Source organism: Musa acuminata, chromosome BXJ3-5 (genome assembly GCF_036884655.1).
Source record: "Musa acuminata AAA Group cultivar baxijiao chromosome BXJ3-5, Cavendish_Baxijiao_AAA, whole genome shotgun sequence".
In the NCBI taxonomy this organism is placed as follows: Eukaryota; Viridiplantae; Streptophyta; class Magnoliopsida; order Zingiberales; family Musaceae; genus Musa; species Musa acuminata.
This window is the reverse complement of record NC_088353.1, coordinates 14,260,779-14,404,957: the sequence shown is the minus strand read 5'-3', so window position 1 is coordinate 14,404,957 and position 144,179 is coordinate 14,260,779. Positions and strand designations below refer to the sequence as shown.

General features: G+C 39.1%; 1 protein-coding gene across 7 annotated transcripts; it reads left to right on the top strand.

The window, feature by feature from the left end:
- Nucleotides 1-32,279: 32,279 nt before the first annotated feature.
- On the top strand, nt 32,280-110,039 carry LOC135586200 (uncharacterized). 7 transcript variants are annotated; one of them, XR_010496788.1, is made up of 23 exons: nt 32,280-32,432; nt 32,570-33,261; nt 33,531-34,182; nt 47,203-47,278; nt 51,936-52,054; nt 52,187-52,250; nt 52,385-52,530; nt 52,793-52,962; nt 53,067-53,206; nt 53,301-53,585; nt 54,612-54,761; nt 56,914-57,168; nt 57,351-57,491; nt 57,574-57,894; nt 58,008-58,181; nt 67,514-68,522; nt 68,616-68,803; nt 89,031-89,135; nt 91,305-92,741; nt 102,168-102,740; nt 102,833-103,043; nt 103,913-104,028; nt 109,269-109,407. XR_010496788.1 is itself a non-coding variant. In XM_065152513.1 (22 exons), the coding sequence occupies exons 2-22, from the start codon at nt 32,646-32,648 to the stop codon at nt 109,892-109,894; spliced, it is 7,458 nt and encodes a 2,485-aa protein (XP_065008585.1). In that variant the 5' UTR covers nt 32,280-32,432; nt 32,628-32,645; the 3' UTR covers nt 109,895-110,039. The 7 variants fall into 7 exon arrangements, 6 of the variants coding, with proteins under 6 accessions (XP_065008585.1, XP_065008587.1, XP_065008586.1 ...); XM_065152513.1 differs by lacking the exon at nt 103,913-104,028 and having other exon boundaries at nt 32,628-33,261; nt 109,269-110,039; XM_065152515.1 differs by lacking the exon at nt 103,913-104,028 and having other exon boundaries at nt 53,319-53,585; nt 109,269-110,039.
- The last annotated feature ends 34,140 nt before the right edge of the window (nt 110,040-144,179 follow it).

Sequence of the window (144,179 nt, the reverse complement as noted above, 5' to 3'; positions counted from 1 at the left end):
CATAAAACATACAATTGTCGTGATAAATATAAATATAAATATAAATATATTTATTTATTTATTTATTTATTTAAAATTAATCATGAAAAGAACTAAGTAATTTCATTGTAAGGAAAAAGATATTCGATTGAGTCGCTTACCTTGTTGACGAAAGTCGTCAAAGCACAGTTCGCCACATTGCTTTTGTTGGGTTTTTTTTCATCTTTAAATGAATTCGATTCATCCCAAGCCACCTTAAGTGTTTTCGTCTTCTTTTGTAGCTTCTTAATTTTAGGTTCATTTTTGTTCTTTAATTATTTTTCAAGATTTTTTTAAGCTTTATGGTTAAGAGTTCAAAGTCATCATCACTTGAGCTTTCGCTCAAGTCGTCTTCATTTATTCTCAGTGTCAAATCCTTCCTATTCTTTGGAAGGTTGTTCTCAAGTTCGTCAAGTGCTACATAAGTCATTTCATAGGTCATCAAAGACCCAATAAGTTATTCAATCGAAAAATAGTTCAAGTCCTTTGATTCTTGTATTGTCGTTATTTTTGAATCCTAATTTTTAGAAAGTGATAGTAAAACTTTATTCATAAGTTCAAGATTCGAAAAAAATTTATCAAGAGCTTTTAGACTATTGATGATATCTGTAAAATATGTGTATATGTCTCCAATAGTTTTGCTTAGTTCCATACAAAATAATTCAAAATCGCACATCAAAATATTTATTTTAGAGTCTTTAACTATACTAGTGCCCTCGTGTGTGATTTTAAGTGTGTGTCAAATGTCAAAAGTTGTTTCTCAAGTAAAAACCCGATTGAATTCATTTTTGTCGAATGCACAAAATAGAGCAATCGTAGCTCTAGCATTTAAAGAAAAAGTTTTCTTCTCCAAATCATTTCATTCGTTCATTGGAGTACAAGACTTTTTGAAAACCACTTTCAATAATATTCCATAAATTTAAATCCAAGAAAGTAAGAAAACTCTCATTCGAGTTTTCCGATAAGTGTAATCCATCCCATTGAACATAGGAGGACGAACGATAGAAAATCCCTCTTGAAAGCCAAAAAGAGTCATTTCTCTTGGGTGTTAAACCAAAAGAGAAATAACGTGGCTCTGATACCAACTGCTAGGAATGAGTCGACACTAAGAATGGGGAGTGAATTAATGCAGTGGTAAAAACATCGATTTCAAAAAATATTTGTTTGTTGAAAACCGATCGGAAAGATGTTAACTTAAAAACACTTTCGTAAGCGTGTAATGAGGAAGTAGAGCAGTGAGCAAGTAAAATGATTTGTAGCAAAGTAAAAGGCAACAAACCGATTTTATAGTTGTTCGGTCATCATGACCTACATCCACTCCCGATTCCTGTTCACTCGAGGCCACCGGCTTCCACTACTAGTCTTCCCTCAATAAGCGAAGACCAACTACCCTTTTACACCCCTCTTCTCATTTTCATAGGGTTTGGAGACAACCTTTTACAAGCACTCACTCATCTCTAAACAGAATTCTAAACTTAGAATTAGAGGAGGGAAACTCTCACGTGATTACTACAGCGTTTTCTCACTTTTAAATTATCTGTGCTTGTGTATGTTAACCAAGGATGAGAGGGGTATTTATAGGGCTCAAGTGGATTCAAACTTGGAGCCTAAAAATGTCTCATCCCCGATTTTTGGGGTACTGGCGGTACCACCGCCTATGCTGGGCGGTACCACTGCCTACAGCACTAACACTAGGTGGTACCACTGCCTAGTCTGGCGGTACTACTGCTTGACACCTTGCCATTAGGCGGTACCTCCAATTAACATAGTCTCGGAGACTATGCCACGACGGTTCCACCTATTGGGTCACTGTTTTGGCCTTTTCATTTGGCCCAACACAGCCCAAACTTGGGCCCAATTGACCCCTAATTGAGTTGGCCCAATTCCGACCCAATAATGTCCTAACTACGAGTTCTAAGACATTCACTAAGCTAAAAAAGTTCATAAGTTTAGGTTTCTTCCGGTGAGCTTTTAGTGATCTGATAAGACTTTAAAATCTTATCGTTGCTCTAATACCAATTGATAAGGCCCTAAGGTCTTATCGTGGAAGAAATGGGAGAAAAGGGAATGATAATGATCGCTTCGAGGGGATCGACCTCCTCTAAAGTCTTATCGTCGCTCTGATACCAATTGATAAGACCCTAAGGTCTTATCGTGGAAGAAATGGGAGAAAAGGGAATGATAATGATCGCTTCGAGGGGATCGGCCTCCTTGATCGCTTCGAGGGGATCGGCCCTCCTTGATCGCTTCGAGGGGATCGGCCTCCTAGGGTTTGTCAAAAGACAGAATAGTATTTTTCATTGATTACTGAAAAGAAGCAGTTACATCCCTATTTATAGAGTTCCACCTAGAGTCCATCATGACTTGAACTCTAATAATAAATAAATATTAAATAAACCTCTACTTGACTCTAATTGAATCAAACCGACTCAATAAACAATTGGACTAAACAGACTCAATAAACATTATTTAAAAGCTCAGAAAAAGGGTCCTAACAATTCCTCCCTCTTCAAATCAGTCTTGTCCTCAAGGCTGGGCAGCATCAATCTCGGGGAGCTTGTCTTTTACCACTTCAGTCATAGGCTATCTTCAACGCATCACAACCCGTTGATCAATTAAGTATGGTCTCTACTTTTTGACAGTGTAAGCAATAGGTCGATCTTTAAGTGTAGTAATCATTGCAAGAAATTCTTGGCCTTTGCTATCATAAGTTAAAATCCGTCCATCAGCTTCGAATATATCACAGCCTTCAATGTGGTGGGCTAATTGGGCTGTAACTTTCCTGTCCATAAAATTATTAGTGCTATCTGTATCAATCAAAATAGTGACAGGTTGATGCTTCAAAGTTCCTCCGATTTTCATAGTTTGTGGGTTAGCATAACTAGCCAATGCATGCACTATATGTGTGATGACTTCAATATCTTCATCAGTTTCCACACCTTCATAATCGGAGTCCAACTCTTCAGCTTTCGATTCCTCTCCAATTGGCTCAATCATCATATGTTGCCCTTGTTTACATTGGTGCTCCAGACTCCATTTTTCATCATAATACAAACCCCTTGCTAATCTTTTCTTGCTAATTATTTTCTCATGTAGATTTGCAAATGAGATCGCAACTATCATAGTACGGGGTTGACGAGCCTTAACTTCATACCAGATCTCTGGAATAAGCCCTTCAATAAATGTATCCAGAAGTTGTCAGTTCGACCAATCTGTAGCTTGATTTAACAATCTTTCAAACATACTCTGATATTCTAATACTGTAGAAGTTTGATGAATTTTGGTGAGCTGGCAATAAACATTCTCATATTCGGATGGGCCAAAGCGAACAAGAAGCCCTCTTTTAAACTGCTCCCACGAAGGAACTCCATGGAAAGTTTCATACCAATCGTACCACTGGAGTGCATCTCCCTCGAGTTAGATTGAGGCCACTTCTACCTTGGATTCTTCTGAGGTTCTGTGAAAACGGAAAAAATTTTCTGCCTTAGAGATCCAATTGGTCGGATCTCCATCTTTCCATCTTGGAAATTCCATCTTCACGTGTGAGTAATTTGTGTCACAATCTTGAGGCCCTTTTCCTATATTTTTAGATCTGTGCAACGTAGAACTTGAGCCCCCATTTTGTTGAAATTTGCTGAGTCTCTCCAGTAGGCTCTTTTTGAAATCATTAAGTGTTTCTTGCAGTCGGTTCTCAATTCTGATTTCTAATGCTTACATTTGTGCTTTCACCGAGTTATCAGTGGCCATTGTGTAAGACTACAAATCTGTAATCTCAACTCCTGTTTTTGGTGTCGGTCAAGGGCATCAATACTGTCGATGCGAAGTTGCCGAGGAGGTGGATGCCAAGGGCAGTGCTGTAGTCGCTGCGTTGGAGGAAGAGTAGCTGCCCTATTTCTTTCGCTGTGTGTGGTGAGAGCGCCGGGGTTGGAAGGCGACTGCGTTGATGTGGTTGCAGTTGCTGCGACCCAAGGGGCGATCGCCGAGCAATGGGGTTGAGGCAAGGCAGCGTACTTGCTGTAGTTGCTGCGTTCGCTGTTGGAGGGTGGCTGCTGTAGAACGAGGGGTTGGTTGTTGGCCGGGAGAAACGACAATGGTTACAATCGGCGGCTGCGGCAGTATAGGGTGCCACTATTTTTGTTGCTGCGTACTCTGTTTTTGTCGCACCACCGAAGGAGTTGGCCGGAAGGATCACGAGCAGTTGAGGAGAATGCTGCGGTGACTGGCAGCAGTGGTGGTCGCTGGCCGGAGCGCAGCGTTGACGGTGGAGAAGGAGGCAGTGAGGGTCGCGGTCGGGATCGACGGGGGCTGCAGCAACAGAGGAAGCAATGTTTCTGCAACTATTGCAACGAGGCCTGCCGCAACCGGCGGCTGCGGCTGCGACCCAAGGGGGGGGCACGGCGAGGGTTGCGGCTGGGAGGCGGGCGGCAGTGATAGAGCGATCGAGAAGCAGCGGCGGCGGTGGAGAAAAAGGCAACGAGCGTCATCGCTGGCCGGGTTGCGATGCTGGAGATGGGAAACAGGGTGCTCTATTTCTATCGCACCATAGCCAGAGCAGCTGGCGATGCTAGCAACGGCGGTGCGGCGGTGATAGTGCGGCCAAGAAGCAGCGGCAGCAGTGGAGAAGGAGGAGTCGGCGGCTATAGAGGCGACCGACGCCTGTGGCAGTAGAGGGACCGGCGGTTGCTCTGTTTCTATCACACCACAGAAACAACGACACCGACAGATCGCACGGCCGAAGCTACAACCAAGGGAAGCCAGCGATGACGGTGCAGCTAGGGCAGCGTCGCCGATGGTATAAGTGGCGATGGGTGGTCCGCTGGCTGGGAATCGGCGGCCGCGGCCCTTCTTGCTCGAGCGAGATGCGGGCAGCGAGGAGGCGAGGTGAGAAGGTTACTGGCCGGGGCACAGCGACAATGGTGGGCACTGATCGGGGAGCAGCGGTGGCGGCGGTCGCCGACCAGGAAGCAACGCCGGCGGTGGAGGAGAAGGGAAGCAGGGGTGGTCGACGCCGGGAAGCAAATGTTCTTTCTTGGTTGAGAAGGAACAGCGTGCGTGGCTACCGGCTTCGCACCCATAATTTTTTTTTTTTTTAGATGACGAACTACAGCGAGAACGCCGAGGATCGCCGCTCTGATACCAAATGATACGACCCTAAAGTCTTATCGTAGGCTCTGATACCAAATGATAAGACCCTAAAGTCTTATCGTCGCACTGATACCAATTGATAAGACCCTAAAGTCTTATCATGGCTCTGATACCAAATGATAAGACCCTAAAGTCTCATCGTCGCTCTGATACCAATTGATAAGACCCTAAGGTCTTATCGTGGAAGAAATGGGAGAAAAGGGAATGATAATGATCGCTTCGAGGGGATCGGCCTCCTATAAAGTCTTATCGTCGCTCTGATACCAATTGATAAGACCCTAAGGTCTTATCGTGGAAGAAATCGGAGAAAAGGGAATGATAATGATCGCTTCGAGTGGATCGGCCTCCTAGGATTTGTCAAAAGACAGAATAGTATTTTTCATTTATTACTGAAAAAAAGCAGTTACATCCCTATTTATAGAGTTTCACCCAGAGTCCATCAGGACTTGAACTCTAATAATAAATAAATATTAAATAAACCTCTACTTGACTCTAACTGAACCAAACCGACTCAATAAACAATTGGACTAAACAGACTCAATAAACATTATTCAAAAGCTCAGAAAAAGGGTCCTAACATGATCTTCCGACGATCTCTCGGTAATGTTCCAGCGGATTCCCGACAAGCTCCTGGACTTCATGATGATCTTCTTGGCAACATTTAATGAGCTTCTTTGGCAAGCACCTGGACTTTTTGGTCAATTCCGATAGAACTTCCGATGAACGTCTGGACTTTCGACGAACTCTCAAACTCCCAATGAAATCTCATTCTTGAATTCGGGACTTCCTTTTGCTTTATGCCTTAATCGCTATCATAGTTAGTCCTACACACTTAAAACCTACTTCGATCTAGACAATTATTACAAAACTTGAATCAAATGTTGTCTGGCATGTCATTGGTTCATTGACACTTTGTCTGATTGTTCGGCGCATCATCCTCTCTTGTGGCCTATTGCTCAATCAGCCAGTTGACCTCTACAACTTCGATTTCCTTGACATAATTTTTGCTCTTCTTGGCCCGATGCTTGAACCCATGGCCCAAAGCCTTATATTGATACGTCGACCGATCCTTCGGCGCGACGTCCAATCTTCTGACATGTATTTCTTCGGCCCAACATGATTCTTTCTGCTTTAATTCTCTCTATGATCGAAGCTTCCTAGGTAACTCAAAATGCAGATCAAATCATAAACACTGTCAATTGATTTCATCATCAAAATCAGATATTCAACACAAACATGGATAGGATACCCTATGCCTTAGTGATAGCGTCTATCATGTATATCATGCTATGTACCAGGCGCGATATAACGTATGCTCTAAGTGTCACGAGCAGGTATCAGGTGGATCCAGTCTTGGAGCACTGGAAAGTAGTAAAGTATATCCTTAAGTACTTGAGAAGGACTAAGGATCTTTTACTAGTATACGGAGGTAGTAGCCTTAGGGTTGAAGGCTACATGGACTCAAGTTTCTAGTCCAATGTCGATGATAGCAAATCTACTTCGGGATATGTGTTCACCCTGAATGGAGGAGCATTATGCTGGAAGAGTTCCAAGTAAGATACTACTGCTGACTCGACCACAGAGGAGGAATACGTTGTTGCAACAGAGTCAGCAACGAAGGAAGTATGGATGAAGAAGTTCATCACAGATCTGAGAGTCGTGTCGGGCAGCGAAGAGCCAATTCCCTTATATTGTGACAACAATGGGGTGATTGCTCAAATATGGGAACCCGAGTCTCATCAAAAGTGTTCTGAGGAGGTTTCAACTTATCAGAGAGATCGTAGCCCGAGGAGATGTAGCAGTGGAAAGAGTTCCTGTTGGGAAATCTTTGGGGGCGATATCACATGCGTAGCCGAAGAACAGAAAATAAAATCCCCTATTCCCAAAGAGATGTTCATCGTCATGTGAAGATTAGTGCACAAAAATCACTGAAACTTAAAACTGTGTATAGAATAGATTGTATTACCTAGGGTAATCGTATATCCTTATTTCCCTATAGATCTCTAAGAGAGGGTGAAGGAGGTCAAGCGCCCTCCTCTCTAGCGGTGATCCACACAGCAGGGCTACGACGACGCTCCTCAAAACTCCAAGCCTGCTCTGAGGTGGAGAGGAAGAGGAGAATAGGAAAGGCAAGCAAAAGCTCTAGCCTATGAACCACTGAATCCCTCCTATTTATAGAGGTTCCCTGTCAAACCCTAATGGATCCTCCCCTATTGGGTGTTGGATCTACATCCAACTACCCAAGCCTCTTAGATTAGTGGATCTCTATTCAATAATCTCTCATAGGCTCTTATTTGATCTCATCCATAGGATCCAATAATTCAGGGGCTTATTGGATATCCAATAAGATAGGGGCTCCAGCGGATATCTCATATCCGTACCTCTACTCATTGTAGTGCCTACAATATGAGTGTGACCCTCTAAGCCCAATATCGAGCCGATCATGAGTCATACCTATCAGAACTCCTACTAGCTTAGTGAATTATTATCTTCATAATAATTCACTCGACTCATCGACTACGGACGTACTAGGCCACTACGCCGTAGTACTCAGACGATACAGGGAAATCCAATCCATTGGACCTATCTATCCTCAGTTACTATGTACCTATAGTCTCTCATCCATCAAATATCTGAAAGACCGTATACCAGGCATAGTGCTGTCAGACCTATACAGTTTCTGCTAGTCATAGGTGCCCAGCAAGCCAATCACGTGAGTGATGGCATGTGTGACTTGATATAGAATCTTTTTGCTTATTATATTTTGGCGTATATCACTTTATAACTATTGCATAAATGCATATATATATATTGTGATATCCTTGGATTTGTGCCATGGGAATCGGATCGTAATGAGATCACGATAATAAGATCGATTCACCTTTAAACACATATCCTAAATAATCCCGGTCATAGGTTACTCGAGAGGGACATCGTGATAACCGGACAGACTGGTGTGCTGTATACCCGTCCATATGATGGATGCAGCTGGTCTCATAGCTGCTCATGTAGGGACACTAGGGACATAGTACAGGTGCTCATTGGAGAATGAGTTCACTGATTGATTCGCTTACGGAATGCTAGATGGTTGATGATGCCTTATTGTCAAACAGCGATTCCGTAGTCCTAGTGGTGTATTTGGTCCTTAGACTTGAGACACCAAGGATGTCCTATATGAGTGCTCCACTCTTTGATACCAGACTTATAGGTTTGGTTGTCCCAGATCTAATACAATTGGTCATTGGGAGTGGTAGTCGACCTTACGAGGGCTATTGAGTGTTGATAGAGGATCATCCACTCTCGGCGTCATGAGAGAAATATCCCATGTGTTCTTGCTCAGACAAATCCCTGGTCAGGGTCATTCGGGTTGAGAGAGAAAGAGTTCTCCGGGAGAATCCGATTAGAGCGTGACTCGAGTAGAAACAGTATGGGTCTGATAGCACCATACTCGATATACGATCTCTGGGATATTAAAGGGATGAGGGACTATAGGTACACGGTAACTGAGGACAAACAGGTCCAATGGATTGGATTCCCCTATATCGTCTGGAGACTACGGCGTAGTTGCCTAGTACGTCTGTAGTCGATGAGTCGAGTGAATTATTACAGAGATAATAATTCATTGAGTTAGAAGGAGTTCTGACAGGTATGACTCACGATCAGCTCGATATTGGGCCTAGAGGGTCACACACATATGGTAGGCATTGCGATAAGTAGAGGTTCGGATATGAGATATCCGACGGAGCCCTTGTCTTATTGGATGCAGATCTAATACCCACTAGGGGAGGACCCATTAGGGTTTCACAGGGGACCTCTATAAATAGGAGGGATTCAGAGCCTCATAAACTAGAGCCTTTGCTTGCCTTTCCTATTCTCCTCTCCCTCTCCACCTAAGAGCAGGCCTGGAGTTTTGAGGAGCGTCATCGCAACCCTGCTGTGTGGATCACCGCTAGAGAGGAGGACGCTTGACCTCCTTCACCCTCTCCTAAGGATCTGCAAGGAAACAGGGATATATGATCTCCCTAGGTAACACAATCTACTCTATACGCAGTTTTAAGTTTCGCGGATTTTGCGCACCAATCTTCGCATGACGACAAACATCTCTTTGGGAATCGGGGATTTTGTTTTCTTGTTCTTCCGCTGCGCATATGATGTCGCCCCCAAGATTTTCCAACAGTGGTATCAGAGCCAGGTTGTTCGTGCGAATGATTGGTTTTGAACTGTGTGTGTTGTGTTTAGGAAGAATTTTGACGTCAAAATCGTTGACGCAAAAACAAGGAACGGCAGCAACAGTTGTTGCCCTCGATCTACGTACGTGCGGCGCAGCCGAAGGCGGGCAGCACAGGGGCTGCGTCTGCAGCAGCCGACCGACGGCCTGCTTGTAGCAGGCTTGCGTCCGGCGGGGCTGGCAGCCCATGGGCAGAGGCGCCTACGGCCGCTTCTCCCGCGGGGTGAGGCGCCGCAGGGCGGCGGCGCTTGCCTCCGCTGCTCCAACGGGCGAAACCCCCCCCCCCGTAGGGGCGGCTGCCCAGCGGGACAGCAACGCCTGCGGGCGTTGCCTTGCCGGCAGAACCGCCCGCGGAGGCGCCCACTTGCAGCGGCAGCGCCGCCAGCGGGCGTGCCACCTGCAAGCGAGGGCATCGCCCTCGCCCCGCCGCATAGGCCATCGCCAACAGGGTGGCGGCGGCAGCAGCAATAAGAGGGAATTAGGGTTTTAGGCAAAAAGATAGTTTTGCCCTTGTGAATTTGAGAAATTCCAGTTTCTGTCTTTTATCCAAATTTTGAAAATACCCTTAGGAATTGAGAAATTCCCTACATGTCCTTGATTTCATAAAATATTAATTAATTAAAAGGTTTAGTTGATTATTATTTTTATTATTATCTAGTAGTCCTACATGATGATGATTATTTATACATGTGATGTATGATGTGTGGACGGATGATCATGGACCGTGTGATGTGTGTACTTGTGATTATTATTATTGCGGTCCGCGAGCCTCCATTATATTTCTCATTTATTGTCGGGCATGCGTGCCTATGATTAAGTTGTAATTACATGAGGAGGCGCAGCGGGAGCGTGGATGCGATAGCGGGACCCACGAGACGGACAATCGTGATGCATGAAGGTGCATCAAGATGTCGACGAAACTGACGAGGACAAGATGGACGATCACAGGGCATGGAGATGCACCGTTGCACACATAGATCTTGATGTGAGTGATTAGGCCTACTGGCTCGGGCCTAATCATATTAGGTTGTGGTCCATGATCATCTGGTGTGATTGCTTATACACATACTATATATGTATATATATTTGCATACGATGTAGATATATATTAAATATGTATATGTGTCACATGTCATATTAGGAGACCAAATCATAGAAACATCTCTCGATAATATTAAGTCGATAAACGTGAGGCAATTAGATTGACCCACGTGGTCTTTCATCGTTATAAATAGGAACCGATTCCCGGTGTAGGTTGAGTTGGTCGAGTCCCTCGAGACTCACCTATATCGCGATTCGCTATCTTGCTTACGACATAGAGATGTCACCGGTGACCTGAGGGCATGGTATGCTTGGTCGAGTCCCTCGAGGGTATATCATCAAATCAGACTCATCTTATAACGAAGGTATTGACTTAACCGAGCATCATGGTTGGTCGAATATGTTAGGATCGGAGCGGCACTAAGAGGGGGGGTAAATTAGTGCAGCGGTAAAGTTCAATAAACTTTTGACGATTTAAACACTTTCAGAAACTTCATACGATAAAAGCAGTGTTTCATTTGAAACCATTTCGATTGTGTTTTAACTTGAAGGGATACATAAGAAGGAGACAAAGAAGTAGAGCATCAAAGTGAAGATGGTTTGCAGTAATATAAATGACAATAAGATAAACACAAACCGATTTATAGTGGTTCGGTCATGCGACCTACATCCACTTGCTAAGCCTTCTTCGATGAGGCTCCCAACTTCCACTAGCAAATCATTTTGAAGGGGAAGGACAAATACCCCTCTTACAACCTTTTACAAGTGATTCACTCTCTTACAAATTTTCAAAGAGAAAGAAGGAGGTGAACACTCAAGCGATTGAAAATAAAAACTTGCTAAAGACTTTGCTAAGATTTTTATCTCAATCTCTTACTTCTCAAAGGTTGTTATCTCAGCTAAGAATTGAAGGGTATTTATAGGCCCCAAGAGGATTCAAATTTAGGCTCCAAATTTTGAATTCTCTTAGGTTCCCGAGGTTTGCGGTGCCACCGCCTGTCGGTGGCGGTGCCACCGCTCGGTCTAGCAGTTCCACCGCTCAGTCTAGCGGTGCCACTGCTCAGTCTAGCGGTGCCACCGCTCATTTCTCGGGTTCTAGACGGTGCCACCGCCTACACTATTTCAGCTCACTGGTTGGGCTCCAAACTTGGCCCAAACCAGTCCGAACTCAGGCCCAATTGGCCCTTACTTGGGTTATAGGATTAACACCTAATCCTAACCCTAATTAATGTGCTAACTATGAATTTAAAGACATTTCCTAAGCTATTACAAAGTCCACAAGTCAAGACTTTTTCCGGCGAGCTTCCGGCGAACTTCCGGCGGTCTTCCGATAAACTCTCGGAAACCATTCTACGGACTCCCTGCAAGCTCCTAGACTTCACGATTTGATCTTGGTGAGTTCCAACGAGCTTCTTCAGCAAGCTCTGATCTTTCTCGGTGAGCTCCGCGAACTTCCAACGAACCTTCTGGCGAGCTTCCGAAAAACCCTTCGGCAAGCTCCATACTCATTCTCGGCTAGTTCCGGCAGCATTCCCGACGAACCTTCGGACTTCCGTCGAACTCTCAAACTCGTAACAAATCCTTCGTGCTTGACTCCGACACTTTGTTTCACTTTATGTCTTCATCGTTATCATAGTTAATCCTGCACACACAAGCCAAAACTCTACTCCGATCTAGACAATTATTACAATGCGAATTGACATTCTGTTGCCCGGCACGTCATTGGTTAGCGCTTCGTCTGATTCTTCAGCGCATCGTCCTCTCTTGCGGCTTGTTGTCCAATTGGCGGTTGACCTTCGCAACCCTGATATCCTTGGCGCAATTCCGCTCTTGGCCCGATGCCCGACGTCCGAAGCCTTCTCCCATCCAATATCCTAACGTGATCTCCTCCGACGCAACATCAATTCCTCCTGCGTTAACTGTCTAATCCTGATCGAGTAGACCTGCATCACTCAAAATGCAATTAAACATCTGAACACAATCAATTAGTTTCATCATCAAAATCTGAGATTCAACAATCTCCCCCTTTTTGATGATGACAACTAATTGATGACTAATGGAGTTAACCTTAACTCCCCGGAGTTTAACCAAACTCCCCCTATCAATATGCCATTGATAGAACACTTGGATTATCCCAAATCCAAGTAACATTCATCACATGTTATGAAAAACATTTAAACCATCATGCAAATATATATAAAATATTGAATTCAATGCATGAAGTCATCAATATACTTCTCCCCCTATGTCATCAACAAAAAATAGAAGTAGCTCTAGCTATTTTAAAAGATATGCAAGTTTTTGCAACATAAAGCTAGATTTTCATCACAACATATAAGCACAAAAGCATAGCAAGATTCTTAAGTTCAATCACGGCAATTCAACACTTGCTTCTTGTGCAAGATTGCACTTTGCTTTTCTTTTCATGTTCTCACTAGCAAAAGCTTTCTCCCCTTTGTTTTTGTCGAAAAGAAGGGAAGAGTACAAGCTAGCCAACATTTGCCTTGAGCTAGCAATCTTTCTCCCCCTATGTCATTGCCGAAAAGAAGGAGAGGAACCAATGATTTAGACTTTTACATAAATTATGAATTTGCATCAATCAATATTTCAATCATCACATGATATATATACAAGACAAAAATGCAAAGAAATCATGTCATAAAAGACATCAATTGTTAAACATGATATGATAATAGTCTCAAAATTTTCAATTTGCAATACATGTGATACATTGTAATACTAAAAAATTTAATGCGATGCTTTAAAGATATCAACCTATTTTTTATACAAAGCATGGCAAGAGCAATTATATTGCAAGTTTTCTAAGTTTTGCATTTTTTGCTTCTTTCGAGATAGCAATTCTTTGCTTCTCTATAAGCTAGCAACTTTTACGATATGCAAGTTTTACTACGTACAAGCTAGCAAATTTAAAGATGTGCAAGTTGGCATATTTGCTTTTCTTTGCAATGTGTATGATAGTATTTCTTTGTAATGTTCAAAATAGCAAATTGTATATCATGCTAGCTAGCATATTAAAGATGTTCAAGAAAGCAAGCTCTTTCTTCTCTTTTGAGAAGTGTCATTTTTGCTTCCTTAGCAAAATACCAAACTAGCAAGGGACCATGTTTTACATGAGGCAAGCAAATAATTTGGCAAGTGTTACATTTGTATCTTTTCTTTAGATGTGCAAGAAAGTAAGCAAGTTTTTGCATTTTCTTGACTTGTGCAAGGTAGCTAATTTATCTTTGAGATTACCCTTTACATCAATTCAAAATAGCACATTAGCAACTCTTTCTCTCCCTTTGTCATTGGCAAAAAGAAAGGAAGATTCAAGTCATGAATATCAAAATAATAATTTTATCATGAATATTTCACAATTGTGTGCATCATTATTGTACATTAAAGTATTGCATACATAATACCAAATCATCATATATATTTTTAAAACATATAAACCCATCATTATATGCATGATTCCAAATCATCATTCATATTATTTCAATCATTGTTTCAATCATCACTATAACTCATCTTGCACAAAATGTAAAATCATCTAACATGATACAAACATTTATTTTCAAAATATTTATCACTATTTTCATGTATGATAATAAAGTATTCATGATACACATTATATGCATATATCATCACAATAAAAAGTAATTGCATGCATAATTTCAAATCATAAATGTTTCAAATCATGATGGTATTAACTTGTCAAATTTCATCCTACCATTCATGATCATAACTTTTCATTTGTATGCATCAAAATAATATCAAGAGTATTTCATGCATAATTTTATATCATCACATAAGGAATATCAAGAAGAAGGTAATTGGGTGATGCGATAAACATTTCATGAATACAAGGAATTACATAAAAATCATATAATAAAAGATTAGAACATGTGAAAGGCATGATTTCTTTTTGAAAAACCTACTCATAAATAATCAAAAGAAAATCTTAAGAGATCGATTAATGAAAAAATCTTGATTCATAATAAATCTTAATTTGCAAATATCACAGAATCAAGATCATGAATTTGGATAAAACTCATTTAAATTCAAATCGTCCAAATCATCAAAATCTCAACATTTCTTTCAAGAGATTCAAAATGGCATAAATAATTTTATTGGTCTCTTAGGTAGAAATCAATAAGATAGAGAAAATGAAAATTTTTAATAAAAAATTATTTCCTCCTTTTGTTTCAACTTATTGATTGATTCCATACATGCATGCCCTTTTTTTTTCCTTTTTTTTTTAATCCATGCATCATCGTTTAAAACGGAAAGATCAAAAATCATAAAAAAAGTGCAACACATAATTCAAAAAAGAAAATTATTTCAACTCATTACTTCAAGTCAAACATGATTTCATTTAATCAAAATTGAATAACTTCAAGACCAATAAATCATCATGTATAACAATCATCAAGTATGATACAAACTTTTCAAAATGTTTATCATGATAAGGCATATAAGCCAAAGAAACTATTAAATATAAAGCATATTCATCAATGATGGTTTCATTGGGCATAAGGCATTTTCAAACAAAATCATTTTATTATTTATTGTAGTCATACATTTTTCTTTTTAGGTGAATCTATCTTTTCATGCTTAAATTTTTTAATTTTTCAAAGATGCTAAAAAGAAAAACATGATATAATTTTTGAAAAATAATTTTTTATTTCCTATTCCTACTATCTAAATTAAGCACTCATGAAAAACTTCAAGTAATTTCAAAATAATTCAAGAGAGTTGAGTTACTTACCTTATAGTCGAAGCCCGTCAAAGCCCAATTCGTCGTTTCACCTTTGGAAGTTCTTGATTCATCCTTGGGTGCCTTCCTTTCCTTTAGCCTCTTCCTCCGTTCAAGTTCATTATTTATTTTAGATTTTTGTTTAATGAACTTATTAAGAGTTAGTGTTCGAAGTTCAAGTTCATCATTGTCCTCATCACTTGAGTCATCGCTCAAGTGGTATTCATTTGTCCGGAGTTCCAAATCCTTCATATTCTTTGGAAGGTGGTTCAAGTGTTGATTGTGTTCATCATGTGCATTGCGCACCATTTCATATGTCATCAATGAGCCGATAAGTTCTTCAAGTGGAAAAATATTTAAATCTTTTGTTTCTTGTATTGCTGTTACTTTTGATTCCCAAGCTTTATAAAGTGATCGTAAAACTTTACTAACAAGTTCAAAATTCGATAAACATTTGCCAAGAGCTTGTAAACCATTGACGACATCCGTAAAATGGGTGTACATGTCAACAATGGTTTCGCTCGGCTTCATTCGAAAAAACTCGAAATCATGCATTAAAATGTTGATTTTCGAATCTTTAACTCTAAAAGTGCCTCCGTGTGTGATTTCAAGAGTGTGTCATATGTCGAAAGTCGTTTCGCACAAAGAAACCCGATTGAACTCATTTTTGTCCAAAACGCAAAATAAGGCATTCATAGCCTTTGCGTTTAAAGAAAAATACTTCTTCTCCAAATCCGACCATTCGTTCATCGGTTTAGAGGGAAGTTGAAAACCATTTTCAACAATATTCCATAAATCCAAATTCATAGAAATCATGAAAACTCTCATTCGAGTTTTCCAATAAGTGTAGTCCAATCCGTTAAACAATGGTGAACAAAAAACCGATAAGCCCTCTTGAAAGCCATGAAGAGCCATTTCTCTCGGGTGTAAATCCGAAATGAGAAATACCGGGCTCTGATACCAATTGTTAGGATCGGAGCGGCACTAAGAGGGGGGGTGAATTAGTGCAACGGTAAAGTACGATAAACTTTTGACGATTTAAACACTTTCAGAAACTTCGTACGATAAAAGCAACGTTTCGTTTGAAACCGTTTCGATTGTGTTTTAACTTAAAGGGATACGTAAGAAGGAGACAAAGAAGTAGAGCATCAAAGTGAAGATGGTTTGCAGTAATATAAATGACAATAAGATAAATGAAAACCGATTTATAGTGGTTCGGTCATGCGACCTACATCCACTTGCGAAGCCTTCTTCGATGAGGCTCCCAACTTCCACTAGCAAATCACTTTGAAGGGGAAGGACAAATACCCCTCTTACAACCTTTTACAAGTGGTTCACTCTCTTACAAATTTTCAAAGAGAAAGAAGGAGGTGAACACTCAAGCAATTGAAAACAAAAACTTGCTAAAGACTTTGCTAAGACATTTATCTCAATCTCATGCTTCTCAAAGGTTGTTATCTCAGCTGAGAATTGAGGGGTATTTACAGGCCCCAAGAGGATTCAAATTTGGGCTCCAAATTTTGAATTCTCTTGGGTTCCCGAGGTTGGCGGTGCCACCGCCCAACCTCTCGGGTTCTGGGCGGTGCCACCGCTCAGTCTAGCGGTGCCACCGCTCAGTTCTTGGGTTCTAGGCGGTGCCACCGCCTACACTATTTCAGCTCACTGGTTGGGCTCTAAAATTGGCCCAAACTAGTCCGAACTCGGGCCCAATTGTCCCCTACTTGGGTTATAGGATTAACACCTAATCCTAACACTAATTAATGTACTAACTACGAATTTAAAGACATTTCCTAAGCTATTACAAAGTCCATAAGTCAAGACTTTTCCGGCGAGCTTCCGAGGAACTTCCGACGATCTTCCGATAAACTCTCGGAAACCATTCTGCGGACTCCCGGCAAGGTCCTAGACTTCATGATTTGATCTTGGCGAGTTCCAACGAGCTTCTTCAGCAAGCTCCGATCTTTCTCGGTGAGCTCCGCGAACTTCCAACGAACCTTCCGGCGAGCTTCCGAAAAACCCTTCGGCAAGCTCCCTACTCATTCTTGACTAGTTTCGGCAGCATTCCCGACGAACCTTCGGACTTCCGTCGAACTCTCGAACTCGCAACAAATCCTTCGCGCTTGACTCCGACACTTTGTTTCGCATTATGTCTTCATCGTTATTATAGTTAATCCTGCACACACAAGCCAAAACTCTATTCCGATCTAGACAATTATTACAACGTGAATTGACATTCTGTTGCCTGAAACGTCATTGGTTGGCGCTTCGTCCGATTCTTCAGCACATCGTCCTCTCTTGCGGCTTGTTGCCCAATCGGTAGTTGACCTCCGCAACCCCGATATCCTTGGCGCAATTCCGCTCTTGGCCCGATGCCCTGTTAGGATCGGAGCGGCACTAAGAGGGGGGGTGAATTAGTGCAGCGGGTTAAAACGTTGGTTTCGATAAATCTTTCGTATGATAAGAACGGAACTTGAAAAGCTTAACTTGAAAGCATATTCTTAAAGTTGTGCAGCAAAGATAATAAGGAAATAAAGCATATAATAAGATTTGCAGTAATGTAAATAGCAATAATGAAATGCAAACCAGAGATCACGCCAATTTTAGAGTGGTTCGGTCAAATGACCTATATCCACTTGCGAGGCCCCTCTTTGATGAGGCTCCCACCTTCCACTAGCAAATCTCTTGAAATGGAAGGGCAAATACCCCTCTTACAACCTTTTACAAGCAGTTCAACCTCTTACAAATTTTCAGCAAGAAAGAAGGAGGAGAACACTCTAGCAAATTGAAAACAAGACTTGCGAAGACTTTCTAAGACTTTTCTCTCAATCAATTGCTTCTCAAAAAGTTGTAATCTCAGCTAAGATTTGAGGGGTATTTATAGGCCTCAAGAGGATTCAAATTTGGGCTCCAAAATTTGAATTCTCTTTGGGTTCCCGAAGTTGGCGGTGCCACCGCCTGTCAGTAGCGGTGCCACCACCTGTCACTGTCAGACATTGACAGTGTTGGGCGGTGCCACCGCCCAGCTCTCGGGTGCTGGGCGGTGCCACCGCCAGACCCTTCGGTTCACTTGTTGGGCTTCAAATTTAGCCCAAACCAAGTCTAATTTTGGGCCCAGTTGGCCCCTAACTAGGATATAGGATTATCTCTTAATCCTAATCCTAATTACAAGTGAACTACATAACAAAACACATCCTAAGCAAGTTTTCAACCGCGAACGTCGAGTCTTGTTCCGGCGAGCTTTCCGACGAACTTCTTCCGATGGACTCCCAGCAAGCTCCCGAACTTGTGATGACTTTAACGAGTAGCCGAGCCTTCTCGGTGATCTCCGTGAACCTCCGACGATCTCTTCGGCGAACTTCCGAAAATTCTGACAGGTTCCCGATTTCTTCTCGATTGGTTTCGGCAGCATCTCCGACGATTCTTCGGACTCTTAAACGTCCATCGAACTTGACTCCGGTATTCTTGCTTTGTGTTTTCTGGTTATCGTAGTTACTCCTGCACACTTAACTCAATAATATGGATTAGATCAATGAACCCATCAATTGATTTTATCATCAAAATTCGAGATTCAACAATCTCCCCCTTTTTGATGATGACAATCAATTGATGACGGAGTTAAACATAACTCCCCCTATCTATATGTCATATTATGAGAAGGTAAAAACACTTGAAATATATCCCATTGAATTCAAGCATAAACCGATAAGTTCTAACCGTAGAACTTATCGTTATTCTCATTGAGCATAAGTAAATACGAAACTTCGATGTAAATCATTTTCAAGTCAAATGATAAGATACAATTTTTACTATGATTGGAGATAAAGATTTTCAACATGAATTTCATGATATACATGTTAGACATGCTTTCAATATGATCAATCGATCTTTTGATATTCTCAAGGATTTTGCAAGGCATATAAGACATTCATATCACACAAGCTTTTGCAATTCATATAAGTCATGCTATTAAAATGATACAAGTCATCACTTTTCTCCCCCTTTGTCATCAACAAAAAGGGAATGAGACTTGAAGCACATAATTTGTCATACAAAGATTTTATCATTGATCATACATCATTCATCTATATTATCATTGATCATACAAAGATTTTATTATTCAAAATTAAGTATGCTAAAATATTTACGCAGAGTTCATTTTTTAGGAAAATTCAGCATTCATCCATATTATCAAATCTCTTCTTTCTATAAATATCAAAAATTGTAGATGTACAAAGAAGAGATTGGGATAAGAAAAAAGTTTCAAGTAGTAACTCCAATAAGTCAAGATCATAATTCGAATACAAATCCATTCAAATTCAATTCGTCAACTTGAAACTCATAATCAAGCCATCAAAATCAATTTCGAGATTCACAAGATATCATAAAATCATTAATCTTGATCAGATGGGAGCAGTGTTTGACTCAAGATAAGATAATTTAACATGTCATTTAGAATCGAAAGAGAAGGATCAAATTCATCGAGGAACCGAGAGAGGATGAAAAACTTTACGGAAAAATCCATTCAAACAAGTTTATTCTTAGGGACAATTCAACATACCTAATTCCCTTCTAATGAATTCAAATTCGTCTTCATTCAAAGCTTTTGTAAATATATCTGCTAATTGATGCTTTGTGTCAATGAATTCTAGAATAACATCATTGTTAAGGACATGATCATGTATGAAATGATGCCTAACGTCGATGTACTTAGTTCTAGAGTGCTGAATTGGATTTTTAGTAAGACATATGGCACTAGTATTATCACATTTTATGGGAATGTTTTTAAAGTGAATTCCATAGTCTTCTAATGTATTTTTCATCCAAACAACTTGTGCACAGCATGCACTTGCAGCAATGTATTCGGCTTCTGCCGTAGATAGTGCAATTGAATTTTGTTTCTTGGAAGTCCAAGAAACAAGTGCATATCCTAAAAATTGGCATTTTCCGGATGTACTTTTTCTATCTATCCTGCATCCGCCAAAATCGGCATCTGCATAAGCTATTAAATCGAATTTTTCAGATTTTGGATACCATAGTCCTAGATTTGGAGTTCCTTTAAGATACCTAAATATTCTTTTAACACTTTTAAGATGTGATAATTTAGGATTTGATTGAAACCTAGCGCAAAGTCCTACACTAAACATAATATCTGGTCTAGTCGCGGTGAGGTAGAGTAGACTACCTATCATTCCCCTATATGTTTTTTGATCGAAATTTTTACTATTTTCATTCATATCTAACTTAGTCGCAGTACTCATAGGGGTGTTTATTGCTTTTGAATTATCCATGTTAAATCGTTTTAACAATTCTAATGTATATTTAGATTGGTTAAGAAATATACCATCACTAAGTTGTTTGATTTGTAATCCCAAAAAGAAAGTTAATTCACCCATTAAACTCATTTCAAATTCATGACTCATACATTTGGCAAATGACTCACATAGTGATTCATCTGAAGAGCCAAAAATAATATCGTCAACATAAATTTGCACAATAAGAAAATTATTTTTAAAATGTTTAATAAACAATGTAGTATCAACCTTGCCTTTAGTAAAATTATTTAAAATAAGAAAGGAACTAAGCCTTTCATACCAAGCTCTAGGAGCTTGTTTCAAGCCATAGAGAGCCTTAGTCAATTTGAATACATGGTTAGGAAGAAGAGAATTTTTAAATCCAGGAGGTTGTTCGACATATACTTCTTCGGAAATAAAACCATTCAAGAAAGCACTTTTGACATCCATTTGAAATATTTTAAAATTATTACTACTAGCATGGGCAAGGAGCATCCTTATGGCTTCTAATCAAGCCACGGGAGCGAAGGTTTCTTCGTAATCGATACCTTCTTCTTGGTTGAAACCTTTGGCCACTAATCTGGCCTTATTTCTAACCACGATACCATTTTCGTCTTGCTTGTTTCTAAAGACCCATTTAGTACCAATGACTAAATGGACACTAGGTCTAGGAATAAGCTTCCATACCTTATTCCTCTCAAATTGATTCAATTCCTCTTGCATTGCAATAACCCAAAAATCATCTTTTATGGCCTCGTCAATGCATTTAGGTTCGATTTAAGAAAGGAAGGCGGCATTAGCACAAAAATTCTTGAAAGAGGAACAAGTTTGAACCCCTTTTGATGTATCTCCTATAATTAGCTCCTTTGGATGAGCATCTATATACTTCCATTCCTTAGGTAAGGAAATTTCGGAAGAAGGTGCATCCAAGTTGCTATTTTGAGGAGGGGGTTCATTTAAATTCAAATTATCAAAACCAAGATCATCATCAAAATTATTTTTCTTTAAATTAGAAATTTCATTAAAAATTACATGAATAGACTCTTCTATTACTAAGGTTCTTTTGTTAAAAACCCGAAAAGCCTTAGAAACGGAAGAGTAACCAAGAAAGATGCCTTCATCGGATTTAGCATCAAATTTTCCTAAGGCATCCCTTTCATTCAACATAAAGCATTAACAACCGAAAACTTTAAAATAGGAAATATTTGGTTTTTTGTTATTCCATAATTCATATGGAGTTTTTGATAAGGATGGTCTTATTAGGACTCTATTCATGATGTAGCAAGCCATATTTACGGCTTCGGCCCAAAAATACTTAGGTAAACTATGTTCATTTAACATAGTTCTTGCCATTTCTTGTAGGTTTCTATTTTTTCTTTCAACTACTCCATTTTGTTGGGGATTCCTCGGAGTGGAGAAGTTGTGATTGTATCCATTAACTTAAAAAAAATTTGAAAGTCACGGTTTTGAAATTCGCCACCGTGATCACTCCGAATTGATGAAATCATGAAACCCTTTTCGTTTTGAGTGAGTTTACAAAATTTAGTGAAACACTTGAAACAATCACTTTTGTGAGCTAAGAAATAGGTCCAAGTGTATCTAGTATAGTCATCCACGATTACAAACGCATATTTACTTCCCCTAGACTTGTCATGTCAATTGATCCAAATAAGTCCAAATGAATCAATTGTAATGGTCTAGCGGTGCAAATTTGAGTTTTTGGTTTGAAACTAGTTTTTATTTGTTTACCTAGTTGACATGCATCGCATACTTTGTCCTTAATAAATTTTATATTTGGAATTCCTCGCATTAAATCTCTAGATGAGATCTTAGATATTAGTTTCATGCTTGCATGGCCTAGTCTCCTATGCCAAAGCCAAGCATAATCATTTAAAGCAGAGAAGCACATTTCATTACTTAGTTCATCAAGGTTGATGGTGTAGACATTATTTTGTTTTAATGCAATCATAGTTATGTTATGGTTTGGTTTTTCAATAATACACACATTTGATTTAAATCTAACGATATAACCTTTATCTCATAATTGACTAACACTCAAGAGATTATGTTTCAATCCATCAACTAGTAAGACATCATCAATAGAAAATTTTAATTTGTTACCTATGGTTCCCTTGCCAATGATTTTGCCTTGGTTGTTGTCTCCGAAGGTGACGTACCCTTCTTCTTTGCTAGTGAGCATAGAGAAATGAGATGGATCTCCAGTTAAATGTCTTGAGCATCCACTATTTAGATACCATCTCTTGCTCCTAGCTTGTGATGGTGTATGTTTCTACAATAAGGGATTATTTTTAGGTACCCATTTTCTTTTGGGTGCCTTAAAAACTTGTTCATCATATTGCATAGAATTGATCATGGTTCCTTTAGGAACTCAAATTAGTTTGTTCGGACTAATTTTCTTGAATGGACATTTATAAGTTTTATGTCCATATTTGCAACAAAAGTTGCAATTGCTTTGGTGCCGAACATGTAAGACAGGGCCTTTAATGAAGGTGGTTGGATTTTGGTGAGGACTTCTCACAAATCTGATTCCACTTCTTTTAGGAACATGGCCCTTATTTGTAAGGATCATGTTCAAAGATTTGCTACCAACCTCGAATTTCTTCAAGGTGTCCTTAAGTAGCAAGTTCTCCTTTTGGAGAGATTCTAGATCATGACATTTTATACATGGAGCTAAACTATCATGATATTCAGTTTTTAATTTATCGATATCACAAGTGAGACTATCATGCTCCTTTTTTAGCAATTTGTATTTTCTACTAATTGTCTTACATTCATCAAATAACTCATGGAAAGCATTTAATAATTCATGATAAGGTAAATCTGCATCAATTAAATCAATTACCTCTTCTCCGATGGTCATTAGGGCGTAATGAGCAACTTGCTCGGTGTTGGACTCCTCTTCTTCGGACGCGCTTGAATCATCCCACGTTGCCTTGAGCGCCTTCTTCTTTGATGTTCTCTTTTTGGCTTGAGGACAATCGTTCTTGTAGTGTCCCATTTTTTTGCATTCATAGCAAATCACTTGGTCCTTCTTTTGTTCAAATTTATTTTTTGTATTATTTTTAAATTTATTCTTTCTTAAATATTTTTTAAATTTTTTAGTCAAAAGTGCAATGTCATTGTCACTGTCCTCATCACTTGATGTTCCTTTCAAGTGGTCTTCTTGTGATTTGAGTGTCATATCCTTCATGTTCTTTGGAAGGGGGTTCTCGAGCTCGTCATGAGCTTGACATGTCATTTCGTAGGTCATTAGAGACCCAATGAGTTCTTCAAGAGGGAATGTTTTAAGGTCTTTGGCCTCTTGAATGGCCGTAACTTTTGGATCCCAACTTTTAGGGAGGGATCTTAAGATTTTAGTTACTTGTTCAAAGTTAGTAAAATCTTTACCAAGCGCTTTGAGTCCATTGATGACATCCGTAAATCGGGTGTACATGTCTCCGATGGACTCACTTGGTTTCATTCGGAAAAGTTCATAAGAGTGCACAAGGATGTTGATTTTGGACTCTTTCACTCAGCTAGTGCCTTCATGAGTGACCTCAAGAGTTCTCCAAATATCAAAAGCCGAATCACAAATTGAAACACGATTAAATTCATTTTTGTCTAGTGCACAAAATAAGGCATTCATAGCCTTTGCATTTAAGGCAAAAACCTTCTTCTCCGATTCATTCCATTCGCTCATCGGAAGAGAAGATTTTTGAAATCCGTTTTCAACAATAGTCTAAAGCTCGAAATCCATGGAAATGAGGAAGATCCTCATCCGAGTCTTCCAATAAGTATAATCCGACCCATTAAACAAGGGTGGACGTGTGATAGAATGACCCTCATGCATACCGGAGTAAGCCATCTCTCTTGGGTATTAAACCAAATATGAGAGTAAGCCTAGCTCTGATACCAATTGTTAGGATCGGAGCGGCACTAAGAGGGGGGGGGTGAATTAGTGCAGCGTGTTAAAACGTTGGTTTCGACAAATCTTTTGTACGATAAAAATGGAACTTGAAAAGCTTAACTTAAAAGCGTATTCTTAAAGTTGTGCAGCAAAGGTAATAAGGAAATAAAGCATATAATAAGGTTTGCAGTAATGTAAATAGCAATAATGAAATGCAAACCAGAGATCACGCCAATTTTAGAGTGGTTCGATCAAATGACCTACATCCACTTGCGAGGCCCCTCTTTCATGAGGCTCCCACCTTCCACTAGCAAATCTCTTGAAATGGAAGGGTAAATACCCCTCTTACAACCTTTTACAAGTAGTTCAACCTCTTACAAATTTTCAGCAAGAAAGAAGGAGGAGAACACTCTAGCAAATTGAAAACAAGACTTGCTAAGACTTTCTAAGACTTTTCTCTCAATCAATTGCTTCTCAAAAAGTTGTAATCTCAACTGAGATTTGAAGGGTATTTATAGACCTCAAGAGGATTCAAATTTAGGCTCCAAAATTTGAATTCTCTTTGGGTTCCCGATGCTGGCGGTGCCACCGCCTGTCAGTGGCGGTGCCACCGCCTGTCAGTGGCGGTGCCACCGCCTGTCCCTATCAGACATTGACAGTGTTGGGCGGTGCCATCGCCAAACCCTTCGGTTCACTTGTTGGGCTTCAAATTTAGCCCAAACCAAGTCTAATTTTGGGCCTAATTGGCCCCTAACTAAGATATAGGATTATCTCTTAATCCTAATCCTAAGTACAAGTGAACTACATAACAAAATACATCCTAAGCAAGTTTTCAACCGCGAACGTCGAGTCTTGTTCCGGCGAGCTTTCCGACGAACTCCCAACAAGCTCCCGAACTTGTGATGACTTTAACGAGTAGCCGAGCCTTCTCGGTGATCTCCGTGAACCTCCGACGATCTCTTCGGCGAATTTCCAAAAATTCCGACAGGTTCCCGATTTCTTCTCGGTTGGTTCCGACAGCATCTCCGACGATTCTTCGGACTCTTAAACGTCCATCGAACTTGACTCCGGTATTCTTGCTTTGTGTTTTCTGGTTATCTTAGTTACTCCTGCACACTTAACTCAATAATATAGATTAGATCAATTAACCCATCAATTGATTGTATCATCAAAATCCGAGATTCAACATGCCCGACGTCCGAAGCCTTCTCCCATCCAATATCCTAACGTGATCTCCTCCGGCGCAACGTCAATTCCTCCTGCGTTAACTGTCTAATCCTGATCGAGTAGACCTGCATCACTCAAAATGCAGTTAAACATCTGAACATAATTAATTAGTTTCATCATCAAAATCCGAGATTCAATAGAGTCCCTCGAGGTCATGGTGATTCGGAGGCCGAACAAGACGGGAATCACAAGGAGTTGTGATCGGCAAGAGTTGCCTACCTTTTAGGCTTAGTGTGATTGGTCGAGTCCCTCAAGGTTACACTAAGATGCTGATTGGATCATGATCCCCACTAGAAGTCTGTCGGAGACTTCCGTTTCACATGCTAAGGGTGTCGCGTGACTCGTTAGTAAAATAGTGGGAGCATATTAAGATAGAAGTCCATATCTTGATAGTTTATTTCTTGCAAAATCTGCATGTTATTCATTTCTGCTACATCTTTATTTTCAGAAAATGTCGCTTTCAAATCCCTTACGTGGCATACTTGATGTCAACCATCTCACTGGTCCAAATTATACGGATTAGCTCCGTAACTTAAGAATTGTTCTCACAACGGAGAAAATCGTGTACGTCCTTGATACAGTGATTCCTACGCCCGAAGAAGGGGCAAGCGATGATGAGATCGCTCGCTACGTGAAGTACATTGATGACTCCACTCTTGCTCTGTGCTATATGTTGGGCTCTATGACTCCTGAGTTACAGAGACAACATGAAAAGATGAATGCCAGATCTATTCTCCTACATGTCCGCAAATTGTTTGAGGAATAGGGAAGGACTCAACGATATGAGATATCCAAGAGCCTCTTCCGCGCTAGGATGACTGAGGGGACACCGGTTCAGAACCATGTCCTATAGATGATTGAGTGGATAGAGAAACTCACAAGTCTATGAATGGTCCTAGAGGATAACTTGTGTGTGGACATTGTGCTTCAGTCCCTACCATATTCCTTTTCACAGTTCATAATGAATTTTAATATGAACAAGCTTGAAGTGACTCTCCTAGAGCTCCTCAATATGTTGAGGGAGGCAGAGAGTACTATTAAGAAAGAGAAGCCAGTTCTCTACAATAGTGAGACCAGAAGGAAAAGGAAAGCAGAAAGGTCCCTTAAGAAGGGAAAGGGCAAGGGCAAACCAGGTAAAGCAAAGGTTGCTAAGAAAGACCCAACAAAGGACAAAGGATACCAAATGATAAGACCCTAAAGTATTATCGTAGGCTCTGATACCAAATGATAAGACCCTAAAGTCCTATCGTCGCTCTGATACCAAATGATAAGACCCTAAAGTCTTATCGTCGCTCTGATACCAAATGATAAGACCCTAAAGTCTTATCGTTGCTCTGATACCAAATGATAAGACCCTAAAGTCTTATTGTAGGCTCTGATACCAAATGATAAGACCCTAAAGTCTTATCGTGGAAGAAAGATGAGAAAAGGGATGATAATTATCACTTCGAGGGGATCGGCCTCCTTGATCGCTTCGAGGGGATCGGCCCTCCTTGATCACTTCGAGGGGATCGACCTCCTAGGGTTTGTCAAAAGACATAATAGTATTTTTCATAGATTACTGAAAAGAAGTAGTTACATCCCTATTTATAGAGTTCCTCCTAGAGTCCATTAGGACTTGAACTCTAATAATAAATAAATATTAAATAAACCTCTACTTGACTCTAATTGAACCAAACCGACTCAATAAACAATTGGACTAAACAGACTCAACAAATATTATTCAAAAGCTTAGAAAAAGGGTCCTAACAGTTCCTCCCTCTTCAAATCAGCCTTGTCCTCAAGGCTGAGCAGCATCAATCTCAGGGAGCTTCTCTTCAGCACTTTAGTCATAGACTATCTACAATACATCACAACCTGTTGATCAAGTAAGTATGGTCTCCACTTTTTGAGAGTGTAAGCAACAGGTTGATTTTTCAGTGTAGTAATCATTGCATGAAACTTCTGGCCCTGTATAATTAATTTTATCTTTGAACCTTTACTATCACAAGTGAATATCCGTCTATCATTGATCTTTACTTTGAATATGTCATAATCTTCAATGTGATGGGCCAATCGGTCAACAGTCTCACTGTCCATAGAATTGTTAGTGCTACCAATATCACTTAAAACTATAATAGGCTGATGTTCCAGAGTTTCGCCAAGTTCCATAGTTTGCGGGTTAGAGTAGTTGGCTAATGCATGCATTGTATGTATGGTAGGTCCAACCTCTGCATTAGAATTTATACCTTCATGATCGGAGTCCACATTCTTAGCTTTCGGTTCCTCTCCAATTGGTTCAATCATCAGAAGTTGCCCTTGTTTACATCGATGCTTCATACTCCATTTTTCATCATAATACAAACTCTTTGCTAATCTTTCATTGAGTTCTTCTTGGGTTAGTCTTCGGGTGTCAAGGCTTTGGTTAGGAATAGATGGGGCTAATGGCTTACTAATCATCTAGTTGTTGTCATAATAATTCACTGAGCTAGAAAGAGTACTAATATGTATGACTCATGGACAGCTCGATATTGGGCCTAAAGGGTCACACACATATGGTAGGCATTGCGACAACTAAAGGTTCGGATATGAGATATCCGTTGGAGCCCCTATCTTATTGAATATCCAATAAGCCCCTGAATTATTGGATCCTATGGATGAGATCGAATAAGAGCCAACGAGAGATTATTGGATAGAGATCCACTAATCTAATAAGCTTGGGTAATTGGTTGGAGATCCAATACCCAATAGGGCATGATTCATTAGGGTTAAGTTAACAGGAGACTTCTATAAATAGGAGGGAACCAAAGACTCATAGGCTAGATGTTTTCTTAGTTGTCACCTCCTATTTTCCTCTCCCCTTCTCCTCTTCAGATAGGAGACCTGGAGATTTGATGAGCATCGTTGCAGCCCTGTTGTGTGGAACACCGCTAAAGAGGAGGACGTTTGACCTCCTTCATCCTCTCCTACAAATCTATAGGAATTTTAGGATATACTATCTCCCTAGGTAACACAATAATCTCATGTGTGGTTTTAAGTTTCACGGATTTTACGCACAAATCTTCGTATGATGACAAACATATTTTTGAAATTTTAAAAATTTTTGGTTTTTTTTCTTCCGCTATATATGTGATGTCGCCCCCTAGATTTTTCTATAATAAGTTAAACATCTTTCTGATACAAATTTGATCGATTAGAGTTTTCTAAATCGATGAAAATTTATGAAAGTACTAATTCATCCTCCTCTTAGTGTTATTTACGGTCCTAACAGGTTCTCCAACAATCTGGCTTATGGTTAAGTTGGGTTTTTCTTATGTTCAAAGCTACTGTTTCCCCCAAGTAGTTGTGATTAGCTGGAGTCACGAAGAAATCGAGACTCATTTGAGATTGGGTGAAGAGGTATTTCTAGGCACACGAGTTTCATGCGCACACGGAGTTGTATGTGTCTCCTACCACATAGCTTTGATCTGGCCATCCATCTTTGTTGGGGCCGAAGTCCTACTTAGATTAGGACTTGGTCAAAGTGGTGTGCTGATCTTGATCACACGGCATTACCTCTTGCTTTAATGGATAAGATCGATGCTTTAATGGTTAAATTTTGCCTTATATTGTATTTCACTTCAATGGGTAAGATTGATCTTGATCTCAATTCAATTCGGTAAAATTATCTTTGATAAAAAAAATATGGACATAATCGTTATGCATATTTTCCACAAAATTAGCAACCATATATGATTTTTGTGCTTCTTGTTGTATCTTTGAAATATTACATTGTGACAATATATTTTTGGTTATTTTTTGTTTGCATTTTATTATCAAATCAAATAAAAAACTTGGTATGAATTATTTATGCAGTACTATGCAAATATTTTTGTAAATTGTGCTTTAATTTGTAAAATTCCTAAAATTTTAGACTTTCAAGCTTCTAAGGATAGAATCACTAAAAAATAGAATAACTGTGGTAAAAAATATATGTAATTTTCTGAAAAATACATGTCTAACGATACAAGAGTTGGTATTTTAAAAAGTCTCATCTTGAGTCCTCAAAATAAGGCCTAAAGTAGAAATTTTAAAAAAAATCAGCCTATTTATGACTCAATTTTCTCCAATTGATATATTAATATTAAAAAAAATAAAAAAGATGATTATTTATTGATTTTGAATAGGGTTATATTGTTTTTGGATCCTATTAAAAAATAGTATAATTAGGGTTTTTCTTTTCATGTGAAGATTTCACACATGAATCTATGATTATATTAAAGGGGTCCTATGAAAAAATATCAACTTAATCCTTAAAATAAGGTATAGATAGAAAATTTTAACCTATTTATGATCGAATTTTCTCAAATTGATCTATAAATCTTAGAAAAAAATAGGACGATGGACATTTAGACTTCCATAAGACGTTTTCTCCACAACAGCTTCCTTGGACACAACTTTATCCCTCTCAAATTTTTAACAGTTTTATTCAACTCAAGCTTCTTCTTATTGTCAACACTCTTCATTTTGTTTTTCATTTTCTTCCTTAATTTATTGGGATTGTAACCTCTAGCCAGGTTTGTAGGATACCTATCTAGTTTCTGTTCTAAATTCCTCTCGTTACTAAGGAATTCAAATACAATATCATCGAAATACAATATCATCGAGTCATGTTCTACCAAGGTTGTGAGCTATTTCCCAAAGATATCAATCACAAGATTACATTTGGAAGCTGTGGTATCACATAAAGTTGGCTCTGATGGTCTGACAACCTCAAGTGCAACATCATATACTAAGTCATCCATTGGAAAATCCTCTTGTAGGATATCAACTTGTAAATCCTACGTAATGCGAAATGGGTTAATTACCTTAATATCATAATATCACTATATATTGTGACCACTAATGATATAATTACCTTAACAAGTGACATAAAATCATATAACAAATACCCCTTACATTCCAATGGGTATAACTCTTTATGTAAAAAAAAAAAGAAAAAAAGATCAGGAGATGTTTAGATAATATATGGACACATATGGTATTGATATTTACGTGTTCAAGTGAGATCATATATAATATTTTATTGATTGCTTTCTAATGCCATTGTTTGATTATTTCTATAATCACTGAGATTCTATATCAGTAGTTAATTTAAAGCTTGACACATATGCTCACAATATCACCCTTATCAGTCAATCAAGATAAATGCTAAGATATTTGGTAGAACCAATAGACATCATCTCATTTTATCTAAATAATTTATCATACAAAATAATTTATGATACACATGATAGGAGTAAGTAACTTCTTAAATAATCGACAAACATCATCTCATTTTGCTTAACTCTATGAATACTATTGTTAAATCAATTCGATGTTCTCTGTTTAGTGAACAAAGAAGAATATGAACATTGAATACCAAGAATGATAAATGAACCCCATTAATTATAAACCTGTTATCTTTATCCTATCACTCAAGAATGCATGATAAAAATACTCCAGAAAGAGCAAAATAAAATATCTATAAGATATCTAAATGGGGTACATTTTAGAATTTCAAAATGATATTATCTTAGTAAAATTAATAAAAAAACCTCTATTATGCTTAGTTGGTGTGAGAGAGAAGTATTAAAGATGATCAATAAACTATGACTAGCCATCATCCCGTTTGGAAAAGATTTTTTTTCTTTTCTTTCTCTTCCACATATGATAATTTAGGTAGATAAATGTACTACAAACATATGTTTAAAAAATGATAATGCATATATATGAAATAATATAATTTAATAATATATAAGTAAAAACTTACCTATGCGTAATTTTGCTTTGTTGGCATCTTTATTATCCTTTTTGGACCTTAATACCCAAATGATATGGTTATCAAACCTATATAAAACGGAAAGAGTCAAATAATCAGATCATTTACTATGATTCATAATATTTGATAATCAAATCATTTGCTATGACTGTCAATAATCAGATCAATATTAAATACTGGCACACTGAGCTAATCAGGAAAGGAAAGAGGGAATTGGTTCGGTTCGGAGGGGGTTTTTTTCCCTCAAGTATTAGCCAAAGCAATTGCAAAAATGAAGCAGGTCAATCAAGGGTAGGGGGGGGGGGGTGGAGGGGGGAAATTGCTCGCATCGTCCCAATTATTATGGTGCTTATTATTTAAAATCTCTTTTATTATTCATAATTTTTTATTATTTATAAGTTTTTAAAAATTAATAAAATAATATTTTATTATTTATAATATATCTAATTTTATTTTTATCTTTTTTTTTCTTCTCCATAGTTCTCGTCTATTTTTATTGTCTTCTCATCACTTGCATATCCTATAGGATAGTTTAAAAACTTAAATTATTATAATGAACATCAAATACAGATAACCCTATTAGATTATTATAAAATATATAATCCTAAAAATATTAAAATTATTATACTAAATATAAAAATTATTTTTATCTTATTTTTTATTTTCAATTTATCTTATTATTTTTTTTTTTGTCAATTTATTTAACTTTGAGGAGGAAAATGAGGAGTAAAACAACCGGAAGAAGATGAATTATAGATAAGAAGTAAAAAGATTTTATTAAAATTAAATTATAAATTTAAAATATATATCTTTATTTACAAAAAGATAACTTAAGAGTATTCAAAGTTAATACTAAAGAACATGGAAGGTGTTGCAAACAATAATGTTGCGAAAAACCCCTCCTTGTGTTTGGAAGCACCACTGGCCCTTCCCTTCGCCTCCCGGCGTCGCTCGACGGCTGCTGCATCGTTTACCGGGTGGACGGCGTTGGAGATCCGTGGTTGTGGTGGTTTTTTTTTTCTACCAGTGAGCGGCAGGTTAGGGTTTCTTTTCCCGTTCTTTTTTCTTTGCGATGTTCTTCTTCTGCAATGTTGTTTAGATCCTTATTGATTCAACCAAAATGTATTTGGTATTGATCGCCCATTTCTGTTTCTAAAACATTCTAGTTGGCCAGGGTTGTTCAATTCTTTACTTAATTGGTTGGCGGAAGCTGAAACTTCTTGTGATTTTAGTGTGACTGGCAAGAACATATGGCCCGTGGTCAATCTCAGAAGGACGAGGATACTAGCAGCTCGACGAGTAGACGCGCTAGCAAGAAAAGGAAAGACATAATTGACTCGAGCATTTCTGGTTCGACGACGAATGCTAGCCCTAAAACCAAAGTTTCGAGTGGCAAAGCGAAAGACAGCAGGACTCTGACTACCACGAGTTCAGCAGCGACGGATTCTTCCAATTTGAGATCTGCTAGGGAAACAACTACCAAGAAAGCGAGCGTGTTGGGTCCTATCTTGCGGAAATCAGAACGGCTTGAGAAGCAAAATATGTCAACCCCTTTGCAGAAAAGGGGTTCAGATATGGAAGTCAAGAATCATAGTCCGCTAAGACGGTCAAAGAGGATTGAGAGGTTCTGCGCATCAAGTTCCTCAGGTTCAAAGCTGTCTGGAAAAAGCTCAACTCCTTTGGTGAAGAAGAAAGTGAACGAGGTGAAGAATGAAAAAACAAAATCAGTTTCAGGCACCACAGGAACGAACAAGTCTAAGAAGCTTAGCAGTGGTAGTAGCCGATTGTTAAAAAACCGAACGAGAATGGATGCCCGGAGTTATAGAGCTTTATTTACACCACTAACTAAAAAGGCCAAAATTTCAGGTATTTCATGCCTGTAAATCCACAAGTATATTTCATTGGCATCTTGTCTGCTGACTCTGCTCTCTAAAATTGGAATAAAATAAACCTTATTGAATTTTACTTCTTTTGCAACATTTAGATGTTACATTAATGATTAAACTAATAATTTCTATTTGTTTGCATGACACCATCTCAATGCAACCAGTTCAATATGGTCCTCTGTTCAGCATCTCACTTGATTTCATCGTTCATTTTTTTGCTATCTGATTCTCTGTCTTGGATACTTCTAGATTCCACAGAACCATTGAATGACTGTGTTTCAAGGGCTGCTGATTCTGCAGCAGTAGTAGAGCATGGAGATGAGTGTAGTGGAAGAAAGTGTGACGAGCCTATAGTGAATCCTTGTGATAAAGAATTAAAAGAAACTGCAGAAGGTTCTAGTTCAGTTTCAAGAGAGCTTGAAGAGTTGGTCCAGGGAGTTGATAGAGCAAGTACATCTTGTTTTAACGTGAAGCGAAAGTTAACTGAATTAAGTGAGTCCAAATATGCTGATAACAGTACTAGTTCACTGCAGCCTTCTCTAGCTGGAAATATTGCCAAAGAATATGACAATGGCATGTTTCAGAGAGAGACTGACATTGATCGTGACGAAATTGATGCATGTAAGTTAAATACAGAAGATTTTGGGTTATTACAGCCTGCAGAGCATGCTTTTCAAAATAGACCCTTCACTGCTGATGTTATTCAACAAAGTGGGGATACTTCAGCATCTCCTAGAAGTGCAAAGCTGACTTGTGATCTTGATTTGAACACTTCATTAACACTACAAGGAGAACATATGTTGATTCAGACAATTTCCATGGCGGATGCTTGTCTTTCATCTCCTTCTTTGACTAGACGAGATAATCTACAGCAGTGCACAAAGTGTTTTGAACTCCAAAGGTGCTTCTTGTCTTATGCTCCTATTTGATCTGAATCCTGTTTTGTTTTTATGTTCGAGAGTACTATTATGCACCCCAATCCATTATTTACCAGCAGCATGTCTCATTGCTTATCTGTGAGATAAAAATTAAAATTTGTTCTACTAAGTAGTTTAACAATATATCTGAGTGATCATAATGCAAGTCTGAAAATGTATTTAGTTAGATATTTCCTGGAGATTCTGGATCAAGACAATTGCTTGACCATTATAATTTCTCTGCTTCTGGGTTGCTTACATGAAGTCAGTTTGTTCTGAAGACATGTTTATTGATAACAAGAAACAAGGAGATTTAAATTACAAAGAAACAAGTAGACGAGATTTAGATTACACCAGATTATGTAATCGTTGATTCTCTAGTCGACTTCTTTTCTTTGTATGAATCTGTCATATCCATTTAGTTGCATCATTGTCTAAAAGAGAATAAATTAGTTGAAATTAAAATGTTCTTATATATATACATTCTCAAAACCTCTAATTTCTCTCACAATCTATAGCACTACAAGTCAAACTCGGAATTTTTCGAGTTAATTGCAACAAGTTTGGTGTTTTACTTCTAATAAGCCCCACCACTCAGCTACAAATTGAAGTTCAACTATTAATAATAACTTACTCTAAAAATTGATATAATGTTAATCGTATAAAATTTTAAATACATGGGGACTTTGTAGTCCTTGATCAAATTGCCATAAGAATTTCAAACATACCCTTAGCATTCAAGATAACTCATTTGTGATATTGTCTTGAACTTAAATGCTGCGAACCAATCTTGCATTGCATTGATATAACCCGGATATAACTTATAAATAGAAGGGTTCTTATAAAAGAATTTAGGGTTTAAATAGTGTCTTACTCGACGATGAAGTTGACATATGCATATTCCATCAATGATTGTAAAGATATTCTTATAATTTTCTTCATCTTTATCAAAAAATTTTTGAATTGTTTCTTTGGTTCTATTTATAGCCTTATAAAGATATCTCATTACTGGATTTCTCATTATTTGTGAACTAAAGCACTCAAACAAGAGAGCCTATCACTTTTAATGCACAAATCATATGATTGCAAAATAATAGCATCAAGATGATATCAATTGCCTTGCTGCCTTTTGCTTTTTTTTGCCTACTTACTTGTCACCTATTTCTCTGAAGTAAACATATTTCTAATATTGTGTTTTTGCTTTTGAATACTATACAATGTCAAGAATGAAAGGAATGAATTGACAAATCATGTGATACTATACCTCACCAATTCCTTGTTGTCTGTGAATTTCTCATCATATTCAATGCTTTGATATGATTATATATAAAACTCATAACAAAAATTGCCTTCTCTGATCTCTAATATTTTCTTGATATTTGTAATCTTTCCCATATCCTCTTAATAAGATCAATACAATGTGTCGCGTATAGAGTCCTTCATATAAGTGCAACCTTTTTGCTTGTAATAATTTCCCTAATAAAGAAGAAAATAAAATTGATAATTATTTGAAAATACAAAAATAACATAATTAAAATATTTAAAGAAAATATCATACTAGCTAAAATATAATTGCTTTCATCATTTGATATCACTTGAACCACATTTTGCTATCCAATTTTGTCGACAAGCTTATCAAGCAATTTAAATATTTTTTCTCCAGATTTCATAAAATTAGGATGTAACCATCTTATCGATCCATGCATATGACATAATTGAACAATCATGTTTTGCCCATGCTTCCTTCTGTCTCTTCATCAAACTATTTATGTAATGCAGCTCATTTTACAAATATGAAACTCTGAACTCATGGTACTTGGAGGCTTCAACTTAGAACCATATGTTTTAATTACTTCAATTATATGCTGAAAACTTCTAAACGGGTTGCAGAAGGGAATACCTGTCTTTATGATATTAACAAGTGGATACACTAATCTGTTTTTGAAGTTCACCATAATAAATATTTAAGATTCTATCATATGGTTTTTCTAATTAATAAAAATCATAGTAAATCTTTCTCTTTTCTCCATTTTTTATCATTAATTGCCTTGATAAAAATATAAGTAGCTTTTATGATTGATCTTTCTGGTATAAAATTAAATCGGTTCTTGGAAATATTCATTTGCATCTTATTATATCTACAATTTTCAAAGTAATATAATATGCTTTATTATTGTAATTCCTTTGTAGTTAAAGCAGATTTTAATGTCTCTATTACTTTTATAAATTTGTATTAAAATCTCTTCATTCATTAAAAATTTTATTTTTAAAAAAATATTAAATAAATTAGTTGATCAAGTCAAACCATTGTTGGATTTTCAAAATTCTTCCAAATCTCAATAAGGATAACTTTAGGATTCACACTCTTATGCAAGGTTTGATGTATTGCCTGAAACGGTACAAAATGTGTGGTATGTATCAGTTCACTTGCTAAGCATACATGTACTAGCTTGTTTTGGATGGTATATAGAAAACTAGCCTGATATTTGTCGGCATTGATGGTGTATTGGTCAATATGATCGAAACTCGCCTATTATAAATCTGACCCGGTCAAATCTGGCCCAAATGATCAAATTGACCATTTTATGGCCTCTTTTGGGGCATTAATTCCCCCTCCCTCCCTCGCTCCCCCCATTCACTTACTCTCTTTCACTCATGCACACTCATTTTCTCACACTCACTTATGATTAAAACTCCTATTCGACGATTAGTGGTAATCAAGCTCTAGATTAGTGATTAAAATTCCTAAGAAAAAAGATAAATTCAATTTTGCCTCTTGATAACCTAGATTTTCTATTCATTTATGGCTTAGATACACTTTATTCCTATTTAAATTTAATTTATATATCAATACATTAGGAAAAATTCTAAAAAAAGGGGTTTTTGAATTTCTTATCATTTTTTGGCCATTTTTCGAACAATGGGTATGAAATGGCATACCAACACATGGTACTATTACTGATCGCTATGTATCGGTCTACCTAGTGATTGATGGCTCGATGGGCACGATACAGTGTTCCTTGCTCTTATTTTTATTTTTCTTAAAAATTCATTTACTTCATTTTCTCAAATTTTAAGAAGTCTATTATTTTTAACTTGCTGCTATTGTATATCTCTAAATCTAAGCTTTTTAAAGAATGTTTATTCCAAGGATCGCCATTACAAGTGTTAGACTCATTTCGGTTATTCTGTTGGATTGGTACATACTGATCAATACCAGGGTACTAGGTGTCGGTACACCGGAAGGGTAGGTGGAGGAGGGAGAAAAGAGGAAGAAGAGGAGATAATGGAGGAATAGAAGGCAGTAGGAGGAAGAGGAAGAGGAAGAGAAGAGGCATACCCGAAAAGTAATTAGCGCAAAGATTATGTGCGGTGGTAGTGTGCAGTGAGGTTGTGGTAAGCGCAGGTCACCAGTATCGGCCTGCATGAGATGCGAAGGTCGATCGTGGTGAGAAGTGTTGGGAAATCTGGGGCGATATCACATGCGTAGCGGAAGAATAGAAAACAAAATCCCAGAATTCCCGTAGAAAAATAAGGTTTTATCGTCGTGCAAAGATTGGTGCGCAAAACCCCGTAAAACCGAAAAAACTGCACGTATAAGAAAGATGTGTTACTTAGGGAGATCGTATATCTCTAAAAATCTGCATATCTGTGAGAGAGGACGAAGGAGGTCAACTGCCCTCCTCTCTAGTGGTGATTCACACGGTAGGGGTTGCGAAGATGCTCTTCAAATCACTGCCCAAATCTCTTCCTCGTACGTACTATACAATCAAGAAAGGGCTGCCCCTTCGTGCTGTCCACACTGTCACGGACTTAGCTGGTTTTGCCTAAGTCGTGCGACACCCTTGCGTGTCCATCTACAAAGGTCAGCCTCCCCGAAACCTCCCATGGTCCCTTAGGACCTACAAAAGAGAAAATGGGTTGGAGAAAGCGCCTCACTTGGGATCCACAAGCAAACATTCTAGGAAACACTTCATAGACAATACAAATTACAAACAGACTTTACAAGCTCTAAACATTTGCACAATAAAGGGTCAAAATGGTCCACTACAGACCGAAAATCTCTCACAAGTGTCCACATGACACAATATTTATTTATAAGCCTAAAGCGGCCACCAAACCCAACTAAAATAGGACTATTAAGCCTTCGGTTGTCCCTCTACATGCTGTGCAAAGCATGAAAATACCAAAAGACACCGACATATATAAGTATTACATCAAACATCATGTTTAGAACTTTATCCGTGACATTCTCCTCCACTTATTCCTTCGACGTCCTCGTCGAAGCCTTTTGCCGACACTGCAACTCCTCACCTTTGCTGAGTCTTCAATCTTCTGCTCCAGCTGCAATGCGCCTCTTGGCTCCCAATTGCTCTCCGTTGCTGTTGTTGAGTAGTCGAACTTTTGATCCACTATGCTGTTTCAACTCGCCAATGACTTTGACTCTAGTGTGGGGTTGGCTGAGTTGTGTTGATCCTTGTTGATTCTTGCGGATCCTCCAGATGAAGGAAAAGACCATCCTTACTATTCGCCAGTCTCTCAAATACCACATGTTACTTGAACTGGGTGGATGCTTGTTGGAGCTTTAACGAGCATCGTCTCGTAAACTTTCGAAGTTTTGGGTCATTCCTCCACAAAATGTCCATCGACTCTTCTTTCATTTAGTTGTCACTTCCAAATAGATTCGCATCACTTCCGCTTTCGATTGGCATTCTGCTGGGAAATGAAGCGGATAATCTACTCTTAGTAGCACTGATCACCATTGGTGAGGATTTGATAACTATTGTCTTCTATTATCTTCGAACGGTCTTTGAACCTGTGTAACGCTCCTCTGCTGGATAGATAAGAAAATTGGGGTACTCGGTTTCGCCCATTCTCTTAAGAGTTGAGAAGGCAATGGTTACTTGACTTCGCCCGCCTCCTCAAGGGTTGTACTCCATGCATCGAGTTGGTTACTGACATTTGCCTGCTCTTTGCTCACACTTCTGAAGCACTCGAAGTATTTGCACTCTTTGCATTGAGTTAGTTACTATGATTCACCTTCTCAATGCCATTGAACTTCTGGAATGCAAGAAGTTTTCACCCCAACTTGAAGTAATTCTTTAATAGATTTGGTCGCCTCTGAGATTGTACCATCTTCTCCATCAACCCGTCGCCTACTCCACTGAGTAGCAAAGGTACAGCACCGCGTACTGCCTGCTTCGTTCCTTGGTCGTGCACTCTTGTATGACCCGAAGTCCTCCATTTTCGACTATCTTGATGAGAAGCTCGTTGACACCGGTCTTACGAAGTTCCTTGGTCTCTGCCCTTCAGCCTTGTCTCGGTACTTGGAGTTTGCCTCTGCATGCTCCACCTCTTCAGCCCCTTTCACGACCAAGCGCTCTCCCTCCATGAGAGCAAGGGATCAATGACTTTCACGGAAGTCCCGCCTATGCGGTACCATAACGCTGCCATGCCCATGACTCTACTATTCGTCGCCTTACAACTACATCCCTTTTCTTCATGATCAGTAGATATGTCTCTATGGCACTCCTCCGAGTCCACCTCCATTCTAACTGATGCTTGATTTTGGGTAGCTAAGTCCCTCTGGACTCATCGTCGCTTCCTCGCCCCTTTCGACCCTCTGCTTCAATACCTTTGTGTTCTCCAAGCAGCTCCCTTTGGTTGATGGAAAGACAGATTGCAACTCCCATGCATGGCCTCTGCCATCACGTTATAGGGTTTGCACCGATTCTGTTCTCCTTAGCTTCCTTGGTAGCAACGTTCGCTTACTCGACCTTGTTCTTTGACTTACCGAGCTCCCATAAGTGAATATGGGCTCTGGAGCAGTCCAACTCTCCAGCTGCTTCGATCATATCTTTGCATGATCAAGTCCCTCCCATGGGACTCACTAGTACTTGCATTCGAACTTTTCCCTTGGTGGAACACAGCCCTCATATGTTGATGACCAAGGCTTTCATCCGATGCAAAATTCGATGCACGCACGGAAGACTCGCCTCTGCGGTACCATGGCCTTCACTCCTTGAATCCATATCCCTTCTTGCCGTCGTATTGTTCACCGAAGTGGAGCTTCCAGTAGCTCCCGATCATACCTCTGTATGATACAGTCCCTCATGGGACTATGTCGTGTGTATCGCATTGCTACGAATTGTTCCACTACGATCCGCTGTACCATGTCGTCTCCTGGTGACATCTCTATTGCATTCTGATCCTTGTGGGATGAACTCGAATTGTGATCCCTCTATGTGTGGCCTCTGCCAATACATCGCAGGGTCTCTTTCACCTTTGATTTTGTTCGCTCCTTTGGCAATTGACCTTCATCCATCAGCTCTTGGGTCACACCTAGATGAAGCACCGCTCTAGGATAGTTCGTCGCCTAGTAGCTCCCGAAGTCCATCGACTTCGCCGAAAGTGGTGCACCATTGTCTAGATCCTAGGCCTCTGCCCCTACCAACACAATCTCCGCTGCGCACCGCTTCCTTCATGGCTACTTGAATGGCAACACTATGGCATATTCTTCAAGAGTACCCGCCTCCGTGTCCTCTTGCCCCGTGCCAAAGCCTTCTGAACCCAACTTCACCTTTGCAAGTTGAGTCGCCTTAGTTCCTCCGTCAAATGCTTCTCCGAGATAAGGTGCATGTGCCCAGAAGCTCCCTTCGTCTTTGGCATCATGCAAGATGAGTCCGCTCCGTCAGAATGAAGGACCCATGAAACAATATGATCTTGCTCTTGCCTCTGCAAGAGTTCATGTCCTTGACCTCTGTCCAAGGAAAGCTCTGTGCCTCCACTCTATGTTCCATCTTCTATGCCGGCTCCTTTCATACGACTTGGGTACTTTGCCAAGTTGCACCCAAGTTGCTCCGCTCCTCGTTTTTGCATTGAGTTGATGGTGGCCCTCGCGCCCACCATTCCACGGGTCAGCCCTCTCTTGAGTCTGATCTCCATATCGACTCAAAATGTGCCTTCATTTATGTTGTATTAGGTCGCTCCCCCACTTGATCTCGCAATGCATCCACCAATGCATTCTCTCAAGCGAGATCATGCGACGACTCCTCGCCGCTCGCTTGGTCCATTGAGCTTCATGGAGTTGTTGTTTGTTGAGGTACTCCTCCTCAACATGTGCGGTCTGTTGCACATGATTCTCCCTCTGGAGAAACCGGGATCTATCCCTCCTGGATAACTGTTCCGTTGGAGCAACATCTCTCTTTACTTCTTTCTCTTTGAAAATTTCGGAGACCACCATCCCTTTCGGAGTACTCCGATTTGCTGAACAAACTGTGCATTGTTCTGCCTCCTGCAAACGCACTTGCTAGATTGCGACTCCATGTCAATACAGCCCCCGCTGCACCACTCAAGGCCTAGCAACATGTTGAACTCGCTGCACACTTCCGCCTCCTACGGACGTATCCTTCACATGCCGAAGAGAAAGTTTCAATGCTCCATGGCGCCGAGTTTTGATCGCCTTGGGATGGCCGCGAACATTCCATCGTCCGCATACAAGCCTATGGATGAGTACCGAATTCTTTGAGTTAGCAATTCCCCTCACCTCTGTGAGCTTTGTACAACTCTTTCGGTCGTTGAGCAACTCATTCCACCTTGGATGGTCTCATCCTTTACCAAGCGCCTCGCTTGCCTTGAGCACCATCAAGTATAGTTGTCAACGTCGAGCCGTAGCTCGGACTCAGCTATCCCAACCTTTGTGTGCTCTGCATTCTTCCAAGCTTGCTTGTTCTCGTGGTGCCTCTTGCGCGAAGGGTTGGCCATTCCTCTGAATGCCAATCTCAGATGCTTGCTCCTCCGAACGACTCCTTTTCCCTACATCTTCATGCTCGTTTTCTCCTAAACGGTCGCGCATGTGCTGACTGCCCTCAACGCAGCCCCGCTAGGTCCCCCACATTTGCATGCCAAGTGTTTCTATGAGTGCTTGTCCCGCTCTGATACCATTTGTCACGGACTTAGCTGGTTTTGCCTAAGTCGTGCGGCACCCTTGCGTGTCCGTCTGCAAAGGTCAATCTCCTCGAAACCTCCCATGGTCCCTTAGGACCTATAAAAGAGAAAACGGGTTAGAGAAAGCGCATCACTCGGGATCCACAAGCAAACATTCCATGAAACACTTCATAGACAATGCAAATTACAAACAAACTTTACAAGCTCTGAACATTTGCAAAACAAAGGATCAAAATGGTTCACTACAGATCAAAAATCTCTCACAAGTATCCACATGACACAACCTTTATTTACAAGCCTAAAGCGGCCACAAAACCCAACAAAAATGGGACTATTAAGCCTTCGGCCGTCCCTCTACATGCTGTGCAAAGCATGAAAATACCAAAAGACACGGACATATATAAGTATTACATCAAACATCCTGTTTAGAACTTTGTCCTTGACAACACGCCCCAAATAGGGGCTGCAGTATAAGGAGGAGAGGGAGAAAGAAGAATAGGAGGTGGTAGCCAAAAAGAACCTAGCCCATGGTGCATTAGTTCCCTCCTATTTATAGAGGCTTCTTATCAACTTACCCTAATGGATCCTGCTATATTGGGTACTGGATCTCCATCCAACTACCCATGCTACTTAGATTAGTAGGTCTCTACCCAATAATCTCTCATTGGCTCTTATTGGATCTCATCTATAGGATCTAATAATTCAGGGGCTTATTGGATATCCAATAAAATATGGGTTCCAACGGATATCTCATATCCGAACCTCTACTCGTTGCAACACCTACCATATGTGTGTGACCACCCTCTAGGCCCAATATCGAGCTGTCCGTGAGTCATACCTGTCAGAACTCTTTCTGGCTCAGTGAATTATTATCTCCATAATAATTCACTCGACTCATCGACCGCGGATGTATTAGGCCACTGCGCTGCAGTCTTCAGACGATACAGGGGAATCAAATCCATTGGACTTGTTTGTCCTCAATTACCGTGTATCTATAGTCCCTCATCCATCTAATACTCTAAAGATCGTATACCGGGCATAGTGCCCATATGGTTTCTATTCGAGTCTCGCACTAATCGAATTCTCCCGGAGAATTCTCTCTCTCAATCTGAATGACCCTGGTTAGGGATTTGTCTGAGCGAGAATACATGAGATATTTCTCTCATGACACCGAGAGCGGATGATCTTCTATTGACACTCAATAGCCCTCATAAGGTTGGCTACCACTCTCGATGATCGGCTATGCTAGATTTGGAATTTTCAAGCCTATAAGTCCAGTATCAAAGAGTGGAGTACTCGTACAGGACATTCTTGGTGTCTTAAGTCTAAGGACCAAATACACCATTGGGACTACGAAATCGTTGTTTGATAATAAGACATTATTAACCATCTAACATTCCGTGAGCGGATCAATCAGTGAACTCATTCTCCAATGAGCACCTGCACTGTATCCCTAGTGTCCCCACACGAACAGCTATGAGGTCAATTGTCTCCATCATATGGACGGGTATATAGTACACCAATCTGTCCAGTTATCTCGATGTCCCTCTCGAGTAACCTATGACCGGGATTATTTAGGGTTTATGTTTAAAGGCGAATCAGTTTCATTATCGTGATCTCATCATGATCCGATTCTCACTGTACAGATCCATGAATATCACAATATATATATTCATGCAACAATCAATATGAAGTGATAAAATGTCAAATAATAATAAGAAAAAAGAGTGTGTCATGTCACACCTGTCATCACTTACGTGATTGGCTTGCAGGGCACTTATGATTAGCAAGAACTTGTGGTGAAAAGTCACGGTGAGAATCAGAGGCATCGGTCATTGTGAGAAGTTATGGTGTGAAGCTGAGGCATCGATCACGATTGCCTGAGAAGAAAAGGTGGCGTGCTTGAGAAGTGGAAGTGATCAGGGTTGCCCTTTTATATGGCAGATCAGACTAGGGTGGTCCGCATACTAGTTGACACTCAGACCGATATCTATCACCCATCTCATATCGATCTGAGTGAAACAACATTCCTTAAGTGTATTCAACAATTTGTGTAAATATATTTTTTTATAATTCCATGATACTTATATTATTGATAATACTTCTTATCTTACTCCTAATGTAACTTAAATATTTGCTCTTTTTTTCTTTAGTTTTAGTAATTTAAAAAAAAAATATTTTTTACCAATACTTAGTTACTAGATTACTAGGAAAACTGATAATTTGTATTTTGCAATGCTTATAAATTTTTTTGCCTCTTTTTAGCTATTGCATATCTTTTAAAACTCTTCTTGTTTTTATAATTTTGTCAAATCTTGAAATATGATCTTTTAATAGTGATTATACTCCGTGTTTGACATTTCATTTGGACCGGTTATATGCAGGCAGTGCGTATTCATCGGGCATGAACCAGTACGTGGATCGCCCTTGTTTCGAATGAAATGGTCTAAGCCATCTAGAAAGAAAAAAACAATAAACACACTTTAGGGCTTGTGCTTGCATGCTCTCTTTGTCCAAACATGAGGCCTTTCGTCTCATGCTGCCACGTGTCGCTGTTCGCTCTCCTCTTCTCTTCATCTTTCCTCTTTTTCCACCGTGTCCTCTCCTTTTTCCTCTTCCACCACGTTTGCTTCTTCCATCGCTTCCTCTTTCTTCTTCCATCACTTCCTCTTCCCTCCTCTTCCATCGCTTCTTGTCCTTCCTCCTCTTCGTCCATTGCTTCCTTTTCCTTCCTCCTCATCTTTCGTCGCTTCTTATTCCTCCTCATCTTCTGTCGCTTCTTCTTCCTTCCTCATCTTCTATCACATCCTCTTCTATCGCTTCCTCTTCCTTCTCTTCTTTCGTTGCTTCTTCTTCCATCCTCCTCTTCTTCCGTCACTTCCTCTTCCTTCCTCTTCTTTTGTCGCTTCCTGTTCTTTTTGATCTTCTATCGCTTCCTCTTCCTTCCTCCTCTTCTTCCGTCGCTTCCTCTTCTTTCCAACTTTTCTTCCGTGCTTCCTCTTCCTTCTCTTCTTTCATCGCTTTATGTTCCTTCCTCTTCTTCCATCGCTTACTCTTCTTTATCCTCTTCTTCTTACTCTTCCTTCCACCTCTTCTTTCTCCTCTTCCTTCCTCATCTTGTTCCTCCTCTTCCTCTATTGTGCCTTCTTCTTCTCCTTCTTTGTCTTTGGAATACCGTTATATGTACTGGTGTACCATGTGGTTGTACATCGGTATCGACTAGTAGATATCGGTCCGACCCGGGAACGATATGGGTTTGGTACGTGAAACGACATTCCTTTGTTAGACCAAACTTCACATGATTACCTATTATTTTTCTTTCATTCACTTCTATCAAATTTTAAGACGTAATCTATGATTTTTTAACTCGCTAGTATTGTATATCTCTAAAGCCAATCTTTTTATTAATTTCTATTCAATAATTTGTGAAATTATCTTTTTCTTTATCCTATAGTATTTGTATGCTTGATAATATATTTAAGCTTCATTCTTTGTACACCTAATGAAACTTAAATTTTGTCTCCTTTTCTTTCTTTAGCTTTATCAATTTGGAAAATATCTTTTCTGTCCATTCCATAATTAGTAGCTTACTAGTTAAAAAAACTATAATAAGTTCTGTATTTAGCCATACGTACAATTCTTCGTCTCATTTTAGCTGCTACTTATCTTCTAAAACTCTTTTTGTTTTTATATTTTGTTTTAAATCTTGAAATATGATATTTTGGTAGTCTTCATACTTCATATATGTTAACAAAATTTTCTCTATTATTTTTATTATGATTCTTACATTTTATTTTTTACATTTCAATTTATTGTACTTTAATAAGAGATCTTATGAAGTATGTTGGTACCATATATTTATTTAATTTTCCTTTTATTGGTTTTTGAATTATTTTGAAAGTTGATTTTTATCTTATTGTTCCAATCTGACTGATCTCGTTGATCTCTCTTGTGGCGTCCCTTGCCAGTCACAATACTGATACTGCAAAACAATATTGATACTGCTTTTGCAGTTTCTGGAATATAGCTAACTTGTTCTAATTTAGTTTACAGAGTTAAAGAGTCATCCTTTTTGTTAGGTCTGGTATGGCACTGACAATTTAGAAAAATAAAATTATCATTTCCTGTGTAATATTTGATCCAGCTAAATACAACTGAATTTGGTTTTGAGCTAGAAACTCGTAGTTGCACTGCAGAAATATTATTTTTTGGGTGGTCAAATATCCAAATGCTTGTGATTGCTGAATCTTCATACACAGTTCTGTATGATAAATATGTGGCTGGTGCAATGATTCAGCTACTAAATCTTTTAACAACCTCAACAATATGGTTGAGTCTTAATTACTAACTAGATCTTGGTGGTCCATAACAACTTTTTAAAGCTTTTCTTTTCGTTTTAATCTGAACATGACATAGTTGGTTGGCTTGTGTTTGCATGTGGCAAGGCCCATGTGTGGCTTATTGAAAATGCCTTGCAGTGGCTTGGTACACCAAGCAGACACTTATGTCTGACAATGCACTAGGACAAAATAGGTCTCTGTACTATCTAATACTTCATGTGTGAGATACATGCTGCCATTTGTAGCACTGCTATGGACATCACCAACAAATTAGTAGTTTCATGACTGACAGTCTGAGACATCAGCTGAATGTTGCACGCTGACGTAATAATCAGTACATTCTTCTTCCTTTCAGCTATTTTGTCCTGGGCCTACTGGTGTTGCAGTAAGAAACTTGCCTATCATCCCCATGCGTGACATGTGCAACTTATATTCTTGTCCATTCCTGCATCGCCAGATAACCAGCTGTACAAGCTCTAGGAGCATAGTATGAGCCTTGGTTCTTGATACCCCTTTTTGTGTTCTTCAGAATTTTCTTTGATGTCTTTGAAAATGGATGTTTAATTTTGTTAATTATGAGTTCTGATGACATTATTTGTCAAAATCTAGAAAGAAGGAATCGCTTTCTAAGATTCCTTTTTAGTTTTATGTATTTTGATTATATCAATATCAGTTATTGTATATTTTGTTGAAAAATTTATTGCAAACTTTGTGCAGGGTTCAGGATATGCAAGTTAAGGAGCAATGTTCATATATTGCCAGAAGCCATGATTTATCCCTCGAATTGTCTGAGGTTTGATCCATTCTGCTCTATTTCTTTGTTTGTGTTTATGTTGTCCTTTGATTTAAAAGATATATTTGGTTTGATCCATGATTTATCCCTCGAATTGTCTGAGGCTTGATCCATTTTGCTCTATTTCTTTGTTTGTGTTTATGTTGTCCTTTAATTTAATATATATATATATTTATTGTTATAAATAATGATTTTTTTCCCTCTGAGGTTTGACATCTGTCATTACTGTCTTGCTTACAATTCTTTGGTCTTCAATGTGGTTTTTTGATGAAATTCAATTTACTGTTGCAATTGGGTTCTGGTTTCACATTTTTGGCTAAGATACTCGCCAATAAGGTGTGACAGAGTAATTTGGTTCCTAGTTGATTATGGCAACATGGTCCATTATAAAGTTATCTGCTGCGTACAGTTGACCATTGTTCTAAATTTGGCAATTCCTGTGCATGGTTTTAATCACCAATCTGGGACCTGTTTTGACAATCTGTTGGATTGACACTGTATCAAGATACTGAGCGGTACTCTAGATTGTAGCACCTGATATCCTTTAGAAAAGAAAAGGAAATGGAAATGGAAATGAATGATATACCAAGTAATACGGTGCTTTATGTCCTGAGACTGGTGCTTGGTTGGCCTAGTAAATTTGTTGGTATATATCAGAGTAACCAGTATTTTAAACCACGGTCAGTCGATGCATCAAGTTGCCAGAAAGGCATGTACTGGCATGCTGTGCCATGCTATGCCTGACAAGACACCGATGGAGTGTGCCGTTGGAACTGAAAAAAACAGCAAGGAGAGGGTGTTTTTATTTATATATTGTTGTTGGTTGGGGGCGAGGGTGGGTGGTGTAAAAGATAAAAACACATATCTCCAATGTGTGCTCTCATGTGGCATCTGGCTTCTTCCTAGTCCACTTTGGTGGCAAGAAGTGGCTTCATATGGTAAGGTCAAAGGCAGTTGCTTTCTTTGGCAGAAAAAAGGTTTATTACTAAGAAACAAATCAGTTATCTTTGCTTAAGTTAATAGCAAGCTGGTCGGTCTATTTGGAATCAGGTTCCTCCTACCAGCACAACCCAGGTTATTCAATCCTGTTGAATATGTTTGGACTGATAGCTCCAGTTTTGTCTCTGTGATGGTCAAACAACATGATAATCTATTCCATTGATTGGACAGCTATGCCTGCTGTCTCCCTCTACTGGGGGCTGAAAATCTAGAACCATATAAGCCGCCATAGATGAGACAGTAGACTGCATTTGTTGTTTTGTTTTGTAATGATGATTTTTCATATTGTTTAACTGTTGATAATTCTGTGTGCCACATTAAGAAGTATCTCCCAGGTCATCTGGGGAGACATATTTGTGTGATGAATAGAAATTTGTACACCCTGTGTTCTTATTATAGCAGCTTACCGCTGATATAGTTTTGTTGTAAACTTGTAATGCTCTATTGAAGTAGGATCTGCTGCTTTTAGAAGCAGAGAGATAGTTCCTGTAGTAAGCAAGAAGAGCATAACATATCAATTATCATGTATAACATATGCTGACATCTGAATAATGCTTGCTTTAAAATTTTCCATTTAAAGTTAGTCAAAGGATTCAGTTTGATGAGAATTTGTAGTTGATTATATCCTGCATTCATGATGCAACAATGATCAATATTAAAATTCAGATTGGATTTTTCTTGGGTTCGAGTCAAGTCTAGGGCCATCGCAACTACTATCCTATAGGATACACTGCACCAGAGCTATGGCTTTTGTCACTGTACTGTTGGTGTGTACCATAAGATGCATCTGAGTCATGGAAAAATGACTATCACCATAAATCTGTTGGCCATGAGATCCTGGGATGTAGGAAGACTGATACAATAAACTCGTATTGGTCTAAGACAATATATAGGCTCTGCCTCATTTTCTCATAATCATTTTCCTTCTCCTTTCCTTATCTTTGTAGCAATAAATAAGCCTTGTGGATTTACATGTTCATTGATCAGTATCCTAAGTAGCATGATTGAAATATTGCTCTTCGATCTATGCCTCACCTGTCTGGGTTTCAGTAGCAGAAACATGAGACTGGCCCTGGCCTGCAACATTGGTGGACTTATTGCTGTTTACGTCTCTACTATCTCTGCGGGCCTCACCAAACATAGACTGTGAGAGTGGTGTCCTATCATCCAACTGGACTTGTGGCTTATCAATTGCACCAAGTGGATAACCATTTCCATTTGCCATAATGGTTGAATATCTCACCCTGTTGTGTCATACTAGAACCCCTAAACGATTGACTGCTTAAAACCCGATATTGTTTTTACGGAGGAAGTTGTTGCTCGTATCAGTTCACATCCATAAAACTGGACTGCCTCATACTGCCTATCTTGTCCAATTGAGGAGGGACACTTGATTCTCTCATGTTACCACTCCTGCCCAACCCCTATGTACTGGGAGTAATGGTCTGCCTCAATGTGGAAGATCAATTAAATTGAGTCAGTCCACTGTTGTTTTCACTGCCATGCTCATCCTGTGAATTGGTTGGCTCATGTCTTTCCGTCATCTCCTCGTGCATACAGTGATGCACCAATGATGGACAACTCTCGACTATCAGATTGGTGTTAGTGTTGACATCATTGCTGTGATCCTTGCATGAATATTAGGTTGGGGCTCTATAGCACTCTTGTCAAATTCCTCCCGTTGTGCCTTTTCTTTCAGCCACGATGCTTTCTGGACCGTTTCTTCAACTTCAAACTTGTGAAATTAGGCGTCCTCTTGATGACTTGAGTGATTTTGGCAGACATTTGCAGGAGGCATGAGAGATCTGAATGAAACTGGAGTGAGAAAGAAGGCGAAGCATGCCTCTTTAAAGCATTTAAAGAGACCCTAATGGGTCTCTTGGCTTGGGTAACCACTGGGTGGGGTTACAGTCCTGTATAGGCTTGGTAACGGGTCATAATTTTGTGGTAAGCCTAATTCACTAAGGTTATCGGACGGTAACCTTGGACTGACCAAAAAGGGCTAGATTGACCTTTGCCTGAACCAAGAAGTACTGATTTGAAGTGAATATGCAGTATGTTACTTTGTACTTGGTTTGTGATGAACGACATAGGGACCTGTGGTTTAATCTGCTGGTTGTGCTGTTCCATGATAACCACACTGTATCGTGTTGGCATGTGTCAGCCTGTGATGTTCTAGTGAAAGGAAAACCTTGACTAGAGTTTTGTGCTAATGAGAAAAGCCTCTTAAACCATCATGTTGTTTGAGGATTACAACTTGGATTTTTCTGTTGAATCTTGAAGATCAAATATAGGATTCAAGACACCCTAATAACAAATAGCTACAAGGACATGAAATTAAGAGGTAGAGTCCATTTGGGCTGCACTTTAGGTTGAGGTTAGTTATATTTGTAGGATTGAGCCATTGGGATCTAGTAGTTCTTTTGTTATGATTTTTGTTCTTATTTAGTTCTTTTCAAAGTCTAATACAATTGATTAGATTTTACATTAGTTAAGTAACATTATTCATAATTTAGGGTTCTTGGTTGAATGAGTTATTAAGTGTACTTTGATTTTGGAGAGTTTGGTTGAGATAGTTTTTGATAAAAATGATCTTAAATAAAAAGATTAATATGCATATTTGTAGTTTTAGGATTTAATATAGTATGATAACATGTTTTTATTTGATATGATCTTAATATGGATATAATGACACGTGGAAGGCCGTCAACACCTCACCGCCACATGGTCGATGCCTCCTGGACATGTGTCTGACACCTTATCCACGTGTCACACCTCATCGTCATTTGGATGACGTAGCAACCATTCAATCTTGTGGAGTTAGCTATGCAAGAAGCTGACTCAGCGAACCGTTGCCCCACGTTTTTTGGATTCTATGCTATGCGATCACATCTGTGCTAGAGGAAACACGTAACCGTTTCTGGCATTGAACTTTGGACTCAAACACATTGGTCCTAAAACTTCACTATAAAAAGCCCCTCAGGTACATTTTCATGAGGGTCTTTGTTGGGAACACCCTCAACATAGTTTTGCAAGGCTGGGTGGAGTTCGGTAGGGTTCAGTCTTGGAATCTCCTCGCTCGATGGACTTAATGTAGGACCTTAATTGGCTCCGAATTAGCATCCTACTCAGAGAATAGAATCTGCTTTAACATATCTTGATTTGATTGATTATCTTCTGATCTCAAGGTTTTAGCTATCAACTTGCAGTCTATGAAAAAACTGGTAGTCGCTTTTTGAGGTTGTAATGTGGATTTTGATACGTAAAAGGTCTCTTCTAGTGGTCACATTAGCCCTGCTTTTTTCTTCTTAATTCTTTTATATTTCTTCCATTGTCTCTCTTATTCGTCTCACTATTGTTCTTCTAACTCCATATTTTATTCATTCACATTTTTTGTTGAGGTTTTCTCATATTTACCAGTATTCTCTGTGCGAGTAATGTTTGGATTTGGTACTCCTGTGGTTTGTATTGATGACTCAATCCTGTAGCATACAGAAGGGGATGCCTGGCATGTGTCTCTGCTGATATTATGACTTATTTTATATATGTATTGAACCCAAAATCATATATTCATATTATGAAAGTTTATTAAATCACCGCATCACATGTTGTCTATCAATGGCCAGTTGTTTCTTATAAAGTTCACTTCTTTCTCTAGGAAGCTCATCATAAAGTTGCTCCAGATAAACATGGCAATGCTGCTATTTGTTTGCAAGAAGATAAATGTAAAGGAAACTCTTTGTCAGAAGCTGAAAGTGGACTGGCTGGAGCAGAGAAGTATTCATACCTATGCTTTGTTTTTTCTACAAATATCATGAATTTTCAATTAATATATAACTTTGATAAATGTTTTTCGTGAAAGCGGATGCATCATATGCATCTCTAAGTCTCCTAATTTTTTTTTAATAGGTCAAATTGTTTTGTAGCTTCAGCCTGTACAGTAAGTCTAAACATGCTCATGGAAAGTCGGGAGGTATTTTTTTTATTCTCTATTTAGGTTCTTTTTGGTTCTCTGTTTATTTTTGATAGTTATACTTGATAATATGTTCTATTAGGCTATCAGCTTCATGCTTATTGTCTAATTTTCTCTTTATATTGTTACATTAGATTGGGGCCAGACCAGTGGACTGTAATCTCATGGATATTTCAAAAGAACATGATAATTCAACTCATTTGAGAAAGTCCTTGTTTGAAATTAAGACAGATGGTGGTGCCAATGCATGTGTTGTCTGCAAACACCCAGAAACAGAACTGTAAGTTACCAGGATTTTCTATTAAAATTTGATTATGGTGCAAATTGATGCTTTCTAGCTTACAAATAGCTAATTAAAATATGGCCTTTATTAACCTTTATATTGGCAATGATTAGTTTAAAGTGTGTGTGCGCATATGCATGCTCAAGATGTCTGATAAGAAATATTTTGATGTTAAAATTTTCCTCTGTAGCCGTCGACAAGTGTGATGGCTACTTAGTTTTCCTCATTTAATTTTGGTAAAATTTCTCTGTAATCTTAGGTCTTGTGATGGGAAAGGTTGCAACAAAAGCTATCATCTTTCTTGTCTTGATCCACCCCTGCAAAATTATCCTGGTGCTTGGCTATGCATTTTTTGCATAAAGAAGAAAATAGAGATTGGTGTACACTCCATATCTGAAGGAATAGATTCCATTTGGAACTTTAAAGAAGGTGAGATGATCAACAATCTTTATGCTAATTGAGCTTGGTATCCTTGTCTTTTTCTAGGTTGCTAATTATGAAACTCATCTTTTTCATGGGTGCTCATGGTCTAGAATTGCAGAATGGCAAGCATTACTTTGTCAAGTATAAAGGTCTTGCTCATATCCATAATCAATGGATTTCAGAAACCCAGATGCTTCAGGAAGCTCCTACACTTTTGTCTAAATTCAAAAGGAAATATTACAAAGAGAGGGTTGGTTACTTACAATTTATTTTTTCTTACCTTGTTCAATGTAAGGTGAATATGTTTGCTGGTATCATTCTTGATTTAACTCAATGCTTATTAGGCTATAAAATGGAAGCAGGAGTGGGCCGAGCCTCATCGGCTATTGCTAAAAAGATTGCTGATGCCTCAAAAGCTGACTGATGACCTTTTTAATGGGCTTGCTAATAGCTTTCCAAAATGCTACCATGAGTGGTTTGTGAAATGGAAAGGTCTTGGTTATGAGGATGCTACATGGGAGCTTGAGACTTCACCAGTTCTATGCACACCCGAGGCTATGACACTTATGAAAGATTATGAAGCACGTATTGAGGCAAAGACAGCATTTGATTCTTCCAAAGCTGAAAAGGTATTCTATGATATGGAGTAAATTTATTTCTTAACAGCATTTTCTCTAGTCCTTATAGAAATTAATGACATCAAAATTAAGGAGGTCTTTTGAAAAATAAAAGGACTAAACTTCACTACCTTTTGACATGTTTGGAGTTGCCCTTCCTGGGTGTTTTAACCTCAACCACAGGAAGCTTCCTACTGAAAGTTAATTAGATAATTATAACAGTTAAATATGCTCATGACCGAAAGACATTAACAAGATAAATTACTTCTGAAATATGATATACTTTAACACATAGCTCTGCCAAATAACAATCCGGTGGATCATTCTCAATGAGATTGCTAGATATGGTGGGCTCCAAAATTAGTTGGGAAAAAACAAACTTACAAGTAACACAAAATTAAGTAACAGAAATGAACTGACCTGTTTTAGTATATAGAATTTTCCGCAAAATGTTTGTTCTATGCTTATTCTGATACCCTTGCTTGTTGTTTCTAATGAGATGATTAATTGATGGGAAATTTACTTGGGATTATTTTTGAACTTGGTTTTCAAGACTAACACTAGAAATTAAGGGGTTTATACTAAATATAGGACTATGTTTGAATTTATCAAATCTAGCTTTAGCAATACCAAGATAAGACTTGAGGTGTCCCAGAGGAGGCACTGACATAAGAAGTGTGAAGGGACAATTTGGCATGTTTGTGCTCTATCATCACAACTTGGTAATTTGCTCAATTCCAACCGACCCCCGTACTGGGTACCTTCCCTTGCTGTGACAAAAGTCTGCATGTCCTATATATATATATGTGTGTGTGTATTTTTTTTTGAAGTTTTCTTGATTATGACTTCTTTTTTTCCACATTTGTCTAGTTGTCCTTGATTTTGTGGTATCATGCTATTCCATTCCTTTTGTCTGCCTTACATGCTAAGTCATCAGTTTTGCTTTGTCTGTTTCATTTCAGTGCAAATTGCTTGTTAGGGTTTTGTGAATGCAACACAATTTATGTGGTTTCTATAACTAAAATTTGTTATTCCTAGGCTCTGGAGTTCAAGACAAATCCTTATAATAAATTGACGAGGTTTCCTGATGGGTGTCCACCTGGACTTGATAATGATCATTTATATGCTATCAACAGGCTTCGTGAGTTTTGGCACAGGAATCAAAGTACTGTTTTAATTGATGGTCAGGTACAGTATGTTATTCTCACCATTTAGAATTTTCCAATATTGTAAATTTTTCGAGGCATGCTTGGTGTAGAAGAGCCATATTTGCCTATTCTATATACTCACATGGCCTATAGAACATTATTTTTTTTTGCTTCATATCCATTCCACATACTTGTGTCTGTACTTCAATAGTTCATTCTATGCAATGTTCGTAATTTCGTACTATACTGGAGTATTGAGCTCAGCTCGGTATGGTACGATACGAATATACTGAGCGGTACATTTCGATGTACCACTCGGTATATATATATATATAAAGTAAAAAAAAAGGGCGACTACCTCGTTGCACTTTTTTGTGCAGGGAGAAGACCCCACGCAGGCAGAAAAACGAGGCGACATTGCCATTATTTTTTACTTTTATATATATATATATATATATATAAGTAAAAAGAAAGGCGACGTCGCCTCAGGTTTTTGCCCACGTGGGATGAAGGTTTTCTTCTTTCCGTGCAAAAAAGGGCGACGAGGCGACGTTGCCTTGTTTCTTCTGCTTACGTGGGAGAAGAAACGCCGCCAAGACGATGTTCGGTTTCTTCTCCCCGCGATGTCACCGAGGCCTCGTCGCCTCAGATGAGGGAGAGCGGCGTCGGATCTCTAGGTTCTCCCTCTTCTTTCTTCTCCCTCAACTAATACCACCCGATAGCAGGCGGCGATGGTCGAAATCGATCGTCACCGACCGATTTAGGGTGGTAATGGGGCGGAAACTGCCCCAATCAATGGTACCGCCCGATAGCGGGCGGTCTGCGTACCAATCTGCCGGCGGACCGGTATGTACCGCCCGGTACGTATTATTCAAAATTAAAATCCTTGATTCTATGTACCAGGTGGTATTATTCGAAATTAAAATCCTTGATTCTATGTACATGTTTATGCGATACAAGGTTAATTTTGAGAAAAAGTAATTAAGATATAGTTCTGTTCAGTATTCAGAAATTCCTCTGAGTGATACTTGGCCAAATTTACATGATGCATAGAGATATCTGCTTCTGGGAAGAATGTGATGCAACAGCTAAAACCCAGGACTGCTACACCCAATTTAAGAACATCAGCAGACATTATGATCATCAAAGAAACTATTTTTAGTAGTTTATATAATTATTTATTGCCTACTGATATTTGCTTCTTTGGTGTCTTTGTCGTGGTTGACTTTCATGATTATCAGTTTATATTAGTTTCACTGACTGAGGCATTGTTGCATTATTGAATTCACATAAGATCATATGATCTTGCAAGTGATCTTGGCAAAATTTTGTTTTTTTATGTTTAAATTCATTGTGGACCAGTTTCAGTTTCAAAGACTAAGATACTTGATTGACACAGTGTTCCATTATAAGCTTGAATGACAACACACTCCTCATGGATCTATTTGTATTTAACTTTATTGATCTTAGCGTGGTTCTGAGGTAAGGTCAAATTTGTTTGAGTGGCTAAATTAATCTTTATGGTGGCTAAGATCCATGAGTTTGTTTACCATCTTTGAATCTAATATGTTTAGCTCTCGTGATATAGTCTAACTTGTTAGCTTCTCACTCTTGAGCTAGCTTCACAGAACTTTACTAGGAGTGTAGATCTTGGCTGATTATTTCTGTCTGAACTTCGAATTACTTGCTTGCTTTGGTTCTTCTACTCTTATCGTCCATTTTTTTAGTCGTGGACCATAAATAGAAAGGGTATCTTTTTCTTTTAACCCTCATTAGACAACCTCTAGTGGTTAATATTCACTTATGCAATTTTCGTTCTGTTCTTATATACAAATCTGATTTCCTAGATTTTAGTTATTCTTTTCTTTGAACATTATTTCTGCAATGGTTAAGATCATGCATCTGCACCATAAGAAAGATATTTTACTTAAATCAATAGCTTCGTTTCTGTATTTATTGTCAATTGTCTCTTGTCTGTTTGTTAAATATCGATGCCTTTGGAGATCAAGTTCCTCTATATACCATGAAGCATTGTTTCATTTACCTCTTTGTGGTTTATAGTCTTATGATTGTTTGTGATATTTTAGTTTATTAGATTTACAGTTACTGCTCAAGTAAATGTAAGAGTCAACAATCTGTCTGCTTTAGGTATGTACATTTTTTGTGCCTAACTTGATTGATTCTATTTGTAGGAGCGGGTTACGAAGTCCATTTTATTCATATTTTCCTTGCTATCTTATGCTTGTCGGCCTTTTCTCATTGTCACACCTTGTACTTCTCTTTCCTTATGGGAGACTGAGTTTAATCGCTTGGCACCTTCTATCAATCTTGTTGTCTATAATGGGAGCAAGGATGTCCGGAAGATGATTCAATCTCTTGAATTTTATCAGGGAGGTGGTTGCATAATGTTTCAAGTGCTCTTGTCACACCCTGATGCTATACTTGAGGTATCTTTGTTTGTTTGTTTTCTACTTAGCTGTTGAGTTATAACATGTCAGCTTAATGCTCTATTGCATGCTTCCCGCAATTCAGATGGACTCAACATTTCTCATTTGCTATATAAATCTTCGCATATTATTTGTACAATACATAAATCCAGTTTTTTAATGCGATCCTGGTTAATATTCAGGATTTTGAAACACTAGAATGCATTGCCTGGGAAGCTCTCCTTGTTGATGAGTGCCAAAGTTCTAGAGTGTTTAAGCATTTGGAACTGCTTAAGCGTCTTTCATCTTCCTTCAGGCTGCTTCTTTTAAGTGGTCATTTGAAGGTATGTAGAAGTATCAATCCTTCATGCTGATATGATTTTTCCGAAACTCTAATAATGTCTAATGAACTGTTGGAACTTTCAGGACAATATTGCTGAATACCTCAACCTGCTCTTGTTCCTTGATCTAGGGACTGATGGGAATTTGGGATGCATTATGAAGTCTGATTCTGTTGGTGTTGTTGGCACACTTGCTTTATTGAAAGAGAGATTGTCACAAAATCTTGCTTATGACCGTAAACCGGATTCCTCTAAGTTTTTGGAGTACTGGGTTCCTGTTCAGCTTTCTAATGTGCAGCTGGAACAATATTGTGCTACTCTGATTTCAAATGCCATACCTCTTTGTTCATGTTCAAAAATTGATCTAGTTGGAGCCCTTGGTAACATTCTTATATCAACCAGAAAGGTTGGCAGCCAGATACTATTTGGTTATTGGGATCATGTAGTGTAATGTTGGTAGTGAATAAATAGGAAGCTAATATTATCTTTTTGTTATCTCAATTATTATTTTTATGGCAGTGCTGTGACCATCCTTACCTCGTTGATGAATCTTTGCAAAGCTCACTTACCAGAGGTCTTCCAGTGACTGAATATTTAGATATTGGGGTAAATGCAAGTGGCAAGCTACTAGTACTTGACAAGATTCTCCAAATGATACAAAATCAAGGATTGAGAGTGCTGATTCTTTTTCAGGTTCGTGACATATGTTCTTTCAGGTTTGCTTATTCTGCATTTTGTAGTTCCTTTAGATCACAGGGTTTGCAGGCTGACGTCATTGGATGAACCTGTGTACCATGCTAGTCGACCTAGTTTGCACTTTGTGCCTTTTAAGTGAATTAGTTATTCGGCATGAGCACCACAAAATCTTGAATGCCTGGAAACATCACAATATTATAATTTACTGCAGTAGTTTGCACATTTAGTAAGTAATCAATATGGTGATATTTTAGTTGGAACTCGATCTTGTGTCATCCACCTTATTTTAGTAGTTGGAGAAAATCATTTATGTATAATTTTAAGTTTTATTGGACTTTTCATTAAAATAAGTTTATGCAGAGAGACATTAATATGCTTTGATTAGTTATCTTATGGAAAGTGAATATTGTTGACCTTAAAGTTGGTCCTTTGGGGTATGGCAGTGATGGAGTGACATGGTTGGGTTCGGGCTTGAGTGGGAGCGAATCAATTGGCCTGAGATGCTAGGTGGTCGTCGTTGAGGACTTTGTCGAGTAGGATTTGGGTGTTGATCTGGATGCCGATTTGGTATATGTTGCTCGTGAACACTGTCTGGGATCCTACAACAAGACCTAGGTCAAGGAAACCTAACTCAGTCCCTCTGATGCTTAATGGTTTGTTCGAAGTGTAGACAAATATGGGACTCAGGAAGACAGAAGAAGAGAATGAAAGAGACTATTTCTTAGGAATGATCATGCACTGTTGTTGCCTCTTTTGTACAGCGTGCTAGTTTTGCCACGCGTTTGCTTGATTTGCTCTTATATCACTTTGTCACGTCCTTATTTGTCCGCAAGGGTCAACCTAGACCTTAACCTTGTGTGGTCCACAAAGGACTTGTGGACCATTGCACATGGTGAATATACGAGTAATATGCTACCATTGCACATGAAAAGAGTACAATATTTGGGATCACAAGCAACTTAAAGTAATCAACTTTTATTAGGCACAAAAGGCTCTTAAAAATGGGCTGAATGGTTACACACAGAAGGGGGTCTTGAAGGCCTAATGTTCACCAAACACTTTCGTTGAACAAAAAGCGGACACACTAAAGATGTTGCCTCACCTCTCAGACATGTAACCAAGGCGGCATCTGCCCTGGTGCCACCCAAGGGTTCTAAGGTGTTGAGACAACTGACATTTCACATCGCGTGGCTGTCGATTAGAAATTAGCTTGTGGCACACGAGAATGGGGTTGTTTTGGCTATTTTCCCCTTTGTATGGCACTACACAACTAAAAACATTTTCGAGTTTTACAAGATAGAAAAAGAAAACAAACCAAAATAGGGTTGTCTAATAGTATTTTCTATCATGTACTTCGTAAAAACACTCGAAAATATAAAACAAAAGAGCCGAAATGCATCATGGACATGCGTCAAACACCCGTCAAGTTTCGGTTGACAAGGTTGAGCCATAGTTTTAATTCGGCCACTCTTTCTTCAGTGTCTTTATCACGTTCAGGCTGCCCTTTAACTTTTGCCTCTTCTACGTGAGAGAATTATTGTGCTGTGGGAACATTGCTGCAAAGCGTCGAATACCTAGTTTGTATTGTTCCATGACATTCGTTGCTTCACCTTGTCTTATTAGCATGTGAGGCACGTCCGAACATATACCTTCACATCAGTCCTCAGCATTAGTCAACAAAAGGTCCACTCTACTAGAGTCGAAGTTTCATAGATACTTGAATGCCCCACCTATTGGGAATTGTGACACTCTTTCAAGAGTTCATGCATCAAATTGTTTGCTCATGAAACATAAACTCTATTCCCTTAGGTGTAGACAAGTCCCTTTGGGACCTAAAATTGTCGAGCCTTACTCTCTTTGATCAATTGCATCGAGGTTACTATCTAGGGATCATTGTACAGTCTATCCTTGATCTTGGAAAGAAAGTAGGATTGCAATTGACTCGCTTGGCTGGAAGCCTTTCGGTTGCATTGCATTCAACAATTCCACCTTTTTGCCTAAGGCATCAGCCACGATGTTTGCTCGTTTGGGCTTGTCTGCCCAAGCCTCCAATGAGGAAGTAGTTGGATGAGCTATTAAGCGATGGTCGTGTCCGAGTTCGAAAGCATTGTTTGGATATCCAATTCTCTTCTAAAACAAACAATGGTCTCTTCAGAATTAGGCTTCGTTGCCTGGAAGTACTTCTCCACGTCTAAAGAAAATTTTTGAGTTCCTTTGCGTCCCTAGAACCCCTGTAGTTGTGTGGCTTGGGTGCCATCAAATTTTGTGGCAGAGTGATGCATGTGTTGTCCCCTCCTACATATAGATCACTTTTGAGCATTGTAATTCATGCCGTGAGATCAGCCACTACTTCTCGTAGGTGTTGCACGGGCTCTTTGGTGTCTTCCATTTGTTGGTCGACTCGAGATTGCATTGTGTCGATTCGAGATTTTGCCTACTCTTGCGAGTTCTCTACCCCAAAGAGTTGTTGCTGGTGTTGATAAAGTTTCTCTAAGCTCATTTTGAGGAACTTGCATTAAGTTCCATTAACTTCCAAAACATCGTAGTAGAGTTTCTTTAAGTTTGTATTAGGCAAGTCTATGCACACTTTGTGTACAAACTTGTGAATGCAAAGGGCCCAACACTACCCAAAAGCCCTGTCCAGCTCTGTGCCACCCTGTCCAGCTCTGTGCCACCCTGTCACGAACTTAGCTGGTTTTGCTTAAGTCGTGCGGGACCCTTGCGTGTCCGTCCGCAAAGGTCAGCCTCCCCGAAGCCTCCCATGGTCCCTTAGGACCCCTAAAAGAGAGAACAGGATAGAGAAAACGCCTCACTCGGGATCCACAAGCAAACATCTCCGAAAACACTTCATAGACAATGCAAATTACAAACAGACTTTACAAGCTTTGAACAGTTGCATAACAAAGCGTAAAATAGTCCATTACAGACCGAAAATCTCTTACACGTGTCCACATGATACAACATTTATTTACAAGCCTAAAGCGGCCACCAACCTAACTAAAAATGAGACTATTAAGCCTTCGGCCGTCCCTCTACATGCTGTGCAGAGCATGAACATACCAAAAGACACGGACATACATAAGCATTACATCAAACATTCTGTTTAGAAGTTTGTCCGTGACATTCTCCCCCACTTATTCCTTCGACGTTCTCGTCGAAGCCTCTGTTGACACTGCAACTCCTCGCCTTTGCTGAGTCTTCAATCTTCTGCTCCAGCTGCAATGCGCCTCTTGGCTCCCAGCTGCTCTCCACTGCTGCTTTTGAGTAGTCGAACCTTTGATCCGCCATGCTGCTTCAACTCGCCAATGACTCTGACTCTAGTGTGGGGTTGGCTGAGTTGTGTTGATCCTTGTTGGTTCCTGCGGATCCTCCAGATGAAGGAAAAGACCATCCTTACTACGCTAGTCTCTCAAATGCCTCATGCTGCTTGAACTGGGTGGATGCTTATTTGAGCTTTAACGAGCATCGCCTCGCAAACTGATGAAGTTTTGGGTCATTCCTCCATAGAATTTGCTCATTAACTCTTCTTTCACTTAGTTGTCACATCCAAGTAGGTTCGCATCACTTTCGCTTTCGATTGGCATTTCGTTGGGAAATGAAGCGGACAATCTACTCTCAGTAATACTGATCACCGTTGGTGAGGATTTGATAACTATTGTCTTCCATTATCTTCGAAAGGTCTTTGAACATATGCAGAGCTCCTCTGCTGGATAGATAAGAGAATTGGGGTACTTGGTTTCGCCCATTCTCTTAAGAGTTGAGAAGGCATAGGTTACTTGACTTCGCCCGCCTCCTCGAGGTTGTGCTCCATGCATCGAGCTGGTTACTAGCCTTCGCCTGCTCTTTGCTCACACTTCTGAAGCACTTGAAGTGTTTGCACTCCTTGCGTTGACTTAGCTACTGTGATTCACCTTCTCAATGCCATCGAACTTCTGGAATGCAGTAAGTTTTCACCCCAACTTGGAGTAGTTCTCTAATAGATTTGGTCGCCTTTGGGATTGTACCGTCTTCTGCATCAACCCTGCCGCCTACTCCCCTGAGTAGCGAAGGTACACCACCGCGTATTGCCTGCTTCGTTCCTTGGTCGTGCACTCTTGCATGACCCGAAGTCCTTCACTTTCGGCTATCTTGATGAGACCACCGTTGGAGTAACATCTCTCTTCGTTTTGGAGACCACCATCCCCTTGGACTACTCCGATCTGTTGAACAAACTGTGCATTGTTCTGCCTCCTGCAAACACACTTGCTAGATTGCGACTCCACGTCAATACAGCCCCCGCTGCACCACTCAAGGCTTAGCAACATGCTGAACTCGTTGCACACTTTAGCCTCATACGGACGTATCCTTCACGTGCCAAAGAGAAAGTTTCAATGCTCCATAGCGCCGAGTTTCGGTCGCCTTGGGATGGCCGCGAACATTCCATCGTCCGCATACAAGCCCATGCATGAGTACCGAATTCTTTAAGTTAGTAATTCCCCTCACCTCTGCGAGCTTTGCACAACTCTTTCGGTCGCTGAGCAACTCATTCCACCTTGGATGGTCTCATCCTTTACCAAGCGCCTCGTTTGCCTTGAGCACCATCAAGTATGGTTGTCAACGTTGAGCTGTAGCTCAAACTCAGCCATCCCAACCTTTGTGCGCTCTGCATTCTTCCAAGCTTGTCTGTTCTCGTGGTGCCTCTTGCGCGAAGGGTTGGCCATTCCTCTGAATGCCAATCTTAGATGCTCGCTCCTCCGAGCGACTCCTTTTCCCTACATCTCCATGCTCGTTTTCTCCTAAATGGTCGCGCGTGTGCTGACTGCCCTCAACGCAGCCCCGCTAGGTCCCCCACGTTTGCATGCCAAGTGTTTCTATGAGTGCTTGTCCCGCTCTGAGACCATCTTTCACGGACTTAACTGGTTTTGCCTAAGTCGTACGGCACCCTTGCGTGTCCGTCCGCAAAGGTCAGCCTCCCCGAAGCTTCCCATGGTCCCTTAGGACCCCCAAAAGAGCGAACAGGATAGAGAAAACGCCTCACTCGGGATCCACATGCAAACATCTCCGAAAACACTTCATAGACAATTCAAATTACAAACAAACTTTACAAACTCTGAACAGTTGCACAACAAAGGGTAAAATGGTCCATTACAGATCGAAAATCTCTCACACGTGTCCACATGACACAATCTTTATTTACAAGCGTAAAGCGGCCACCAACCTAACTAAAAATGGGACTATTAAGCCTTCGGTCGTTCCTCTACATGCTGTGTAGAGCATGAACATACCAAAAGATACGGACATACATAAGCATTACATCAAACATCCTATTTAGAAGTTTGTCCGTGACAACCCCGGGTTCTAGGGGTTTGAGATGGTTAGCATTTTTCATCGAACCAAAAATTGGATAGTTTTGGCCCAGTTTAGCCCAATTCAATGAGTGGTCGCTGTGCAGCCTTGAGAGGGGAGGAAAGGAGAAGAGATGGGAGAAGATGAGTGGAAAAGTAAGGAGAGGGGACAAGAAGAGAGGAAAAGTAAGGAGAGTGGACAGGAAGAGAGGAAAAAAGGGAGGAGAGGAGAGGAGAAGGAAGAAGATGGTAGGAGAAGAAAGGAAAGGAGATGAGACGTAGGAGAGATGAGGAGAAACGATTCTTGCAACAATAAGCAATGTTGAATGATCATCGAGGTAGGGAGGCTGCAACTCGCTCCCCTCACGGGCCACAGCAACAGATAGGGTTCATTTCCTTGTCGCTTCTGCAGGAAGCTGTGGCGATCAACAACGTTGAATGGCTGTCGACGAGCTTCTCGTCTCTAGCGACAACAATGATTAAGGCATGTTGTGTCTCGTAGTATCGTTGCTCCTTCGACATTAAGGTGAGTTTTTCTTTTTTTCTTTTATATACATCTGAGTTGATTCAATCAGTTCGAGTCGACTCATCCAAATTGACCAATCTTAATGAGTCGACCGAACTTATTAAGTCAACATGCAAATCGGGTTGATTCTACCCTTATTATAGTACAACATCTGACCGGACTCGTGAGGTCTGACCTGGGCCATAATCACATGATCCAACGGCCCAGATCATGAGTTCAACAACCTTGAAGATAACTAGGAGATGAATTGGTATCTAATGACACTATTTCTGTGAAAATTAGATGCCAAACAATTAAGTTACAATAGTTTGGTAGTTCTATGCAATTTAGTCTTGAAAACTTTATATAGAGATAGTTTGGATACTTCGTTGATTTCGATTTGATACACCTGATTTTAGCAAAGTTCTTAGCTTTACTCAAAGATGGGTCAAAATGAATTAGATGCATCAACCTTAATTGAAGTTAGTTGATTTTGGTTAATCTAGGTAATATGGCAACCTCAATAGAAGAAAAAGAATAGGATAGAAAAAAGAAGAGGAAGTTGAGGTTGAAGAAAAGACAGAAGCCCATCATGAAACAAAGAAGATGCTTCCCTCATTTTGTTTGTTATTCACTACAACTATCATTGCAGTCATCGCATTTGCCACTACTAACTATTTTTATTATCTTAAACATCCATTGTTAGTAAAATAAAGAAGAGACTAGAGAGTAGAGAGTACATTGTGAGAGGATAAAAGAGGACAATTATTGCTCTTACCATATATGTTGCTACAGAGAAGTGAGGTGTTACAGTGCTTTCAATTAATTTCAAGATCCATAGGCACTCTCTCTGAATGACACCTTAATTTGTCTCATTATTACCTGATACTTCTTTTGCATGGTGATTAAAGAGCCTTTATGGTTATAATTGGTCTGTTGCTATGTTTAAAACTGCAAGTGGATGAATTTTGAGCCTTGTGTATAAATGATTTTTTTCTGGATTTTTTTTCATTATTTTTATTTTTTAGGATTATATTTCACATAGTTTTTAACTTTGTGTTTTCAATTTCATATGTCATTTTAGAAAATTAAATATTTATGAAGGTAAAGGAATGTTTAGCATATAATATTTTTTTCCTCAAATTTTCTTTAGTGAACTTTCTTTTTTATTTCTTATGTTTTATATTTTTATGTTGTATTCCCGGACTGATTGCAATCATTTGATCTGATACTGATTTATTTTGCTGAACCCAATTGTAGATCACGTGCTCATCCTGATCTTAATTTATCTTATGAATTTATCTATGAAACTGGTTTTACAACTAGGTTCCTGATGAGAATTGATCTCTTTTGGTTCAATAAAAATGAGCACAATCCCGATTAGATACTCACTTGATCAAATCTAGCAGTTATATTAGATTTATCTGATTAATTTAAACCAACACTAATTAAATTCCCACTCGATTGTCCTCAAACTGGGCACTTTGCTTGAGCTTGTCCTCAATGAAGTTGTTTGGACCAATTAAACTAAATACAGTTACTATAGAAATAAGCAATCTAATACTGTAGTCAACTTGTCTTGTTTGATGTGGGTGTGAGTTTTCAGTTTATGTGGATCCATACATGACCTATACTCATAATTGAAGTGTATATGTACTTCCTTTTTTCTTATTTTTCCTCCAATCCCAACTATTCTTACCTCCCTACTCATCCACTTCCAAACTCTAAATAAAAATATTACAATATCTGATCTTCTTATATGGTTAGCCAATATAAGTACATGCTGTTGGCAAAACATGCCATATGCCTGTACAGTTACACAGCATGTCACGGCCTTAGCTGGAATTGCCTAAGGCGTGAGGCATCCTTGCGGCCAAGACGCGAACTTAGCTTGCGTTGCCTAAGTCGCGCTTCGCCCTTACGATATTGCTCCGCAAAGATCAGCCCACTTGCAACCTCTCGCAGGTCCCGAAGGACTTGTAAAAGAGAAAGTTGATTAGTTCGAAAGAACGAGCGACGGACAAGTCCCGACATCTCGCGAAAAGAGGGGAAGCTTTACAAGCAATTCAGCGAGCACATTACGTGCACAAGAGAAAAGAGGGAGAGGGGGAAAACAAGGGCTTTAGAAGGTTGAACGAACAGCTGCAAGCCCACAAACAGTTGCTCACCGAGTCCCGGGCGCGACAACAAGTTCCCGTCAAGGCAATGAGCGAACTTGCGAATGAGTGTTCAACGCCCGGTACTATACCGAAGCCCTATCCAGCCCTGTGCCACCCGAGGGGTTCCAAGGGGCTGAGATGGCTGACGTTTTGGTAAGTGGAGGCAGATTCCAGAAATCAGCCCGCGACACACGAAAACGGAGCTGTTTTGGTGCTGTTTTGCTCGGTTCGGTGAGCGGTCGCTTTGTAACGCTGCAGCTTGTTCGAACTTACATTTTTACAAGCAAAATGACCCAAAACCAAGAGAAAACATGCTGTCAAGCAGCTGTACATGTAGGTGTCAATGATGAACGGTTCGTTGAATGGAGTTGTTGCGAGTGCGCGACGACCGTTCGTGACAAGCAGGCAGAGGAAAAATAAAACTAAGAAAAAGGGGAACAAAGAAAGAAAACAAATAATGAGGGGGTAAGAAACTCCCGATCCATGTACCACTATTGATGCAGATCGTTTGCCTTTGTGATATATATAAATATTTTTTCTTCCCTTCCTGCTTTTTGTTGATATTTTGCCAACCTAATATGCGCTTTGCATGATACTCCTAATGCGAAGTGGTGGCCACCTGGTCAGATACAGGACTTTTTTTTTCTCTTTATTTGCTTTTTCTGAGCTTGCTGATTCTTGATTGTTTACACAAACAACTTGAGATGCTTCTCTGCAAAACCACACCTTAAAAATATTATTATTTGTTGGTACCGTGGATGGGATCCTTATTCACTTGGAGCAATATGTGCCCTTTCTTTATTTGGTGCTTTCACGTATAAATAGCATAGTTTATATGGTCTGATAAATAGCATAGTTTCTTGCTGAAGTTATATGACATGACAAAATATTATATTTATAAGAATTACTTGTCTTCTTTTGCAGCCCTGGTTAGTGCTTTCATGTGTTGCTTCAATGATCATATCATGATATATTTGCCATAGAATTGGTTTCATATTTTGGATTCAGTTAAGATTCCAAATAATTATTTTCCATTTTAATATTGGACTGAGGCACTCTGGCATGTTTAGTTTACATAACTGAGTACCCTTTTTTTTAAAAAAAATCTCAGAGTCTTTTGTTGCTCATTTCCATGATTGTGGATTAAACCGAATTATTTATTCGAAAAACCTATGGGCAAAGAAACATTTAAACTTTTCCTGCTTATATGATATTTTAAATGTGAAACTTATGTTTGAAGTCCTGATGTTGCTGGCATTAATTTTGTCAGAATAACTTTCTTTTTTGTTATTAAACTTTGCATTCTTTATTTGTTCTCATTTAAACTTTTGAATATGATAGTCAACTGGCAGAGCTGGAAAGACTTCAATTGGTGATATTTTGGATGACTTTCTTCGTCAAAGATTCGGTGGTGATTCCTATGAGCGTATTGATCGTGGAATAGCAATGTCAAAGAAACTGGCTGCACTGAACATGTTTAATGACAAGGAGAGAGGAAGATTTGTCTTTTTAATTGAAAATCGTGCATGCTTACCAAGCATCAAACTTGCATGCATTGACGCTATTATAATTTATGATAGTGATTGGAATCCATTGAATGATCTACGTGCGCTTCAGAAGATAACTATTGAATCACTGCGTGATTATGTAGCTGTTTTTCGTCTATATTCATCCTTTACAATAGAGGAAAAACTTTTAATTCTTGCAAAGCAGGATATGATACTTGACAACAATATGGATAACGTAAGCCCTAGTGTCTGCCATTCGCTTCTTAGTTGGGGTGCCTCATGCCTCTTTCACCGACTAGAAAAGTTCCATCAACTTCAATCCTTGGATAATTATTCTCCAAATTCCTCTGATAAAATGCTTCTGCTTAATGATGTGCTGGAAATATTAACAAAAATACCAGCCTATATTCCTAGCAAATGTTCAATTTTGGTAAAGGTCCAGCAGAGTGGAGCATCCTATTCAAGAAATATAGTTTTGGCTGGTGAGCAAGGAGCCTCCTCATTCGATAAAGATCTGTGCAGTTTCTGGTCAAATTTATTGGAAGGAAGACATCCTCAATGGCGATACATTTCTAAGCCATCTCATAGTCAGAGAAGTCGTAGAAAGGTTCACAATATGGACAAACTTGTAATGCCACCTGAATCAGAAAATGAAAAAGCAGAGAAAAAGCGGAGGAAGGTAGTTAGCAGCAATACTGTTGATCCACTATATTCGGAATGTTCATTTCAAGGAAGACAAGCTGAAGGCAATAGCAATTTGTTGTCTGGAAATCATGATCAGCCATCTCTTAGTTTCATGACTAAAGCAGCTTTCATGTCAAGTAGCTTGCAGACAGAGACTGGTATTACTGTACTGTTAAGAATTGGATTGCAATATGTCATCTTTCTTGGCGATTTTGATATTCTTTATTTTGTTGTGGGATTAAATGTTGCAGAAGCACAACTAACATGTCAAGGAAAGGATGTATCACATGTGTCTCCAATGTCTGATGGTACTTCTGATGTAAATAAGCCTCACGAGGTTGATTTAAATGGGAGAGAGAAATTAAGTTCCTCTCAAAGGAACCTTCATCTTTCGTTGAAGCCAAAGTTATCAAAGCTCTGTGAGGTATTGAAACTTCCGGTAAGCAAAATTAACAATTTGTTTTAGTTTCTTGAACTTTGGGCTCATCACTATTTTTCTACGCAGTGTGTATTGTGACATTTGAACCTCAACTGAGTACAAGTAGTTCTTTTGCAGTGTATTTTAAGCAGCATGCTCTATAAAAAAAAAGCAGCATTGCTCTAGAAAAAGAATTTATCTAATTTTTTCCCCTTTTGACCATCAAATAATAATCAAGCAATCTCCTTTTGGACCATTCTAATGGGTTTTCTTTATTTTTCCATAAAATTCTCAAATAGATTTGCTAACTTTAGATTGTTCATGTAATTTTATTCATGGTTCGTGTTACCGGTACCATTATATCGATCGACCATTGGTACAATACGTACCGATCCATATGATGTATTAACACATGGTACGGTGGGCGTATCAATAGATCGGTATGTACTGCCGATATCAGTTCTTTTTCGGATCGATATGTATCACTTGTACCTGATGGTATGTCACGGTACTGTCACGAACAAAATTGTAAATAAGGTGTTTGATGTAATGTTTGTATATATCTGTGTCTTTCGGTTTTGTTTATGCCTTGCACATGTAGAGAGCTTGCAGTAGGTTTGTCAACTTTATTTTAGTTGGATTTTGTGTTCATTTCAGGCTTGTAAACGTAAGTTGTATAGACTCATTGCGAAGAGGTGAAATTGCCCAAAAACAAACCATCCAGACAGTCATTTTGGGGGTTTTTTAGCTCTATAGAGTGGTGTGGAGTGTCAGCCAGCACAACACTCGGGAACTACCCGGGTGGCACATGACTGGATGGGCCTTTGGGGTATTGTTTAGGGCTGGTTCGCTGTCTTGTTCCACAGTAGTGTCATATGGGCACTTGTGGAGACTTTTGGCCGCGACGGGCAACCTCGGACCCTTTGTAGCACGATTGTTTAGAGGTTTCGAAATCTATATTTGTAATTTGCATTATCTATCAAGTGTTTGCTGAAATGGTTACTTGTGGGATCTCGAGTTAATCGCTTTCTCTAACCCATCTTCTCTTTTGCATATTATTGGGGATCAAAAGAGGTTTTGGGGAGATTGACCCTATTTGGATGGACATGCAAGGGTGCTGTACGACTTAGTCAAATCTAAAGATTTTAATTTTGGTATGGGTGATACGTAACGGTCCGCCAGTAGACCGGTACACGGACCGCCCGCTATTGGGCGATACCATCGATTGGGGCTATTTTCGCCCCGTTACCGTCCTAAACTGGTCGTCACCACTCGCTATCGGGTGGTATTAACCGAGGGAGAAGAAAGAAGAGGGAGAATGATGGTATTAATCGAGGGAGAAGAAAGAAGAGGGAGAAGAAGAGGAGAACTTGGAGATCGGCGCTGCTCTCCCTCCTCGTCTTGTCACGGACAAAACTGTAAACAGGGTGTTTAATGTAATAGTCATGTATGTCCGTGTTTTTTGGTCAGTGATTTAAAAAGCGCTAGGCGCCAATAGGCACTAAGGTCCAAAAACGCCCAAGGCGCTAGGCGCTCGCTCGAGCGAAGCGAGATGCTAAAATATAAAAATATATAATATAATTAATAAATATAATTATTTAAAAATTTAAATAAAAATATGCTATTAAATTAAGAAAATTAACAGTATTAAAATCAAAATAACATATTATTAATTTAATAACAGTATTAAAATCAAAATAATATATTATTAATCTATTAACAGTATTGAAAATTAATAATTTCAAATAAACCTAATAATATTAACAGTATAAAGTATATTGTTAATTGTATACAGTATACTATTAACAGTATACTGTATATACTATTAACAATATAAAGAAGGAGAAGAAGGAAGAGTGTAAGGGGTGCTGAATGAGAAAAGAGGAAGCGGCAGCGGTAGCGGGAGTGTAAGGAGGCAGCGGCAACGGGAGTGTAAGGAGGCAGCGGCAACAGGAGTAGGAGTGTAAGGAGGCAGCGACAGCCGGAGTGTAAGGAGGTAGCGACAGCGGGAGTGTAAGGAGGCAGCGGCAGCGGCGAGCAGCGACAGTGGGAGCAAGAGCGGGAGCAGGGAGCGGCGATAGCAACAGCGACAGCGGCGAGCAGCGGGATCGGGATCGGGAGCAGCAATGACAACGAGGGTTAGGGTTGGGTTGTCGCTGATATTGATTTTAGTTGGTTCGATTGAACCAACTAACCATTGGAGACCGAACCAGACCTAAAATCCTAGTTCGGTCACCTGGTTTAACCCAGGCGCTCGCCCGAAGCGCCCAGTGCCTGGGCTCGAGCGAGCGCCCAGGCAACGCCTTTTTGAACCGCGCCACCTGGATGTTTAGCGAGGCGCTCGGGCCTCGCCTTGCCTCGCCCGAGCACCTAGGCGAGTGCTCGAGCGCCTTTTTAAATCACTGCTTTTGGTTTATTCATGCTTTGTACAGCATGTGGAGGGACGGTCAAAGGCTTAACAACCTCATTTTAGTTGGGTTTGGTGGTCGTTTTAGACTTGTAAATAAAGTTCGTGTCATGTGAACACTTGTGAGAGATGTTCGGTCTGTAGTGGACCATTTTGGATCCTCTGTTGTGCAACCGTTCAGAGCTTGTAAAAGTCTGTTTGTAATTTACATTGGCTATAAAGTGTTTTATGAAATGATTGCTTGTGAATCCCGAGTGAGACGTATTCTCTAACCCGTTTTCGCTTTTGTAGGTCCTAAAGGACCATAGGAGGTTTTAGGGAGGCTGACATTTGCGGACGGACACGCAAGGGTGCCGTACGACTTAGGCAAAACCAGTTAAGTTCGTGACAGATGGTATCAGAGCGGGAGAAGCACTTATAGAAACACTTGGCATGCAAACGTGGGGGACCTATCGAGGCTGTGTTGAGGGCAACCAGTACGTGCGACCGTTTGGGGGAGCGGGCATTTGAGATTGACATTCAGAGGAATAGCCAACCCTTCATGTTAGAGGCACTACGAGGACAAGCAAGCTGGGAAGAATGCGTAGCACACAAAGGTTGCGATGGTTGAGTTTGAGCTACGGCCCAACATTGGCAACCATACATGATGGTGCTCAAGGCAAGCGAGGCGCTTGGTAAAGGATGAGACCATGTAAGGTGGAATGGGTTGTTTAGCGACCGAAAGAGTTGTGCAAAGCTCACATTGGTGAGGGGAATTGCTAACTTGAAGAATTTGATACTTATGCAAAGGCTTGTATGCGAACGATGGAGTGTTTTGTCATGGACTTAGCTAGAATTGCCTAAGTCGTGAGGCACCCTTGTGGCAAAGACGCGAACTTAGCTTGAGTTGCCTAAGTCGTGACGCACCCTTGCGCCAACTTCTCGGACTTAGCTGGCATTGCCTAAGTCATGAGGCATCCTTGCGACATATGCGTCCGCAAAGGTTTAGCCTAGTTGCAATCTCGTATAGGTCCCAAAGGACCTGTAAAACAGAAAGTTGATTAAATTGAAAACGAGTGACGAACAAGTCCCGACGTCTCGCGAAGAGGGAAGCTTTACAAGCAATTCAGTAAGCACCTTGAGTGCATAAGAGAAAAGAGAGAAAAGAGGAAAACAAGGACTTTGAAAGGTTGAATGAATATCTGCAAGTCCACAAACAGTTGCTCACCGGGTGCCAAGCGTGAAGGCAAGTTCCCGTCAAGAAAACGTGCGAACTTGTGAAGATTGTTCAACGCCCGACAATATACCGAAGCCGCATCCAATCTTGTGCCACCTGGGGGGGTTCTAGGGTGTTGAGATGGCTGACGTTTTGGGCATGGTAGCGGGCTGCAGAAAACAGCCCACAACACGCGAAAACAGAGCCATTTTGGAGCTTTTTGGCTCGGCACGGTTAGCGGTTGCACGATAGTGCTGTAACCTGTTCGAATATGTATTTTTACAAGCAAAACACACAAAACCAAGGCAAAACAGGCTGCTGTGTCTCTATTCAAGCATGCAAAAGTGACGAACGGTTCGTTGAATGAAGTTGTTGCGAGTGCGCAATGACCGTTCGTGACATTCTCCCCCACTTAAACTGTCGACGCCCTCATCGACGCTTGTTGGTAGTTGTTGATGATTGCTTCTTCATGTCGTAGGGCGTCTTCGGGCTCCCAACTAGTTTCAGTTCGGGGAAGCTTTCGCTACTTCACCAAGTACGCGGTCTGCTCAGCTCCATTGGGTAGCTTTATCTTGCGATCCGCATAATGGTTTCAACTCGCTTCTCATAGAAGGCTCTGGTGGGGGGTTGCAGAGTTGAAACACTTCGAGAAGTATCTTGCAGATCTGAGTGGTAGACTTTCAAGTTGCTGGCGTGAAAATCATTGTGAATTTTGAGCCACACCAACCGCTATAACCTGTAGGAGACGTTGTCCACCCTACTGATAATTGGGAAAGACCCTTCATACTTGCGCACCAATCCTTTGTGTACTTTTTCCTAAAGAATTAGAGTGATGCTGGTCGGAGCTTCACCAACACCAAATCGTCGACTTTGAACTCTTGCGGTCGCCTTCCCAAGTCGGCGCACTTAATCTTTTTGGCCGCCTTCGCCAAGTAAGCCCGCGCAATATCTGCATTTCGATGTCATTTTTTTGCAAAGTGATATGCTGACGGACTACTCCCAGTATATCCGATAGCCAAGGTGAGGAGTTGACGGTTGTTTTCCTGTAATGATCTCGAAGGGGCTCTTGTTGGACGTAGAGCTCCGCTGCAAGTTGTAGGAGAATTGGGCTATGTCCAACATCTTCACCTAATCTCGTTGGTTGGTACTCACGTAGTGCCGAAGATATTGCTCCAGGAGCGAGTTTATCCCTTCGGTTTGGCTATCCGTTTAGGGGGTGGAGGCTTGTGGAGATGTATAACTTAGATCCCAACAATTTGAATAACTCGGTCCAGAATCGTCCTAGGAACTGAGCGTCTCGATCACTGATGATATTATGCTGGACTCCTGAATACTTCACCACATTCTTCATCATCAGCTTGGCCGCCTCTTTTGCTAAACAGTGTAGGGGTGCAGCAATGAAAGTTGCATACTTTGAAAATCGATCGACCACCACGAGTATCGATCCGAGTCCTTCTACTGCCGGCAAGCTTGATATAAAATCCAAGGAAATGCTCTCCCACGACCTTTCTAGTACGGGCAACGACTCCAAAAGTCCTACCGGCTTCCGTTGCTCCACCTTGTCTTGTTGGTAAGTGAGGCATGTTCGAACATATTCCTCCACATTAATACCCATCTTCGGCCAGTAGAAAGCCCTCTCCATGAGAGCCAAGGTTCTGTGAATGCCCGGATGTCCACAGCCCAAAGGGAATCGTGACACTCTCTTAAGAGCTCACGCCTCAAATTGTCCACTCGAGGGACATAAATCCTATTCCCTTTTATGTAAACGAGTCCCTCTTGGACGCAAAATCGTCGTGCCTGATCTTATTTGATGAGCTGTATCAGGGTTACTGCTTGGGGATCACTGTACAGTCCATCCTTGATCCTTGAAAGGAAGTGGGAGTGCAACTGACTTGCTTGGCCTCGGCCCTCAAATTGTCGCCAAACTCGTAGATAGTGGACCACCGGTGTCATCTCCTTCTCGTGCACCAGATACCGCCACTCGGTCTCGTTGAGCTTGCGGCTGTCGGAGGCCACCGGATGACCCTCCTGCATGAGTACCCCAATAGTGAAGTCTAAAGCATTTGTATGGATTTCGAAGGGCTCCCCATAGTTCGGCAATTTGAGCACCGGTTCTTCCAACACAACAGCCTTCAGATCTTGGAAAAAACTTCACATTTATCAGACCACCTCCAAGGTTGCTCCTTCTTTAGTAAGTCCGTCAGTGGAGTTGCATGCTTCAAATACCCTGTTATGAAGCGTCGATTGTAGTTGATGAAACCAAGGAAGGATCTCAGCTCTAGCACCTTCTTTAGAGTTCGCCATTCCGCAACAGCTTGCACCTTCGATTTGTCCATCCGAATGGAGCCATCACCGATTCGATGTCCCAAGAATAAGATCTCTGTTTGAGCAAAGTAGCACTTCTCCCTTTTCACGAACAAAGTATTCTCCCTGAGAACCTTGAAAATTATCCGAAGGTGCTCGACGTGCTCCTCGAGCGTTTGGCTGTTGATGACAATATTGTCCAAGTAGACGACCACGAACTTATCCAAATACTCTTTGAATAGTTGGTTCATAAGAGTGTAGAACGTGGCTGGAGCGTTGGCAGATCTATCGATCGCGAAGAGAGGGATGCAGATGTGAGGCGACTGATAGTAGGGCCATGGGCATGATAGCGCCATGGTACCGCAGAGGCGGGACTTTCGTGAAGTCATCGATCCCTTGCTCTCAAGGGGGGAGAGCGTTTGGTCGTGAAAGGGGTTGGGGAGGTGGAGAATGCAGAGGCAAACTTCAAGTACCGAGACAAGGTTGAAGGGCAGAGGCTAGGGAATTTTGTAAGATCGGTGTCAACGAGCTTCTCATCAAGATAGCCAGAAGTGGAGGACTTCGGGTTGGTGCAAGAGTGCATGACCAAGGAACGAAGCATGCAGTACGTGGTGCTGTACCTTTGCTACTCAGTGGAGTAGGTAGCTGGGTTGATGGAGAAGACGGTACAATCCCAGAGGCGACCAAAACTATTAGAGACTTACTTCAAGTTGGGGTGAAAACTTTCTGCATTCCAGATGTTCGATGGTATTGGGAAGGTGAATCATAGTAACTAACTCAACGCATGGAGTGTAAATACTTCAAGTGTTTCAGAAGTGTGAGCAAAGAGCAGGCGAAGGCCAGTACTCAGCACAATCCGTGGAGTACAACCCTCGAGGAGGCGGGCGAAATCAAGTAACCTTTGCCTTCTCAACTCTTAAGAGAACGGGCGAAATCGAGTACCCTAATTCTTTTATCTATCCAGTAGAGGAGCTTTTCCAAGGTTTAAAGACCCTTCGAAGAAATCTAATGGAAGACAATAGTTATCGAATCCTCACCAATGGTGATCAGTGCTACTGAGAGTAGATTATCTGCTTCATTTCCCAATAGAATGTCAATCGAAAGCGGAAGTATTGCAAACCTACTTGGAAGTGACAACTAAGTGAAAGAAGAGTCGATGGACAAATTTTGTAGAGGAAGAACCTAAAAACTTCAAAAATTTCCGAGGCGATGCTCGTTAAAGCTCCAACAAGTATCCACCTAGTTCAAGAAGCATGAGACATTTGAGAGACTGACGCATAGTAAGGATGGTCTTTTCCTTCATCCGAAGGATCCGTAGGAACCAACAGTGATCAACACAACTCAGCCAACCCCACACTAAAGTTAGAGTCATTGGCCAGTTGAAACAGCATGACAGATCAAAAGTTCGACTACTCAACAACAGTGACAAAGAGCAGCTGAGAGCCAAGAGGCGCATTGTAGTTGAAGCAAAAGATTGAAGACTTAGCAATGGTGAGGAGGCAAAGGCTTTGATGAGGACGTCGAAGGAATAAGTTGGGGAGAATGTTATGGACAAAACTGTAAACTAGGTGTCTAATGTAATGCCTATCTATGTCCGTATCTTTTGGTTTGTTCATGCTTTGCATAGCATGTAGAGGGACGGTCAAAGGCTTAACAGCCCCATTTTAGTTGGGTTTGGTGGTCGTTTGAGGCTTGTAAATAAAGGTTGTGTCATGTGAACACTTGTGAAAGATGTTCGGTCTGTAGTGGACCATTTTGGATCCTTTGTTGTGCAACCGTTCAGAGCTTGTAAAAGTCTGTTTGTAATTTGCATTGGCTATAAAGTGTTTTATGAAATAATTGCTTGTGGATCCCGAGTGAGATGTATTCTCTAACCCGTTTTCTCTTTTGTAGGTCCTAAGGGACCATAGGAGGTTTTGGGGATACTAACCTTTGTGGACGGACATGCAAGGGTGCCTCTCGACTTAGGCAAAACCGGCTAAGTCCGTGACAGTCTATCGGAGACTTCTCCTCATCCGCGTGGGGAGAGGAATCCTTGGTATCGCGGGGAGAAGAAACGGTTTCTTGTCCCCACCTTTTCCATGCGAGCAAAAAAGAGGCGACGTAGCCGAGGCGATGTCGTAGAAAACAATTTATTTTTTACTTATATATATATATATATATATATATATATATATATATATAACGAGGTGACATTGCGTCGGTTTTTTGTCCGCGTGTGGGGAAGAAACCGAGGTTTCTTCTCCCCACACGCCAAAAAGGGCGACGAGGTAGTCGCCCTTTTATTTTACTTATATATATATATATATATATGTATATATATATAAATATATATATGTATATACATATATGTCACGAACGATCGTCGCGCACCCGCAATAACTTTGTTCAACGAACCATTTGTCGCTTTTACATCCATGTATAGATGCTTGACAGCATGTTTTGCCTTGGTTTTATTTGTTTTTGCTTGTAAAAATGCATGTTCGAATAGGTTGTAGCGCTACAGTGCGACTGGTCACCGCGTCGGGCAAAACTGTCCCAAAATGGCTCTGTTTTCACGTACCACGACTTGTTTTCCACAGACCATAGCTGCATGCAAAATGTTAGCCATCTCAGCACTTTAGAACCCCTCGGGTGGCACAAGGCTGGAAGGGGCTTCGGTATAGTGTCAGATGTTGAACAATCTTCATAAGTTCACACGTTAACTTGACGGGAACTTGCCTTCGCGCCCGGCACCCGATGAGCAATTGTTTGTGGACTTTTAACTGTTCGTTCTACCTTCTAAAGTCCTTGTTTTCTCCTTCTTCTCTTTTCTCTCTTGCACTCAAGGTGCTCGTTGAATTGCTTGTAAAGCTTCCCCCTTCACGAGACGTTGGGGCTTGTCCGTCGCTCGTTTTCAATCTAATCAACTTTTTGCTTTACAGGTCCTTTGGGATCTGTACAAGGTTACAACTCGGCTGACCCTTTGCGAACGAATATGTCGCAAGGGAGCCTCATGATTTAGGGACCTGTACAAGGTTACAAGCTCAAAAGGTAAGTCCCTAAAACCTGGCTGGTACTTCTTGTGCGGAGGGCCGCACATAGTGAGGGAATGGCCACAGAAACAAGCACTCAATGCCTTAATAGCTTCAATCCATCCCCCCAAATTAGACAAGGGCAAGGCCGTCGCCCTCAATTCAAGTAGTTCAGAATCTAGTAGCGACGATGAGGAGTCGCAAGATCCTCGAATGGGAGCAATGCGTTTGTTGAATGCATTGCGGGGTCAAGTGGGAGAGAACATGAAGGCAAAGCCATTGAAAGCAGAGAGTAGCGAGCTGATGTACGTGGACATTAAGCTCAATGGCCAAACAACCCGTGCAATGGTGGACACGAGCGTTACCTACAACTTTATTGCTTACCGAGAAGCAAAACGACTTGGGCTGATCTTGTAGAAGAACTCAAGTCGGATGAAGGCGGTGAACTCGGAGGCCATGCGGATCTCTTGGCTGGCAAAAGGAGTCCTCATCAAGATTAGAACATGGAGCAGGAGCACAAACATAATGGCGGTGCCATTGGACGACTTCAAAGTGATCCTCGGAATGGAGTTAATGCACGCGACGAAGTTGGTGCCAATTCCATTCCTAAACTCCCTATGTATGATGGGAGGTGACGACCCCTGTGTGGTTCCCATCCTGCTCATCGTGGACTTGTTTGACCAACTGCGCAAAGCAAAGTATTTCTTCAAACTCGACCTTCGGTTAGCGTACTGGTAGGTGCGTATTACTAAAGGTGACGAAGCGAAGACTACTTGCGTGACCAGGTTTGGAGTATTTGAGTTCTTGATGATGCCTTTCGGCTTAATCAATGCTCTGGTCACATTCTGCACTCTTATGAACCAACTATTCAAGGAGTATTTGGATAAGTTTATGGTCGTCTACTTGGACGATATTATCGTCTATAGCCAAATGCTCGAGGAGCATGTCGAGCGCCTTCGAACAAGTTTCAAGGTTCTTAAGGAGAACACTTTGTTCGTGAAAAGGGAGAAGTGCTACCTTGCTCAGACGGAGATCTTATTCTTGGGGCATCGAATCGGTGATGGTTCCATTCGGATGGACAAATCAAAGGTGCAAGCTGTTGCGGAATGGCGAACTCCAAAGAAGGTGACGGAGCTGAGATCTTTCCTTGGTTTCGTCAACTACTATTGATGCTTCATAGTTCGGTATTTGAAGCGCGCAACTCCACTAACGGAGTTGTTGAAAGAGCAGTCTTGGAGATGGTCTGACAAATGTTAAGTTGCATTCCAAGATCTAAAGGCTGTTGTGTTAGAAGAACCAGTGCTCAAATTGCTGGACTATGGCAGCGATTTAAAAAGGTGCTCGGGCGCTCACCTAGGCGCTCGAGCGAGGCGAGGCGAGGCCCGAGCGCCTCGCTAATCTCCCAGGCGGTGCGCGCCACCTGGGCACTCGCCCGAGCCCAGGCGCTGGGCGTTTCGGGCGAGCGCCTGGGTTAACCAAGGCGACCGAACCAACTAAAACTACTGTAAGTGACAACCGAACCCTAACCCTCGCCGCTGCCGCTCCCGATCCTGATCCCGCTGCTCGTCGTTATCGCTGCTCGCAAATGCTGTCGTTGTCGCCGCTCGTCGCTGTCGCTGCTCGCAAATGCTGCCGCTGTTGCTGCTCGCGCCTCCCGCTGCTCGCCACTTCTGCTCCCGCTCCCGCTCCCGCTCCCGCTCCCGCTGCCGTTGCTCGCCGCTATCGCTGCTCGCAAACGCTGTTGCTGTCGCCGCTTGCGCCTCCCGTTGCTCGTTGCTCCTATGCCCGCTCCCGCTCCCGCTGCTCGCCGCTGTCGTTGCCGCTGTCATCGCTCGCCGCTGCAGCTACCTCCTTACACTCCGCTACCGCTGCCGCTTCCTCTTTTCTTAGTCAGCAGGCTCAGCACCCCCTTACATTTCCTTCTTCTCCTTTTGTTAACAGTATACAGTATACTGTATACTGTTAAATACTGTTAATATTGTTAAGTTTATTTGAAATTATTAATTTTCAATACTGTTAATATATTTTCTTAATTTAATAGCATATTTTAATTTAAAATTTTAAATAATTATATTTATTAATTATATTATATATTTTTATATTTTAGCGCCTCGCTTCGCTCGGGCGAGCGCCTAGCGCCTCGGGCGTTTTTGGACCTTGGCACCTAACGCTTTTTGAATCACTAGACTATGGGGAGCCCTTCGAAGTCCATACAAATGCTTTAGATTTCACTATTGGGGGAGTACTCAATCAGGAGGGTCATTTGATTGCCAACGAGAGCCGCAAGCTCAATGAGATCGAGCGGCGGTATTCGGTGCATGAGAAGGAGATGACAGCGGTGGTCCACTGTCTATGAGTTTGGCGGCACTACCTTTTCGGATCACGATTTGTGATGAGGACGAACAACATCCCCAAGCAGTAACCCTAATGTAACTAATCAAAGAAGGCAAGACACGACGATTTAGGGTCCAGGAGGGACTCGTCTACACAAATGGGAATAGGGTTTATGTTCCTTAAGTGGACAATTTGTGGCGCAAACTCTTGAGAGAGTGTCACGATTCCCTTTGGGCAGGATATCTGGGCATTCACCGAACATTGGCCCTCGTGGAGAGGGCCTTCTACTGGCCGAAGATGGGGATTGATGTGGAGGAATATATTCGAACGTGCCTTACTTGCCAATAAGACAAGGTAGAGCAGCGGAAGCCGGTGGGACTTTTGGAGCCATTGCCCGTATCAAAAAGGTCGTGAGAGAGCATTTCCTTGGACTTCATATTAAGCTTGCCGGTAGTAGGGGGACTCGGATCGATATTTGTGGTGGTCGATCGATTTTCAAAGTATGTAACTTTCATTGCTGCACCCCTACACTATTCAGCAAAGGAGGCGGCCAAGCTGATGATGAAGAATATGGTGAAGTATTTGGGAGTCCCGCACAATATCATCAGTGATCGAGACGCTTGGTTTCTGGGACGATTTTGGACCGAGCTATTCAAATTGTTGGGGTCTATGTTATATTTCTCCACAAGTCTCCACCCCCAGATGGATGGCCAAACCGAAAGGATAAACTCGCTCCTTGAGCAATATCTTCGGCACTACGTGAGTGCCAACCAACGAGATTGGGTGAAGCTGTTGGACATAGCCAAATTCTCCTACAACTTGCAGCGGAGCTCTGCGTCCAACAAGAGCCCCATCAAGATCATTACAGGACAACAACCGTCGAATCCTCACACCTTGGCTATCGGGTATACTGTCAACTCCTCACATTCAGTATAATATTTTTTTTATATTGTTTTTGTTCTTATAATCTGGATTAGGATTCACTATTATAGGCAACCAAGGTCTAAATTCTTATTGCAGATTATGATTGAGCAATTATGATTTGGTACAATCTGTATTATTACTATTTTCCATGGATGATTTGATTCTGATAATTGTTTGACCATTTAGTTGTCTATCAAAAGTGGTATGAATTGATAAGTAAGTTGGAAGATTTTGTCCAATTCTATCGAATTTGAAAGGCACACCAGAAGAAAAGGAAAGGAATGAAAAGACTGAATGAGAAGATAGAAACTTGGATTCAGGAAATACAGAAAAGAAATCTGTGACTATGAATTAGTGGAGAAGACACAGTAGTTATTGCATATGCTCTTTGTTGCAACCATCTTATTTGCCATCTAGAACCAGCGTTGTAATGTATGTCACCATTACTGTGTAAATGATGAGAAGATAAAAACGGAGGAAATAGGATGGGTTGCTGCTTTGAAATTCTTAAGAGAACAGAGATCTAACGTGAAGGGAGATGTTAAAGGATTCTAAATTAATTTCAAATTACTTAGTGCATTCTTGAAATGATTTTTTTCTTTACTTTTTTATTACTATATACTATTATATCTACAAGGTAATTGGAGAAGCACTAAGGCATAGCAACGTCGATCACTATGTTAAGGCTGCAAACGTATAAGTTTTGAGTCTTCTGTATTATGTCTATGATTATTATTTACTATAATGATGCCATTTTATGATATATTTTACATGTATCTTTATAAAAGTATGTCGCCAATATTTTTGTTAAATTCATCTCCATCGTTTTACATTCTTATTCTTTCTTTAATTATCCTTTTATATCACACTTTCATGTTTTCTTGATAATGTTAGATATTTACAAAATAACTAAAAGGATTAGAATATAATAATTTTATTTTGATAAATTTATTATAAATTTTATAATATTTCACTATTTTAATGATTTTTTATAATATTTTATCCATGAATTATTTTCTCAGACAATCCTAATCGTGTTGACCAATGGGAGTAAAAAAGTTAGTCCAAGAACGCATGGTTATATTAACAATTTGGAATATAAGAACATTTTCAGGGAAGGGATTATAATTAGTAGACACTGATTAGAAGAAAAATAAATATTATTTGTTTATAAGAGACTAAGTAGATAGGGGAAAATCTAGAGAGACTAATGGTACTGAATTTAAAATTTGGTATACTAAAAAAGTTAAATATAGAAATGGTGTAGAAATTGTTGTAGATGAGGATTTTAAGAATTATAGTTGCCGGGTTGATTTATGGGAGGACAAGATGTTTTGAATATCATTAGTACTTATTTCTCTCAAGTCGGGTTGGATGATCAAACCAAAATATTATTTTGGGAAAACTTAAATGATATCATTCATGGAATGCTTATAATCGAAAAACTTATAATTGGACGAGATTTGAATGGTCATATTGGGAAAACGTATAGTGAATATAAAGGGGTGTATGGGGGCTTTGGTTATGCGGAGAGAAATAAAACATTTAACTACTTATAAGAGCGGTCATAACTGTAGTTAAATAGGCCTTTTTCTTAGTAGAAAGGTAGATAAAGTTATTCTTGGCGAAAGTTTAACGAATCAAAATAGGTTGATGGTATTAGTTACTATAGAAAATAAAAGAAGAAAAGGTAGTTAAAAAATCACTAGGACTAAATGGTGGAATTTTAAAGATGATACTGTAAACACTTTTAAGAATAAGATGGAAAGGAAGACAACGTGAACTTAGATTAGGATAATATTAATATTATTTGAACTATGATGGCTAATAAGATTAGGAGCTTAATAAAAGAGATTCTTGGTGAAACTAAAGGTAGAGGTGTAACCTTAAGAAAGAGTTGGTGGTGGTGCGAGGAATTTCAAAAAAATAATTTTTACTAAAAGATTATGTTTTAAAGACCGACAAAATTGTAAAAATGAGAAAAATTTAAAAGATATGAAGAATATAAAAAAAGTAAGAAAAACGATTAGTACTGTAAGATATAAAGCTTATGATAATTTTTATAATAAATTAGGTACTAAAGATGGTGCAAAAAATATATCAAATTGCTAAAGCTATAGAAAGAAAGTGTAAGGATTTAGATAATATTATATGCATTAAAGATGAAGATTAAATAATACTTGCTAATGATAATGAGATTAAGAAAAGATGAAAAATTATTTTTATAAATTATTTAATAAATATTCCACATAGGACTTAGATTTAACGATAAATAATAGTGGTAGATTTAATAATCTTAGATTTATTCATAAAATTAGAGCTAATGAAGTAAAATATTCATTAAAGAAGATGAAAATAGCTAAGAGTGTGGGGCCTAATGGTATCCCTATTGAGGTCCGGAAGAGTTTAGGGGACAAGGGAATATCTTAGTTAACTAGTTTATGTAACAAAATCATAAGATTCGAAAGGATGTCTGATGAATAGAAAAAGAGTTTTTTAGTACCAATTTACAAAAATATGAGTGACATACATAATTGTTCAAATTATAGAGGAATTAAAAACATGAGCCATACTATGGAACTTTGGGAAAAAGTTATCGAAAGTAGGATAAGGCTTGAAACAAATACATTTGAAAATCAATTTCGTTTTATGCTTGGAAGATCAACTATAGAAGCTATTTATTTATTAGGACAATCAATGGAAAAGTTATAGGGTGAAAAAGAAAGATTTGCATATGGTTTTTATTGACTTAGAAAAAGCCTATGATACGGCTCCTAGAGATTTATTATGGGGGTTTTAGAAAAGTTAGGTGTATTCACTAATTATATTGATGTTGTTAAATATATGTATGATAATATAGCTATTAGTGTTAGAATTATAGGGAGTGTGTCTAGTGAGTTTTTTATTAGCATAGGATTACACCAATGATTCACAGTAAGGCCTGACATTTTTATATTGATAATGGATGAATTTACTAGTTACTTACATGATAGACCTCCTTAGTGTATGTTATTTGTTGATGTTGTCGTCTTAGTTGATGAAAGCCTAAGTGGAATTAATTATAAACTTAAGCTATGGAGGTAAGCCTTAGAAACTAAAGGTTTTAGATTAAGCAGGACTAAAACTGAATATATAAAATGCAATCTTAGTGATTTTAGAAATAGATAAGAGAATATAGTTAGATTGGATGGACAGGAAGTTCTTTTAAATAAAAACTTTAGATATCTTGGATCAATTATTCAATAAGATGGAGAGATTAATAAAGATATATTTCGTAAGGTAAAAATAAAATGGTTAAAATGGCGAGGGGCATCAAGAGTCTTGTGTGATCATTGGATGCCTTTGAGACTCAAAGAAAAAAATTATAAGATAGTTGTGCGACTAACACTGCTTAAAGGATTTGAGTGTTGGGCAATTAAGAAAAAATATATACAAAAAGTTTGTGTTGCCGATATGAGAATGTTGAGATGGATGTGTGGAGTTACTAAGCAAGACAGGAAAATTAATACTTTTATTCGTAAACAACTAGGTATCGTTTTGATAGAGGATAAGATGAGATAAAATTGTCTAAGATGGTCTGAGTATGTGCTGAGAAGACCTCGGGATGCGATAGTAAAAAAAGATGAAATAATCAATATTAGTGTTACGAGGAGAGGTGGAGGAAGACCTAAAAAGACCTTAATAGAAACTATAAATAAATATTTAAATACTTTGATCTTAACTAAATATATGACTTTTTATAGATTTTAATGATGGTAAAAGATCCATATAATCGACCCTAAATAGTTGGGACTTACAATTTGTTGTTTTGTCGTTGTATTGGATCTATACTTGAATGTTTACGAATGAAACATTTCTTTCACAATCCTACCTACTAACTTCAGACAACTATCTCAACATTCTGATCTTAGCTACTTAAACTCTTGTATTTGATACTTTTTGATCATCACACTTAGATTTATAAAATATATCTAATTAAACAATTGTTTGATTTGTTTTAATTGAAAGAGCTTCTAGTGATCATATTAAACTATTTTGGAACCTCTTCACATTAACAACTTTGCTTTTACTCTATAAACAATGCTTTTAATCTCTTTATACTTAAATGAACTTTTTGTCCATCCTTCCTTAACTACATCTTTAGTTCTTCTATTAGCATTATTAAATTTACAACTTGTATATTCAATCTTACTCATACTTAATCTAAAAATTTTAATTGTTAAAGTTTGTCTTCCTAATTTAAATTTAAAATGTATTCCATTAAACTCGCATAAATCAAAATTAATATTTTAACAAACAACATACACCGGATTGGTATATCCTATTTGTCAAGGATTAGAAAATCAGGTGTACTAATTGATATGGGTTGATACTATTAGGTTTCATCTGTTTCAATTCATGCCATCATTACCTCTCAATTTTAATTGTTGAAACCATATGTATAAAGTGGTAACAGCCTACTGCTCGATATCCTATCTCCTCTCACGTGTTCTCTTTCCCTTTCTCTCTTTCTTTCGAAATCTACCACCTTTATAATCCCCTGCTCCAATCTCTCTCTCTCTTGTTTTAACAAGACCATTTCATATTGAATTAATGTCAGTAGGTCATTTACACTGATTTCAATATTAGGAATGGTAGCAAAAGACCTAAAAGGACTTTCTATAAATAAAGATTGAAGTATTCTAATCTAAACTTAATTAAACATATGACATTTTATGAATTGCAATGGCAGCAAAAGATTCATATAGCCGACCCTAAATAGTAGACTTATGGGTTTGTTGTTGTTGTTGTTGTTGTTTTATGACATCTACACCAATGTTGTTGATTAGGATTTTAAACTTTATTGTATATGACTAATAAGGTTGTACGACTAATAAGTTCATTCATTATTGACATACAAAGGAAGGAAAAAGGTTATTTTAATGTATTCCTATGACAACAAGAAACTTGCTAAACACACTTCGTATAGTTCAAGCACTAGTGATTATACTATGGTTTATATCTTTTTAGATTCAATATATTTGATACAAGTGTCTAGTCTGAATTCACCGTAATAAATCTCTAGTAACTATATATAGGATTTTTCATATTAAAAAGTTTATGTAGATTTTTTTTCTCTCTATGCTTCTTTATTAATTTCCTTATTAAATGAATTTAATTTCTGATTGATTTCCTGGGTATAAATAAATTGATTCATGGAAATATTTGGTTCACATCTTATTCAATCTTCAGTTTCCCTTATCCTAAATTTTCATATCATACATAACTTGTTATGTTAAATTCTTCGTAATTAAAGAAAAGTTGAAAATATCTCTTATTCTTATAAACATTACAAAAACTCTTTATTTTCTAAACATGTTTCTAATTTGCAAAATTTTGTTAAATAAATTAGTCAATCAAATTGTTTCTTGATCTCGTAAACTCTTCTAGACCTCGTTAGCATAAAGCATTATCAATTTCCTTTTGTCAATTTCTTTTTCACCTCATTTGCTCTATTTTTATGAAGAAATATATGATTATTAAATCTACCCTTATTGTCTCTTTAAAGCTTATATGTGATGTTCATTAAATAACTTTAAAAAAATAATTTCATCATATTTTAATTTAACCTTCATATCAGCTATGTGTATCTTTTGTTCTTCATCCTTTGTACCAAGATTCGCAATACCGTATCGTACCGGTATTTCGACCTGGGCTCGGTACTGATATGGTACGGTATACCGAGCGGTACACTTGGGTATACCGAGTACTGTAGCACTGCTACAGTGCTACAGTGTCTCGGACCGGTAACAGTCGGTCCGCGTACCGAAAACCTGTCGGACCGGTATGTACCGCCCGTACCGGGTGGTATGGCTCGGTACGACAGATCCTGCTTTGTACAATATATTTTATAAATCTCTGCACTTTCTTGCTCTAGTTTTAGCAAGCCAAAGGATATTCTTTTCTTATCCTTTGTATTTAACATATTTTGAAAATCTTCATAACCTTTGTATTTTTCCACATAGGTTTTTTCCTCTTTCTGGTGGTTGTATATTTTTTAAATCTTTTATATTTTATGAATGTGTCAATCTATAAAGCATGATCTTTTAACAGTGATTGTCTTTTGATTGTAGAATCTACTCTGTTAACTTTAGATTTTCTAAGGATCTCTTTTGTCATGCTTCTAATCTTAGTGGTTAGCGAAGTCTACATGTTATTGATGTTGTCCCATGCAAGTTCCATAATTTGCTCATTCTCCATCCTATTTTTGAAAGCCTTCAATTATTGTTTCTAAAATTTTATTGTCTAGTTGTAGTAAAAATAGTTGGTATCTTTCTTTTTCCATTTTATGAAACATATATCTAAAACTATCAATATATATTTGTCAATTTTTCATTCGGTATAACTTTATAATCCTTACAAGCAAGGTTCGCAATATCGTACCGTACCGGTATTTCGACCTGGGCTTGGTACCGGTACGGTACGGTATACCGAGCGGTACACCTTGGTGTATCGAGTACTGTAGCACTATACTGTTACAATGCTACAGTGCCTCGGACCGGTAACAGTCGGTCCGCGTACCGAAAACCTGTCGGACCGGTACATACCGCCTGTACCGGGCGGTACGGCTCGGTATGGCAGACCCTGCTTACAAGTATCCTATCTACCTTCCAAGTGAGAGAAAACTTATCTGACTGTAATTGAATGCTCATCTCTTTTTAAAATGTGTATTAGCAATTGTGAGATCATAGGATGTTGCAAAAGCTACAATTATATCATCCCTCTTCATTTCCTTCTCCATACCAAAGCCATCATATACTCTTTTAAATTTACTTTGCTCTTACCCTTTATGACCATTTAAATTCTGTTCAGTTATGACCTTTTTAATTGAAGATATCAGAATTCTCTTTTAATTTGATTATAATCCAATTTGAGGACATAAGCACTTATAACATTTAAAAATATTTTTACCAAACTATAACTTTATTGCCAAATCTCTTCACTTTTACAACATTATCCTTAAAGAGTCTTCAACAAGACCTATACCGTTTTATTTATTTTTTTCTAACATATCAAATTCTATTTCTAGTACTATCAATCTCTCAATTTTTTTCTATCCAATATGTTTCTAGTAAATAAATCATGGTAATCCTTTGCCAAATCATCATACCTGCCAATTTTAACCCTTCTTGGAAAGTGTTCATATATTTGATGTTGCTATTATAGTCCTATGATCTTGGCTAACTTCGTTACCTATATCAGACCAAAGCAACATGCGACCCCTTATCTGTCACACCAAATAGATGATGGGTCTCTTTCGGATAGCCCTCCTGGCTCACCTTTTCTCACTTCAGTGCACTTGGATGTGAGGATGCCTCACATCAATTCTGAATGACCATCAATGACCATCTAACCCTATGATGAAAGCAGTTAAGATCCATGCTCATTATTTATGACATTTTTATGCTAGCTATAACTTATATAATACAGCATGCCATCTTTTCCATCCGAATTTGGGACCACCATTGTTATGCAAGTATAAGTAACAAAAGGTATTTCTTTAGAATTTTAGCACTTGTTCATCAGGTATATGTTAATGTCTCTGTGAGTACTACTGGTAGAGTACGATAAACAGGTGATCTTGTATCGAGTTGCTATATTTGTTTAATTACAATTCACTGATGAGCATGTTTGGCATACGCTAAGTTTACAATACAAGATATTTGAAGCACAATTCAAAGGTAACACAATGAAGTTAGAAAGGATATGAATGGAATGCATATACTGACACTTGTTAATTTACATCACAGTGCTATTTTAAAGTGCAACCTTAATAAATCTGGTAGTGCATGTATACTTTCTTATGTAGAAGGCAGGCAATGAGTTAGGATGACCTTGTCTATTATTCTTTTTGTTGTTAGATGACTAGACCTACTGTAATGTTTAAAGGTGTAATTTATCTTCTTATGGGCTTTCTTGTAATCTTTACAATCTTGCTATTTATTTTTTAGTAATAAGATACTACATTTGTTAATATTGATCATACACACATATCACTAGTTTATTGGATGCTCATGATTTTACTTACAGGAGAATGTCAAGGATATGGCTCAAGTGTTTCTGGAGTATATAATGAATAATTATCATGTTAGTCCAGAACCAAAAATGATATTGCAGGCCTTCAAGATATCACTGGTTAGACTGGCCTTCAGTATTATTTTCTTTATAGTTCAAAAGTTCTAGTATCTCAACAAGTTCTTGGACTTCAGTTTTCAACCTTTGACATGTATTTTCATATATACCCTAGGAGGATTTTATGGTTTCAATCTGTTTAGACAGAAATGCACATGATTTTTTAAAAAAGCAAATTTTCAAAAATAAAGGACCAAATTTCCATTTTCTGTTACATTTGTTTTCAATGGATCTTTTTCTTGTGAAACTAAATTAGGTACAAGATATAGATGAAAAGTGGGAAACCTTTTTTGTTTCTTCTTTTGGGTGCTTCATCTTTATTATGTAAAATTCTATAAAACTGCAAAACATCTAGACACAAAAGCATAAATCATGGAAGAGAGACATAATACTTCTATAGTTCTATTGAATATTCTAGTTCTAGTCTTGTGTTTTGGATTTATGATTTTTTTTTCAGAAAAGGAACAAGAAACTTACATTGTCAAGGACCAAGGTGACAAGGTTCCAAAACGCCCAAAGTGCAAGCGCTCGACCAAATGAAGCGAGATTCTCATCAACATAAAAGTTATAAAAAAGACAATTAAGAATAAAGATAATAATTAAAATAGCAATTAGACAATATATTAATTACATATCATTTCATATACTCAATATCACTTTAAAATGTCAAGTTACATATGTTAAACCACTAAAATGAAGATACTACCTATGGTTGCCATGATTTATGATTCTAAAAGTGAACCCAAAAGATTAGCAGTAACAATCCTGTAAATAACTATTCAGGATCAACAATCAGGAGGCCATAGAGAGAGAGATGGCCTTGCAGCTTCTTTTGCTTCGAATAGTTTCAAAAATATGAAAAATAATTTTGAAAAAAGTGACATTCTTGGCAGATGGTTTTGTTACTAGTTTCTTGTTTTAGCAGAAAAGAAGCTGCATAAATAATAACAAACTCCCCCCAATTTGCGATTGATAGTGGCATGGTTGTATTACATAATTTGACCAACTGTTTTGACTGGGTGATTTCTGTTTATTTGTAATATAGAGATGCATATATGATATGCCTGTGAGACTATATAAATTTTATCTGTAATCTTTGATAGGTCAAAGACTTGCTTTCCAATTTTCTTATAACTAGTGTTTATGTTGTTGACATTCTAAGATGTCTTGATGGTCTCTTGTTCTATTATGTTTTACTAGGTGAACCTGATATTTATTCAACAATAAGACCAAGTTGATCACTGGAAAACAGTAACTTATGTCAATATTTAACCTGATTCTTCTATCAATTAATTTTAGCAATACTGAAAAAATGTTAGGTTGTTAAGATGGATGGACAAAGTTAATAAATGTTAAGGTTTTAGATATTTTAGGTTTGTCATTCATCAGGAAGGAGGGATTGATGAAGACATTGTTCATATAATAAAAGTTGGATAAATTAAGTGGATAGGTTGTTTTATCCTTTGATTAAAAAGTAAAATTTTACAAGGCAGTTGTAAGGTTACAATTGCTTCAGTGATTAGCATGATGGGTTGTTGGAGCATTTAAAATATTAAAAAGAGATTTAAGTAACTTATGTCAATATTTAACCTGATTCTTCTATCAATTAATTTTAGCAATACTGAAAAAAAGTTAGGTTGTTAAGAAGGATGGAAAATTTTAATAAATGTTAAAGTTTTAGATATTTTAGGTTTATCATTCATCAGGAAGGAGGGATTGATGAAGACATTGTTCATATAATAAAATTTGGATAAAATTTTACAAGGCAGTTGTAAGGTTCCAATTGCTTCAGTGATTAGCATGATGGGTTGTTAGAGCATTTAAAATATTTAAAAGAGATTTAAGAGCTCTTTATTTAACTATAGTCTTTTCCATATAGCTATTGGTGAGAAAAGATCCTTGCAGCCAACTCCATGTAACTCGGACATTATGATTTGTTGCTGCTGCTGCTGCTGCTGTTTCCGAGACCTGTAATTTGTCTGTGTTGTGATTGCATATGCAAGGACTATTATATTAAAAATTTAATGTACTGGTAGATTTTGTATTTAAAACTATAAATCTGTTCCAAGCTCATGTACTGCTTTCTAATTCTCTCTTTAAGGATTAGCAACTGGTGCATGTTATCTACTACCATATTTTCTAATTCCGTTTGATGTTTTTGGGATCTTTAAGTGTTGGCGAGCTGCTTCTTTCTTAAAGCATAAGATTGATCACGAGGAATCACTTGCACTTGCAAAGAAGTATTTGAAGTTCGCATGCAATGAAGAGCAGGCTTCTAATGTTTATTCTAAATTAAGGATACTAAAGAAGAAATTTTTAGATCGAGACAATGTTATTATTAGCAAACATGAGCCCAGTTTATTAGAGCCTGGGTCATCAGTGTCAGGAAAATATCTTACTGGAGAACTTGCCTTGGAGATGACTTCAAATTCTACAGGATTTAGTCTTCATGAATTTGAGAAATGTGGACTTCAACAGAGTCCTCAAAGCCACAGTGTTCTTGAGCAACCAATGTTGCAGGAACAGGAGCAAGTCCCTGTTCTTGAAACTTCTGCAGATCTGCATGAGAACCTTGGTTCTCTGAAGGCCAAACTGCTAAAAAAACAAACTGATTTGATTCACAATATTTGTTTGAGAAGGGAAGAAGATCTCCTCCTCAAGCAACAAGAAGAAATTTCAGAATTCCGTGTGTGCAAGGAAAAGTTGGAGTTGAATTTGAAAAGAGCACATCATGAACATTTGGGACATATTCTTGATTTGGTTATGGATTCAGCTGACAAAAATGACAAGATTAGAATGTTCAAAGTAGAGTTTGCAAAAAAAAAGGGTGGATTTGGGAAACACATGGATTGCCAATTTTTTAAACTTAAAGGCATGCAGTCCGTTGCAAGGGATAAGGAGCTACAGATAAAGAATCACTGGTTCGAAGAAGCTAAGGCTGGTAAACTAACAGAGACTTTTGATAGCATTCCTTTGTCAGAGTCTGGATTCAGGTTGGAGGAATTCAGAGGAGATCAAGATGATGTTCATGATGGTCTAGGGAACAGAATATATGACTCCAGGACATCTGTGCCATTTCAAAATAAGCATACTGTTGGGTCAATCACTGTGGGTCACTTGGTAACTAGTGGGTTGAGTTCCAAAAGCTCTGGAGGATCTGCAGTTTTGTCTCCTAGAGGAGCTGGATGCCTGCCAAGTCAAATTGATACATCCACTTGTCAATCCAGTGGTTTGAATGAAACTGAAGTTTATGGACCAAGAGGGATGCATTTGGAAGTTCCATCAACTATTCCACCTCCGGAGATGGTTGTCATGCCCATGGAAACTGAAACTCTTGCTTCTGAGATTCCTACAGGTAAGGTTGATGATATGCCTATCAACTCTGGAACTGCAGCAACTGTTGAAACTGAGAAGCAAAGGGATGCAGAAAATTCTGATATGTCATGCTCGATAACTTGTCCATTGGAAAGCATTCGACAAGGCAGAAGTACAGATAATGGTGAGGTTGCATGCTCAGCAACATTTTTTCCACAAAATCTGGTAGACTCTCCTTCCTTCATACATGAAGTAACAAGTACTGGTTGTGAAAGTGGTGTTTCATCAAGTCAGGTGAGTTTTGTTAAACTTATGAGCATGTCAAAAAAACAGGTCTCTTAATTATATTTAATTTTACATTTTCTGGATAACAAGACTAATCAACTTGCACTCACTAATTGAATTAGATTTACTGCAAAAGGGATACCTTGTGAATTAACTTGTCTGTTTACATGACCTTGAAACATCTATAAAGGGTTTGAGGTGTTTGAGTAAATTGTCAGTAAATTTTACCGGTTCTATAAAAGAGGTAAGCTGCTATTAATTGTGTCACATAGATGGATGATAGATAAATCAATAGAGAACAAATTTTGACAGTACAAAATACAGCAAAATCGATTTGTTAATTTTCAGATATCCATTAAACAGGAGGTTAGGGGTGACATTTTGTTTGAAATGAAGAAAACCCATGTTTCCTTGGTTATAATCTGGCATAGCCACATTAGTTGAACATTCTGGAGCCTTGTTGTAAACAGGAGGGCAGGGATGCCTGCACTACCAGTTTGTTATGCACTTGCACATGCACATGCTTGTTCTTGTTCTAAAGATGGCAAACATATGTGTTGATCAACACAGCAGGGTCGCAATCCTTGCATTTATTGGCAATATGAACACCAAGTTTTTTATTACTCGCTTCAAAAAGAGTGATGAACATTTGAATACTTATAGAATTATTAGAACCAGTGTCGTAAAAGACACCAAGGTACCAAAACGCTTGAAGTGCTAGGTGTTTGCTCGAGCGAAGCGAGGTGGTCACAAATATTAAATTTTTAAAAAATATATGATTAATGAGAAATATGGTAACTAAAATAAAAATGAGAAATTACGCGAGTTCTAAATCACTTTATATTTCAAATATCACTACCAATATATTAAATTACATTCATTTAAAATATCAAAGTATATATTGTTTAAATCTAATAATAAAATGATAAAACAAGAAAATATTACCATTAGAAATTCAACAATTTCCCTTAAGAAAGTCAATGATCATCAAATTTATAGACTATAGACCATTATTAATAATGATTAACATGTTTACAAGTGAGAGAAAGAAACAAAGAGGAGAGGAAGAAGTAGAGAGAAGGGGGGTAGGTTGTTGATTGTTGCTTGGGAGTGGAGGGGAAGATGTAGAGAGAAGGCGAAGAGGGGTGTAGCTATCGAGGAGGGAGAGGTGCTATTGGGGTTAGAGTAGGAGGATGGAGAGGGGGTTTGTTAGGATCGAAGGAGCGGGAGGATGGTGAGGGTGGCTGTCGTGGTTGGCAAGGGGCGATGGAGGAGGACAAGGTGAAGATAGCGATGAGCAGCGTAGGGGAGGGAGAGGGGAGTTGTTAGGGAGAAGGTGAGGATAGTAGGAAGGAGGAAGAGAGGGGTTGTCGGAGGGGAAATAGAAACAAATAGAGTTACCACGAGAAGAAGACACCACAGAGGTTCGCCTTATGCCCAGAAGTCACTCGTTGGAGGCTACTAGAGGGGCCGTCAACAAAGGAGGGATAGGAGAGAGAGAGGGGAAGGGCTTGTCGAAGGAAGACGACATTGTCACTGCTTGCTAGAGAGGAAGACAATGGCACAATTGTCATTCATCGGAAAGGAAGGAGCTGTCGCCACCATTCGTTGGAGAGGAAGATGAAGTCATCGTCGTAGTTCGCTGAAGAGGAAGATGTCGCTGTTGTGATTAGGTTTCCAAAGGGGGCAAGGGCTCATGCGTGTGGGGTGGGTGGGGGTTAAGATATGTTGACTCTAGTTCGATCGAACCAGAATCAAGAAACTAATATGTTTAGACTCGACCCATGCATTAATTGAACCATGCGAGTCAAGTGGTTCGATTGAACCAAAATTAAGAACCAAACACATGCATCAATTGAATCAGGTAGGCGCCTAGCCCGCCTAAGGCTTGGGCCCAAGCGTGTGCCTAGGTTGTGCCCAATTGAAGGCATGTGCCTGGACCTCTTCTTAAGTGCTTGGTCCTCACCTCGCTTGGGTGCCTAAGCGAGCGCCCGAGCGCCCTATGGCTTCCATGATTAGAATATATGTATATATATATCTTTTTTCTCACTAGAAAGTTAGATAGAGTTATATGTAAAAATTTTAAAGTTATACTTGGGGAAAGCTTCATGAATCAACATAGGTTAATGATATTAGATATTTATTGTAGAAATTGAAATGAGAAGAAGATATTAAAAACTTAGGACTAGATAGTAGAATATCAAATATAATAAATGTAAGGATTTTTAAGAATAGGATGGATAGGAAGGCTGTTTGGAATTAAGATGGGGATAATGTTAATATTATTTGGACTATAATGTCCAATAAGATTAAGAATTTAATAGAGGAGATTTTTTATGAAACTAAATGTAGAAGTGTAGCTTTAAGAAAGAGTTGATGATGGTGTAGGAAGTTCAAAGAACAATTATTAATAAAAAAATCATGCTTTAAAGGGATTGATAAAATTGTAAAAATAAAGAGAAACTCAGAAGATATATAGAATTTAAAAAGAAGCTAAAAGAGTTGTCTGTGTGGCAAGAGATGAATTTTATTATAATCTTTATAACAAATTATGTACTAAAGATAAGAAAAGATATATATCGAATTGCTAAAGGTTGGGAATGAAAGTATAAGGATTTAGGTAATATTAGATGCATTAAAGATTTTATTAATGAAATTAAGGAAAGATAAAGATTTTTTTATTAAGTATTAAATGAACATTTGAGAAATTACTTAGCTTAACGATAGATAATTGTGGTATATTTAGTAATTATATATTTGGTCTTAAAATTAGATCTAGTGAAGTAAAAGATGTCTTAGAAAATGAAAATAGATAAGAGTGTGAGACCTAGTCTGAAAAGGTTTAGGAGATCAAGTTATCATAATTTGATTAACTAGTTTATTTAACAAAATTATGAGATTTAGAAAGATGCATGATGAATGGACGGAGAGCTTTATGTGTCAATTTATAAGAATTGGGGTGACATGCAAAACTTTGATGATTATAGAGGAATTAAAATCATGAGTCACACTATGAAACTTAGGGAAGGAGTTGTTGAAAGTAGGATAAAATTTGAAATAAATATCTTTAAAATCAATTTGGTTTTGTGCATGGAAGATCAACAATAGAAGCTATTTATTTATTGAGATATTTAATGAAAAAGTATTGAGAGAAAAAAAAGATTTGTATATGGTTTTATTAATTTAGAGAGTCTACGATAGAGTTCCTAGAGATTTATTATGGCAAATTTTAGAAAAGAAGGGTGTATCTATTAATTATATTAATGTTATTAAGAATATGTATGATAATGTAGCCACTAGTCTTAAAATTATAGAGAGTGTGTTTAGTGAGTTCCTATTAGTATAGGATTAGAGTTATGGAGGCAATCATTAGAAATTAAATATTTTAGATTAAGTCGAATAAAACTAAATATATGTAATACAATTTTAGTAATATTGGGAATAAACAAGAGGTATAGTTAACTTGGATAGGCAAGAAGTTCCGTAAAAGCTTTTGGTACTTTGGTTAATTATTCAATAACATGGAGATATCGATGAAGATATTACTCATAAAGTAAAAGCAGGATGTGTAAAATGACGAGAGGCATTAGGAGTCATGTGAACATTAGATTTTTTTTTGCGATTAAAAAGGAAGTATTATAAGTTGTTAGATATGCAATACTTTATAGATTTGAGTCTTGGATAGAGACAATATATACAAAAAGTTTGTGTTGTTGAGATGAGAATGTTAAGGCGGATGGATGGAGTTTCTAGGCAAGATAAAAAAAAAATATTTTTATTTATGAATAATTAGGTATCTCTATAGCTTTAATAGAAGATAAAATGAGAAAGAATCATTTAGAATTGTATGAATATATGTTTAGGAGATCTATAGATCAGTGATTTAAAAAGCGCTAGGTGCCAAAAGGCGCCAAGGTCCAAAAACGCCCAAGGCGCTAAGCGCTCGCCCGAGCGAAGCGAGACGCTAAAATATAAAAATATATAATATAATTAATAAATATAATTATTTAAAATTTTAAATAAAAATATGCTATTAAATTAAGAAAATCTATTAATAGTATTAAAAATTAATCATTTCAAATAAACTTAATATTAACAGTATACTGTATACTGAGCCTGCTGACTTAGAAACGAGGAAGCAACGGCGGTAGCGGCGAGCAACGGCAGCGGCAACGGGAAAGGGAGCGGGAGCGACGAGTAGCGGGAGGCGCGAGCGGCGACAGCGTTTGCGAGCAGCGACAGCGGGAGCAGGAGCGGTGAGCAACGAGAGGCGCGAGCGGTGACAGAGGCAGCGTTTGCGAGCAGCGACAGCGGGAGCAGGAGCGACGAGCAGCGGGAGGCGCGAGCGGCGACAGCATTTGCGATCAGCGACAGCGGGAGCAGGAGCGGTGAGCAACGAGACGCGCGAGCGGCGACAGAGGCAGCGTTTGCGAGCAGCGACAGCGGGAGCAGGAGCGGCGAGCAGCTGGAGGCGCGAGCGACGACAGAGGCAGCGTTTGCGAGCAGCGACAACGGCGAGCGGCGATAGGAGCGACGAGCAGTGGGAGGCGCGAGCGGCGACAGAGGCAGCGTTTGCGAGCAGCGACAGCGGCGACAACGGCATCGTTTGCGAGCAGCGAGATCGGGATCGGGATCGGGAGTGGCAGTGGCAGCGAGTTAGGGTTGGTGTTAGAACCCTTGCAGAGTCTAAACTTGGGGTTGATCTCTTTAGGGGATCGGCCTCCTTGGAACTCTATAGGGGTTCCTCCCTTGGAGTTGCTGCTCAAAGGCTGCAGAAAAGATTCATCTATTGCCTATGAAAAGAGAAGGAATACATGGCTATTTATAGGGCTTCTAAACCCTAACTCCTAATAGGACTCCTACTTAAGACTCTTACTTCTAACCAATTCCTAGTAGGACTCCTAGTCAAGACTCCTATTCCCTTACAACTCCTAATTCTTCTCTAAGAAAACACCTCCTACATGAATGCCCCTCTCAATTAGGACTCTCCTAGCTAGAGTCCTAACAGAATGTCCCTCTCAATTATGACTCTCCTAGCTAGAGTCCTAACAGTTTTACATGAATGTCCCTCTCAATTAGGACTCTCCAAGCTAGAGTCCTAATAGTTGGGTAAGGGTTAGGGTTGGCTAAGGGTTATATCGGTTTAGTTGGTTCGATTGAACCAACTAACCAACCGAACCAGACCTAAAATCCTGGTTCCGTCGCCTTGGTTTACCCAGGCGCTCGCTCGAAGCGCCCAGCGCCTGGGCTCGGGCGAGCGCCCAGGCAGCGCCTGTTTGAAGCGTGCCGCCTGGGAGATTAGCGAGGCGCTCGGGCCTCGCCTTACCTCGCCCGAGGGCTTAGGCGAGCGCCCGAGCGCCTTTTTCAATCACTGCTATAGATGCGATGGCTAGAAGAGATAAAATGATTACTATTAGTGGTATGAGAGATAGAGGAAGATAAAAAATATTTTGATAGAAATATAAATAAATATTTAAGTATTTTTAACTTAACTAAAGATATGACCTTTTTCATATGTCAATGATGCCAAAGGATTAATGTAACCGACCCAGTGATTTAAAAAGCGCTAGGCGCCAAAAGGCGCCCGAGGCACTAGGCGCTTGCCCGAGCGAAGCGATGCGCTAAAATATAAAAATATATAATATAATTAATAAATATAAATATTTTAAATTTTAAATAAAAATATGCTATTAAATTAAGAAAATCTAAGATACAAAATCACAATGTTAAATTAATAAAAAATTTCAAATAAATAAAAATTAACAGTATTAAAATCAAAATAATATATTATTAATCTATTAACAGTATTGAAAATTAATCATTTCAAATAAACTTAATAATATTAACAGTATACAGTATACGTTTACTGTTAAAAGGAAGTGTAAAGGGGTGCTGAGCCTGCTGACTGAGAAAAGAGGAAGCGGCAACGGCGACAGCAGCGGGAGTGGGAGCGACGGGTGGCGCGAGCGGCGACAGCGGCAGCGTTTGCGAGCAGCGACAACGGCGAGTAGGAGCGGGAGCGGGAGCGAGAGCGAGAGCGGCGAGTAGCGGGAGGCGTGAGCGGCAACAGCGACAGCGTTTGCGAGCATCGACAGCGGCGAGCAACGGCAGCGAGAGCAGGAGCGCCGAGCAGCGGGAGGCGCGAGTGGCGACAGTGGCGAGCAGCGAGATCGGGATCGGCAGCGGCGAGGGTTAGGGTTCGGTTGTCACTTATATCAGTTTTAGTTGGTTTGATTGAACCAACTAACCATCATAGACCGAACCAGACCTAAAATCCTAGTTCGGTCACCTTCGTTAACCCAGGCGCTCGCTCGAAGCGCCCAGCGCTTGGGCGAGCGCCCAGGCGATGCCTGGGAGATTAGCGAGGCGCTCGGGCCTCGCCTCGCCTCGCCCGAGCGCCTAGGCAAGCGCCCGAGCGCATTTTTAAATCACTGAACCGACCTCAAATAGTTGGAACTATATGACTTTATTATTGATTTTGTATAAACACAAGTTTTTAATGATCACTAGAATTCTAGGAAGCACATACATGAGAATTTCTTAAATGTGACCATATTATACATATGTCAAACATGGATAAGTATTGGATATGGCAGAAAATATGTCCAACATGTGGGCTCCCATCAAGTGTACTGAAAGGAAAATAAGGGGACTTTGCCTCAAAATTTTTTGTTTTGTTCTCCATAGTCCAATAAGCAATTGGTTGATGGACAAGATGGAGGTGGTAGAGAGACCCTGGCATTTTTTAGGCTGGCTCTGCTGTTGATGTCGCCCTGGTTTCTTCATGGAGCATCTTGCAAGCTGATTCATTGATTTCCCTTTACATGTACCAAAGTGAACAGTTTCTTGGCCATAACTAGAACTAGAGGGACACTGGGTTCTGCAGGGAAGAGAGCACTGTGATGAGTTGGGATTGTTACTTCTTTTCCCTGTGTTTGACTGAATATATAAACCATCACATCTTTAATGGGTGTGGCTTTGAGGTTGACTTGTGGCCTTTGGTAGCTGCACTGTATGACTTCCATAGCAAGTTTTAAGTAACCTTTTAAGACCTTCCTCTACAGATATTAATAGTTGATACATGCTAGTATAGAAAGTAAAGGTTTAACACAAAAGACTAAGAAATAATAGTAATGTGAGATACATACACAGCTACAAGTACTGGTCTATGCTTATTGTTTGTTACGTGTATGATAGTTATGAAATATGTTGTTAAACAAAAATAAGAATAGAATCTGTAAATATAGTTTTGCTCGCTGTGGACATCTCATGCCATGCCCTTAATTATTTCTTAGAATATGTGTGTCAGCTCATCTGTTCTGTGTCCCATGTACGTGTCTATGGTTCTTAGCTACAAGTGAAACATCTTTGCGTGTAAGAATTGCAATTGAACATCTCATGTTTTGCAAATTATAAAAGATAGCAAGATGGACGAGATCTTGCATTCAGACCATTATTCTGTTTCATCTCAGAAGGCTATACATTACCATTAATACTTATACCAGTACTTAATGTAAATGATTTAATGTTAATTATTATTAGCATATATCAGTAATGTAAATGATTTAATGTTTCAAACATTAATATTTTCTAGACAATTATACTTATGATACTAAATAAAATGGAAGTTTTAAGCCTAAATGGGTTAGAACTTTTGAACTTTTGACTATATTTATTAAATGGATGTTGTCATGCTTTTAGATCATGGCTCATGTAAGTTATTGCTTGGACCTTGCCACCATTCATGAAATACAACTTCCAGTTCCATTTTTAATTTGGGTATAGTGAACTGAACTACTTTGAAGCATGATCTGCAGTACTGAACTGTACCATCCGGTACGGGCGGTACGTACCGGTCTGACAGGTTGCCGGTATGCGGACCGCTTGTTACCGGTCTGAGTGCACTGTAGTACTGTAGCAGCGCTACAGTACTCGGCACACCTGAGTATACCGCTCGGTACACCTGGGTGTACTGCTCGGTATACCATACCGTAACGGTACCGAGCCCAGGTCGAAACACCGGTACGGTACGGTATTACGAACCTTGCTTTGAAGTATTCATAATTCTCACTGAACCCATTTCCTTTATCATCATTATGATCTGCAGTTATTTTGAGTATCAAATTCAGCTTTCCAAGAACCCTATGCATAGTTATAAATCAAATCATCTTTACTGTCTTTAGGTTGATGACTTTTTTGTAGGGACTCATAAGGACATTTAGTTTCTGTCTTTGCATGTTGTTCTTGTGATGGTCTTGTGCCTTATTGGTCTCTCTAGATATTGGCATACCTTTAAGTACCTCTAAGGATGATGGGTCTCTTGTTGGCCCCTTTGTAATTGTTAACATGTTGAAGATGACAATTGAAATCCTAGTAGAAACACTGTCTCATGAGGTCATAGTGGTTAGACAAACCATGGAATGTCGTATTGCATATTAAACCCTTATATTGGCTAGACTGATACGTACCAGTTGACACCGGTGTACTAACACATGGCACACCGGTATATACCAGTGTTCTAAAGACAAATAAGAATGAGAAGAGGACGGCACAATTGAGGAAGAGAAAGAAAGAAGAGGAGGCTGTGGAGGAAGAGGAAGGAAGAAGAGGAAGAGGAGGAAGAAAAAGGAAGAGAAAGCGGTGTAGGAAGAGGAAGGAAGCGTACTGGAGATAGGTGGCACCAGCTGAGAATGGTAGTGGCCGCAGTATCGGTTTCATGCTCCCTGTAAGAAGAGGGCTCACGTGAAGTTTTAAAGTTTTTTTTGTCTATTGGGTTGGACTAGACTGCCCGAAACGGGGCAGTCCGTTTCGGGCGGTCTGTGTACCAATTTATGTGGTACAACCCATTTCATACTGGTCTGGCTGAAACAGAGAATTCTGTTTCAAACTACAATTTGAGTGCCTTCTGTGCAGTCTTGGCATACTTTAAAAAAATTGTGCTTTTGTCAGCCAATGTTTTCATAAACAGCTAGCTTGTGGATAATTTGCTGTTTTATGTGACTGTTATGGATTTTATGTGATTGGCTTTTACCAGGTTATTTTCAAGCAGTTCAGGCCATTCTTAAATCAGAAATTCATCCAACATTCAGCTTCATCCTCATTTTCTTGTGGATTGTATGTGTGAGCCTGAATTATTTTTTCATGTGTTTGTTGTTTGTTAATTTTTGTTAAGGTGTAGGGATAGTTTTTATGTTCACATTAACTTGTAGCTTGGGTTTCTTACGAGTTAAATTTTAATATTCAAGTGTCTGCCTCTTTTGAATGACATTTATCTTTTCGGTTTAGTTTAACTTGTATTCTCTTTGTTCTTCTGCACCATAGTACAAGTTTTGATTGCTTCACTTGGGAAAAAGGGAAACATGTGCTAGGTTTTTGCATCTTTGACTTTTGTACTAGCACGTTGAGCACATTCTACTTCTGATCGTGCATCCGTAGGAACCTTGCTTCAATGGGCATGAAAGACCTGAAGACTCTGCTGGTCTGGATGTCCAAGATTGTGGCTTTCCCCAAGAAATTCCTGCATTAAATTCAGCTGATTTTGGCACCTTACAAGTCAATCCGACCAATCATAACATGTCTGTCTTGGAATCGCTCCTTGATCCATTGGCTGTCTGTACTGGAGCATCCTTGGTTGCACAGAATCAAGGAAGTGTAGTTTCATCTCAAATTGGAGAAGAGCCTTTTGATCAGATTCAGCAATCTTCCCAACAAAATGATGTGCCAATGCAGGTGCCAGTTGTATTATCATCTTTGCTGGTTGGACAGTCTAATCCTCTCGTCCCCCAGTTTATTGAGAATTCAGTGTTACCAAATTCAGAAAGGAGATTGCAAGGAAGTATCAGTGAAGATTTAACATGCACTTTTACTCAACCAGAATCAGTCCATTATCCCCTCTTTCCATTTGCACAGTTGATGCCAACTCAAGGGCTTCATCCTGAGCCATTGAAAAATGAACTGACTAGAATACGAATACATGAGGATATAATTTCTAAGATGCATGATGATAAGGTTTGTTTTCTTTTACCAATATTCAAATACTCTTCTTGCCATCATTTTTGCTCATTATCATTGATAGTTGTATCTTGTTATTTTTTGTACAGAAATCAAAACTTAAACTAGAGTGTGACAAGGAGATAGATCAGGTAAGGAGAAAATACGATGTGTTACTTCAGGATGAGGAGTCGCAGTTTCGTCAGAACAAAGAGATTCTTGAAACCATTTACAACAAAGTTTTCATGAATCAAGTTTTAGCTGAAGAGTTCAGGGCCAAATTTATTGATAACAAGGGAAGTGCTTCTTCGTCTTCGCAAGGTATGGAATGATTTCTAAATCAGCTTGGCACTTGTTTTCTGTTGATGAACTGTTTGGAAATCTCTCTTTTAGTATTTTTAAACATTTTTTTGTCCCGCAAACATATATGCATGTTACATGTGGCTTTTCTGGATCTTTAACATAGAACTTGATTTAGCATCAGTGCAATACTATAAGTACCTCATCATTTCAGTGTCAAGGTGACTAATGCACTATTGCACTTTGATTAGCTCATTGGTTATGAGTTGCAGGTGGAAAATTTGATCAATGTTGCCGTTCTACTTTTAGGCACAGTTGTGCTTTACCTTCTTGTAATTATTTTAATTGGACTGGGTTAGTGGAACAGATGGGAAGTTTAGGTAGAGTTACTATCGGCTACTCAAGGTTTAGGCATTAGTTGAGTAAGTGGCGGGATATATGCTGCCAAGATAACATGAAGCGGTAATCATGCTTCATGTCTTTTGTTAAGTGTGCATGCTTTGACATGACTTCTTTTAGTATATTCATATCTCCATTATTGTGTATTTTTCATTGTATTTTGTTGTGCATGTATACTGTAGCAAATATATATGAATGGTTTAAGCACAGGCCTTCCGTTGGATCTTTGACAAAAAATGGTTGAAACATATCCAAATTTAGATTATGTAAATTGACCAAGATCCAAAATATAAACAAGCCTAGAACGAAAAGGTATCAGTGATTTGGAATTTTGGATGTCCTTTTTGAAATCTGGAAACTGAGACTATATATATCTACTTTCTGAAAACATGTTTAGATATATGAATTCATATGGTTTAAAATTTTATATAATACATTTATGCATGTAAAAGTCTGTTTTAGATCTTGACAATATATGTTTTTCCTCCTAGGCTTTTCATAGTTGCAGATCATGATTTATGAAGTTGATCTCGAAAGGGTTACTTATGGTGAAATCACCATGCAGAATTCTGATGGGATACCTTGGTGTATAGATGCATATTTTCAAGTATGTATATTTTTGAACTTATATAGAAGAAGTGGGGATTGTTATGTTTGTGTGGTTCCTATAAAAGATCTAAAAGAATCTACTTTAATGTTTTCAATTGTTTCACATCATGCTTACTCAATTGTTTCGCATCTAAAGGAATATCTCTAACCGTCAAAATTTATAATTATAGGAGCTTTAAATGGTCACGTAAGAAAAATATATTTTGAATTTAAAGGGTTGCATGAGGGACTTTCATTACGGGAAGAGAAATGAAGAGGGTGATATGATTTTGGATTTTACCACTTCGTATAATCTTATAATTATAAATACTCATTTCAAGAGAGATGAATATTTAATTAGTTATAAGAGTGTTAACAACTAAGGTCAGATATCACTAGAGAGTTAGATAAAGTTATATGCAAGAACTATAAAGTTTCATATAGTGAAAGCTTCATGAATTATTAGATATTTATTGTAGAAAATGGAAAGAAAAGATAGTAGAAAAATTTAGACTAGATTATGAAATTTTAAAGATGATAATGTAAAGGATTTTAAAAATAGGATGGAATGAGAGATGGCTTAGAACCTACATGAGGATGATATTAATATTATTTGAACTATGATGGCAATAAGATTCGGAGCCTAACAAGAGATTTTTTGTAAACTAAAGATAGAGGTACAACCTTAAGAGAGTTGATGGTATGTGGAAGTTTAGAAAATAATTATTATTAAAAGATTATGCTTTGAAGATTGGAAAAATTATAAAAATAAAGAGAAATTTAAAAGATATATGAATCTAATAAAGAGGCAAAAAGAGCAATTAGCATGACAAGATATAAAATTTAAGATAATTTTGTAATAAATTAGATACTAAATTTGAATATATATATATATATATATATATATATATATATATATATATTGAATTGCTAAAGCTAGGGAAAGTAAGTGTAAGGATTTAGATAATATTAAATGTATTAATGATGAAGATTAAAAAATACATGTTAATAAGAACAAATTAAAGAAAAATGGAAAATTACTTTTAGAATTATTTAATTATTCCACAAATGATTTAACTTTAACAACAGATAATAGTGGTTATCCCTAATGAAGTTTGGAAAAAGATTGAAAAAGTTTTGATAGTATCCCTATTGAGGTTTAAAGAAGTTTAGGGGACTAAGGAATAACATAGTTAACTAATTTAATAAAATTTTGAGATTTAGAAAGATGTCTGATGAATGGAGGAAAGACTTTTTAGTGCCAATTTAACTAATTTAGTTTTGTGCTAAGATCAACAATAGAAGCCATTTATTTCAGGGATTGCTGTATCGCTCGAATTAGTATGGTTTGGGTGGTATGCATCGGTCCAGGCATGGACCAATACATGGACCACCCTGTTTTTAGTGGTCTGCATTAAAATAGTAAAAAAAATCAAAAAGTGGTGGGCCCTAGTCCATTTCAGCATTAAAAGAAAAAGCATAATAGGGCTCTTCTCGTGTATGAAGCTGTGACACTACCTCTTCGCCACTACGATGTTGTAGCGGTGTTGCCTCTTCGTTGCTTTACCGCTATAGTGACTCTACCTCTTTGCTGATTCGCCATTGTGATGCTGCAATGGCGTTGCCTCTTCGTCACTTCGCCACTGTGATGCTATAGCAGCACTACCTCTTCGTCGCTTTGCCATTGTGTTGCGATAGCGGCACGACCTCTTCGTCGCTGTGATGCTATTGCTTCCCTTCGACGCTGCCGTTGCCCAGGTACTGCTGCGCTTCTCCTTTTCTTTCTTCCTTCTTCCTTTCTCCTTCCTCTTTAACCTCTTTTTCTTGCTTAAACATCGGTATGGATCAACATACCATGTGTCGGTACACCGGTACGAAGTAACATGTGTTGTGCTGCTGGTCAGTCGGCACACCGACTCGGACCGGCAATTCAAACCTTGATTTATTTATTAAAACAATTAATGAAAAAATATATAGAGAAAATGAAAGACTTACAATAGGTTTTTATTGCTTTAAAGGAAGCCTATGATAAAGTTTCTAGTGATTTATTATAGTGGGGTTTAGAAAAGAAAGGTGTATCTACTGATATATTGATGTTACAAAAGATATTTATGATAATGTAACCATTAGTCTTAGAAGTCTGTCTAGTGAGTTTTTTGTTAGTATAAGACTACATCAAGGATCTACATGAGTCCCTACATTTTCACACTGATAATAGATGAACTTACTAGTACAAACCTCCTTATTTGACATTATTTATGTCTTACTTGATGAGAGTCTAATTGGAATTAATTTTAAATTTAAGTTGTGGACATAATGCTTAGAAATTAAAGGTCTTAGATCAAGATTGAAACTTAATATATGAGATGTAATTTTAGTAATACTATGGGAATAGACAAGAGGATATCGTCAAGTTGGATGGTAAAATGTTCTATTAAGTAAAAGATTTAGGTATCTTATATCAATTGTTCAATAAGATAAAGAGATTCATGAAAATATTATTTATAAAGTAAAAATATGATAATTAAAAAGGTGAGGGGCAATAGGAGTCCTTTGTGATGTTTAAGTACCTTTGAGATTGAATTAATAATTTTATAAGAGAACAATGCTTTATGGATCTGAGATTTAGGCAATTAAGAATAACATATACAAAAAGTATATTGAAGTGGATGCATGGAGTTATTAGGAAAGATAGCAAATGACATATTTTTATTTGTGAACAATTAGGTATCGTCTCAGTAGAAGATAAAATTAGGAAGAATCTTTTAAGATTTACATGTGCTTAGGAGACTTATAGATGTGACAATTAGAAGAGATAAAATGATTACAAATAGGATGAGGACAGAGGAAGACCTAAAAATTTTTAATAGAAACTATAATTAAATATTTAAATACCTTTATCTATATATCTGACTTTCAGTGATTTCAATAGGCGCTCGGGCGAGGCGAGGCGAGGCGAGGCTCGAGTGCCTCGCTTCATTTCTAGGCGGCGCACTTTAAAGAGGTGCCACCTGGGCGCTTGCCCGAGCCCAGGCGTCGAGCGCCCGGGTTAAACCAAGCGACCGAACCAGCGTTTTAGGTCTGGTTCGATCTCCGATGCTTTAGTTGGTTCAATCGAACCAACTAAAGCACTGATATCAACCTTCCTCTCACGACTTCCCAACCCTAACCATGTTCGCCGCTGCTCGTTGCTACCGCTACCGCTGCCACTATCGTCGCTCCTGCTGCTCCCGTTGCCATTGTTGCCACTGCCGCTGTCGCTGCTTGCTGCTACCGCTGCCACTATTGTCGCTCGTCGCTCCGACTTCCGCTGTCGCTGCTCGCCACTACCGTTGTCGTTGCAACTGTCGCCGCTCGTCGCTCCCGCTCTCGCTACCACTGCTCGCTGCTACTGCTGTCGCTTGTCGCTCCCACTGCCGCTTCTTGTTGCTACCGTTGCCGCTACCACTGTTGCCGCTTGCCTCACCCGCTCCTGCTCTCGCTATCGTTGCTCGCTGCTACCTCTTCTCACATCAACTCAATAGTATACTATTAACAGTATATAAACATTATACTGTTAACAATATTTTTTTATTTATTAGATTAATAATATATTATTTTGATTTTAATACTGCTATTTTTTATTTATTTGAAATTATTGTTATTGTTTTGAATTTTAAGATTTTTTGTTAATGTGATATTGTGATTTTGTAAGTTTTTTTAATTTAATATCATATTTTTATTTAAATAATTATATTTATTAATTATATTATATGTTTTTATATTTTAGCGTCTCGCTTCGCTTGGGCGAGCGCCTAGCGCCTCAAGCGTTTTTGGACCTTAGCGCCTAGTGCTTTTTAAATAACTTATGACTTTTACATAACCTATTGGCAGCAAAGATCGATATAATTGACTCGACCCTAAATAGTTGGGACTTTATGACAAGAATTGTAATACCATCTGAAATGGTACGAACGGGCGATATGTACCAATCTGATTGTAGATTGATGCGCGGAATACTCTTGTTTCCTATCTCAGACGATCCGTTCCAACTCAAATAAAAAAACTAAGATAGTGATAGGCCTGTCCAACTCAGCATTAAAAAAGAAAATATACCTAAAATAGCAACCACAAGCCCTCTTCTTGCAACAATATTATCGTTGTTGCTGCTTCACAAGCCTTCTTCTCATTGCCGCTGACATCACCAAGCAATGTTTCTATCGTCTCTAACTCTCTTGCCATTCGACATCATGTGAGCCTTCTCGTTGTTGCCATCTTCTCGTGATGTTACTATCGTCGCTATTGCCATTCGGCATCGCACGATTCTTCTTCTCGTTACTGCCGTCTTCTTGTGACTATCGATGCTGTTGTTGTCGTCATTGCTCTTTGATGTCACCGCTGCTGTCTTTTGTTAGTTTCTATCACCCTAGGTACACTCCCACCTCTTCTCTTCTTCCTTCTTCCTTCTCCTTTGCTGCTTCTTCCATCTTCCTCCACCGCTTCCTCTTTTAACTTCTTCCTCTTCCTCCACTTGTCCTTTTTCTCCTTTTTCTTCCTTTACGTACTAGCACGTACATGCTACCTAATAGAAAACACTCGAAAACATGGAAAACGATAGAAAACAAGAATCAGAAAGCGTCATGGACAAGTGTCAAACACCTTGGCCACATTGCTCCATGACAACATGGTACACCAATACTAATCATATGTACCAGTCCAACCAGATCACTAAAATGGGTCTGGCACTCGAAATGGCAATCCTTGCTTTATGGTTTTGTTGTTGTTGTTGTTGAACGACAGTTTGAACTTCATGTGAATCCATTATGATGAAATCTGATTATACACAAACAAGATAAGTCCTTTTCATGTGAATTGAATTTGGCCTCACAAATAAGCACATGAATTAAAGTTGGAAGTTGAGGAAGGAACATGTGATTGTGACTTTGTTTACTGAGTTATTTTACCAGGGATTGAAAAATGGCTTCAAAGAGCCAGGTTGGTGGTTTATCGCCACTTTTCACTTGGATTTCTGAGACTTTCTTAGCAGCTTGGTTCCTTAAGCAAATTGAAGGTCCATTTTTTTGGTTATTACGTCGAGCATTCTGGTATCTTTATATGAAATCATTCGAGAAAAATGTATTTTAGGCATAATTTATCTTTCTTGATTTCTTTTTTGTTTTCTTTTCTTGCTCAGTTGTCTCTTTTTATGATTATTTGGTTCAACCTATTGATGAGCAGATACTGACATCATTCTTTTATTACCCTCTCTTTGAGTTCCAGCTCAGCGAACAATGCAGCAGTTACTTCAGTCATCCCAAACTCAGTGTTTCCAGAGATCTGTGTCACCGTCAACCTCTGTCCCTACTGCACTGTCTACTGTACTGCCTGCTGTAGCCCCAACCTCACTTGTGTCGGTCAGGCTTCGAGCCTCATCCATTTCTTCTGGACAGATAGCCCGCCTGATCACTCCAGTCTACTCAAGTAATTCAGTTAGACCTCACTTCAGCCCGATGCTTCCATCCCTGGCAAACCTTCAAATTGGAAGTGAAACCCGTGCGCCTGCTCCACATCTGCATCGATTCAGAACTAACACATCCATGCCCTCTCAGAATCTAGTTTGTACAAATGGGATAACCAGTCAGCAGCACTATCTTGTGAATGTAGGTTCAGCTACCATGGAACAAGTTGCATCTGTCCCTACGAGCAGAAGGTCATCTGTTTCAAATACTCTATCTGTTTGTCGGGGTTCCTCCCCATCTGATGTTGAGTTTCATGTGGATACTGAGGACTCCGGACGAGCTAACCAGCCTAACTCATCCCAGTTAGCTGACTTTACACCAAAATTCGATAGTTGGTCCTCAACTAATCGTACTTCAACAACTTGCGGATTGTCTCAGTCACGTTGATGTTGTCAGGTTGCCTTTTAACTCAGATGTAGTCTGTCTATCAGATGATGACTGATCTTTATAAGTTCCCAGTCATCTGTCCTCATATTTTTATACCATCTGTCGATAACAGTTAATAACCTTGGAAAAGTTCGTCCTTCCAATCCAGTATAGAGCCAGAAGGAAAGACACTAGGCAAGTCAAGGAGGGGTCAGGTCTGGTAAATTTTACCCCTCTACTTGTATATCTATTCTATTCCATCCTAGAATTAGATAGCTGAACCAATTTGTTGTCATGGCCCCATTCTGATCTGTGAATAAGCGGGCCAAATTTTAACCAGGATGCAGTTAGCAACTGAATGGCAATAGTCAAATAATTGCAGGTATCTAAACATTAACTTGGGTCATCAACTTCCATCATAGAATCTTTTTGTGAGCTCAGATAAATATGGTACGTGGTATCTTGCGTGGCTTCCCTATAACTTCGATCAGTAAGAATGCTGTGCATGATTGCTATATGTGACCCAGATTTCTGTAAAGCTGTACCACGGAGGTAGTTGATTGTGAAACGTGTTCATGAGCATTTTGAGGGGGTTAATGCCATCCGGTGCCTTGACAAGTGAGAGCTTTCAATTTAAGCTGCTAACCAGAAATTTAGGATGAATTTGAGTGGATTATAATAACAGTTGTTTTCTCAATTATTTGTGGCCTGAAGATTGGAGGGACATAGAATGCGTCATTAATTCTCATTATGAGTGTTTAGATTATGGTCATCCTTCAGAATAAATTTCCTCATCCTGAAACTTCATTCTGAACTTTCCCACAGGAATCGCTTCAATATAATTTAATAAATATATAAAAAATACTTTAAATTATTTGCTTATGTTAATTATTTTTATTATAATACTGTTTTTCGTTTATTTTGAATATAATCATGAAATTCATAAAACAAATGTGGTCTTGTTTCGATCTTGAATTGCATAAATCCAATATGTCTATCTTATATGATATGAAAAATATTGCTAATTTGATGCATCCAACGATGAGAATGTATGTATATGTGAGATGGGGAGGGGAGCACCATCCCATTTCGCATCGAATACCTTATCGAGCTCTTCGCTCGAGGATCATATCTTCTCTCCCATTAGGAATATCTTCTACAGCTCCTCCCTCGCCAACTTGTAAAGTGGGTAGGGCCTGCACTTCTCGATCCCACTCAGGATTGTCACCTTCTCGCTATTTACACCTTCAATACGCCTTTAGTTCCTCTGGTAATATTCTGGAAGATGGAGTTGTTGGCATCATTCTTGTCATTGTTTTCGAATGCGTGTGTGATGATGACGACAAGCTGTAGCTTTTGCATCAACAAACAGGTAGGTGATTGTTAGGTTATGTGTTCCTATTTAATTAAGATATATTATAGATCTAATTGAATTCTAATTATGATTATTGATCAATTGAAAGAAAGTTTAATTATGATAGAATTATTTAAAAAGATAATTTTGATGGAAGAGACTCTTAATTATTTATTCTAGATCATTTACTCTCGCTTATAAATAGATAGACATGAGTTCCTAAAGACTCAAAATATAACATTATATTACAATATACATTGAGAAATTACAAATATTTTCTCATCTCCTCGTAATTCTTATCCATCACTTATAGTGGTCCTGTGAAGGATATGAAAAGAGAAGAATGCGAGTTTAGTTTTCCTTACAGATTGGTATTAGTGTGTCTTTCGGAGCCGACGATGGTGTACTTGCATATTAGATAAATGTTTTCTGTATAGCATCAAAGGTAATATAATCCTAATCTTGATATATCGTTATTTGATTTCGATTTTAGCATTAAAGTTTTTTCGCATAGTAGAAATATGATTATAGCTTTTATGCTTACAATTAGTATTTAAGCGATGTTTTGAAATCAAATACCTTATATTAAAATATGTTAGATCTATTTATTAAAACCTTTCAAAAAGGTATTATTTGGTTTTGATTATATGTTGCTTGAATGATTCGACAATATTATCGATCTGTTTTCCTATCTTGTCCATCTTATTTGATCTCTATATCTATTCCTCCATGCTTCTCACCTATTTGCGGACATTGTAATAGGTGGAACCACAACATGCTACTCATATTTGTTCAACAGGTTGCCTTTGATAGCTTGTTATTAAGAGAAGCACTATTGAGGATGATAGCCATAGGCAACATATGTGAAAATCAATCGATTCCATGAGAACATCCACTCACCATGACATCCATGGGTGGTGGGCAGGCGATGGACAACCATTGCACTATCGGTGAGGACCTACATGTGTGGGCACAATGTAATGCAACAACGGCTACCAGAGAAGTGTTTAGAGTTTTATTTTTTATTAAATAAAAGGATATTTTTACCTTTTAAAAATTAAATAATTCTAATATGCCCTTAAATCATTTTTTAAGTTTTACCCTTTAGAAATAAAAAAAATTCCAATATGTGTCCTTAGTTTATTCTTGCTAGTTTTGCCATTTGAAAATTAATTATTTTTTACTTATGTCTATAATTACAAAATTGCTATTATACCTTCATAAAACTTATTATTTTTGGCTGATATCCTTTGTTTATAATTTTACCATTTTGATTTGGCAATATTATTTCAATAACTATAATTAGGTAATAATATATTATGTCATAAAACTTGATGAATATTTTTATCAAAATTAAATGAAAAATAAAATTTAACTACTTATGTTATTTATAAAATTTAATTATTGTTTTAGATATTTATATGGTTATTAAATACATAAGCATGAAAGGAAATTATGAAATGATATTTATTTTTCATATAAAAAGCATGGTTTATATTTATCATGATTATAGCTATCATATGAGTTTTTTTTTATGATGATTAATGCTCAATGATCATTATGGTTATTATTTTATTATTAATTAAACTATTTTTGTATAAACTAGATAAAAAATATAGTGAATATTATTTGTAACTTATATCCCTAAGTTTTATTTGATTAGTAACTATCAAAGTGGCATAGGATGATATATTAAGATATGAATTATAATAAATATTTTAAATTATATTTTATATTATTATATTGGTCTTGTAGTCATGACTTAGACCAATAACTTTTAAAATAAAATTAATGATATAGTTCTAAATGATATTAAAAAATAATATTAATAATAGTATATATATTAGGAGACTTAGATAATCTTGTTGAATCTCGAATTTTGATGATAAAATCAATTGATGAGTTTATGATCTAATATATTATTTGAGAAAAGTGATGCTGTCTAACTTCGATCACGAAAAGAAAAAATAATTAAAGTAGAAGAATTAGACGTTGGGCCGGAGTTAGAGATCGGGAATCGGGCTGGAAGAATCAGATATTGCGCCAAGATCGGATGTTGTAGGAGTCAACATATCGATCGATCGAGCGATATATCGAAGGCTTGGACAATGTGCTAAATGTTCGCCAGGAGTTTGGATAAACCAATGACATGATGGACAACATAGATTTTTTTGTCTTGTAATTATTTAGGTCTTAATTATCATAGTTAGGATGAAAATTGAGTTAGTTTTGGGAGGAACCCTACTAACTCAATTAGGGGCCCATTGGGCCTGATCTAGGGCTGAGTTGGACTCTATGGGAGGCCAATTTAGTGACCCAGAGTTAGGTCAAGTGATGGAACCACTTATGAGTTGGAAAAGTATAAAATATACTTTTTTTGGAAGACCCGATAATGGTACCATTGTTGTCAAGTGGTGGTACTACTCAAACGTAGTCTCCTAGACTATGTTAGTTTGGGCGGTAGTACCTCCTAGATTGGGCGATAGTACCACCCAGTGTTAGTCTAGTAGATAGTAGTATCGCCTAGACCAGGCGGTAGTACCGCTAGTTGTCAAGGGTGTAGGTGGTGGTACTACCTAGTAATGATGGTGGTACCACTAATACCTTAAAAACCTAGGATGAGAGTTTTTTTTGCTCCATTTTTAAAACCATTTGGGGTCTATAAATACCTCATTCTTTCCTGCTTGTAGAAGCATGTCATGGACAAACTTCGAAACAGGATGTTTGATGTAATGCTTATGTATGTCCGTGTCTTTCGGTATGTTCATGCTTTGTACAGCATGTAGAGGGATGACTGAAGGCTTAATAGTCCCATTTTAGTTAGGTTGGTGGTCGTTTTAGGCTTGTATATAAAGGTTGTGTCATGTGGACACGTGTGAGAGATTTTCGATCTGTAGTGGACCATTTTATCCTTTGTTGTGCAACTATTCAGAGCTTGTACGGTCTATTTGTAATTTACATTGTCTATAAAGTGTTTTCGAAGATGTTTGCTTGTGGATTCCGAGTGAGACGTTTTCTCTATCCCGTTCTCTCTTTCGTGGGTCCTAAGGGACCATGGGAGGCTTCGGGGAGGCTGACCTTTGCAAACGGACACGCAAGGGTGCTGCACGACTTAGGCAAAACCAGCTAAGGCCATGATAGATAGTATCAAAGCGGGACAAGCACTCATAGAAACACTTAGCATGCAAATGTGGGGGACCTAGCGGGGCTGCATTGAGGGCAGTCAGCACACGCGCGACCATTTGGGGGAAAACGGGCATGGAGATGTAAGGAAAAGAGTCACTCAGTAGAGCAGGCATCTGAGATTGACATTCAAAGGAATGGCCAACCCTTCGCACAAGAGGCACCACGAGAATAGACAAGCTTGGAAGAATGCGGAGCGCACAAAGGTTGGGATGGCTGAGTTTGAGCTACGGCTCAACGTTGACAACTATACTTGATGGTGCTCAAGGCAAGCGAGGTGCTCGGTAAAGGATGAGACCATCCAAGGTGAAATGAGTTTCTCAGCGACCGAAAGAGTTGTGCAAAGCTCACAGAGGTGAGGGGAATTGCTAACTCAAAGAATTCGGTACTCATGCATGTGCTTGTATGCGGACGATAGAATGTTCGCGGCCATCCCAAGGCGACCGAAACTCGGCGCCATGGAGCATTGAAACTTTCTCTTCGGTATGTGAAGGATACATCCGTAGGAGGCTGAAGTGTGCAACGAGTTCAGCATATTGCTAGGCCTTGAGTGGTGTAGTGGGGGCTGTATTGACGTGGAGTCGCAATCTAGCAAGTGTGTTTGCAGGAGGCAGAATAATGCGCAGTTTGTTCAGCAGATCGGAGTAGTCCAAGGGGATGGTGGTCTCCGAAACGAAGAGAGATGTTGCTCCAATGAGACAGTTATCCAGGAGGGATAAGTCCCGGCTCTCTAGAGGGAGAATCATATGGGACGGACCTCACAAGTTGAGGAGGAGTATCTCAATAAACAACAACTCCACGAAGCTCAATGGATTGAGCAAGTGGCGAGGAGTCGTCGCATGATCTCGCTTGAGAGAATGCATTGGTAGATGCATTATGAGATCAAGGGGGGGAGCGACCCAAAGCAACACAAATGAAGGCACACTTGGAGACGATATGGAGATCGAACTCAAGGGAGGGCTGACTCGTGGAATGGTGGGCGTGAGGGCCACCATCAACTCAATGCAAAATCGAGGAGCGGAGCAACTTGGGTGTAACTTGGCGAAGTTGTTGGGAAATCTTGGGGGCGACATCACATGCATAGTAGAAGAACAAAAAAACAAAATCCCTGATTCCCAAAGAAATGTTCGTCGTCGTGCGAAGATTGGTGCGCAAAATCCACGAAACTTAAAACAGCGTATAAAGTAGATTGTATTACCTAGGGAGATCGTATATCCCTGTTTCCTTGTAGATCCTTAGGAGATGGTGAAGGAGGTCAAGCATCCTTCTCTCTAGCGGTGATCCACACAACAGGGCTGCGACGATGCTCCTCAAAACTCCAGGCCTGCTCTAAGGTAGAGAGGGGGAAGAGAATAGGAGAGGCAAGCAAAGGCTCTAGCCTGTGAGGCTCTGAATCCCTCCTATTTATAGAGGCCCCCTATCAAACCCTAATGAGTCCTCCCCTAGTGGGTATTAGATCTGCATCCAATAAGACAAGGGCTCCGTCGGATATCTCATATCCGAACCTCTACTCATCGCAATGCCTACCATATGTGTGTGACCCTATAGGCCCAATATCGAGCTGACCGTGAGTCATACTTGTCAGAACTCCTTCTAACTTAGTGAATTATTATCTTTGTAATAATTAACTCGACTCATCGACTACGGATGTACTGGGCCACTACGCCGTAGTCCTCAGACGATACAGGGGAATCCAATCCATTGGACCTTTCTGTCCTCAATTACCATGTACATATAGTCCCTCATCCATCTAATATCCCAGAAACCGTATATCGAGCATGGTGTTATTAGACCCATACGGTTTCTACTCGAGTCTCGCTCTAATCGGATTCTCCCGGAGAACTCTTTCTCTCTCAACCCGAATGACCCTGGCCAGGGATTTGTTTGAGCATGAACACATGGGATATTCCTCTCATGACGCCGAGAGTGGATGATCCTCTATCGACACTCAATATCCCTCGTAAGGTCGACTACGACTCCCAATGACCAGCTATACTAGATCTGGGATAGCCAAACCTATAAGTCTGGTATCAAAGAGTGGAGCACTCATACAGGACATCCTTGGTGTCTCAAGTCTGAGGACCAGATACACCATTAGGACTACGGAATCACTGTTTGACAATAAGGCATCATCAACCATCCAATATTCTGTAAGCAGATCAATCAATGAACTCATTCTCCAATGAGCACCTGTACTGTATCCCTAGTGTCCCTATACGAGCAGCTGTGAGACCAGCTGCATCCATCATATGGACGGGTATACAGCACATCAGTCTATCCGATTAACACAATGTCCCTCTTGAGTAACCTGTGATCGGGATTATTTAGGATCTGTGTTTAAAGGTGAATCGATCTCATTATCGTGATCTCATCACGATCCGATTCCCATTGCACAAATCCGAGGACATCACAATATATATAAGCACATATGCAATAGTTTTAAAGTGATATACGCCAAAAATGTAATAAGTAAAAAGATTATGTATCAAGTCACACGTGCCATCACTCACGTGATTGGCTTGTTGGGCACCTATGACTAGCAATCTCCTACTTGACCTAAAGTCAATCACCTATATGTCTGATCCCCATCAGACCCCTGTGATGCTCAAAGACAATCTGAGACAACGGCTTTGTTAGTGGATCTGCAATGTTATCTTCGGATGGAACTCTTTCCACTGCTACATCTCCTCGGGTTACGATCTCTCTGATAAGTTGGAACCTCCTCAGAACACTTTTGATGTGACCCGGGTTTCCTTATTTGAGTAATCGCCCCATTGTTGTCGCAATATAAGGAGATCGGCTCCTCGCTACCCGGCACGACTCTTAAATCTATAATGAACTTCTTCACCCAGACTCCCTCCTTTGCTGTATCTGATACAGCAATGTACTCCGCCTCTGTGGTCGAGTCAACAGTGGTATCTTGCTTGGAATTCTTCCAGCACACTGCTCCTCCATTCAAGGTGTACACATACCCTGAATTCAACTTGCTATCATCGACATCAGACTAAAAACTTGAGTCAGTGTAGCCTTCAACCTTAAGGCTATTACCTCCATATATACTAGTAAAAGATCCTTAGTCCTTCTCAAGTACTTAAGGATACACTTTACTGCTTTCTAGTGCTTCAAGCCTGGATCCACCTGATACCTGCTCGTGACACTCAGAGCATGCGTTATATCAGGCCTAGTACATAGCATGGCATACATGATAGACCCTATTGCTGAGGCATAAGGTATCATATCCATATTCACCCTTTCTTCTGGAGTCTTTGGGGACATACTCGTAGAAAGTGATATCCCATGTCTCATCGGTATAAGACCTCTCTTGAGGTTTCCATGTCAAACCTTTTGACAATGGTTTCTATGTACCTGGACTGGAACAAGCCAAGCATCCTTTTGGATCTATCTCTATAGATTCGAATCCCCAAGATATAGGATGCTTCTCCTAAGTCCTTCATGGAGAAGTGTCTAGATGACCAAGCCTTTACTGTGGATAGCATTCCTACGTCATTCCCAATGATCAGGATGTCATCCACATATAACACCAAAAAGGTAATAGCACTCCTACTTACCTTCCTGTACACACAAGGCTCATCTTCATTCTTATCGAAGTCATAAGATCTGATTGCCTCATCAAATCTTATGTTCCAACTTCGGGAAGCTTGCTTTAGTCTATAAATGGATCTAAGCAATCTACACACCTTATCTGGGCAGTTTGGACATGAATTCCTCATGTTGCATCATATACACCTCCTCCTCGATGTTCCCATTGAGGAATGAGGTTTTCACATCCATATGCCAGATCTCATAATCATAGTGTGCTACAATAGCCAATAGAATTCTGATGGATTTTAACATTGCTACGAGTGAGAAGGTTTTGTCGTAGTCAACACCTTGCCTTTGACGATACCCCGTAGCCACTAGCCTTGCTTTATAGGTCTCTACCTTTCCATCTACTCCGATCTTTTTCTTAAAGATCCACTTGCAACCGATAGGTACAATACCTTCGGGCGTATCAACTAGGTTCCAAACCTTGTTGGAGTACATAGAATCCATCTCAGAATTCATGGCTTCTTGTCACTTCCCGGAGTCTATACTCATAATAGTCATCTCGTAGGTCTGAGGATCAATATCCTCAACATCCTCTCCTCTAATATATGCCACATATCTCTTAGGAGGATGGGATACTCTATCATACCTATGTAAAGTTGAAATTTGTGTATTAGGTACCTGAACAGACTCGGGTTGTAGAGTAGTGCTTGAGTTTGGTTCTCTAACCTCGCTCAACTCTATCATGCTCCCATTATCTCCACCAAGAATGTGTTCCTTCTCAAGGAACACTGCTCTCTTAGGTACAAAGACCTTTTAGTCCTCGAGATGATAGAAATAATACCCATAAGTTTCCTTGGGGTATACCACAAATTTTGCATCGCTCTATCCTTGTTTCTAACTTATCGGGGTTGTATCTTTTAACGTGGGCAGGGTAGCCCCAAATCTTAACAACCTTAAGATCATGCTTCTTCCCTTTCCATATCTCATATGGTGTAGACACTACCAACTTAGTTGGAACTCTGTTCATAAGGTAAGCTGCGGTCTCTATGGTATATCCCTAGAATAAGATGTGTAGGTTAGCGAAACTCATCATAGATCGTACCATATCTAATAGCATACAATTCCTCCTTCTAGAGACACCATTGAGTTGAGGTGTATAAGGAGGTGTCCATTGGGATAATATCCCATGGTCCTTGAGGAACTGAGTAAACTCTATACTAAAGTACTCACCTCCTCGATCTGATTGAAGAGTTTTGATACTCTTTCTAGTCTGGTTCTCCACCTCATTCTTATACTCTTTGAATTTCTCAAAAACCTCGGACTTGTACTTCATTAAGTACACACATCCATACCTTGAGAAATCATCAGTAAAGGTAATGAAATAGGAGTAACCACCATTGGCATGAGTTGACATGGGTCCACATACATCACTATGTATGAATTCCAACAGCTCAGTGGCTCTCTCTCCAGTTCCACTAAATGGAGAGTTGGTCAGTTTTCCATGAAGGCAAGGCTAGCAAGTTACATATGACACATAGTCGAATGGATTTAGATATCCATCATTTAGCAACTTTTGAATCCTTCTTTCATGGATGTGACCTAGCCTATAATGCCACGGTTATGCACTGTTCATCTCATCTCGTTTTCTCTTGGACACATTTACACTCATGATATGTGGAGTAGTGTCTAGTATAAATAAACTTTTATGCAATATTCCTCTTGCCAATCTCCCCTCGGCTTTGCTAGAATTTACAATAAATTATAGATGTTATAAGCAATACTGGTATCCAATACCAATGCACTATCACAAAAATCTGACAATTGGAGATTGATCATGAATGTACCTAAAGCTTCTCCAAGCTTCTATTTCGCCCTCTCTATAAGGTACTCTTTTGAGTTCCTCTTCCAGTGCCCATCTTTGCCATAGTGGAAGCATGAGTTGACATGGGTCCACATACATCACTATGTATGAGTTCCAACAGCTCAGTGGCTCTCTCTCCAGTTCCACTAAATGGAGAGTTGGTCAGTTTTCCACGAAGGCAAGGCTCGCAAGTTGCATATGACACATAGTCGAATGGATCTAGATATCCATCATTTAGCAACTTTTGAATCCTTCTTTCTTGGATGTGACCTAGCCTATAATGCCACGGTTATGCACTGTTCATCTCATCTCGTTTCCTCTTGGACACATTTACACTCATGATATGTGGAGTAGTGTCTAGTATAAATAAACCTTTATGCAATATTCCTCTTGCCAATCTCCCCTCGGCTTTGCTAGAATTTACAATAAATTATAGATGCTATAAGCAATACTGGTATCCAATACCAATGCACTATCACAAAAATCTGACAATTGGAGATTGATCATGAATGTACCTGAAGCTTCTCCAAGCTTCTATTTCGCCCTCTCTATAAGGTACTCTTTTGAGTTCCTCTTCCAGTGCCCATCTTTGCCATAGTGGAAGCATGAGTTGACATGAGTTGACATGGGTCCACATACATCACTATGTATGAGTTCCAACAGCTCAGTGGCTCTCTCTCCAGTTCCACTAAATGGAGAGTTGGTCAGTTTTCCACGAAGGCAAGGCTCGCAAGTTGCATATGACACATAGTCGAATGGATCTAGATATCCATCATTTAGCAACTTTTGAACCATTCTTTCATGGATGTGACCTAGCCTATAATGCCACGGTTATGCACTGTTCATCTCATCTCGTTTCCTCTTGGACACATTTACACTCATGATATGTGGAGTAGTGTCTAGTATAAATAAACCTTTATGCAATATTCCTCTTACCAATCTCCCCTCGGCTTTGCTAGAATTTACAATAAATTGTAGATATGATAAGCAATACTGGTATCCAATACCAATGCACTATCACAAAAATCTGACAATTGGAGATTGATCATGAATGTACCTGAAGCTTCTCCAAGCTTCTATTTCGCCCTCTCTATAAGGTACTCTTTGGAGTTCCTCTTCCAGTGCCCATCTTTGCCATAGTGGAAGCACTGGCCTTTGTCCTTTGCTGGGTTTTTCTTAGCAACCTTTACTTTACCTAGTTTGCCCTTGCCCTTTTCCTTCTTAAGGGACCTTTCTACTTTCCTTTTCTTTTTGGTCTCACCAGTGTAGAGAACTGGCTTCTCTTTCTTAATAGTACTCTCTGCCTCCCTCAACATATTGAGGAGCTCTAGGAGAGTCACCTTAAGCTTGTTCATATTAAAATTCATTATGAACTGTGAAAAGGAATACGGTAGGGACTGAAGCACAATGTCCACACACAAATTACCCTTTAGGACCATTCCTAGACCTGTGAGTTTTTCTATCCACTCAATCATCGTTAGGACATGGTTTTGAACCGGTGTCCCCTTAGTCATCCTAGTGCGGAAGAGGCTCTTGGATATCTCATATCGCTGAGTCCTTCCCTATTCCTCAAACAATTTGCGGACATATAGGAGAATGGATCTGGCATCTATCTTTTCATGTTGTCTCTGTAACTCAGGAGTCATAGAGCCCAACATATAGCACTGAGCAAGAGTGGAGTCATCAATGTACTTCACGTAGCGAGCGATCTCATCCTCACTTGCCCCTTCTTCGGGCGTAGGCATCACTGTATCAAGGATATACACGATTTTCTCCGCTGTGAGAACAATTCTCAAGTTACGGAGCCAATCCGGATAATTTGGACCAGTGAGGCAGTTGACATCAAGTATGCCACGTAAGGGATTTGAAAGCAACATTTTCCAAAAAATAAAGATGCAACAAAAATGAATAACATACAGATTTTACAAAAAATAAACTATCAAGATATGGACTTCTATCTTAATATGCTCCCACTATTTTACTAATGAGTCACGCGACACCCTTAGCACGTGAAACGGAAGTCTCAGGCAGACTTCTAGTGGGGATCAGGATCCAATCAGTGTCTTAGTGTAACCTCGAGGGACTCGACCAATCACACTAAGCCTAAAAGGTAGACAACTCTTACCGATCACAACTCCTTGTGATTCCCGTCCTGTTCGGCCTCCGAATCACCATGGTCTCGAGGGACTCGACCAACCATGATGCTCGGTTAAGTCAACACCTTCATTACAAGATGAGTCTGATTTGATGATATACCCTCGAGGGACTCGACCAAGCATACCACGCCCTCAGGTCACCGATGACATCTCTATGTCATAAGCAAGATAGTGAATTGCATATAGGTGAGTCTCGAAGGACTCGACCAACTCAACCTACACCGGGAATTGGTTCCTACTTATAACGATGGAAGGCCACGTGGGTCAATCTAATTGCCTCACGTTTACCGACTTAATATTATCGAGAGAGATGTTTCTATGATTTGGTCTCCTAATATGACATTTCACACATATACATGTTTAATATATATCTACATCGCGTGCAAATATATATACATATCTAGTATGTGTATAAGCAATCACACCAGATGATCATGGACCACAACCTAATGTGATTAGGCCCGAGCCAGTAGGCCTAATCACTCACATCAAGATCTATGAGTGCAACGGTGCATCTCCATGCCCTGTGATCGTCCATCTCGTCCTCATCAGTTCCGTCGACATCTTGATGCATCTTCATGCATCGCAATCGTCCGTCTCGTGGGTCCCGTTATCGTATCCACGCTCCCGCTATGCCTCCTCATGTGATTACAACTTAAACATAGGCACGTAGGCCCAACAATAAACGAGAAATATAATGGAGGCTCGCAGACCTCAATAATAATAATCACAAGTACACACATCACACGGTTCATGATCATCTGTCCACACATCATACATCACATGTATAAATAATCATCATCATGTAAGACTACTAGATAATGATAAAAAATAATAATCAACTAAACCTTTTAATTAATTAATATTTTCTGAAATCAGGGAATTATAAGGAATTTATGAATTCCTAGGGGTATTTTAGTAATTTGGACAAAAGATAGAAACTGAAATTTTTCAATTCCGAGGGGCAAAATTGTCTTTTGCCCAGAAAACCCTAATGCCCTACTCCCCTTTGCTGTTGCCGCCGCCGCCACCTTATTAGCGGCGGCCTGTGCGGCGGGGCGAGGGCACTGCCCTCGCCTGCAAGCGGTACGCCCGTTGGCGGCATTGCCGCTGTAGGGGGACGCCCCCGCGGGCGGTTTTACTAGCGGGGCAACGCCCGCAAGCGGTGCTGCCCCTGTAGGTTGGCGCCCCTACGGGCGCCGCCACCTTCGCGGGAGGTTCTGCTCGCGGGGCAACGCCCGTAGGCGGTGCTGTCCCGCCGGGCGGTCGCCCCTACGGGGGGGTTTCGCCCGAGGGAGCAGCGGCGGCAGGCGCCACTGCCCTACGGTGCCTAACCTCGCTCACCCCGCGAGAGAAGCGGCCGCAGGCACCTCTGCCCGCGAGCTGCCAGCCCCGCCGGACGCAAGTTTGCTTCAAGCAGGCTGTCGGCCGGCTGCTGTAGACGCAGCCCCTGTGCTGCCTACCTGTGGCTGCGCTGCACACACGTAGATCGAGGCAGTAACTGTTATTGCCCTTCCTTATTTTTGCGTCAATAAATTGGACGTCAAAATTCTTCCTAAACACAACACACGCAGTTCAAAACCAATCATTCACACGAACAACCTGGCTCCGATACCACTATTGGGAAATCTTGGGGGCGACATCACATGCGCAGTGGAAGAACAAAAAAACAAAATCCCTGATTACCAAAGAGATGTTCGTCGTCGTGTGAAGATTGGTGCACAAAATCCACGAAACTTAAAACTGCGTATAGAGTAGATTGCGTTACCTAAGGAGGTCGTATATCACTATTTCCTTGTAGATCCTTAGGAGAGGGTGAAGGAGGTCAAGCGTCCACCTCTCTAGCGGTGATCCACACACCAGGGCTGCGACGATGCTCCTCAAAACTCCAAGCCTACTTTGATGTGGAGAGGGGGAAGAGAATAGGAGAGGCAAGCAAAGACTCTAGCCTATGAGGCTCTGAATCCCTCCTATTTATAGAGGACCCCTGTCAAACCCTAATGGGTCCTCCCCTAGTGGGTATTAGATCTGCATCCAATAAGACAAGGACTCCGTCGGATATCTTATATCCGAACCTCTACTCATCGCAATGCCTACCATATGTGTGTGACCCTCTAGGCCCAATATCGAGCTAGCCGTCAGTCATACCTGTCAGAACTCCTTCTAACTCAGTGAATTATTATCTCTGTAATAATTCACTCGACTCATCGACTACGGACGTACTATGCCACTACGCCGTAGTCCTCAGACGATACAGGGGAATCCAATCCATTGGACCTTTCTGTCCTCAGTTACTGTGTACATATAGTCCCTCATCCATCTAATATCCTAAAGACCGTATATCGAGCATGGTGTTGTCAGACCCATACGGTTTCTACTCGAGTCTCGCTCTAATCGGATTCTCCCAGAGAACTCTTTCTCTCTAAAACCGAATGACCCTGGCTAGGGATTTGTCTAAGTAAGAACACATGGGATATTCCTCTCATGACGCCGAGAGTGGATGATCCTCTATCGACACTCAATAGCCCTCATAAGGTCGACTACCACTCCCTATGACCAGCTGTACTAGATCTGGGACAGCCAAACCTATAAGTCTGGTATCAAAGAATGGAGCACTCATATAGGATATCCTTGGTATCTCAAGTCTAAGGACCAAATACACCACTAGGACTACGGAATCGCTGTCTGACAATAAGGAATCATCAACCATCCAATATTCCGTACGCGGATCAATTAGTGAACTCATTCTCCAATGAGCACCTATACTGTATCCCTAGTGTCCCTACACGAGCAGCTATGAGACCAGCTGCATCCATCGTATGGACGGGTATACAGCACACCAGTCTATTTGATTATCACGATGCCCCTTTCGAGTAACCTGTGACCAAGATTATTTAGGATCTGTGTTTAAAGATGAATCGATCTCATTATCGTGATCTCATCACGATCCGATTCTCATTGCACAAATCCAAGGACATCATAATATATATATGCATATATGCAATAGTTATAAAGTAATATACGCCAAAATGTAATAAGCAAAAATATTATGTATCAAGTCACACGTGCCATCACTCACATGATTGGCTTGCTGGGCACCTATGACTAGCAGAAGTACCCAAGCCGCATGAAGGGAGTTAGCATAGAAGATGGAACATGGAGTGGAGGCATAGTGCTTTCCTTGAACTGAGGTCAAGGACATGAACTCTTACAGAGGCAAGAGCAGGATCATGTTGTTCCATGGGTCATTCATTCTTATGGAGCGGACTCATCTTGCATGGTGCCAAAGACGAAAGGAGCTTCTAGGCACATGCACCTTATCTCGGAGGAGCATTTGATGGAGGAACTAAGGCGACTCAATTTGCGGAGGTGAAGTTGGGTTCAGAAGGCTTTAGCACGGGGCAAGAGGACGCAGAGGCATGTTCTCTTGAAGAATATGCCATAGTGTTGTCATTCAAGTTGCCATGAAGGAAGCGGTGCACGACGAAGATTGTGCTAGTGGGGGCAGAGGCCCAGGATCCAGACAATGGTGCACTAATTGCAGTGAAGTTGGGGGACTTCGAGAGCTACTAGGTGACGGATTATCCTAGAGCGGTGCTTCATCTAGGTGTGACCCAAGAGTGGGTGGATGAAGGTCGATTGCTAAAGAAGCGAATAAAATCTAAGGTGGAAGAGACCTTGCGATGTATTGGCAGAGGCTACACATGGAGGGTTCATAATTCGAGTTCATCCCACAAGGATTAGAATGCAATAGAGATGTCACCAGGAGGCGACATGGTGCAGCGGATCGTGGTGGAATAGTTCGTGGCAATGCGATACACACGACATAGTCCCGTGAGGGACTAGATCATACGGAGGTATTATCGGGAGCTATTGGAAGCTCCACTTCGGTGAACAATACGACGGCAAGAGGGGCTATGGATTCAAGGAGTGAAGGCCATGGTACCGCAGAGGCTGGTCTTTCGTGCGTGCATCGAATTTTGCATCGGATGAAAATCTTGGTCATTGGCATATGGGGGCTAGGTTCCACCAAGGGAAAAGTTCGAATGCAAGTACTAGTGAGTCCCGAAGCAGTTGGAGAGTTGGATTGCTCCAGAGCCCATATTCGCTTAAGGGAGCTCGACAAGTCAGAGGACAAGGTCGAGTAAGTGAACGTTGCTACCAAGGAAGCTAAGGAGAATAGAATCGGTGCAAACCCTACAATGTGATGGCAAAGGCCATGCATGGGAGTTGTAGTTTGTCTTTCCATCGACTAAAGGGAGCTGCTTAGAGAACACAGAGGTGTTGAAGCAGGGGGTCGAAAGGGGCGAGGAAGCGATGACGAGTCCAGAGGGACTTAGCTACCCAAAATCAAGCATCAGTTAGAATGGAGGTGGACTCGGAGGAGTGCCATAGAGGCATATCTACTGATTGTGAAAAAAAATGGATGTATATACGAGGCGACGGATAGTAGTGCCATGGTACCGCAGAGGCGGGACTTCCATGAAAGTCATTGATCCCTTGCTCTCATGGAGGGAGAGCGCTTGATCATTAAAGGGGCTGAGGAGGTGGAGCATGCAAAGGAAAACTCCAAGTACTGAGACAAGACTGAAGGGCAAAGGCCAAAGAACTTCGTAAGACCGGTGTCAATGAGCTTCTCATCAAGATAGCCGAAAGTGAAGGACTTCGGGTCATGCAATAGTGCATGACCAAGGAATGTAGCAAGCAGTACGCGGTGCTGTACCTTTGCTACTCAGGGGAGTAGGCGGTAGGGTTGATGGAGAATACGGTACAATCCCAGAGGTGACCAAATCTATTAGAGAATTACTCTAAGTTCGGGTGAAAACTTCTTGCATTCCAGAAGTTCGATGGCATTGAGATGGTGAATCACAGTAACTAACTCAATGCAAGGAGTGCAAACAATTCAAGTGCTTCAGAAATGTGAGTAAAGAGCAGGCGAAGGCTAGTAACCAGCTCGATGCATGGAGTACAACCTCGAGGAGGCGGGTGAAGTCAAGTAACCTTTGCCTTCTCAACTCTTAAGAGAATGGGCGAAACCGAGTACCCCAATTCTCTTATCTATCCAGCAGAGGAGCTCTACACATGTTCAAAGACCCTTCGAAGATAATGGAAGACAATAGTTGTCAAATCCTCACCAATGGTGATCAGTGCTACTGAGAGTAGATTATCCGTTTCATTTCCCAACGAACTGCCAATCGAAAGCGGAAGTGATGCGAACCTACTTAGAAGTGACAACTAAGTGAAAGAAGAGTCAATGGACAAATTTTATGGAGGAAGGACACAAAACTTTAGAAGTTTGTGAGACGATGCTCGTTAAAGCTCCAACAAGCATCCACCCAGTTCAAGCAGCATGAGGCACTTGATAGACTGGTGCAGTAAGGATGGTCTTTTCCTTCATCTAGAGGATCTGCAGGAACCAACAGGGATCAACACAACTCAGCCAACCCCACACAAGAGTCAGAGTCATTGGCGAGTTGAAGCAGCATAGCAGATCAAAGGTTCGACTACTCAAAAATAGCAGCGGAGAGCAACTGGGAGCCTAGAGGCGCATTACAGTTGGAGCATAAGATTGAAGACTCAGCAAAGGCAAGGAGTTGTAGTGTCGGCAAAGGCTTCGACGAGGACGTTAAAGGAATAAGTGGGGGAGAATGTCACGGACAAACTTCGAAACAGGATGTTTGATGTAATGCTTATGTATGTTCATGTCTTTTGGTATGTTCATGCTTTGTACAGCATGTAGAGGGACAGTTGAAGGCTTAATAGTCCTATTTTAGTTAGGTTGGTGGCCGCTTTAGGATTGTAAATAAAGGTTGTATCAAGTGCACACATGTGAGAGATTTTTGGTCTATAGTGGACCATTTTACCCTTTTATTATGCAACTGTTCAGAGCTTGTAAAGTCTGTTAGTAATTTGCATTGTCTATGAAGTGTTTTCGGAGATGTTTGCTTGTGGATCCCGAGTGAGGCGTTTTCTCTATCCCGTTCTCTCTTTTGTGGGTCCTAAAGGACCATGGGAGGCTTCGGGGTGGCTGACCTTTGCGGACGGATACGCAAGGGTGCCGCATGACTTAGGCAAAACCAACTAAGGCCATGATAGATAGTTCTCAAGGGTGCAGGTGGTGGTACTACCTAGTAATGACGGTGGTACCACTAATACCTTAAAAACCTAGGATGAGAGTTTTTTTGGCTCCATTTTTAAAACCATTTGGGGTCTATAAATACCCCATTCTTTCCTACTTGTAGAAGCATGAAAGAGAAAAAAAAAGCCTTGTGATTCTGACTTGTAAAATTGTGTAAAGTGCTAAGTGTCCCCCTCCTCCTAATTTTGAGCTTATTCCAAGAGAGGTGTAAGACTTGTAAAAGTTGTCTCCTATACCTGTGAAAATGAGAAAAGAGTTATAAGAGGATAATTGATCTTTTCCCATTGAAAGAAGATTGTTAGTGAATGCTGGTGGCCTCGATGGAAGGGGAATCGGGAGTGGACGCTAGTCGCGACGACCGAACCACGATAAACTCGATTTGTAATTTCTGTTCTACTTTTTATTGCTATTTCTTTTTGTGTTAATTTCTTAGTTCACTTACTCTAAGTCAAGCACTTTTCTGATACAATTTTTCATCAAACAAAAATTTTCTAAAACATCCAAGTTTTACGAAAGCACTAATTCACCGCTCTTAGTGCCAAAACGGTCCTAACAGTTGGTATCAGAGCCAAGTTTCTCTCCGTTAGTTTAACACCCAAGAGAGACTAAATAGCTTTTGTTGGCAATCTAGAGAGTCACTTTATCACTCGTCCTCCTATGTTTAATGGGACAAACTATACATATTAGAAAACATATATATGGATTTTTCTAATTTCTATGGACTTTGATTTATGGAACATTGTAGAACGTGATTTTCAAAAATCCTTTAAACCAATGAATGAATGGAATGATCTAGAGAAAAAATTATTTTCTTTAAATATGAAAGCTTTGAATGCTTCGTTTTGCACTTTAGACAAAATGAGTTTAATCGTGCTTCTATATGAGAAACTGTATATGACATTTGGCACACACTCGAAGTCACACATGAAGGTGCAAGTAGAGTTAAAATGTCTAAAATTAATCTTTTGGTGCATAGTTTTGAATTGTTTCGAATGAAACCAAGCGAAACTATTGGAGACATATACACCCATTTTACGGATGTCATCAATGGTTTGAAAGCACTTGGTAAAAGTTTCTCTAATATTGAACTTGTCAATAAAATTCTAAGATCTCTTCCAAAAAGTTGGGATCCAAAAGTGACTATAATCCAAGAAGCAAAATACTTGAATAACTTTCGTCTTAAGGAACTTATAGGGTTATTAATGACCTATGAAATGACTTGTATGACACATGATAAACTTAAAAACAACCTTCTAAAGAACATGAAGAATATCGTACTTAGAACTAAAGAAGATCGCTTGAGCCAAAGTTCAAGTGATGATGAGGACTTGACACTCCTAACAAGAAAATTTAAAAAATTTATAAGAAGAAATGAAATAAATCGTGTAAAATAAGATACTAAGAACAAAAGCGAACTCAAAAAGAACATAATCATCTGCTATGAATGCAAGAAGTTTTAGGATCAAGAGCACTAAGAGGGGGGGGGGGGGGGGGGGTGAATTAGTGCAGCGGAAATCTTTCAGCGATTAAAAACGAAAGCTGCGTTCGTTCGATAAAAACAATTTTGATGCAAAAGCCGATTCTAAGATTACTTATGATTAAGTGCAGTTTACGTTTAAACACAGTTAACGTCTAAACGCAGTTTGCGTCTAAATGCATATTGCGTCTAAACTCAGATTGCGTCTAAGCGTAGTTTGCGTCCAAGCGCAGATTGCGTCTAAGCGCAGTTTGCGTCTAAGCGCAGATTGCGTCTAAACACAGTTTGCGTCTAAGCGCAGTTTAAGCAGAAGTATAAAGACAATGTGCTGCTATTGTACTGCTCAAAAAGTAATCTGCAGAAAGCAGATTTACGTCTAAACGCAGATTTACGTCTGAAATTTGAAACTCGTTTGTATACTCGCAGAAGGCAGTATGCAGTTGAAATCAAGACGTAAACGTAAACTGAAATCTGATGATTGTGCGAGGAAAGCCGATTTACGTCTAAACGCAGTTTTACGTCTAAATGTTGAAACTCGTTCGTAAAATTGCAGAAGACAGTTTGCAGTTATAAATAGAATCAAAATGTAAATGTAAACTGCAAGGAAACTCAATCGTAAAAGCGCAGAAGATAGTTCGCAGTAATAAACAGATTCAAGACGTAAATGTAAGCTGCAATGTAAAGATCGTACGAAAACACCTATTGACGTCTGAATCCAGATTCGGAAAGATCAGCACTTAGAACTTGTTCGTAAAGGCGCAGAGAGCAGTAGTTATGTAGGAGGTTTGCAGTAATGATAAGGTACTCGAAATAAAAGCAAACCAGAGATTTAGAGTGGTTCGGTCAGTCTTGACCTACTCCACTTTTGGCTTCCTCCTTCGACGAGGTCACCGACGTCAACTAGCTGCCTTCCTTCAATGGGCGAAGGCCAACTGCCCTTTTACAGTTTCTCTCCTTTTGACGGGCTTAGGAGACAACCCTGACAGATCCTTTCTCTCCTCTCTTTACAACTCAAGACTTGAAGAAGAGAAAAGAGGAGAACTTTTGGACTTTACACAAATTTGAGCTCTTAGAATCACTGAAAAGATCAAGAATTCGGTGTGGATCAGTGTCCCTTCAGTGCTGAATGGGTGGGGTATTTATAGGCCCCCAACCCAATTCAAATTTGGAGCTCAAAACGATCAAATCCCGGAATTTCGGGATCAGGCGGTTGCACCTCTTGACTGGAGAGGTTGCACCGCCTGGCAGAGCTCGAAGACCAAGCTCAGGCGGTGCTACCTCCTTGTCAGAGAGGTTGCACCGCCTAGTCTTGCTCGAAGACTGAGCCCAAGCGGTGCCACCTCTCTATCAGGGAGGTTGCACCGCCCAGTCTAGCTCGAAGACTGAGCTCAAGCGGTGCCACCTCTCTATCAGGGAGGTTGCACTGCCTAGTCTAGCTCGAAGACTGAGCTCAGGCGGTGCCACCTCTTTGTCAGGGAGGTTGCACCGCCCAGTCTAGCTCGAAGACTGAGCTCAGGCGGTGCCACCTCCTGGCTGGGGAGGTTGCACCGCCCAGTCTCGTTGGGAGGCTTAGCCCAGGCGGTGCCACCTCTTGGCCTAGGCGGTTGCACCGCTTGGTGTAATCAGGGTCCGAATGGTTAGCTCCATTCGGCCCAATTTCTATCTTTTCAGGGGCCCAATTGCCCCATGATTAAGCTAATGGGATCACCTCCCATTTTCCAACTTAATCAACGTGCTAACTACGATTAAATCTAAGACAATTTCTGCAGCTTTGCTCCGATGCGTCAATCGCTTCTTCCGGCGAGTTTCCGGCGAACTTCCGTCGATCATCCGATGAACCCTCGGTGATTCTTCTACGGACTTCCGGCAAACTCCTGGACTTTGCGACGATCCACTTGGCGAGTTCCGACGAGCTTCGCTTGGCAAGCTTCTGGACTTCTCGGATCTGTTCTCGCAGAACCTCCGACGACCGTCCGAACTTCCGTCGAACTCTCGAACTCCCAACGTGATCATGAACTTGACTCCGGCGCAACTCCTGCTGCTTGTCTAACTTTCATCGTAGTTAATCCTGCACACTTATCTCAACACATAGATTAGATAACAAATGACAATTGACTTCATCATCAAAATCCGAGATTCAACAATCTCCCCCTTTTTGATGATGACAATCAATTGATAATGGAGTTATCCTTAACTCCCCCTGTCTATATGCCATAGTTGAGATAAGTCAACCTTGAATTCAAGACCTAAGAATTCAAGTGACGTATTGATAAGATAGATTAGTTAAACTTATCAATACTCCCATCATGATACTCATCATGATGTATCTCTTCAAAGATGATGTCAAGGCTTGACATACATCATCAAGTTTGTATGATTGTGTTTGTAACTATTCATCATGTAGTTTGAACATTATCATATAAAGCTGTGAAATGCTATTTCATGATGCACATATTTGAAATATTCTAGCAAGTTTTGCATTTTCTTCATATGATAAGATATCAACTCAGGGCATAATGCAAACTATAGCACACATTCATATATCTCTTGGTGATGCAAGGATGGCATAATCATAACATTGTTTATAGCATCACTCAAGTATTTTGCAAGTTTCTCCCCCTTTGTCATCAACAAAAAGCATGGTACAGATTTTCAAAAATACTCATGGAAACATGGTAATCAAGTGATTTGATCATTCAATATAGTCCGAAAAATAATTTTAACAAGTTTATCTATTCGGACACATCAACATTCCTAATTCGCTTCTTATGAAATCAAATTGTTCTTCACTTAGAGGTTTTGTAAAGATGTCAGCTAGTTGATGTTTCATATCAATGAATTCTATGATTACATCATGATTCGTAACATGATCTCGTATAAAGTGATGTCTGATATCAATATGTTTTGTTCTCGAGTGTTGTATAGGGTTTTTTGTTAGGCATATTGCACTTGTGTTATCACATTTAATGGGAATGTTTTTGAGATGAACTTTATAATCTTCTAAGGTATTTTTCATCCAAACAACTTGTGCACAGCATGCACTTGCTGCAATATATTCAGCTTCGGTTGTTGATAGTGCAACCGAGTTTTGTTTCTTAGATGTCCAGGAAACAAGGGCATGTCCTAAGAATTGACATGTTCCTGATGTGCTTTTTCTATCTAATCTACAACCAGCGAAGTCCGCATCAGCATAAGCAGTTAACTCAAACTTCTCTGATTTTGGGTACCATAATCCTAGATTTGTGGTACCATTAAGATATCTGAGTATTCTTTTAACTGCTTTGAGATGAGATATCTTAGGGTTTGATTGAAATCTAGCACAAAGTCCTACACTAAACATTATGTCTGGTCTAGTTGCAGTGAGGTAAAGTAAACTTCCTATCATACCCTTATAGGTTTTTTGATCGAAGCTTTCTCCACTTTCATCAATTTCTAACTTAGTGGAGGTGCTCATAGGAGTGTTAATAGCTTTTGAGTTATTCATATTAAACTTCTTTAGTAAACTCATAGCATATTTAGTTTGGCTAATAAAGATGCCATTGCTTAGTTGTTTGATTTGTAGACCTAAGAAGAATGTTAATTCTCCCATTAGACTCATTTCGAATTCACAACTCATAGTTTTAGCAAAGGACTCACAAAGAGATTCATTCGTAGAACCAAAGATAATATCATCAACATAAATTTGAACAATGAGAAAATTATTTTCAAAGTCTTTGATGAATAATGTAGTATCAACCTTGCCTTTTATGAAATTATTTTCAATAAGAAAGGAACTAAGTCTCTCATACCACGCCCTTGGAGCTTGTTTTAAACCATAGAGAGCTTTAGTCAATCTAAACACATGATTAGGGAGACTATTATTTTCAAAGCCAAGAGGTTGTTCAACATAAACTTCTTCGGAAATAAAGCCATTTAGAAAAGCGCTTTTAACATCCATTTGAAATTACTTAAAATTATTACAACTGGCGTAGGCAAGGAGCATCCTTATGGCTTCCAATCGAGCCACAGGTGCGAAGGTTTCTTCGTAATCGATACCTTCTTCTTGGTTGAAACCTTTGGCCACTAATCTAGCCTTGTTTCTAACCACGATACCATTTTCATCTTGCTTATTTCTAAAGACCCATTTAGTACCAATAACTAAATGGTCATTTGGCCTAGGAACAAGCGTCCACACCTCATTTCTCTCAAATTGATTCAATTCATCTTGCATTGCGATAATCCATGAATCATCTTTCATGGCTTCATCAACACATTTGGGTTCAATTTGCGAGAGAAAGGCGGCGTTGCCATAAAAATTCTTAAAAGAGGATCGTGTTTGAACCCCCTTTGATGTGTCTCCTAAGATTAGCTCCTTAGGATGAGCATCTACATACTTCCAATCCTTGGGTAAGGAAGTGGATGCATCCAAGTTGCTAGTTGGAGACGGGGTTTCGTTTAAATTCAAATAATCAAAGTTAACATCATCATCAAGATCATTCTTCTTAATTTCGGAAATCTCATTGAAACCAACATGGATGGATTCTTCAATAATTAAGGTTCTTTTATTGAAAATACGAAAAGCTTTAGAAACCGAAGAATAACCAAGAAAGATTCCTTCATTAGATTTAGCATCGAATTTTCCTAAGTTATCATTTTCATTCAAGATAAAACACTTACACCCAAAGACTTTAAAATATGAGACATTGAGTTTTTTGTTATTCCATAACTCATAAGGAGTTTTGGAGAGTAAGGGTCTTACTAGAACTCTATTCAAAATATAGCATGCAGTGTTTACAGCTTCGACCCAAAAATATTTGGGTAGGCCATGTTCATTCAACATGGTTCTTGCCATTTCTTGTAAATTTCGATTTTTTCTTTCTACTACCCCATTTTGTTGAGGATTTCTTGGAGTAGAGAAATTATGGTTGTATCCATTGAGTTCACAGAATTTTTTGAAATCATGGTTTTGAAATTCTCCACCATGATCACTTCTAATTGACGAAATCATAGATTCCTTCTCATTTTGAACAAGTTTACAAAACTTGGTAAAATATCTAAAGCATTCATTTTTCTGTTTTAAGAAGTAGGTCCATGTATATCTGCTGTAGTCATCAACAATGACAAAGGCGTATTTGCTACCTCCTAGACTCGATGTAGAGATTGGTCCGAACAAGTCCATATGGATCAATTGTAAGGGCCTAGAGGTGCTTATTTGATTCTTAACTTTGAAACTACCCTTAATTTGTTTACCTAATTGGCAAGCATCACATACATTGCCTTTGATGAACTTGATATGAGTAATTCCTCTTACAAGTTCTCTAGATGATACTTGAGTGATTAGTTTCATGCTAGCATGACCTAATCTTCTATGCCATAGCCAAGCATCCTCATTCATAACCGCAAAACACATTTCATCACATAAGTCATTGATGTCAATAGTGTATACGTTATTTTGTTTTAATGCAATCATAGACATATTTTTATGTGGTTTTTCAATGATGCAAGCATTAGATTCGAATTTGACAGTATATCCTTTATCACATAATTGACTAATACTCAAGAGGTTATGTTTTAAACCATCAACTAACAGAACATCTTCAATAAAAAGGTTGGATTTGTTACCTATGGTTCCTTTGCCAATGATTTTACCCTTGTTGTTGTCTCCGAAGGTGACATAGCCTTCGTCTATGCTAGTGAGCTTAGAGAAATGAGATGGATCTCCGGTCATATGCCTTGAGCATCCACTATCAAGGTACCATCTCTTGCTCCTAGCTTGCGATGGTGTGGGTTTCTACAAGAAAGTATGATTTTTAGGTACCCATTTGCTTTTGGGTGCCTCAAAGATAGATCTGCATTGTTTATCATGTTGCATGGAGTTTATCATGGTTCCTTTAGGAACCCAAATCAATTTGTTTGGACTTATTTTCTTGAATGGACAACAATGTGTCTTGTGTCCAAATTTACAACAGAAGTTACATTTGTCTTGATGTCGAATATGTAGGATGGAGCCTTTTATGAAGGTGGTTGGATTTTGGTGAGGACTTCTCACGAATCCAATTCCACTTCTTTTGGGAACGTGACCCTTGTTTGTAAGGATCATGTTCAATGACTTGCTACCAACCTTGAATTTCTTCAAGGTGTCCTTAAGTAGCAAGTTTTCTTTTTGGAGAGTTTCTAGATCATGGCATTTTATGCATGGGCTTAAACTATCATGATGTTCAGCATTTAACTTATCGAAATTACAAAGAAGACTATCATGCTCCTTTTTTAGCAATTTGTATTTACTACTGATAGTCTTACACTCATCAAACAATTCATGGAAAGCATTTAATAATTCATCGAATGATAAATCTGCATCTATTGAATTTGTTACCTCATCTTCGATGGCCATTAAGGCGTAATGAGCAACTTGCTCGATGTTGGACTCCTCTTCTTCGGATGCGCTTGAGTCATCCCATATTGCTTGAAGCGCCTTTTTCTTTGACGTTCTCCTTTTGACTTGGGGACAATCACTCTTGTAGTGTCTGGGCTTTTTGCATTCATAGCAGATTACTTGGTCCTTCTTGGGTTCAAGTTTATTTTTTGCATCATTCTTAAACTTGTTTCTTTTAAAGAACTTTTTAAACTTTCTTGTTAGAAGTGCCAAGTCATCATCACAGTCCTCATCACTTGAGTTTTCTCTCAAGTGGCATTCAGAAGTTTTGAGTGCCATATCCTTCCTGTTCTTTGGAAGGATGTCTTCTTGCTCTTCATGAGCTTTACAAGTCATTTCGTAGGTCATTAATGACCCGATTAGTTCTTCAAGAGGGAAATTTCGTAAATCTTTTGCCTCTTGAATAGCAGTGACTTTAGGATCCCAACTCTTAGGAAGGGATCTTAGTATCTTATTAACAAGCTCAAAATCCGAAAAGCTCTTTCCGAGTCCTTTTAGACCATTGACGACATCCGTGAAACGGGTAAACATGTCGCCAATGGTTTCACTCGGTTTCATCCGAAAAAGTTCGAAAGAATGTAACAGCAAATTGATTTTTGACTCTTTTACTCTACTTGTGCCCTCATGGGTCACTTCGAGTGTGTGCCAAATATCAAATGCAGTTTCACAAGTTGAAACACGGTTAAACTCGTTTTTATCAAGTGCACAAAATAAGGCATTCATAGCCTTTGCATTAAGAGCGAAAGCCTTCTTCTCCAAATCATTACAATCGATCATTGGAAGAGAAGACTTCGAAAATCCGTTTTCGACAAGATTCCACAGTTCAAAATCCATAGAAATAAGAAAGATCCTCATTCGGGTCTTCCAGTAGGTGTAGTCCGTCCCACTGAACATGGGTGGACGCGTAATAGAATGCCCCTCTTGGTTTCCGGCGTATGCCATTTCTCTTTGGGTTTTAGTTCGTTAGAGAGTTAACCTTGCTCTGATACCAATTGTTAGGATCAAGAGCACTAAGAGGGGGGGGATGAATTAGTGCAGCGGAAATCTTTCAGCGATTAAAAACGAAAGCTGCGTTCGTTCGATAAAAACTATTTTGATGCAAAAGCCGATTCTAAGATTACTTATGAATAAGTGCAGTTTACGTTTAAACACAGTTAGTGTCTAAACGCAGTTTGCGTCTAAATGCAGATTGCGTCTAAACTCAGATTGCGTCTAAGCGCAGTTTGCGTCCAAGCGCAGATTGCGTCTAAGCGTAGTTTGCGTCTAAGCGCAGATTGCGTCTAAACACAGTTTGCGTCTAAGCGCAGTTTAAGCAGAAGTATAAAGACAATGTGTTGCTATTGTACAGCTCAAAAAGTAATCTGCAGAAAGCAGATTTATGTCTAAATGCATATTTACGTCTAAACGCAGATTTACGTCTAAACGCAGATTTACGTCTGAACTTTGAAACTCGTTTGTATACTCGCAGAAGGCAGTATGCAGTTGAAATCAAGACGTAAACGTAAACTGAAATCTGATGATTGTGCAAGGAAAGCCGATTTACATATAAACGCAGTTTTACGTCTAAATGTTGAAACTCGTTCGTAAAATTACAGAAGACAGTTTGCGGTTATAAATATAATCAAAATGTAAATGTAAACTGCAAGGAAACTCGTTCGTAAAAGCGCAGAAGACAGTTCGCAGTTATAAACAGATTCAAGACGTAAATGTAAGCTGCAATGTAAAGATCGTACGAAAACACCTATTGACGTCTGAATCCAGATTCGGAAAGATCAGCACTTAGAACTTGTTCGTAAAGGCGCAGAGAGCAGTAGTTATGTAGGAGGTTTGCAGTAATGATAAGGTACTCGAAATAAAAGCAAACCAGAGATTTAAAGTGGTTCGGTCAGTCTTGACCTACTCCACTTTTGGCTTCCTCCTCCGACGAGGTCACCGACGTCAACTAGCTGCCTTCCTTTAATGGGCGAAGGCCAACTGCCCTTTTACAGTTTCTCTCCTTTTGACGGGCTTAGGAGACAACCCTTACAGATCCTTTCTCTCCTCTCTTTACAACTCAAGACTTGAAGAAGAGAAAAGAGGAGAACTTTTGGACTTTACACAAATTTGAGCTCTTAGAATCACTGAAAAGATCAAGAATTCGGTGTGGATCAGTGTCCCTTCAGTGCTGAATGGGTGGGGTATTTATAGGCCCCCAACCCAATTCAAATTTGGAGCTCAAAACGATCAAATCCCGGAATTTTGGGATCAGGCGGTTGCACCTCTTGACTGGAGAGGTTGCACCGCCTGGCAGAGCTCGAAGACCGAGCTCAGGCGGTGCCACCTCTCTGTCAGGGAGGATCACCTCCCATTTTTCAACTTAATCAACGTGCTAACTACGATTAAATCTAAGACAATTTCTGCAGCTTTGCTCCGATGCGTCAATCGCTTCTTCCGGCGAGTTTCCGGCGAACTTCCGTCGATCATCCGATGAACCCTCGGTGATTCTTCTGCGGACTTCCGGCAAACTCCTGGACTTTGCGACGATCCACTTGGCGAGTTCCGACGAGCTTCACTTGGCAAGCTTCTAGACTTCTCGGATCTGTTCTCGCAGAACCTCCGACGACCGTCCGAACTTCCGTCGAACTCTCGAACTCCCAACGTGATCATGAACTTGACTCCGGCGCAACTCCTGCTGCTTGTCTAACTTTCATCATAGTTAATCCTGCACACTTATCTCAACACATAGATTAGACAACAAATGACAATTGACTTCATCATCAAAATCCGAGATTCAACAAGAAGCTTGGGCACTTCAAAAGTGAATGTCCTCATCTTAAGAAAAAGAAGCTACCAACGAAGAAAAAAACACTCGAGGCAACTTGAAACGAATCGAGTGCATCCAAAAACAAAGAGCAAACCAATGAAGATGAGATAGCAAACTATGCTCTAATGGTGCTCAATGATGAGGTCAGTGACTCAATCGAATCTCATTTATCTTATGATGAATTACTTAATGATTTAATGATTTATATGATGAATAAGCTAGTTGGTAAAAAAATATAAGTTATTAAAAAATGATCATACTTCTCTCTCTAGTAAATTTAAAAAATTAAAAAATGAGCATGATAATTATATTTTACTCCTTGCATTAAGTGTAAATAGTTAGATTCACTTAAGAAAGAAAATATAGTATTACAACAAACTTTAGAAAAATTTAATATTAGTAACAATCATTAAATATGTTCCTTGTCAATGAGGGTCATATTCGTCGAAAAGAAGGAATTGACTTTGTGAGTAACACTCAACGAAAGCTAACTACATTCGTTAAAGGACCCACATAACATGTTTTCCCTAAAAATAAATATAATTTTTGTGATAGGTATGAATATTTTGCTTATAAATATTTATTTAAAAAATATAGCTCACACAAATTAATGGGTTCCTAAAGGAACCATAAATAACTTAATGTCATTATTCAAAATAGGTAGATCTTTTCATGAGGGGCCTAAAGCTAAATGGATACCTAAAGCGAACTCCCCTTTCTTGTAGATAGGTCTACAATCAAAAGCTAGGAGCAAGAGATTGCACCATGATAGTGGATGCTCAAAACATATGACCGGAAATCCAACACAATTCTCTAAGCTCACTAGCCAAGACGAAGGATTTGTCACATTCGAAGACAACAACAAAGGAAATATTATTGGCAAAGGAAATATAGGTAATAAATCAAACCTCTTAATTAAAAATATTTTATTAGTAGATGGTTTAAAACATAATTTACTAAGCATTAGTTGATTATGTGATAAGGGTTATGACATCAAATTTGAATATAATGCTTACATTATAGAAATATCACATAAAAATATATCTTTGATCGTCTTAAGGATTAATAATATGTATACTATTGATCTTGATGAGTTTTGTGATGAAACATACTTTTCGATTTTAAATGATGATACATTGTTTTGACATAGAAGATTAGGTCATGCAAGTATAAAACTAATTTTACAAATTATAACTAAAGAAAATATAAGAGGTGTGCCTAAAATTGAATTTATCAAAGATAAAATTTATGATGCATGCCAGCTAGGTAAACAAATAAAGAGTATCTAAAAATCAAGTAAGTACCTTTAGACCACTACAATTAATCTATATAGATTTATTTGGACCAATTGATATCATAAGCCTAGGAGGTAGTAAATATGCTTTTGTGATAATTGATAATTATAGTAGATATATTTGTTCATACTTCTTGGCACATAAAAGTAATTGCTTAAAATGGTTTCTAAAATTTTGTAAACTAGTTCAAAATAAAAAAGGTTTTATGATTTTCTCTATTTGAAGTGATCATGGTGGTGAATTTCAAAACCATGACTTTTAATTTTTTTTTTATTTAAATGGGTATAACCACAACTTCTCTACTCTAAGAAACCCATAACAAAATAGAGTTGGAAAAAATAGGAGTTTATATGAAATGACAAGAACCATGCTTAATGAACATAAGCTATCCAAGTATTTTTGGGCTGAAGCCATTAACACGGCATGCTATGTCATGAATAGGGTTCTCGTAATACCATTACTTTCTTAAGCTCCTTATGAATTGTGGAATAATAAAAGACCTAACATTTCATATTTAAAGTTTTTTTTTGTAAATATTTTATTTTAAATGAAAAAAGATGCCTTAGAAAAATTTGATGTAAAATCCGATAAAGACATATTTCTTAGATATTCCTCTATTTCTAAAGCTTATCATGTCTTTAATAAAAGAACTTTAGTTATTGAGGAATCTATTCATGTTATTTTTAATGAGATTTTTAAATTTAAGAAAAATAATTTTGATTATGATTTTGATTTTGATATTTTAAATTAGAATGAAAATTCTCCTCTCCCAAGCAACTTGGATGCATCAACTTCCAATAATTCCTTACTCAAGGAATATAAGTATGTAGATGCTCATCCTAATGAGCTAATCATTGGAGATACATCAAAAGGTCTTCAAACTCGTTCTTCTTTTAAATTTTTTTGTGCTAATGTTGCCTTTTTATCTTAAATTGAACCCAAATGCATTGATGATGCTTTAAAATATGATTCATGAATTTTTCTAATATATGAGAAATTAAATCAATTTGAGAGAAATAAGGTATGGAAGCTTGTTCCTAGACCTAGTGACCATCTTGTAATTGGGACTAAATAAGTCTTTAGAAACAAGCAAGATGAACTTAGTATTGTGGTTCAAAACAAGATAAGATTAGTGGCCAAATGTTTCAACCAAGAAGAATGTATCGATTATGAAGAAACTTTTGCTCCTGTGATAAGACTTGAAACCATAAGGATTCTCCTTGCCTATGCTTGTAATAATTTTCAGTTATTTCAAATGGATGTTAAAAGTGCTTTTATTAATGCTTTTATTTTTGAAGAAGTTTATGTTGAACAACCACCTGGATTGAAGAATATTCTTTTTCCTAACCATATGTTTAAGCTATCTAAGGCTCTCTATGGATTAAAATAAGCCTCAAGGGCTTATAGAGAGACTTAGTTCATTTCTCATTAAGAATGATTTTTTGAAAGGTAAGGTCGATACTATATTGTTTATTAAATATTTTAAAAATAATTTTTTAATTCTTCAAGTTTATGTTGATGATATCATTTTCGGTTCTTCAAATGAGTATTTATGTGAAACTTTTGCTAAAAGTAAGAGCCAAGAATTTGATGTGAGTTTAATGGGTGAAGTAATATTTTTCTTAGGATTACAAATCAAACAACTTAGTGATGAAACTTTTGTTAGTCAAACTAAGTATGCTTTAGATCTATTAAAATAATTTAATATGGATAGTACTAAGACTATTAATACACCAATGAGAACTTCTACAAATTTGGATATGGACATTGATGGAGAATGTTTTGATCAAAAAACTTATAGGGGTATGATAGACACTTTACTATACCTCACAACAACTAGACCTGATATTATGTTTAGTGTTGGACTATATACTAGATATCAATCTAATCTCAAGCAATCTCACTTAAAAGTTGTTAAAAGGATTTTTTATATACTTCAAATAAACTTCTAAAATAGGATTATGGTATCCAAAAACTAAAAAATTTGAATTGATTGCTTATGCCGATAATAATTTTACCGAATCTAGAATATATACAAAAAGCACGTCTAGAATATGTCAACTCTTTAGTCATTTACTTGTTTCTTGATCATCCAAGAAATAAAATTCTATTACATTATCTATAGTTGAGGCTGAATAGGTAGCAATAAGTGCATGTTGTGCACAAGTTATTTGGATGAAAAATACTTTAAAAGATTATAAAATTTATTTGAAAAACATCGCTATAAAATGTGATAACACTAGTGTAATATATTTAACAAATGATCATATTCAACACTCTAGAACTAAACATATTGACATTAGATATCATTTTATTACATATCATGTTAATAATCATGACATATCTTTAGAATTTATTGATACAAAGTATCAATTAGTAGATATTTTTACAAAACCATTAAATGAGGAGCACTTTGATTTTATTAGAAGAGAAATAGGCATGTTAAATCTTCCAAATGCATGGATGTTTCTTATATATTTTTTGGATCATTATCTTAATTTCTCGGTTTTTATGACTTGAGTTTTTCTTTTTGTATCAAGATCAATTCTTATGATTCCCTCCTTTACAAAAGAAGATTTGTCAAAGTGATTCATGATATTTCGGATTTATGAGTTGATCTCTCATTCGTTCATATGATGATTGAAATTTTTACACCATTGAATTCTTCCCCTCTTCTTCTTTTTATAATGATAAAAGGGAGAAAGAGAAGTGCTATCTTGCATATCTCAAGAGAAGTAAAACTGCTAACATATATAAAAGACTTGCTAGCTTGCATGTTCTAAAATGAAGTGAAACTTGCTAGTTGCACTTCTCTTTTTTGTTGATGACAAAGGAGAAGTAATGATGAATGAGTTGAAAATAATGATGAAGAAATGATGAATGTTTTGAAAATGTAAATGTTTTGGTATCATGCAAATGTAAATGTTTTGGTATCATGCTTGATAATTTTATATTTTGAAATTATGAATAATGATTTGAAATCATGTTTGATGAGTTTATATCTTGAAATTATGCATGATGATTTGAAGTAATGATGATTTAAAATCTTATGTTTTGATATCATGTATATTATGACCAAAGTAATAATAATTTGTAACTATGCATGTTATACCTTGATGATATGAAATTATGATGATGATGCTATTAGGACTGAAATCGACATTAAGAGGGAGGGTGAATTAGTGCTTTCGATAAAAACATCGATTTTGGAAAATCTTCATTCGACGAAAATAATAATGAAAGCGTGCTTGACATAGAGTAAGTGAACTAAGCAATTAACTCAAAATGTAATAGCAATGAAATGCATAAAAAAAGTGCAAACTGGATTTATAGTAGTTCAGTTGTCGTGAGCTACGTCCACTTCTAATTCCTCTTCCATCGAGGCCACCGCCGATCACTAATAGTCTTCCTTCAATAGACAAAGACCAACTATCATATTATAACTCTTTCTCCTTTTCGCAGGTTTAGGAGATAACCTTTACAAGCCTCACACCTCTTTTAGAATGACCACAAACCTAAAGAAGGAGGAGGAGGACACTTATCACTTTTTCAAGACTTTTACAACTCAAAATCCCAAAACTTTTGTTCACACTTTTAGTGCTCTTTCATACAGGAAAGAGTGGGGAATTTATAGGCCCCTATGACTTCAAAAATGAAGTCAGAAAGTGTCTCATCCTTGGTTTCCGGGGTACTGGTGGTACCATCGCCATTATTGTGTGGTACCACCGCTTGGTAGTATTAATTGCCGGTGGTATCATCGCCTAGTCTAGGCGGTACCACTACCTAAGAGGTCGAGCCTTAGGTGGTGCCACTACCTAGGCCAACTAAGGATCACTGAATGGGCCAAACAACAAGCCCAATTTAGCCCTAATTCAAGCATAATTAGCCCCTAATTGAGTTAGTAGGATTTCTCCTAAAACTAACTCAAATTGAAACCCTAACTATGATAATTAAGGCTAAACAATTACAATGCAAGAAATCCTAGTTGTCTGGCACATTAATTGTTCATCCAAACTCCCGGTGAAACTTCCGACGCACTCTTGGCGATCTTTCAGTGAGCTTTCGGCGAACTCTCGG

Coding starts and splice junctions, on each gene's coding strand:
- LOC135586200 (XM_065152513.1), top strand. CDS start 32,646: ATGGCCCGTGGTCAATCTCAGAAGGACGAGGATACTAGCAGCTCGACG. Junction 52,963..53,066: donor CATTTGGAACTTTAAAGAAG/GTGAGATGATCA, acceptor CTCATGGTCTAG/AATTGCAGAATGGCAAGCAT. Junction 53,207..53,300: donor GGAAATATTACAAAGAGAGG/GTTGGTTACTTA, acceptor AATGCTTATTAG/GCTATAAAATGGAAGCAGGA.